The 144,179-nt window shown below is 38.6% G+C and overlaps 3 protein-coding genes, 2 non-coding genes and 1 pseudogene across 6 annotated transcripts; 4 read left to right on the forward strand and 2 right to left on the reverse strand.

The window, feature by feature from the left end:
- Positions 1-421: 421 nt before the first annotated feature.
- CUNH3orf33 (chromosome unknown C3orf33 homolog) lies at positions 422-16,608 on the reverse strand. Its single transcript, XM_036243025.1, has 5 exons — positions 16,495-16,608; positions 14,665-14,724; positions 6,976-7,123; positions 3,631-3,791; positions 422-1,133 (listed from the first exon to the last, which is right to left on the reverse strand). The coding sequence occupies exons 1-5, from the start codon at positions 16,606-16,608 to the stop codon at positions 744-746; spliced, it is 873 nt and encodes a 290-aa protein (XP_036098918.1). The 3' UTR covers positions 422-743.
- A 5,477-nt stretch (positions 16,609-22,085) lies between these two features.
- SLC33A1 (solute carrier family 33 member 1) lies at positions 22,086-38,790 on the reverse strand. Its single transcript, XM_036243609.1, has 7 exons — positions 37,586-38,790; positions 33,495-33,685; positions 28,004-28,188; positions 27,414-27,531; positions 24,898-25,113; positions 23,693-23,889; positions 22,086-22,375 (listed from the first exon to the last, which is right to left on the reverse strand). The coding sequence occupies exons 1-6, from the start codon at positions 38,358-38,360 to the stop codon at positions 23,722-23,724; spliced, it is 1,653 nt and encodes a 550-aa protein (XP_036099502.1). The 5' UTR covers positions 38,361-38,790; the 3' UTR covers positions 22,086-22,375; positions 23,693-23,721.
- On the forward strand, positions 28,314-30,424 carry LOC118617545 (annotated as a pseudogene).
- A 16,860-nt stretch (positions 38,791-55,650) lies between the features above and the next one.
- On the forward strand, positions 55,651-113,436 carry GMPS (guanine monophosphate synthase). Of its 2 annotated transcripts, none has more exons than XM_036243107.1 (16): positions 55,651-55,880; positions 72,886-73,067; positions 78,209-78,323; positions 90,061-90,158; positions 91,411-91,514; positions 95,419-95,612; positions 95,875-96,040; positions 98,894-99,045; positions 99,505-99,678; positions 101,457-101,562; positions 102,463-102,578; positions 104,913-105,038; positions 107,311-107,426; positions 110,813-110,943; positions 112,081-112,253; positions 113,309-113,431. In XM_036243107.1, the coding sequence occupies exons 1-16, from the start codon at positions 55,854-55,856 to the stop codon at positions 113,408-113,410; spliced, it is 2,082 nt and encodes a 693-aa protein (XP_036099000.1). In that variant the 5' UTR covers positions 55,651-55,853; the 3' UTR covers positions 113,411-113,431. The 2 variants fall into 2 exon arrangements, with proteins under 2 accessions (XP_036099000.1, XP_036099001.1); XM_036243108.1 differs by lacking the exon at positions 55,651-55,880 and adding an exon at positions 67,161-67,247 and having other exon boundaries at positions 113,309-113,436.
- On the forward strand, positions 64,679-64,782 carry LOC118617955. Its single transcript, XR_004956911.1, has one exon. It is a non-coding gene; the product is annotated as a U6 spliceosomal RNA (small nuclear RNA).
- LOC118618068 lies at positions 79,444-79,550 on the forward strand. The gene has a single exon (XR_004956989.1). It is a non-coding gene; the product is annotated as a U6 spliceosomal RNA (small nuclear RNA).
- Positions 113,437-144,179: the final 30,743 nt, after the last annotated feature.

The raw sequence follows: 144,179 nt of genomic DNA on the forward strand, positions 1-144,179 counted from the left end.
CTCTCTAGCCAATCCATGGTTCCCAGGCTAGACTGACAGGTCAGTACCTTCCTTATATCACCCCAACTTCATTGTGCATGAGTCCACCTCCCCCTTTGTTGGATCCCTTCCCCCAGTGATTTGCAGGGAATGGATGGGTGATTCCCTGGGGAGTGTAAACTTACAGGTTCCTGGTGAAACTGCCCAGATGGCCATGCTTATAATGTCTGGACCCTCTTTTGCTCCTTTCCTATTATTAATAACTAGCTAATTATAACAGTGTCAATAGCACTGTCCCAAATTTCCAAACAGTAAGCAGATGAGAGAAAAGAATAGCCATAGACATGAATTATAAACAGTTCCTTTATTATAAATAATTAAAGTTGATAAAACTGGAAGAATAAATATTCTCTTTAAACAAAAATTAGATATGGATGGCCAAAATAACTAAAAATAACACCATGCCCCATACATAGTTAAATTCTCTCTTCAAATATCAGTACTACATGTATATATCCTCCAACCTGGTAAATTTTTATAAAGTGTTTCATTTTTTCTAAAAGCATATTACATTAATCACAATTTGTTTAAATTATTCTGATATTACCTTTATAACAATCATCTCTTAAATATTTAAATGCAATGAGAATACAACTTTGATCATTCCCGGGAGAAATTAACATTTCAACTCAATGAAAAATATCCATATATTTACATATTTTACTCTTTTCAAAGTAGATCACCTCCAGAGAACTTAGAATATTTCACTCTCTTCTACGAAAGTGTATGCGACGCATAAGTTCTCTAAACTTCAGTATTAAGGAGTTGTCTTTCCATGCTTCATAAGTACTTCTTAATTTGTCATAGTAACTTTCTTTTTTCAGGTTGAAATCTGATCCAATTTTTTTTAAATAACTGTCTTTTTTCCATATTTTTCTCCAGGAGCCTTTGAATTTTTCTAAATAACTTTCCTTTTCAGATACTTCCTTCCATATTCCTTCTCCTTTTTTTAAGGCTGTTAATTCAGCTTTAAGTAAATTTCTGTGAATTTTCCAATAGATTTTAGAATCATGATTTAGCCCTTTAACAAGAACAGTTTTGCCAAGACCTCTTCTCAAGATTTCTTCATTCAGACTCATACTGAAATATCTACCCTTGAATAAAAAATAACACAAACCAATCATTTAAACAAATTGCTAGTATACCCATAACATCTATTTACATTAAAATCAGTCATTCAGCAACTTTAGTCCTCCAGAGGAAAATAAAAAAGCAAAAGTGTCCCCAAGAGCTTAAAATAGCTAATGTTAAATCCAAGAATTTCATTACTAGAAGAGATCCTTGCTCAAAGTCAATTGCCTGCTTTGTAACATATTGTTCTCCACAGCCTCATTGGTGTAACCAAAAGAGGTATAGAAGCAGTAAAGTGCATAAAAAGCGTTTTTGTTTGTTTATTGTTTAGTGGGGGAATGGATCACATAAGATAGGCAAAATGACAGGAGGCCATAGCAAAAGAAACTAAAAAGTAGGCAAATGCAAAATAAACTGACACATAATGGAACTGCTAAATTAGGTTCAGAATTCCAGTGTTTTGGAAGGCACTGGCATGCAAATGAATTTTTAAAAGACTTTCCACATATAATTAACATAAAAATAGGCCTGGCCTGGAATGTTCATCCTTCAGAAAATGTCATTCATGGAATCCCTCACTTCCTAGTGAAACTGGATAAATGGGATTTCCTCTCCCACCCCCCACTAATTTACAAAATAAAGGAGATCCTGCTTAGCTATTTCCATAGTCCTTGTGGGATTTTAACAAATTATTAATAATTTCATAGCTTTATTAGACAAGAAATGTACAGTTAAATTTAAAAATGTGAAAACTCCAGGTTTAAAGTAGGAGATATTTTCTAGGACATCTAAAGAAAAAGTAACCCTTTGCTCCTTTAAATACAGTAACTTTTGGTATATGATGCTAAGGAGTTAAATACAGTTTTAAATGTTTATCATATTTTTCTTAATCATTTATATCTTAAGAGCTCATTCCCTTAACTCAAAATCGGAGTAATTACAATTCAACCTCACAACAGATAAATTGCCACAATATACACACAGCAGAGTTTGGTGACCTGCTACAAAGCAATGTAAGGTAAAATATGTAAGGTGCAGGGTGGGCTCGGGAGCCGAGAAGAGCTGCACGTGAATACATGCTCTCCCTTGGTTACCCCAAGTCCCATCAGTAAATGGGAATAGAAACATTGACTCCATAGGATAGTTTTGAGAATAATAAAACATACTCCTCAACTTGAAAAAGAAGATACTATTTTTGAGAGGTCTTTGGCATTTTTTATATAGTTGGGTATCATTATTTACTTTTAAATGCAAGATGCTAGGCTTTCTAGTATATGTCAAAAATTTGAGAGTTAAAATGATTACAATTCTAATCACTTCATTGTAGGGTTATTTTTTTATTCAAATTACTCTTTTCTATTAGATAATAAGGAAGTTTAAAAATGAGAAAAACTCTCCGACCAGTGTGACTCACTGGTTGAGCATCTACCCATGCACCAAGAGGTTAATTCCATTCCGGGTCAGGGCACATGCCCAGGTTGTGGGCCCGATCCCCAGTGGGGGGCATGCAGGAGGCGGCCAGTCAATGTTCTCACTCAATGATGTTTTTATCTCTCTTTCCCTCTCCCTCCCCGTCTCTCTAAAATCAATAAAGAAAGAAAAAGAAAAAAAAAAAGAAAAACTACTCTTAATTCTGTCATAATAACATTTCACTATTTAATCCCCACCCCCCCAGTAATCACCCATGATAAATGTGGAGTAAGGCACATGCAAGGACGCAGGATGACACTGCAACACCAGCAATACACACGAAGATCTGGGGCATCCCAGTCACACAGCGCTGTGGTCAGGTAAGAAGATTCTGAAGCAATGTTTTCAGATGACTGACTACTAATCAGAAAGAGTATTTAAAAATGCTCAACTTTAGATTTTCAAGACTGAGCAATATTTACCTTCAGAAAATACCCTTGCTTTTTTTGGGGGGGCGGGGGAGGGTATGTGCCCCTAGTGGGAACTGAACCCGGGACTCTCTGGTCCTCAGGCCAACACTTCAACCACTGAGCCAAACCGGCCAGGGCAATAATCCTTGCTTTTTGTAGTGCCCAGTCGACAAGCATCATTCAACAAGTGGTTTCTAATAACAAGTGTGATATCATATTCTCATAACGTAAGTGTATAGCCCTGGCCAGTTTGGCTCAGCGGTTGGGCGTCGGTCTGCAGACCAGAGACTACAGGGTTCGATTCCCGCTAGGGGCATGTACCACCAAAAAACAAAATAAAATAAACTAATAAAATAAATGTATAAAGGGTCTCCTTAAACTAGTAATGTCCAGAGTCACTAATAATCTTAAATGTTTCCTTTATCTTAATTTTCTATTTTTTCTAATAAACATATATAACTAAAATATTATTATAAAATTTATATATGAAATCCTGGTTCTCTAAACATAATCATTATGAGTAGTGGTTTAAAAAGAAAAATATTCAGTCCCATTATATATCCAAGGTTCTAATTAATGACATATTTATGTGTAAATAAAAAGAATAAAATATTGCTCATTCTTTCTTGATACTACTTACCTTATTGACTAACAGGTAGCAAAAGAGTGCTGAATCCTCCCTTCCAAGAAGCTGGAACCATAGTAGTTGGGAAGGTTTAAGTTCTTTTTGTAACCACATCTTCCCAGTTTCAGTGAGTTCTACTCCAGCCAGCTTAACCAGCAAAACTCCACATGGCTCTTCTAAGAAGATTAGGTAGAAAAGAGCACAGCTTTAGTACCATGTTGTGAATGCAAATTCTAAAATCATTTAGCCCCCACCCCAAAACAACTGAATGTTTTATGTTTATTTATAAAGAGCCAGACTCTCTAAATGTAAATCTACTTATTTCTATATTCAAGTTTTCTTTTAAAACAATACAAGTATATAACTGATGGAATAATTTCAAAAACCCATTTCAGTAAGCTCTACAAACAGGATGTGAGATTTAACCAATTTACCTTTTTCTTTTAAACCTTCCAGATGTATTTATTTATATCTATAGAGAGATTTGTAACACATACACACAGATCTATAGATACACAGTTTAATAATATGGGCTCTTACTACCAATAAAACTGTATAAGCTGCTTTTCCATTTAACAACTTATTGAGGATATCTTTCTATCTCAATAAATATTTATTTACATTGACATTATTATTACTTTTTTATACATTTTGAAAAACTTATTTCCAAACACAATTTTATTAATTTATATTCAAAGCAACACAGTATTAAAGTTGTTTACCAAAACCCTTGATAAAATTTGAACCAACTTTAATAACAGGATTTTATTTTAGAGAAAGTTTGTAACTTTGCAAAAAGGGATATGGCTGACAAAAAGAAAATTAATGTCTTTTTTTTTAAAAAGAAAGAAAGTACACCTTTAACATATGTTAAGATCGTATACAAGTAGTTGAAGGTAGAAAGTTAAATCCATCTAATCTCTAAGAAAAATAGTAACATTTGAGTTCAAGAAGACATCCTAAAACCCTGCTACAATATTATTTCATAATAAAAACACCTTTTCTTTACGGCATGAGCTTCTTGAAACCTGACCTAAGGTTTCAATTAGAGAAGCATCAAAAGGTATAAGTAGAAAGATTATACCCTTAGTAAAAATCTGTAATGTAGTAAATATACACATTAGATTGAGGCAACACATATAATAAAGGTCAGATGAATTCTTATCATTAGTATATAATGAGTTAAGAGAAGCCTGAAGATTCTGAGTTCTCTCTCCAATCCTGTAATGTTGCCATCAACATCAACTGTCTTCCAATAAAACATGCTCTGGGTCCAGCCAGTGTGGCTCAGTGGTTGAGCATTGGCCCATGCAGCAAGAGGTTGCTGGTTCAGTTCCTGGTCAGGGCACATGCCCAGGTTGTAGGCCTGATCCCCAGTGGGGGGCATGCAGGAGGCAGCTGACTGATGTTCTCTCTCACAGATGTTTCTATCTCTCCCTCTCACTTCCTCTCTCTCTAAAATCAATAATAAAAAAAAAAATTTAAAACAAAACAAAACAAAAAAACAAACATGCTCTGGTTTTTTAGACCAAAGCTTTTGGGACCAAAATCATGAATCTAATTCAACACTATCAACCTTACATATTAATGTACTTACACAATGAAATATACAGATCATGTGTCATAGAAATATACACTTGAAACCCATATCATCTTATTAACCAATGTCACCCCAATAAATTTATTTTTTTATTTTTATTTAATTTATCTTTATTTTTGAAAGTATGATAGATGTCCCCATAACCACCCCCCCCCCCCCCACCGGTTTGACAGTCTGTTCCGTACTTCCATGTCTCTGGATCTATTTTATTCATCAGCTTATTTTGTTCATTATATTCCACAAATGAGATCATGTGGTATTTGTCTTTCTCTGACTGACTTATTTCACTGAGCATAATGCTCTCTAGGTCCCTCCATGTTGTTTCAAGGGTAAGAGATCTTTCTTTGTTATAGCTACATAGTACTCCATTGTGTATATGTACCACAGCTTTTTTATCCACTCATCTACTGATGGACACTTGGCTGTTTCCAGATCTTAGCCATTGTAAATAGTGCTGCTATGAACATAGGAGTGCATATATTCTTTTTGATTGGTATTTCAGGCTTCTTAGGATATATTCCGGGAAGTGGGATCACTGGGTCAAATGGCAGTTCAATTTTAAATTTTTTGAGGAAAATACCATATTATTTTCCATAGTGGCTGCACCACTCTGTATTCCTACCTGCAGAGTACTAGAGTCTCTTTTTCTCCACCCCCTTGCCACACTTGTGTTTGATGAGCAATAAATTTAATTTAAAAAAAAGTATTCATGTCCTAATTCTTTAACAGAAGGTCACTGAATTCCCTTAAAATTAGCAAATTCCCCATTGAGCATATAAAATATGATGTGGTGCCCTGGCTGGTTTCACTCGGTGGTTAGAGAGTCGGCCCGTGGACCAGAGTCCTGGGTTCGGTTCCCGCTAAGGTCATGGACCTTGGTTGCAGTTTGTCCCCGGCCCTGGTTGGCGACCACTCGATGTGTCCCTTTCACATTGATGTTTCTCTCTCTCTTTCTCCCTCCCACTCTATCTGAACTAAATACTGAAAAATGTCCTCAGATGAGGATAAAAATAAGAGTCAACTGGAGTTCAAGAGGAACAAAGAAGTGTGCCCAGGACATGAAAACACATGTAAACAGAGGGAAGGTTTGTTTGCCTGGGGTCTTTGACAAGAAACAGAAAGAACTGGGAATTTCAGCAGGAAAGAACCAGCCCCTGCCAAACTCTCCAATCTCCTTTGGTGCCTCTTGTCCCCTTCTTCCCTATGCCCCAGCCACACGAGTCTTTACATGGTTTATCAATGGAGTGAAGCTCATTTCCACACATGGTCTCTCATTCTTCAGGTCACTGATTAAATAGCAACTCAATGATGCTTTCTCTGACCACTTTATAGGCATAGGTTCCCCCTTTACATGACCCCCGGTAATTCACATCCTAGCACCCAGCTCCTTTTCTTCATAGCTCTTAGAGCAATTTTCATGCGTCTGTCTCTCTTCCACCTGGACTGTAAGCTCCAAGGGGCAGGGTGGTCTTGTTTGTTTCACTCAGCACTCCGTGGCTGGTAGAGGGCCTAGAATGTAATGGGTGCTCAGTATTTGTGGAGTGAATGCTTGAATGCCTGAATGAAATAATGAATGATTGAAAAAAAGAAGGGAAGGAAGAAAGAAAATCTGGAACTAAATTAAATAGTTCCTTGTATGTTAAGGCCAAGAGTTTGGAGTTATTAAAAATTAAAATAACATTTTTGCTATTTTACAAATAAATTCTAATATAGGAACACTAAAATAGTTATTTAGTCTTATTATAGTTTCACTTACTTACTTCTCCATGAAGATATAATAGGTAAAGTAATAGGAATATGTTCAATTTCTAAACCATTCTCGGTTATTCGGCGTAATCGTCCACGTAGCTTAACATTCTTTCTTATAAATTCTACTGGAATAGCTGAAGAACTCGTAAATTTTGATGTCTGATGATTTACAAGGAGAAAAATACAACATTTTGTCATTATTTTCACTTTAAAATTGTGTCAAATTGTTATCTAAACATTTAACAAGAGAACTATTGACTAATTTTTAATTTTATATAAATATTTAATATGATTTAATAAAAAATGTTTATAGGAACATTCTTTAGAAATCTTTGTCATCATTTTACTATTTCAAGCTACTATACAGAGCACATTAAACAAACTAACTCCTAAAAGCTTACATCCTCAAAATATAACACAATTCATCAAAAAGAAGTATGAGCGTAGAGTTGTACCTGGTACCACACAGTAAATAGTCTCTATTCTGTGATATGCAGTCTATTCATGCAGGCACTTCTGGGAAAACCTAAACCAAGCTGAGTTAAATTAAATTACAACTCCTAATCAGCAAGATTGTTTCTCTTATTTTTTTTTATCTCAGGAGAAAAAGGACCAAAAAAAGGTCAACATTGGAAATTCAATTAAATACCTAATGCCCTAAAATTAGTCAATATTTTATACCTACATCTTCCACATTAATAATACTATAGGGTCACAGGGATGAGCTTCATTCGTAATCATGACTAAGTAAGAGTTTCACGCATGCAGGATAAATTAGTACCCAACTACCTGAAACAGTCCAATTGAACTAAACATTATCAAAAACAATTCTACACAAAAATAATACTGTAGTAGACAAAGCCAGAATGTGGAGCATTCAATGGGACAAATGACTTGGTTGTTCTAACAAATCAATAGCTTGGGGGGCAGTTGTTATCACATAAATGAGACTTAAGAGATGTAACAAACAAATACAATATCTGGACCATTTGAATCCTGATTTAAATAAATCATCTATTTAAAAAAGACATCACTGAGACAAAGAATTTTTACTATAGACTGGGTCTTAAATACTAAGAGATTATTAATTATATTATGTGTGATAATGTTATAGGACAAACTGGCATTATGAGCCCTTTGATGCAATACAGTAGGTAGACTACACCACTTTCTCGTTCACACTAAATCTAATGATGAAACACACAAACCCAGACCATGGGATATTCTATAAGACAACTAGCTAGGACTCTTCAAAAATGGCAATGTCATGAGAAACATAAATTAAAAATAAAGGTAAGGTGATGGTATATTCTAGATTAAAGGAGACTAAAGAGACATGACAACTAAATACAATGCATGATCCTTGGTGCAATCTTCAGCTGAGATAAAAACAGCTACAAAACATATTTTGGCTCTGGCTGGTTTGGGTCAGTGGTTGGCGCGTTGGCCTGCGGACCAGAGAGTCCTGGGTTTGGTTCCCGCTAGGGGCACGTACCAAAAACAAACATATTCTGACATAGTAAATTTGAATATGAACTATATCTTAGATCATACTACTGCAAAATGTTAAATTTTTTACTTTTTATTTTATTTTTATCCTCACCCAAGGACATTTTTCCATTTTTTACTCAGATAGAGCGGGAAGGAGAGAGAGGAAGAGAGAGAAACATCGATGTGAAAGGGACACATCGAGTGGCCGCCACCCACACGACCCAACCAGGGCAGGGGACAAACTGCAGCCAAGGTACATGCCCCTAGCGGGAACCGAACCCGGGTCTCTGTGGACCACAGGCTGACGCTCTAACCGCTGAGCCAAACCGGCCAGGGCTGCAAAATGTTAAATTTTTTAGATGGGATAATATTAACATGATTATGCAGGAACATATTCTTGCCTTAAAATATGAAGTGTTTATGGGGCAAGTTTCCAGATGTCTGCAACTTGCCTTCAAATGGTTCCACAGAGGGAGAAATAGAAAGTACAACTGCGATAAATGTTAACAACTGGTGAATCTACATAAAAAGTAGATGAGTGTTGCCCTGGCCAGTTTGGTTCAGTAGTTAAAGCATTGGCGGGCAGACCAGAGAGACCCGGGTTCGGTCCCGCTTAGGGGGCACGTACCTCAGTTGCAGTTTGTCCCATGACTCACATGGATGTGTCTCTCTCTCTCTCTTCCTCTCTCCCTCCCGCTCTATCTGAAGATAAATGCAAAATGTGCTCAGGTGAGGATTCAAAAAAAAAAAGTAGGTGAGTGTTACAACACTTTTTCTAAAGAAAATGTTGCGGGGGGAAAGGATTCTGGATCTATTATCAGCATTCAAGAATGTGGAATATTCTCCAAGCCACAAATAAAGCTGTGTTGTTGCGGGGGGCGAGAGGGAGTGGAATATTAGTTCAATTTCAGGTTTCAGCACCAAAACAAACAAAAAACAAAAAGAATGTAAAATATGCAGAAAGTAAATAAAAGAGAGGAGAAATTCTAACTCAAATCACGAAGAGTTTAAGTAAGTCACCTGACAAAGGCTTTTTATGAAAAGTCTGTAGGAAAAACAAATATGGGCTAATGTCCACAAGAATGGCTCCCAATATGGCTTTGTGACATCACAAAAGCAGCACTGATGAATTCATCAAAACCAGTGGGAGGGGCCCAGTGGTTGAGCATCAACCCATGGACCAAGAGGTCCTGGGTTCAATTCCCTGTCAGGGCACATGCCCGGGATTGTGGGCTCAGTAACCAGTAGTGGAGGGGTGCAGGAGGCAGCCAATCAATGTTTCTCTCTCACTGAAGTTTCAACCTCTCCCTTCTTTCTCTAAAAAAAATCTAAAAAAAATTTTTTTATATGCATAACCAATGAACACAGACAACAGTGTGATGAAGGTGGGGGGAGGGGCAGCGAGGAAGGTGGGACACCTGTAATACTTTTAAAAATAAAGATAACAAAAACAAAAAAAAACAATGGGAGGGGTACTCTAGGAGTTTAAGATGATCACCACTGACTTGAATGAGGATAAAATAGCAGTGTGGTATGATACTTGGAAGGATTTGAATGCTAAAAGTCAGAGTTAGTATTTAAAAAGATTTTCACAACCAGAATGTTAGGGTAAAATGTAAAAGTCTTCCCTTGTACTATACCCCAAATTAATGAAAGATAGAAGAGAATGAACTAATAGTAGCATATATAAAAAATAAACGAGCCTGACCGGTGTGGCTCAGTGGTTAAGCATTGACCCATGCACCAGGAGGTTGCTGCTTCAATTCCGGGTCAGGGCACATGCCCAGGTCCTGAACCAAATTCCCAGTGTGGGGCATGCAGGAGGCAGCCAATCGATGTTCTCTCTTATCAATGTTTCTATCTCTCTCTCCCTCTCCCTTCCTCTCTCTGTAAAATCAATAAAGGAAAAAAACAAAAATAAATAAATAGGACTTCCGGTCAAGATGGCGGCGCATGTAAACGAGATACCGCGTCCTCCCACAACCACATCAAAGTTACAACTAAACTACAGAACAACCATCCTTCAAAACCGCCTGAAATCAAGCTGAATGGAAGTCCTACAACTAAGGAAGTAAAGCAGCAGCCACATCGAGACTGGTAGGAGGGGCGGAGGGGACGGGCTGGTCCCACACCCACGTGTGGCAGATAAAAATCAGGAGGACACCTCGGCTGGGAAGGTCCTCCCTGAGGACTGAGGGGTCCCCGTCCCACACCAGGTGCCCCGCTCAGGGTTCCAGTGCCAGGAAGAGAATCCCCATAACTTCTGGCTGGAAAAACCAGCAGGAATTGAGGCTCAGAGAAGCTGAAGCGGCTGGAGCCCCAGGCAGCTCCTTAAAGGGCCCGCGCACGGACTTATCGGACTCTCTCCCTCTAAGCTTGGAGGGGAGGCAGCTCGAGGGGCACCAGAGACACACAGGGAAGAACTGAGCTGTTTGGCACTGGAGCGAGGGCTGGAGAGGGGGCTTTCTCGGGGACAAATGTGCTGTCAGAGGCCTTTGTTCCTTTGGTGAGCCCTTCCTGGGGGCGGCAGACAGTTGCCATATCTGGGACTCCAGCACCCTGGCTCACACTGGTAGCCCCGCCCTGGTGACTCCCTGAGGCCCTGACCCATCCCACCCAACTTTCAGGCCCACCCAAGCTGTTGCCACTTGCTTAACCATAGGATTGGCCTGTCTTGGACCCTGCTTCAGGTTTTCCTAAATTCTTTCAAATGAGCAGCATCTGGTCTCAGCTAGCCCCATATCTCTCATTAAGTAATACACAGAAACAAACACAGGGAGGGAGCCAAAATGAGGAGACAAAGAAACAGGTCCCAAATGAAAGAACAGAACAAAACCCCAAGAAAAGAACTAAGCGAAATGGAGATAAGCAACCTAACAGATGCTGAGTTCAAAATACCGCTTATAAGGATGCTCAATGAACTTAGTGAGGGCCTCAAGAGCATAAAAAAGGACCAGTCAGAAATCATGGGTGCACAGTTAGAAATGAAGGAGGCATTAACTGAAATAAAGAATAATTTACACAGCTTCAATAATAGAGTACGTAAATCCAAGGAGCAAACCATCGATTTGGAATATAAGGAAGCAAAAAAGGCCCAATCAGAACAGCAAAAAGAAAAAAGAATCCAAAAGAATGAGGATAGTGTAAGGAGCCTCTGGGACAATTTCAAGTGTGCCAACATTCGCATCTTGGGGGTGCCAGAAGGAGAAGAGTGAGAATAAGAAATCGAAAACCTGTTTGAAACAAGAATGGCAGAAAACTTCCCTAACTTGGTGAAGGAAACAGACATACAAGTCCAGGAAGCACAGAGACCCAAACAAGATGAACCCCAACAGGCCCACACCAAGACACATCATCATCAAAATGCAAAAGGTTCAAGACAAAGAGAGAATCTTAAAAGCAGCAAGAGAAAGGCAGCTAGTTACCTACAAGGGAGTTCCCATTAGGTTGTCAGCTGATTTCTCACAAGAAACTTTGCAGGCCAGAAGGGAGTGGCAAGAAATATTCAGAGTGATGAAAAGCAAGAACCTACAACCAAAATTACTCTATCCTGCAAAGCTGTCATTTAGAATCGATGGCCATAGAAAGACTTTCCCATACAAGAAAAAGTTAAAGGAGTTCATCACCACCAAACCGTTATTATATGAAATGATGAAGGGTTTTTTTGAAGAAAAAGATAAAATATATGAACAAACAAAATGGCAATGAATACATATCTATCAACAATGGAATCTACAAACAAAATGAACAGGCAGAACAGAAACATTCTCATAGATACAGAGAACATTTTGTTGGTTGCCAGTTGGGAGGGGGGTTGGGGGCATGAGTGAAAAAGGTGAAGGGATTAAGAAGTACAAATTCATTGCTAGACTGACAAACCTCAAAGGGAAAGGCGTTGGGGGAGTGGGAAGAAATAAACCAAAGAACTTATATGCATAACCAATGGACACAGACTCTAGTGTGGGAAAAGGCAGGAGGGGGGCAGTAGTGGGTCAATGGGGGAAAAATGTGGAACATCTGTAATACATTTTACATCCAACAATAAAGATTAAAAAATAAATAAATAAATAAATAAGCCCTGGCCAGTTTTCTCAGTGGTTAGAGCATCAGCCTGCAGACCAGAGAGACCCAGGTTTGGTTCCCGCTAAGGGCATGTACCTCGGGTGCAGTTTGTCCTCGGCCCAGGTTGGGGTTGTGTGGAAGGCAGTCACTCGATGTGTCCCTTTCACGTCAATGTCTCTCTCTCTCTCTCTCTCTCTCCCTCCCTCCCACTATATCTAAACAAAAATTGAAAAATGTCCTGGTGAGGATAAAAATAAATATATGAATGAGAGGTTTTTAGTTCATTGTGAACTCAAAATGAGTGAAAGTATGACAAAGTTACCAAAAATAGTACAAATTCCCTTCCTCTTCTGCTGCACTCCCCAAACTACTTTAAGTATATTTTTAAGGACTACCAAGAGAAATGATCCCTCCGCACTACTCTTTTTTTTTGTTTTTTTTTGCATTTATCTTCAGATAGAGCAAGAGGGAGAGAGAGAGAAACATCCACATGAGAGAGACACATTGCGTGGTTGCCACCCACACGACCACAATCGGGCCCAGACAAACTGCAACCGCGATACACGCCCTTAGGGGGAACCGAACCCAGGACTGTCTGGTCCACGAGCCAATGCTCTAACCTCTGAGCCAAACCGGCCAGGGCCCCTTAGCACTATTCTTTTTTTTTTTTCCAGTATGTGCCCCTAGTGGGAAATGAACCCAGGACTCTCTGGTCCACAGGCCGAAGCTCCAACCGCTGAGCCAAACCGGCCAGGGCCTCAGCACTATTCTTAACCAAACTCTTAATCAGATCGTTTAATATTTTGAAAATCTGAAAACCTTCAAAATGCATAAAATATATAGATTTTAGGGTTAAGAAAGAAAAAAGTAGAATGAAAAGAACTAAAGTCTCAAAAGTTCCAGTCATATATGTGTGTGTATATATAATGCTAAAAATATATTATATAAAAAATAAACATATATTATGCTAAAAATAAATGACTTACAAAATCATGGAGCTGTAAGAAATAACCTATTAGATATAAGGTTAAAAATAAGTTCAAGGTGCCCTGGCAGGTGTGGCTCAGTTGGTTAGAGCTTGGTCCCTTATACCAAAAGATTTCGGGTTGGATCCCCAGTCGGGGCTCATATGGGTGGCAACCAAAAAGAGAAAATCAATGATTACATTTTTTTTAAAGTTCAAGGCACTTAAAAAAGAGAAAAGAAGAGCCCATCTGGTATTGCTCAGTGGTTGAGCATCAGACCCATGCACCCAGAGGTCACTGGTTTGATTCCCAGTCAGGGCACAAGCCCAGTTTGTAGGCCTGATCCCCATGCCGGGGCCAGCCAATCAATGTTCTCTCTCCCTCTTCCTCTCTCTCTAAAATCAATAAAGAAAAAAACATTTAAAAAAGAAAAGAAGATTAAAGTGCTGACATGGAGTCAGGGAGAAAAGGCAACAGTTGAAAAAGATGTATAGTAAATCTATGTAGTCAATGTAATATAAAACAATATAGAAATAATAAATGTAGAAAATATATACAGAAGCAATAAATCCATACCAGATTGCAACATGACACTAAAATTACATCCTATAGAAAGTAGTTATAAAAAAATACTTATAAATATTAAAATATCAAATGAATTTCCACAATGTTTATTATTAAAATACTATTGAAAGTGCAAAAAAAAAAAAAAAGCTAACTGAAAGCATAAATTATGTTTTACACCATACATCTTGCTTTATCCATTGAACAACAGATCTTAAAGATTGTTGCAAATCAGAGAAAGCAAACATTTTTCAGTTCAAAGAGACATAATTCAACTATGATCGAAATCTAAAACCACTATAGAAAAGTTTTGAGATATTTCACAATGTCTGAAATGCAAATTTAGTGATTATACCATTTTAGCAAACTCAATCATTTTCAGATTGCTTTTTAAGCATGAAGAAAGTGATTATGGAAATACAGGCTATGCAATTACCTGCCATAAAATACTATGGATGTGTTACTGTTAAAACAATCTTAATTGTTCATTGTTCTAAAATTACTATTTGAATGTTTCTAATATGAATAACAAAGTGCTACACTGCTTGAGATAAAAACTGGAGAAAAAAATTAACTGTCTATTGCTTCTCATAATGTCTTGTTCATTTTTTAACTTACCAGTCGAACACTTCTTAGAAGTAACATTATTCCAGCTATGGCCATTATGGTGCTGATGTTCTTCAGAAAGAAATTTAATGATTAAGTCTCGTTAATTATTATTTACAACAGTGAAAGTACTAATTAGAGGGGGGAAATAAGACTGTCTTCCTATATCTAACTGTGCAAATAAGGCAGATTCTTCAACTAAAGGCCTACTTCTTCCAAAAGACTTGAACTGCCCACCTATTAATCTTCCCCTTTTTCTTTCAAATAATCTGGCATGCACAGTAATTGTTTGCATAGTATTGTATTGTTCTCTTTTAATTGTATTACTTTAACCATGAGTTCCCTGAAAGCAAGAATCAGTTTAATACTTCTTGTGCAATGCCAACAGTAATTTACCTAACCCTGAGCCTACAGTGGGAATTTAAATATTTAGTAGAAACCTTTATCACCAAAACCTTAAAATACTGCACCTTGGGAAATACATGTAGGTAAACAGTTCAGAAAAACGTAGTGATGTTTTTATAGTGTTTCATTTAAACTGAAGTAGATCTAAAGGGATTTAATTAAAACACAAGAACCTTGTAACACCCTAAACAAAACTGAGAATCTTACATGCTTTCCTTCAATAAATACAACTAGTTATATAAGGAATGAAGTTGAAAACATACATAAGGTACATTCTGTGATGGGTTACTTGGAATAATACATCCCCGTACTAACAAACACTGCTTCCTCTCCCAAGCCTGCTGAAGTCCTTTATCAATTTGTAATAACCTGGGTATCTCTTCTTGCTTACCGGAAAGAGTGGAGGCCTGGTCAATTAACACCTATATATGAACCACTCATTAATGCCTCAAATACTTATCTATCACTTACTAAGTGGCAGGCAGTACTTTAAGAATGAGGGCTGCACTCCTGGACAGCTTTGTGCTGCATGCCTGCAGAGCACTTGCAAGGCTGATGATTCTCCTGAGTTTCTCAGCAGACTTCATCAAAGTTAACCATTCCTTCTGAAAATATTCTCTTCACTTGGCTTCTCGGACACCTGGTTTTCCTTCTCCTCCCTCAATGTTCCTTTCCTAATCTTTGCTGACATCCTTCTTTTCACTCTCCAATTTCTGGACGTTACAGGTCCTGCAGGTCTCAATTCGAAGCTAGGACTTCTTCAGTAGCTTTTCTGACTCGCTCCAAGATGTCATCCAAGTTTTAACTACTACTTCAGGTGTACAGAGCTCACTCCCAAAGGTCTATGTCCAGTCTTGACCTCCCTTCAACACAAGACTCCTATATCCAGTTGCCTACGTGTAGAAGTCTAAGGACCATGTTCAAGTCCACACATCTCTATTTAGAAGTCTAACAAGCATCTTCAAGTTCACGTGTCCAAAAAGAGCTCTGGATTTTCCTAACAAAACATTTACCCCAACTACTCCATATCAGCAGCTTTTGCCAACATCTACCCAGGGGCAGCCCCCTGGACTTCTCTTTCTTTGTAACCCCACCCAAACAATGCACACCACCACCGGGTCTCAGCCACAGCCCTCCCCAGCCTGGTCGCCTGAGATGTCCCTCCCTAGCTACAACTTCAGTGTCTTCTCACTTCGCTTAAAAATAAACGAAACAAAAACCTCCGCTCTCCCCAGGCCCACAGGGCCCACGTGCTTCGCCCTCCGCCACCCCACTGCGCCCAAGGACCCGCGGGCACTCGCCCTCGCGGGGCCCCAGGACCAGCGCAGCGCTGGCCTCCCGCCGGTCGCCCCCGCCCCGCCCACGCGCCCCTGGCGCCGCGGCCTCGGAGCCGCCGCCCGGCGCCCACCACCTGCCCGGCCCGCGGGACTGCGGTACCCGGACGAGGCGCAGGTGGTCGTCCGCCCACTGCGACATCCGCGCCACCGCATTGGGCGCCGGTCCGTCTCGGTCGGCGGGCGGCGAGGCCCGGGGCTCCGGCCGCCCCGCCATGTTCCCGGCCTCCTCGAGCCCGCGCCGCGCTCCCCGGCGGCGGCAGGGGGTGCCGTGCTCCCCGGCGGGCGGCAGGGGGCGCCGCGCTCCGCCGGCAGTTGGGGGCGCCGCGCGCTGGCGACCGCCGGGTTCCCTTCACCTTGGCCTGGGAGTGGCCGGCGACCGGCTGCCTTCCTTCCGTCGCCTGTGGGCGGGCCTCCCAACCCGTTATGAGACACCCCGACAGTGGCCTCTCCGCATTCTGCAGGGTTTCCCCGCAGCGTGGGTGCTCCCTGTGGCTCAGGGGTGGGGGTGGGGGAGTCTCCAGTACCTGGTGGGAAGAGGGGCACTTGGTGATTTCAATGGACGCAGCCGCAGTGTGGGTTCCGCAGGTGCCATGCAGGAACGGAAATTGAACTTCATTCCGCCACTTCAGCGGTAATTCTTTGAGCTCACCGAGACGACCAAGCCACTGAACCAAGTCCTGTTCGTCTGCCCCCTCTAGTCTTCAGGTCCCATCTCAGCTTTGACCCTGTTTTAGCGGTGTGCTCACTCCCCCGAAATAGCATCAACTCCAACCCCTCCTGCCTCCTTTGCTCTTGCCTGGCACAGCCTCAACATTGTAGTACACCCCACGCGCACCAAACAGCTGGAGTCTAGCTTGGAGAGATCTTCAGCTCTTTCATGATAAGCTGCAAATCTAGACTTTTATATGAGATCACCTTGTTATGAAATTAAAATGAAATGTTGGCACAACACCGTGCTGGGCATAGAATAGGTGTTAAAGCAGACTACAGACTTTCTGTGTATACCTCTGCTTTAAGGCTTTCCATTAGGTTCAAGTAATGTCAAAGGTCCTTTGGCTCATGTAGAAGGTGCTAAATAATCGAAGCTCTGGTTAGCTAAGCTTTTCTTTTCTACTTCCTACTTCATTCGTTACACTCGAGCACACTGAGCACACTGAGCTTCTCTCTGTTCTTCACACATGCCAAGTTCATCACTGCCTTGCCGCCTTTGAACTTACAGTTCCCTCTGCCTAGAATGCCCTGATCCCTCCTCCCTTTGACTCTCTCCACCCCACCACCACCACCAAGGTGGCTTCTTCCTTATCCTCTCAGTTTAAGTATATCCACAAAGAGGGCTTTTCTAAACACTCCATATCAAGTAGGTCCTCAACATATACAACATAAAATTTAATTTGTAATTTTATAGAGATAGGCTTTCTTTTTATTCTCTTGCTTCCCCACTAGTTTGTAGGTCAGGAATGCATCTCTATTGTGTATCTATGCCTCAATAGCCAGTGCCAAGCATAGTTCCTGATACACAGGAGAATCTTATTAAATATTAGCTGAATGAGGATTCTTCTAGTCTTTATACGACAAAATCTCTACCTATCACGCCTCCTCCTCCTGTTTTGTCCTCCTCTCCTCTTCCCTTCCACTTCCTTCCATTTTCTTTTATTTAAAAAAAAATGTTTTTACTAATTTTTTAGAGAGAGAAATAGAAACATTGATTGGCTGCCTCCTACACACCTCCCACTTAGGATCAAGTCTCCTCCCGGGGATGAGCCCTGATGGGGAATAGAACCCGGAACTTTTAGTCCATGGGACATGCTCAATCCACTGAGCCATACCAACAGGACTCCTTTCATTTTCCTGCAGACCAATTCAGTCCTACAGTCTTCAGGGAGAGCAGAATTAGTAATCAGAATTTACATGAAGTCAAGAGTACCAGTCAAGGTAACTACGTAGCATAATATAAAATACTGCATAAATATATTTTTGTCTATTAGTTCTTTGCTTCTCCTCTATGATTTCAAAGACAACTGGATAAAACAGTATTTATAAAACTGTGTTGATGGGTTTTTAATGTATAAAGATATAATTTGTATGACAATATCACAAAGGAGGGTGGAGGGAACAGAACTATATTGGAGCAAAGTTTCTGTATTCCATCCACATTGATTTGTGCACTTTATTTAAATTATACCTTAATTTTTTTTTTTTTAACTAGGTGGAGGGAGGCCCAGCTAGTGCGGCTCAGTGTTTGAGCGTCGACCCATGCACCCGGAGGTCACCAGTTTGATTCCTGGTCAGGGCATATGCCCAGGTTGTGGGCCCAGTCCCCTGTGTGGGGCATGCAGGAGGCAGCCAATTGATGTTCTCTCTCATCGATATTTCTCTCTTCCTCTCCCTTACTGTCTAACATCCATAAAAGAAAAAGAAAAAAAACTGACTCAGTCATTTAAGTAAATAAATAGGTGGAGGGAGGCTTTTGGATCTTATAATGACACTTGTAAGAAACGAGGAATCCTAGAACCTCAAGCCAGTTACCAGGCAACAATCAGGAAATGCAATATAGCTAGGCCTTATGTCTAGAATGTAGTTTGGGCTACATTCAGGATCTACTATAACACTACAGAGTTTAGCCACCAATTCTGCCCCCTTCCTCAGAAGCACTACACTGATCCCTTCAAATATTACCCTGTCTCCAACAACTCAACATCTGCCTCACTGTGTATTTCTTATTCGCCTCTCACTACTAACACACACTTTGTATCCCACACTCTTTGCATGACTTCCTAAAAAATTATTATGGGTTCAGGCGTTATCATCCATATCAAGCAAGGTTTTCACGCCAACACACCTAGTGGACTGATAGCTGATCTATAAACTGGCTATGGGACAATCAGCTGGAGTTAGTATCTCAAGGTTAAATGGTCAAAAATGGCCACTTAAGTTTAAAGACAGAGTTGCTTTGCTAAGCCTGGGGCTCTGATCATGGCATTTGCTCCAAGAAGGGGATGTAGTAAGCATGTAAAAGAAAATGACCTCTCCAGAACATTCTCCGAAACAAAGTTACTCTTTGCTTCCTCTTTCTTTCATTGCCCTTTCTTTGCTGAATAAACTATAACCTCTAAAGGAGAAAGACATGTCAAGAAATTTTTATTGCACAAAGGATAAATTTGTTGAATAAAATAAAGACTATAAGAAACTCACCAATATATTAAGGATAATGTATAAATATATGCCTGTAACACATCTTGTAAGCTTTCTATCAAGTTCAGAATGAAATATTCCTACAGGATTGTCCTATTTGTAATCATAGCTCTGCCATTCCACTCCAGCATGCCATTTAGAAAGCTGGATAGTAAAACGCTGAAATGTTTGCCTCCTGAGGTTATCACTAGAGTCTCAACACTTATTAAACTTAACATGCAAAGTTTATTTTTACTTCAGGACACTGATCTGACAATTAAGAAGTCTACGTAAGGAATTTCTGGCAGAACATTGCATATGATACACAAACAAAACCTGAAATGTATTAACATATATCCCTTATTCTAGCCTTTGAGGTAGGACAATACTTATTTTGAGCTCTTTTCTTAGTCAAGAACAGAGATTTGCTTTGTTTATTTCAAATAAGAGAAACTGTACTACCAGAATTGAGAGTAAAGAACCTCACAAAATTACCCTACTTAAAAATTTGGCACTGTCCAATCAGGCAGGGTTTAAGCTGAAGTGGAAGAGAACATGGTCTACAGTAGGTATTTTAAACCTTCTAACAGAAAATGAAATAATTATGCCTTGCTATCTACCAAAGACACTGATTTAAGAAAACAAAAGTCTCGCCCTGGCCGGTTTGGCTCAGCGGTTGGAGCGTCGGCCTGCAGATTAGAGTCCCGGGTTTGGTTCCCGATAGGGGCATGTACCAAAAAAACAAAAAAACAAAACAAAGTCTCAGTAGTTACAATGCACACTATCACTTTCCGTTAAAATAAAAACTTAAGTTTATATTCTCTAATACTAAGATAAACTACATTGTGGGAATCAAAAAGTTGGTTATTTTTAGCAGGTTCTGTGTTACATAGTTTTACTCATTCTTTTAACTACATAAAAAATATGATCCCCTAAAATAGAAAAACAAATTTGGTCTTGTGTTATATTAAATATTGATCTTCACCATTTAATATAAAATGTACTTTTTGGGGTTTCTGTTAACAAGGCAAAATAGAAGTTTTTAATATGAAAAAAAGGATTAAATGGCTAAGATAGATCTCATGTGGGATAAAATTCATTTATGTCTCTTCAGTAATGTCTTATCTGCTCTAATCCCTTCAAGGTTCAAGATCAGTACCACAAAGGCAGATTTTCATCACAGATTTTTTTCTTTTTCATGTCTTTATTGATTTTAGAGAGTAAAGGAGAGGGAGGAGTGAGAGAGAGAAACATAGATGTGAGAGAGAATCATCAAATGGTTGTCTCCCATATGCACCCTGACTAGGGATGAAACCCACAACCTGGGTATGTGCCCTGACCAGGAGTTGAACCGGCCTCTGTTGGTGCATAGGATGACACTCAACCAACTGAGCCACATGGGCCAGGGCTAAATTTTTCTTTTAACATTGTTTTCAGGATGCTTTAAACAAGAACTCCATAACTATTATTTCAAATCTATGTTTACAATTTATAGTACTGCCCACATTAAGTAAGGCCATGACTTTACACTTTTTTTGGATCATAATCCATTCAATATTTTAACAAGAGCTCTTTCCAGAGAAACAAAAAATTACATATCCAGTTTTACAAGTAATTCAGGGGTTTCAAGTCCTCACTGACATCTGTTTAGCCTAAAAGCCCTTGTAATAAAGGGATGAAGTTAAACAATAGGTTTAGATTGTAGGTTTAGATTTCAGTGGTTTAATATATGAAAGAAAAACCTGTATTTTAGGTGTTGAACAAATTTTTATAAATGACCAAGCAAAGTTAAAATATTTACAAAGGAGGGATTTTTTTTTTTTTTTTTTAGTTTTTTCTTAATCTTGTAAGAAACTTTTCAAACTCAAATGTATACCGGTTGCAACCAATGTGCAGATGGAGATATTGAAATAAAGAGTTATGTTCATGTCTGATATTAGCCAGTAAATATATACATTAACCAGAGGAGTTAATGTTCATCTTGAGGGTAAAGTTTATCAAGATCAATCAGTAAAGGAAGGAAGGGCGGGGAGGAGGGTATCAATAGTGGGGAAAAGGAGGGACATTTGTAATACTTTCAACAACACAGAAAAAAAGATCAATCAGTAAAGAAAAATATACAGAAAGAGAGGTAGTATTTTCTAGTACTATTGATTTACAATAAATAGACCGTCAAATTTAGGTAGATCATTTGTTAAAATGCCATCGGTAATCAATGTATGCTACATAGATGCACATAGCTATTAATAAGTCATTATGGACATGTATTAGAAGCATGTATCCAAATAACCAAATGACTACAATTTAAAATAACTGTTCATTTCTGAAGCAAATGCAATTACTGGCTTCCACCTCATCATTAACAGCTTAAAATATATTTTAAACTACAGTCATTAAAGATTTGTAGACTTAAAAGTATGTGTAATTTGTAATAACATGAATAAGAAAAAAATAAAAGGTAATTTTGGCAATGTGAGCTACCTACTCCAAAAATTAAAATACATTTCAAATATGAGAGTTAGTGGGTTTTTTCTTTATTCAAGTAAACACTTTGATTATAATACATGATAATGCACAACCCATGTGACAAAGTACTGGAGTCTATCATTTGGTGTAGCCTCCTTGTCTCCAGGATGATTTTCCAGGTGGTTCTTCAGGATCTGACATCAATGCCAACACAGGCTTCCAATGGCAATGCATGCATTTTAGAGGCCGCTGCCTCGGTCTGTCTTTCTTCGAATACCAAGTGCCATTTTCTCCCACCCAGTTTATCCTCCATTACTTATAAAAACCCCACTCTAAAATTCAACCTATGTTGTAAAATTAACAAAATCAAGTTAGTATAGATCTTCCACAAAAATAAAATTACTAAGTAAGACTACTTAATTTCTCTTTTACTCTAACTTTTGAAGGATTTATATAATCTTTAAAAAGTCAGAGTAATACACAACACAAAATATGCAAAGAACCTTATGTTGGAAATTGCTAAAGTCCTGAAAAGCTTAATTCTCCTGGAATAGCAATTTTCTACCGAAAACTATAGTTTACAAACAGAAGATTGTGTTTTAATTAAGTGGAAATACAGTACCTGATTTGGTCTAAAGTAATTGTGAGATCTTTTCTCACTAGTAAAGTGCTTAATTAAGAAACATTCTTCTACCACATGATTTAATTAGTCAAAGGCACAAATGTCTTTGTCTCTTTAAAGCATTTTTTAAAAATTACAGTACTGCTCACTTAAATGTTACTTAATCTGAAATCTTTACTTCTTTTTTTCTTCTCGGTAAAACCCAAAAATACTTGAAGAAAAACATTTAATTTTTATTTTCAAAATTTTGCCACGAACATGTATACAACACTATTGAATCCCCTCATGAGATTTCTGTGTGTCATGTAGCACTTATGACAAAAGACATATGCAAGCTTTAGGGTAAAAGTTAACAAGGAATCAAAATATCTTCCTAAAAAGGGTGAACAGGGAATCAATAAATTAAAAACCATAGCTTTCATTTTATAAAAAATAGTCTGAATAATTTTATTATAAATCTTTAATGCCTACAAAAGCAGGAACTACATTTAAAATAGTCTTTTTAACACAGATTTATTAGTACAGTGTGGTTGTGGTCAGAAAAATAACAATTAAAATGGCATTTCAGTTTTCTAAATTCTCAAGAAATTCCACATAGAATTTAACAATTTGCAACTCAAAATAAGATTTAACTTTCAACATATCAGGAGTCTTATAATCAGTACCTGTATATCAGTCTCTGCCATTTAATATATTTTAGCAAAATTTTAAATACAGCTCAAGGATAGGAACTGATAACAATACTTGACTGCATGGTTACCACCCATGGCTACTGCATGGCTGCTTAAAACTTTGGTCAGTAAATTAAAAAGATATAAATCAAATAACAAGGCCAGAAGAGTTGTTTTAGAGCAGATTTCCTGACCTTAACTGTAAATACATTAACAATTCAAAGGAAAATATAATCATGTCTACAGAGAGAGGTCTCTATTTTTAAACCATTTGGCATTTTATAGTAATTTCCTTGTTTAAAATAATATTTTATACTCCTGTACACTGATTAACATAGCTCTCTGAATAAAAACTAAACTATAGTTACCTTTCTTTGAATGTCCAGTAGTTAATGCATTAATTGCTCCTTTTGCACTTCCATGAAGATGGCCCCTCATCTTGCAATTTTTTAAATTTTGGACCAAGAAAGAACCACCACCCAAATCCAATAAACACACAAATAATGGACTCTACATAATAACCATCCAGTGCCGTAACACATGAGCCACCGAGTTTTTTGCAAAGCTGTAGAAATAAAATTACAATAATAAATATTCCATAATTTCAAAATGGAAGTATTTAGCAATTTACATGTTGCTACTTTGTAATTTAAAAAACTGATCAAAATTTATTTTTGTTATAATATGTTAATGTATCTTAATCTCTCTAATGCTGCCAATAGGATTAAAAGCAATTTCAACTCGTGCTATAAACAATATACATTTTCAAGATACAGCTTTTCATATTTGAAAGTGTGAAATGTCCAATGAATCTACTACAGAAGTAGGCTAATGTTACTTTGAAATAATCTATCAACAAACTACTAACCACTTACTTGGTTTTACCCACAAATGCCAATGAAATTTCCCTTTTGCTGTCATTATAAAACTTAACTATTATAATGCATTTATTAAGTATCTATTGTGTAGGACAGTAATCCTCAGATGGAGACTGCTCCTCCCTTGCTGAGAAGTATCTTCAAGTAAGCTACTTTTATTGATTTGAGTGCATTAAAACCCTTAGTTATGATGGGAAAGAAAAAAATATGTAGATTTCCATATAAGAAATTATGGGCAGCCCTGGCCGGTTTGGCTCAGCGGTTGGAGCATCCGCCTGCGGTCCGGAGAGACCCAGGTTCGGTTCCCGCTAAGGGCATGTACCTCGGTTGCAGTTTGTCCCCAGCCCTGGTTGGTCATGCGGGTGGCGGCCACTCGATGTGTCCCTTTCACATCGATGTTTCCCTCTCTCTCTCTTCCTCTCTCTCCTTCCCACTCTATCTATACAAAAAATGGGAAAATGTCCTCAGGTGAGGATAAAAAAAAAAGAAAAAGAAGAAATTATGGGCAGATATGATTTTTAAAATAGATATAGTACTTCTAGAGGCAAAACAAGGAAATCAATTTCTTAATATTAGTTTAATGTTATTAAAATTACAACAGGAAGCATTTGAGATCTTGCTTCCCAGTGTGTCATCAGTTTGGCTTAAATAAACTCTTATAAAAATAAAAACAAATAAAATTACAACATACTTACTTCAACATTATCAGGAATTCGACAATTCTGGTTTGATGCTCCTACACACTCTTTCACAGTGAGGGGATCTACTAGCCAAAGGGCTACTGTAGAAGGCCAGTTTCCTCCCAGATTGGACACTGTATTTAAGAGAGTCATATATGTTCCTCCAATAAGTGGATCACTAACCTTTGCATTAAAAGCCATTATGGAAACATACATGCTGTACAATGTAACCTACAAGGAAAATGTAAAACATTTTTAGTACAATTAGATTTTATAAAACTACAGTCTGAACTAAGAAAATCAAAATTATATAAATCTGAAAATTAATTTTAATAACCCTTCTTAAACTCAAGTCAACAAACATTTATTGAACATTTCTTATTGGCCAGGTTTTAAGCCAGATCATGGAAATATAAAGATGACTAAGAAAGTCTCTTTGTGCCCTTCAAGAATTTATTCGAGCCCTGGCCGGTCTGGCTCAGCGGTTGGAGCGTCGGCCTGCGGTCCCGAGAGACCCGGGTTCGGTTCCCGCTAAGGGCACGTACCTCGGTTGCAGTTTGTCCCCGGCCCTGGTTGGTCGTGCGGGTGGCAGCCACTCGATGTGTCCCTTTCACATCGATGTTTCTCTCTCTCTCTCTTCCCCTCTCTCCCTCCCACTCTACCTGAACAAAGAATGGAAAAATGTCCTCAGGTGAGGATAAAAAAAAAAAAAAAAAAAGACTTTATTCGAGGCTGGGAAAATAGGAAATAAGTAATTATGATTAAATGCAGTGAATATTGTAAATAGCAGTACACAAATCGTGTTACTGGGGTCTAAATTAATGAGAGCATAATTCTACCATAAGTAGTCAAGGAAGGCTCAAATGACAAAATGACAGATGAGTTGGCCTAGAAAATGCATACAGCAATAAGCAAAACCTCATATTTGTACTGCACCTAAATATATCATATATAAGTGTATATCTATTTACATGTATATATGTATTATACAAGCACTGAAATATTAAAAGAAACAAGAAATACAATTATATACATATATAATTTTTGCCTACATACATAGAAAAAAATTTTTTTAAAAATCTATGTGATAAACTAAAGAAAAAAATTTCCTTAAAGATAAAGTGCTTAAGAGGCAAAAATTAACCTTCCATTTAGGAACATGGAAATAAACCATACTTCCAAAACAGCATTCCTTTGAAATACTGTTCCATAAGATGTTCCAATATCAAATAAGACTGAGAAAAAACAAATCATATAAAATTAAACAGGTCCCTTTCACTGTAGGCCTTATGAAAGCCTTTAGGATATAAACTCCTCAAGGGCAGAGATTTCTGCATGACTATTCACTGTTATATTTTAGTACTTTGAATGTTTTCTGGCATGGAATCGGTATCTACTTAAAATTTGTTGAAGGAATGATTAAGATACTACAAAAGGAGGGGTTATGCCATGTATAATTTCTCAAATACTTGGCTTTGTACTTTTTTCCCCATAAAGCATTTGGTTATCTGAGTTTCAATGACTACACTTTGAAAAATTCTCTTGTGAAATCTAAAGCCAAACAAATGATTTTTGGACTATTACATCATAGTTTTCTTTTACTTAGACAAGTAGTGAGCATTTGCTAAGCTAAAGCACTTCTTTTAACTTTTATTTTGTGCCTAGTATTAACTAAGTATGTGCAAAACAAAAGAAAATTATATTTGACACCCTGGCCTCAATGATTTTATATGATCCACTATGGAGCTCTCCTAAATGATACAACTGCATGCAAAAAAAAATTACTGAGATTATTTGGTAGCAATATTTTTAGGTTTCAGTTACAAACAAAGTGAGGAGGTGGCAAATATAACTTTCAAAATGTTTAGCTAGGTTCCACTGAAAAAGCCTAAGTGACTCTAAAATACACATTAGCAATAACTGCAGTTGAGTCCCAAGAGATACTGCTGGGTATCTGCCATTTACTTGAATCACTTGCCCCCAGAACAAAACCCCATTCTGCAATGGTGGCTTAGTTGAGGCTAGGGCAAAGTGGGGATCATTTTTTTTAAGGGATTACAAACATATTTAATAAAGAAGAAAGAGCAGATTGACACATAGCTTCCAAAATCACAAAGAGTAAACTACAACTTTCAATACAGAATCTAAACTAAAAATCTGGAAACTTGAAATCAGTAGCCATTGTTATCTTTTAATACTTCCAGAAAGAAAAAAATATTGGCACTAGAAGAAAGAATCCAAATCTAGAACTGAGAAATTCCGAGCAAGGGTAGAATTAGCAGCTTTGGAATAAATTCTGAAATACCTGTCAAATGAACAAAAGAATGAAACGAGGAAGAAACTCTTTCCATGAATAGAACTCATTAAATCAAAAGTTTCAAGGGTTAAAGTACACTGTGAAGTAATTTCATGGTCATATTTGTGCTTAAATCTTAAAATGTATTATCATTATTTTAAGGCAACTGTAGAAAATTATCTTCTTTATTTTACCCAGAACAGTTTACTTCCTGAGAAAACTACAATAAGCTTACCTGGTGTAACGCATAACTCAGCAGCACTATGATATAGTAATACATAGGGAATCCCCCTTGATGTTCTACTTTAGGAGTCCACCAAACCAGCAGAGCAAACCCTAATCCAAGCAATAATCTATAGGAAAAGAAAAAGAAAACATGGAGTTGACTTCCATTTTAGGTTAAAAAAACAACTAACACAGCAATCTCTGTGTGTCTACCACAGGAAAAATGCCAGTATCTAAAACCTATCAGGAGGTCAAAGAGAGATGAAAGTGTATATAAATGATATTAAAGTTAAAGATGCTGCCCAGCCAGTGTGGCTCAATGGACTGAGCATTGTCCTATGGACTGAGAGGACTCGGTTCAATTGCCGGGTGGTGGGGTACATGTCCAAGTTGTGGACTCGATTCCTAGTGGGAGCATACAGGAGGCAGCCCATCGATGTATCTCTCTCACACTGATGTTTCTGTCTCTCTCTCTCTCTCTAAAAAATAAATAAATAAAAAATAAAGTTAAAGATGCTTTTCAAGTCTTTTTCCATATATACTCTACACACAGACATTAGTGATACTTTCTTATTTAGGAAGGTTTTATTTTGTTTTTACCTGTAGGGCATAGCTTTGTAAAATACATTTAGTGGCTGGGGACCTGAAGTGTATTTGCTGATAATCAGAGGCAACAGTATCTGCAAAGGAACCATTGGAACTGCCAATAAGGCTAAATGTTCTTTAGGTACACCCTCTTCTACCAACTTCAGTCCTGTTACTGCATCTGCTGCTGAAAAACCAATCTGCAATATAAAAACAAAAAAATATTTTATTTTGTGATTTATGAAATATTTTCTTCCAAGCACATATAAGTTCTTCAATAACCTCAATCTCGTGATTAACCCATGCCAGTTCTAAGTATATTAGTATGTCTGGTACAACAATCAAGTTAGAGAAGGTATACTTCGCCCTATGTCTACTGACAATATTCAGTGAAAACAACTAAAATGTCAGCACTCTTAGAACTGTAGATGACCCTAATTACAACTAAATTTCCACTTCAAAGGTTCGATCTCATAATGAAATGAAGTGTCCAAATTCAAGCTTACTAATTTGCATATTTTAAGTTTAAAAGTTTTTAATTGATTCCAAATAAATCTTGTTAAAATGGCGCATCACTGCCACATATACAGATTTTTTATTTCTAATTGACAATAATAAAATGTTCATATCTTCTAACATTTCAAAAGTAATTCTGAGAAATAATTATATCTGAGAGGTTGAATAAAATGAGGGGGAAGAGAAAATATAGTTAAACAACAACAGAAAGTAAGGATGGTAAGAGTAGTGAGTAAAAGTTGAGGTGAATTAAGATATTTAGATAGTTTCAAAGTATCTCCCCATAAATTAGTTTTTAATTACAAAAGGAAAATAACTTTATAATGGGTTAACAAAGTAATCAAAATTAACAATAGTTAATGGAATCAACTATAAAAGGATATGATATAATACCTGATGTAATTTCCTGAAGACATCACAGTATTACTTCTGTGATATTTCTGACATATTTGTATAACTAAATCTAAAATAAACATCAGACAAACATAAATGAAAGGCCTATATTCTTTAAAAGTGTCCAGGTCACAAAGGCCAAAAAAGGCTCATGCTAACTAAATATAATATGTGATCCTGGATTGGATTCCTAACAAGAAAAAAACTAAGGATACAAAGGCTATTACTGGGTGAAATTTGAATATTGACTATGATTAGGTAATAATATTGTATCAATTTAAAATGCCCTGCCCTGGCTGGGTAGTTCAGTTGGTTGGAGTGTCATCCTATACATATACACCAAAAAGTTGTGGGTTCAATTTCCAGTCAGGGCACATGCCTAGGTTGTGGGTTCAATCCAGGTCAGGGCACCAATGGGAGGCAACCGATTGATGTTTCTTTCTCACATTGATGTTTCTCTCTCTTCCTTCCTCTTGCTCTAAAAATCAATGAAAACATATCCTCAGGTGAGGATAAAAAAAAAATCCTGATTTTTAAAAATTTTTATTATTATTAAGTTGTGGCTTTATAAGAGAAAGTTATTCTTAGAAATATGTAATAGAGTGCAAATTTACAGAATAAGAAAAGTGAAACTAAATGTTAACAATTAGAGAAGTTGGATCAAGATATATGGGAATTCTTTAAATGATACAGTAAATTTTTAATAAGTATGAAACTCCACCAAATAAAATAAAAACAGGAATGATAAATTCTATATACTTTAATTTCCTGGAATGGAGCCAGAAAGCAAATTTCACCATAAAAAAATTAAGGGTCAAAGATATTTCACTTAAGTCCAGAAAATAATTTCACCCATTCTTTTTGTAAAAATTAGATATACAAACTCACTTCAATATTTAATGTCTTAAAACTGGTATAATAGGAGATATTTGTAATACACAACTAACAGAAACCTCATATCTAGGATATATACAAAATAAAAATTCTACTAATTTAAAGAAAAAGGCAACTCTGAATGCTCAACTTCAAATAGTCCGAGTGGAGTGAGCGAGCTGAGTGGTTGTAGGTAGTGTAAGGCTTGCAGCTGGCAGAACAACTGTCTGAAGAGCAGATTGCAGAGTTCAAAGAAGCTTTTTCACTATTTGACAAGGATGGTGATGGAACTATAACAACAAAGGAATTGGGAACTGTAATAAGATCTCGTAGGCAGAATCCCACAGAAGTTGGGTTACAGGACACGATTAACGAAGTGGATGCTCATGGTAATGGCATGATCGACTTCCCAGAATTTCTGGCAATGATGGCAAGAAAAATGAAAGACACAGAGAGTGAAAAGGAAATTCGAGAAGCATTCCGTGTGTTTGATAAGGATGGCAATATTAGTGCACCAGAGCTTCGCCACATGATGACTACCTTGGAGAGAAGTTAACAGATGAAGAGGTTGATGAAATAATCAGGGAAGCAGGTATTGATGGGGATGGTGAAGTAAACTATGAAGAGTTTGTACAAATGATGACAACAAAGTGAAGACACTGTACAGAACGTGTTAAATTTTTTATACAACCCTGGCCAGTTTGGCTTAGCGGTTAGAGCGTCGGCCTACGGTCCAGAGAGACCCGGGTTCGGTTCCCGCTAAGGGTGCATACCTTGGTTGCAGTTTGTCCCCGGCCCTGGTTGGTCGTGCGGGTGGCAGCCACTTGATGAGTCTCTTTCACGTGGATGTTTCTCTCTCTTTTCCTCTCTCTCCCTCCCACTCCATCCAAACAAAAAATGGAAAAATGTCCTCAGGTGAGGATAAAAAAAAAATTTCTTGTACAAAAAACATATGTATGTATAGTAAATAGGACTTCATTCCTCCATGTTTTCTTCCCTTATCTTACTGTCATTGTCCTGAAAGCTTATTTTAGAAAATTAATCAAGTAACATGTTGCATTTGACTTACTCTGGATTTATCTAAGCCCTTCTGAACATCTAAACTTAGATGGAGTTAGTCAAATGAGAGAACATCTGGTTATGCCTTTTTAAAAATAGTTTTCTTTAGGAACTGTCAGCATGTTGAAGTGTGGAGTTTAACTCTGTGTGGACTACGGACAGTCAACAATATGTACTTAAAAGTTGCACTACTGCAAAACTGGTGTATTATCCAGGTACTCATACACAATTTTTTTGTACTGCTGGTCCTGTACCAGAAACACTTTCTTTTACTGTTACTTGCTTTGTAAACTTTGTTTAGCCACGTAAAGAAAATCTGCGTATGACACAATTTGTCTCAAATCTATTCCAATTTGTATATTTGTTTTCCAATGAAAAAAATCTTACCCCCCCAATAAAAGGAAAAATACTCAACTTCTTTAGTCATCAGGAAAATGCAAATTAGAACCATAATGAGATGCCACTACACAACCACCAAAAAGGCCAAAACTGAAAAGACAATAAATCTGTTCTCAAGGCTGTGAAGCAATTGGAACTCTCTAACACCACTGATGGTAGGGGAATTGAAACAATCACTTTGGAAAATTGTTTGGCAGTATATACTAATGTAATAATACTTATGACTAACAATTCTACACCTAGGTATTTACCCATCAGAAATGTGCATATATGTAAATATTCCTAAAAATACTTTTTATAACAGATCAAAAGTAGAAATAACCTAAATATTTGTTGATAGACTAAATTGTGGCATATTCATACAATGAATGTTATATGCAACGAGATGAGCAAACTACTACTATAAATGACAATATTGGTAAGTTATACAAATATAATGTTGAGTGAAAGAACGTAAGAAATATGCATAAGAATGCATACTGGATATTTCATTTATATAAAGCTCAAACGCAGGGAAAGCTAATTTCTGGTACTAAAAGTTAAGAGATGTTACTTTTGGTGAGGTTTACTTTAAAAGGGGACCATGGGATTCTAGATTCTGTAACTGAAGCACCTCCTTATACATTACTGGGGACAGTATAAATTATTATACTCTTTTAAAAAGTAAAGTAATGTAGCAATTATATTCACTAATCCACTAATTACCCATTTAAGAATCTACTGTTAGGAAATATTCAAAACATCAAAGAAAGATATGCAAAAAATATTCATTAGTGCATTTTATGATTAAAAACCTAAACAAACTAAATGTGCAACAGAAAGATTAAATAAATTATGACAAATTTATATACTATGACAAGTACATAGTTATTAAAAAGTTTTCAAATATTACTTAATGATACAGGAATATGGAATCATAATACAAAAATATATACAGAATGATCCTATTACACTTTTAAAGTATTTATGTTTATATAAACATACATAGTATTAATATCAATTTGATTGTAAAATTAACTTATATATGTAAAGTATATGTATATACACACATATATAGGGGGAAATGGCAGCTAAAAATATATACTAAAAATGTTAACAAAGGTGATCTCTAAATTATGTAATTAGTTAATATAACATTCCTTGAACCTTTCAGCATTTCCTAGAGTTGAACCTTAAGTTCCTTAATTTTAAACCTTCCTAATGTTTCCTTAAAATTTAACACACTTTATCATTAGGGAGGAGGAAACACTCTTTCAAAACATTGAGGCAACAATTTTTACTTCAGGGTTGTCAAAGATAGCTGTAAAGTGTTTATGTAGATAAGTTCAAATATTAATATGAAACGCCTATAACTGATTTTAGATTTTAGATATTAACTCCAACAGTAGCAATAGTTCATTATATCAAAGTATACTCACTTTTCTTCTAGCATAATGTCTTTAAAATGGCTTTAGGACATCTTAATACATAAAGAAAAAAATAAAAATGACCAAAATCCCCATTTCTTTTATGGTATATTTCCTTCTAACATTAAAAAAAAAAAAAAAAAAATCAAATGATTTTTAAATAAACTTCTAATACTCATACATTTTTATATCTTTGTAAATTATATCCTAAGTAAATAATTTTATTATCTGACATAAAATGTGTACTCATTATAATAGTAGAGAGCTACTATTTTTTTCGAGGCATTCACTTGTATACCAAATGATAGCATTCATTAAAAAAATTTTCACTTTTTGCCCTGGCCAGTTTGGCTCAGCGGTTAGAGCGTCTGCCTGCGGTCCGGAGAGACCCGGGTTCGGTTCCCGCTAAGGGCATGTACCTCGGTTGCAGTTTGTCCCCGGCCCTGGTTGGTCGTGCGGGTGGCAGCCACTCGATGTGTCCCTTTCACATCGATGTTTCCCTCTCTGTCTCTTCCTCTCTCTCCCTCCCACTCTGTCTGTACAAAAAATGGAAAAATGTCCTCGGATGAGGATTAAAAAATAAAAAATAAAAAAAAATAAAAATAAAAAAATTTTCACTTTTATTAGACATACTTCAAATTGGTAAAATTCTTTTCAAGATCCCTAGACATTTATCTTGCTTTGAAATTATATTTTATATTACACACCTTTAAAAACACATTTAATAAACCTGAAAATTGTTTTTATTGTTAAGTTCTAATAGTAGTGGAAAGGATCCTATGATATGAAAAGGCAACAGAGGTATTTCATCATACTGGTAATTATAAGAGAATGGTAAATTAGCTTTATAAATGTCTTACCTTTGCAGTAAGAATCAGAAGGCAAAATGTCAGAACTGCTGGCATTTTTATAATCGCAAAAAGCAGCTTGTAAGTATCTGTGATCCCTTGGGTATCTTCTTTTCCTACTGACACCTCCTTGTTTTCTTTTTTCAGAATGGCAACTAAAGTTGTTGTTATCAGAAACACAGTTCCCCAGAAAAAAAGGAAATCTGAAATTTAAAATGTTAAAATATATATGTAACTTTTGAAATGACATAACTTCATTGATAGTATGTAATTCTGTATACAATTTTTCCTCAATAAAATTTGTTTAAAAAACTTAACACAGCCCGGCCGTTGTGGCTCAATAGAGTGAGCATTGTCCCACAGACTGAGAGGTCCCGGTTTGATTCCGAGTCAGGTTATATGCCCAGGTTGCAGGCTTGAGCCCCAGTAGGGGGTGTGCAAGAGGCAGCTGATGGATGTTTCTTTTTCATATCAATGTTTCTATCTCTCTCTCTCTTTTCCTCTCTCTCTCACTAAAAAAAAAAATCAATAAAAATATATTTTAAAAAATGAATACAATGTGCCTGTCATGTTCAAGTATTAGGCATTGCAGATGACTCAAGTTGGTGACTCAGGAGACAAACAAAGAAGAGAATCAATGTACCGCTCAAGAAATTGTGATGTGAATATTTTCATGTTGTTTTGCTTTTGTTGCCGCTTATTATTATTAAATGTTCATATTTTTACTGTACATTTCATTTCCTTTTTGTTAAATTTTCATTTACATTTTATGGACTTTTTGTCTTTAAACTGTTTATTTATAAACAGTACACTAGACATGTACTGTATATAAGAAATGTTGAAACAAGTAGTAATTTGGGGGTCTGGAATGAGTTAATTCAATTTAAATTCTTTCTAATGGGAAAAAGTGTTTCAGTTTTCAAAGAGCCTTCCAGAATGAATTAAGTTCTAAAACCAAGGTCCCACTGTATTATGTTACCTTATACATGTATTGTATTTAAGGAATCAGGAAACCTAACCTGTAGGTATATCTTTACCTCTAACTAGCCACTAGGCTGCAGTTTCTTCTTCTATAAGAATGAAGCAACTGAAATATGTGGTTCTTTCAAGTCAAAACATTATGTTCTCATTTCTATATTCTTCTGGGTTACTTTAATCAGTTCTTGCAGCTTTAAAAGTTATCCCTTTTTGCTACTAAAGATCCCTGAAAACCAAATATGGCAGGACAGAAAAAGCCCACCTCTGATTTCAGTACTGTTCTGGATCCTTGAAGGTACCAAAACCAATCTCAGCATAATCATGGTTTTGGTTCTAAGGGATTCCATTCTCACCCTATCTTTCTTGTTCCATATTTACTATTTAGATTACTGCTTTCTAGATGGCAAAAACTGTTCTCTCTCAATATATTCCGTCTCCATGTATCTGTAACACTCAAAGTGCTAATCACAGAACATATTTTAGAATTTCACAAAAAAATTATGCCTACTTTAACTTTCCTGATTTTCTAGGCACCTGCCTCAGTGTTTGGCTCTTCTTTTTATTATCTAAGCAATTTTATTTCCTTCATGATTATCTCTGTGCTCTTTAAATTCCTCAAAACCACTGGTTTTTCTTATTTATACTAAGTTTCAGAAAGTAGAAGGCTATAAATGTGATATGTGCAGTCATAAAGAGACAAATGAAAATTCAGAAACTCTTCAACTCTTAACTTACTAAAATATTTGAACCAAAAACATCAGTCCATTACAGATATAAAAAGTTAAATTAAATAGTAAACTATTTTCTACAATTTCCTGGAGATCAAAGTTCAAATTCCACAGAATACACAGCTATTCAAAATAAGTCAGTATAAATAAAACTCCAATGGCACAATTTCGATCTTCCCATTAGGGAACAGCTGTGGCTAAGGGAGTATATAATCAAAATGGCTCCTGAATGCATTCTCTGGAATGATGTTTTATCAATCACTCTTACATCACACTTAAGAGAAAGTTATAATTGACCTTGTTAGTAATTTAGTTTCCATAGCCTCTTAAATCTTAATTTCTCTGAGACTTCTGTATGTTAAGTAATCCATCATCTCATTTGTCCGGATGACCTGAACAGTCCAGTACACAATGAAAAGCAAGACACATAAAATGCAACAAGGTGCTAATTTGATGTAGTAACAAATTATTTTTAGGCAGAGATTTATCCATAGAGCAGGGGTGGGATCCCAAAACACTCAGAGATAAATCCATCTATTGTAAAGCAATGAGCTCTCAAACATTTTTGGCCTCAAACCAACTCATGAAAAGTACAATTATCATTTTATTAGTAGTAGTGGCTCACCAGCAATTTGAGGAGGTAGAAAGGGGATCCCATACTGGGTAAAAGGGTGTACAGAGTATTTTGGGAAAATGTGAAGTTCAGTCGTGAATCCCTCCCTCCTTGCCACTCCCTAAATATTATAACTTTTTTTTTTATCCTCACCCGAGAACATTTTTTTTCCATTTTTTGTTCAGATAGAGTGGGAGGGAGAGAGAGAGGAAGAGAGAGAAACATCAAGGTGAAAGAGACACATCGAGTGGCTGCCACCCACATGACCAACCAGGGCCGGGGACAAACTGCAACCGAGGTACATGCCCTTAGCGGGAACTGAACACTGGTCTGGACCACAGGCCAATGCTCTAACTGCTGAGCCAAACCGGCCGGGGCTAAATATTATAACTCTTACACTTCCCTCACCACACACCTACATATAACATTTTACCCTGTTGGGAATTCCCAATTTAGTACTGGAAAGATGAAAGTTTAGCTGTTTAAATTCATCATCACTCCGGAACGAAGAATTCCACTATATTCTTGATTTTGGTTATTACTGATATTGGTATTTTTACTTCTGTTTTCTAGTTGTTAGGAAAGTTTTTTAAAAATCCTCAGAAAACCTCACAGGGACACGTATTTTACACATGCAGAAAAAGAGGTAATTTTGTAGAACTTACACCTAATTTCTTGCTAGATAAACTTCAAACTCTTTCTCATAGCATTTAAAGGAAATCTTACTAATTTGGTCACTACCTTTCTTTCAGCACTATTTCCCAAACCCAGTCCCACTATTACTGCTTCTGGCACTTTGAACATCACAGGCACTGTCCTATACTTTTCTAAATATGTTTTTATTGATTTTTTAGAGAGAGGAAGGGAGAAATAGAAACATCTATGTGAGAGAGAAACATCCATTGGCTGCCTCCTGCACGCCCCCTGCTGGGGATGGAGCCTGCAACCTAGGCATGTGCCCTGATGGGGAATTCAACCCGGACCTCTCAGTCCATGGAGTGACACTCAAACCACTAAGCCACACTGACCGTCTGTCCTACATTTTTTTTGGATTTTGCTTCTTTAGTGCGTTTTCACCTGGTGTTGTGCATTCTGGAATTCCACTTATCCACTCATGGAATCTTACAATTCAACAAGGTCAAGGATCTGCAACATGAAGCCTTACTCCCACAAGCAGTTAGTAAGCAACAACTGTGAGCTCCCCTAAAATGTGCATCTCTCCCATTTCTTCTGGGTTGAACTCTGCTTTATAGCCAGGCCCTTAGAATTCTGTCACTTCGCTGACTAGTTAATGTTTGAATAAATGAACCTTATTCCTTTCACAAGAGGGCTAAACGAAAACTTTTGGTATAGGGATAGTCTAGAAATGCACCAGAAAGCTTGGAGTTAGAATTCTCAATGCAAGAAAAGAGAAAAGGAAAATGTGAGCCATAGGTATCAGGTTGGACCGGTGTCTTCACACTAGCTATACTTTTACAAAATGTGCACCTGTGGATTAGGCAACATGTTAGGCAAAACGTCCCTAGACGGCGTTTTGCCATTCCACAACAATGTTATTGCATAGGTTGTCTCTTCCTGCTTACCGCGTACAGATCAATTTATGATCACCCAAATGTAGTCATTACCACTGAAGCTCATTTTAGTGGAACAAAAAACTTACCTCGGGTCATCTCCCATAAAATGATTTCCAGTAAATTAAGTAATGAGCTTTCCTTTCAATGTCACACACTATCAAAAGGATTCGTAAGTGTAAAATAAACCTAAAGGCATTATAGTTTAAATACCTGAAAGAGTAACGATTCCCCTGGGTTGAGGCTGAAACCGCAAATATTTGTTGCAAAAGTCGGCAGATTCAAGGGCCAAAAATAAAACATTGCCCAAAAAGTAGCCCGCTGTTTGGCCCACTGAATTGCAAGTAGAAGCATAACCCACGTTCTCCCGGGATAACATAGTTAATGCCCAACCATCCACGGCGATGTCCTGTGTGGCAGCCAGGAATTCAAACAAAAAGAATGTCACTGTGAGAGCAACCACATCGGGGCTTCTGCCATCAGTATTCCCGAGCAAACGGTCCACCTGAGTGGATAAATATATCATGAAGATTCCCAGTATATACTGTGTAGGGACAAGCCAAGATTTGCGACGACCGAAGTTCCTAAAGTAAACTGCATCAACCAATGGGGCCCAAAGCAATTTGAGACTGAAGGGCCAAAAAACCAAACTGAAGAAAGCTTGATCTGTATAGCTAATATTTTTGCTCTGCAAAATGAGTGGTATACTTCCCGCCAGGCCCAGTGGAATGCCCTGAAGCACGTAAAGAAAAAGCAACAGCAAAATGCTGCTTAATTCGGCCCGGCAGCTCCGTGGGGGTTTTGAGAAATCACCGATGCCGGTATCCCAAAGAAGGGCTTCTTTGTCCCCTTCTCCGCCCACCAAATCCAGATGACTGTCATCCCAGGTGCCGGGCGGCAGAAGGCCGCTCTTCATATCCAGAGAGTGGTTGAAAGTCCCTGGCCGTCGTTGCCGACTGTTGTCTTTGAGGGAGATGGTGGGAGACATATTAGAGACGATGCAGAGCTCCGTCCGAGGGGGTGCCGGGGCTGAGCGTTTTGGATCCGTCTAGTCTGAGATCCAAGGCTGCCGCTCTGGACAAGGGTCTTGGTGGCTCAGAGAGGGAGTCAGGGTGCGGGGTGACAAGGGTGCTTCTTACTGCGGCACGGAGTACTGAGGCCGAGAGCCAGTGCCCTGGCTGCAGACCCAGGCGATGGCCAGGTAGGTGCCCCTTGGAGCGGCGTCAAGGAGGCTGAAGAAGCCCCCCGGGCAGCCGCGCCGGGCTCGGAGCTGGAGGAGGGGGCCGTGGTGCTATGATGGAAACCGGCGCCTAACAGCGGCGAGACTGAACGGCCAGTCTACGGACCGACTTCCAGCTCGCGCCGCTACCGAAGCAGCAGCCAACGCTTCCTCCGCAGGACACCAGAGATACCGGATAACTTCCTGCCTCGCGCTTCAGGAAGTGGTCCTAGTCTCAAATAAGTCCTGTCCCCCGCCTTCAGAGCTAGCCAATCACGACACGCTCCCAGGGCCCAGTTGGGAAACAACGCCTGCTAGGAACCCACAACTCTGGCGGCCGGGACCCCATGGGAGGACTAAGGCGGGCGCACCACGCCGCTCGGGCGGGGCGCCAGGAGAGCTCCGGCTCTGTGAGCGCATGCGGCCGTCTGGAAAGCGTGGGCCTAGGCCATTGGGCCGGTGCTGCCACGTGACGGCGGGTGAACCTGTGCTGCGGCCAGCGCTCGTCCCTTGCAGACTCTGAAGCTGCAATGGCCTAGCGAGGGCCGGTCATTACATTGAGGAAGGGATGTGCCCAAACCGCAGGCTGGGAATCGTGCGATGCCATTGCTTTCGTGGGCCGGGCAGAAACCGAGAGAGAAGGATTGAAGTTTAAAATTTCTTATCCGCCGGCAAGGGTTCTCTGTGACCTCAAAAGGGTAGAAAAAGGCTTAGTTAAATGAAGTGATGCCTTACATAGCCCATTTATAGAATAAATGAAACTGCTCAAGAGGTGTTAGGTTTCCCTGTACAGTCCATTTTTCCAATATGGAGGAAGACAGGTAGGGGATCAGGGGTCTAGGTGACCCCACGCACTACCTTGGGTGGATTGGAATTATACAACTCGTTATATCCCACTATTTTTGAGCTACTGTAGGTCTTGTAAGAGCCCAATATTAAAATTTTGTTTCATGTTAACTCAATGTGTATTCACTATTGAATTGATAAAATAACATTAGAAAACCAATAGCATTATTTGTGATACAAATTATTTTATTTGAAATACGGTGTTGGAGCAGAGCTCTACCATACCCTGAACCACCAGAAAAATGAACAAGTGTGTCCAGAGCAAATTAAGCCTGAAACATCATCAGAGGCAAAAATGATAAAACAGAAGCTATCCTGCTTCAGGTACACTATAAGACAGAGTTCTTTAGAAATGATTATAATAGTGGAAAAACAAGGCAGAAGGAAAAGAAGACCAAGTATGAGATGGATTGACTCCATAAGAGTTGGCATGCGTCTATAGGAGCTAAGCAGGGCTATTGAAGACAGGATATTCTAGACATCACTCATTCATAGAGTCACCAGAAATCAGAGCTGACACAATGGCACATAATACATATAGAAAATACATTACCTTTAAAAAATGTTATGTATAACATAAATGTATACATATATAAAGTTTTAATTTAGATGTAATATTTATATGTATTATGTTGTTTTCCATTGGATAACTAATTAATTACTAAAAACAAAATCCCTACACTTAAACATACCAAACCTCACATCATTTAAGAGAAAAAATGTGTTGTTGCTGGCCTCTTTCACATACAAATGTTGAAATAACTGTTCTCCAGCTCAAAATCGAGAAAAAAAGATTGGTTTCCTAAAGATTAACATTAAAATTTAAATACAAAAGTCACACAATTTTTAAATGTAACCTAGAGTTTAGATCAAATTATACAAACATTCATCTGAAAGCTAATGTTATGCAATGTTTCAGAAAAGTTTTTGCAGCCCCTTAAGGAATGGTAGTTCTTTTTTTTAATTTTATTTTTTTTATCCTCACCTGAGGACATTTTTCCATTTTTTGTTCAGATAGAGTGGGAGGGAGAGAGAGGAAGAGAGAGAGAGAGAAACATCAACACAAAAGGGACATATCGAGTGACTGCCACCCGCACAACCAACCGGGGCCGGAGACAAACTGCAACTGAGGTATGTGCCCTTAGTAGGAACTGAACCCAGGTGTCTCTGGACCGCAGGTCGAAGCTCTCACCGCTGAGCCAAACCGGCCAGGACAAGAATGGTAGTTCTTTTTTTTAAATTAATTTTATTTATTTTTTATTATTATTATTTTTTTATCCTCACCCGAGGACATTTTTCCATTTTTTGATCAGATAGAGCAGGGGGATGAGAGAGGAAGAGTGAGAGAAACATCGATGTGAAGGGACACATCGAGTGGCTGCCACCCGCACGACCAACCAGGGCCGGGGACAAACCGCAACCAAGGTACGTGCCCTTAGCGGGAACCGAACCCGGGTCTCTCTGTACCGCAGGCCGACGCTCCAACCGCTGAGCCAAACCGGCCAGGGCTAAATTAATTTTATTTTTGTTACAGATGTTTCTCCTTTTCCCCCCACTGATTCCCCCTCTCCCTCCCTCCCCGCCCTGTCCCCAGCTTTGTTGTCCATGTCCATTGTTCATGCACACATGATATAAGTTCTGTGGTTTATCTCTCCCCCCACCCCCTCTTCTGGGGATTGTCAGTCTGTACCCCACTTCCACGTCTTGGGACTACCCCATTCATCAGACTGTCTGCTCATTATATTCCACAAATAAGTGAGATCATATGATACTTGTCTTTCTCTGCTTGGCTTGTTTCGCTTGGGATAATACTTTCCAGGGCCCTCCATGTTGTCTCAAAGGATAAGAGATCTTTCTTTCTTACAGCGGCATTGTGTACTCCATTGTATATATGTACCACAGTTTTTTTATCCAAGGAATGGTAGTTCTTAAGGGAAGTTCCATTTGTGGGCATCAGAGGTCTATGAACTTACTGAAATTTTTTTTTTTTCAAAGTACATATGCATTGTAAATTACATATAAATACTTGTTAAGTAATGAATGTATTAGAAAGTTTAATGCTAAGTTATGTAAGTGGAAATTATTTCTAGATGAATTTTACAACATAAGTCACAAATTCTCATTCACACTGTCTCCATCCATTTCGATTTAACATATATTGCAAAATAACTTTTTTGGTGCTTTTTATCTTACTCCTAATATCTTGGTATAGTCATGATTAAGTGTGGTTCCATTTTTATATCATTAGAGAGTTTCTTCCATTATTTTTTAAAAAGAGGATGTGTGGGTAAACTGAATCTTTGTCTAAAAAGTCTAATTGCTGACTTCCAGCTTCTATTACTGATATGAAAGAAATATTCATCTATTTTTGTTTTTGTTGTAATTTTTTCTTTCTGTCGGATGCTTATAAGGTTTCTTAATTTATAGATATGCCTTTAAAAATATTAATCCTTCCTGTGTATTTCCTTTATCTATTGCTGGTTTACATATTACTCCAAAACTTAGCACCTTAAAACAACAAACATTTTATCTCACAGTTGCTTTTGGTTATTAATTCAGAAATGGCTGGATGGTTCTGGCTCAGTATCTTTCATGAAGTCGCAGTGATGTCAGCTGGAGTTTCAAGTCATCTGAATGCCTGACTGGCCCTGGAGGGTCCCCTTCCAGGACAGCACACTCACATGGCTGTTGGCAGAAGGCCTCAGTTTCTTGCCACATGAGTCGCGCTGTAGAGCTGCTTTGGTGTCTTTCTGACATGACAGCTGGCTTCCCCCAGAGCAAGTGATCTAAGAGCAGTAAGTTAGTAAGTCTGGCCTACACTCAAGGGAAGGAGAATAAAGCTCCAGCTCTTCAAGGGAGGAGTATCAAAGAATTTCTCGACATGTTTGAAAACCATCACCCTGGGAATTGATGAATGATTTCAATCTGAAGATAAAAATCTTTCTACAGTTCAGGGAAGTTTTCTTCTATAATTTAACAAATTACATGTAATAATTTATCTGCATAAATTTAGGGTTTTTTTAATTGAAAATGTTCAGAAAGGAAATGGTGTAATTCCAGAGTGCCAACTAATATATATTATATATATAAAAAATATATATATAATATATATTATAAAACTTTTGAATGACCAAATCTGTTGTATTTGTCATCTAGTCCCTAAATCTTATAGGTTACTATTATAGTTAACCATTACTTAAATAAAATTTATAACTATAGTTACATTATTATAGTTAACATTACTAACCCAACACACCTATTCTATATTTCTGGACTCTGATAATGATATAGCTACTGATGTTTCCTAGAGCCTCAAAACAACTCTGGAGCCGTCACAGATAAAAAGAAACACGGACTAATGAAATAAGCCATAGTTCAATTATTTTCTTAGATATTCAGAAGCTATCACAAAAAGACCAAATAAATTAATATAGTAATTGGTACCTTTGGATTACCACAAACAAAATTTTGTGTCTTCTTAGTGTAAACTGTCAGGACTATTCTTATATATTCATATGGCCTTCATGTACTTACCACATCAATAATAATCCTGTAGTTTGGACAGGTCACTCTGCCTTTCTAAGTATTCAAAACAAACCTTTCGATAACCCGTTTTTATTTTAATTTTATTTTCATTTACTGATTTTGAGAGAGATCAATTTTTGTTCCATTTATTTATGCATTCATTGGTTACTTCTTGTATGTGCTGTGAAAGGGGACCAAACCAGCAACCATGGGTATTGAGATGATACTGTAACCAACCGAGCTACCCAGCCAGGGCAGTAACTCATTGTTTTTAGAAGTCCAGTTAACATACCAGGAAGAGACCAGGACACAGGAGTCTACACTGGCTAAACTAAAACATGTGATCATACTGACTACAACACAAATAACAAAACAGGTTAAGAAATTCAACAGACTAATATAAATTTGTTGACTAAAATCATTCAAAATAATACAATTGTCCTAGTTATTTACAGGCCAGCCAAGAGTCCATACAATAACCAGTACATCTTGTACCCAACAAAAAGAGATGAAGCAATTAGTCAATTTTTTATAGGCCACGTGGTTAACTAAGGTTGATCAAACTGATTCTTGATATTTATTCTCCTGGTTAGGTATAGGTTGACAGAAAGAAAATTAAATATAAAATAGTTTCCAAATGTCTCATGATATTTATGATTGTCCTCATTCTTTGTGCATTTCTTCGCCATCTGCCAGAGCTGTAAATGTTACTACGTGGCTACCCAGAGCTGACATTCAAGTGCTAATAGGGCATCAAAAAAAAGACCAAATCCCTCTTGGTGAAGTCCTCTTTTAGGAGCTGAATTTTGAGCAAAAGCAGCTTGGGGGGTGGGGGAGGTGAGGGATGGGGTCAGGAAATTCTGTTGTAGAATACAGTGTGATCCTGGTATAACTAAGGTGTAGGTGACAATGTAATGTAATGCTAGATAGTAAGCCAGCTGGTCATATACAATGTATACTGCACATCTAAACTTTCAAAGGATCCACAAAGAACTGAAATTGTTTTCCCTGAACCTAATGTGACTGTTTTATTTTATTTTTTATTTTTATTTTTTGTTTGGTACGTGCCCCTAAGCGGGAACCGAATCTGGGACTCTCTGGTCCACAGGCCAATGCTCCAACCGCTGAGCCAAACAGGCCAGGGCAATGTGGCTGTTTTAAAACATAGCTTCCAAATTCCTATCACTTTTTGCTTTGAGAGGTGTGGCCAGTGTCTCTTCCTGTGAATCTAGACTCTATGACTGACCAATAGAATACAGCTGAGGAGATGTTGGACTAATTTCCAGGCACAGGCCGTAAGAAACTGGTAGTTTCCCTTTCCTGTTTGGGTGATAATGATGTGTCTGTATAGCTTCATCAATGTCACAAATGTACCACTCTATGGGGGGATGTTGATAATAGGAGAGGGGAAGTTATGTATGAGTATAAATGGGGAAGGTGAATTACTATGGGAAATCTCTGTACATTTTGCTCAATTGTGCTGTGAACCTAAAACTGCTTTTTAAAAAAAGGTCTGTTTTGAAAAATTTGTGTATCTCAAAATATGTAAATTTCATCTAATTAAAATAGGAATTATAAAAAACTATTTGCATGGGTGTTGGGGTGGCGAAGGCTTAATAAATTAAGAACGGCGGATTATTACCCTTGCCAGGTAGCTCAGTTGGTTAGAGCATCATCCCAACACACCAAGGTTGTGAGTTTGAAGGTTGTGGGTTTGCTCCCTGGTCAGGGCACATACAAGAATCAACCAATGAATGCATAAATAAGTGGAACAAGAAATCGATGTTCCTCTCTTTCTCTCTTTTTAAAAAAATATTTTAAAATGGCAGATTATCAATGACTATTGATGCTTCTGATATTGGGAGTTCACTGTATAATTCCGTTTATTTTGTGTTTTTGGTTTTGGTAGGTGCCCCTAGCGGGAACCGAACCCAGGACTCTCTGGTCCGCAGGTCGATGCTCCAACTGCTGAGCCAAACCGGCCAGGGCCATTCTGTTTATTTTTTACATGTAGAAAATTCTCTATAATGAAAAGTAAGAAAAAACACAAACAACAACAAAAAGAATAAATTGGTTTTGTTCTGCTATTTAGTCTGTTTCAGAAATCAAAAACAAAAGTGGACAGAGAGAGAGAGAATTTTACTGGAAGGATACTGATGGCTTCCCAGAATCAGTGGAAGGCTGGTAGACCTGGCTGGCTTGGCAAAATCACAGAAACCAATGCAGCTCAAGGCTTGACATCAGGAGTTACAGCTATGGATTACAAGAAATGTTCCCCAGAAGAGCTCCACTGCCAGGCCTGTGATCTTTGAGCTTCAGGATTTTCCCTGGGCTCTATTTCCAAAACGAATACCACCATCTAGTGGCCCCTTCCTAAATCTATGTTTGCAGACTTTTTGAGTGGTTTTCCAGTTCACTATAATCTGAATTATATCTTTTATATATTTCTCAGAATTTTTAATTGCTTTTTTGAGAGGAGGAGTCAGTTTTATCGAGGTGTAATTTACATAGGGTAGAATTTTAGTATACAGCTCTATGAGTTTTGACAAATACAAACCATCTTAAAATTGATTTTAGAGGGGGAGAAAGAGAGAAACATCAATGTGGGAGAGAAACATTGATCAGTTGTCTCTAATATGTACCCAGACCAAGGATCAAGCCTGCAACTTGGGTATGTGCCCTGACTGGAATCTAACCAGTGACTGTTCAGTACACAGGATTACACTCAACTAACTGAGGCATATCGGTCAGGGCATATTGGTGTTTTTTTCTTAATTTATTATAACGTGATCCATATATTTTAAAGATTAACATACCTATTCTTTTGTTGTAAAAATGTCACTCAAATATCCTGAAGCTATGTTTTTATATATATATATAACAAAATATGCATATACTGTATATATAACAAAATATACATATCATATATAATTATAATATTCTATTCACCCTTCAAAAGGAAGGAAGTCCTGTATCATGATATAATACAGATGAACCTTGAGCACATTATGCTAAGTAACATAAGCCAGTCACAAAAAGACAAATATTATATGATTTCATTTACTAAGGTAGTTAAAGTAGTCACATTCATAGAAACAGAAAAGGAATGGTGGTAACCAGAGGCTGAGAGAAGGGAGAATGGGGAGTTAGGATGGTAAATGTTGTTATGTGTTTTTTTTACTAATATATGTTTTTTGCCATGAATTTTGTTAAGATAATCAATTCAAAAATCCACCAAAATCATAGCACTGGTGGAAGAAATAGTGGTCACAGGGCCATTGCCCTGCTTTGAAATTTTCCCACTGATACTTGTGACTTTAAAGATTGTTTGGTAAAGTACATTTTGAATGTTTAATAAACAATAAAAAGGCTAGAGCCAGCTGGCCTGGTTCGAATCTCAGTTCTGTGATTAATGGCTGTATAAACCTATGTTAGCTCACTTCTCTCCCAGTTTTCTCAATCAAAAAAGGGTGACAAGGGGATAATAATAGTACCTACCTCATAGGACTGTTGTGAGGATTAAATGAGTTAATATATGCAAAGAATTTAGAATCATGCCTTGACACATAAAATGCTATACAAGGTCTACAACGACTACTACCACCGCCACCACACACCACTAGCACCACCGCCACTACCACCACCAACAGTACCACCATCACTGCTATTATTATTTGCTATTATTATTAAGGGGTTTCTGGTCATCAGTTTTAGAAACTTTTCAAAGGCAGGACACCAAAAGTTGTATCCCTTTTTCTTCTACAGATGGAGAAAGGATAGGATTTGGCTGAATCAGTTCTCACCAGGATGTCAGTTTGGTTCTAAGACAAGGTGACCAAAATTTGAGAACATAGTAAAGACAGTAGGCACAGAAGGGTAATCAATACAGATATAATAATGATGGTAACATTGGTGGTCTTCTGCTTTAACAAAACATGATATTAAAAAATATAAATGTTGCCCTGGCTGGTTTGGCTCAGCAGTTAAAACATCAGCTCATGGACCAAAGAGTCACTCTCACATTGATGTGTCTGTCTGTCTGTCTGTCTGTCTCTCTCTCCCCCTCTCCCTCTCCCTCTCCCTCTCCCTCCCACTCTATCTGAAGATAAATAAAAAAGTATCCTCAGGTGAGGATTAAATATAAATATATATGTACAGCCCGGCTGGTGTGGCTCAGTGGTTGAGCATTAACCCATGCACCAAGAGGTAGCCGGTTCGATTCACAATCAGAGCACATGCCTAGGTTGTGGGCCGGATGCCCAGTTCGGCATGCAGGAGGCAGTCAATCAGTGTTCTCTGTCATCGATGTTTCTATCTCTCTCTCCCTGTCCCTTCCTCTCTCTCTAAAATCAATAAAGAAAAAAATTAAAAATAAATAAATATATATGTACATATAATTGTATCTTATATTGAACTTGGGTAGTCATTTTTATTACATAGTCATCTCTTGCTTTATGACAGGATTAACTATTTAAATTATGAGAACTGTACCACATTTCTAGTTCCACATGCTCTTCTAGAACCCTTTCCTTGAATCCAGATGCCTGTTACTCATTCAATTAATGGAATGCAGAGAAATGAACTTGTGTGACTTCCAAGGCTAGGTGAGAAGAGGCCACATAACTTCTAACTGGCATGCTTGTGCATTCTGTCTCTCCCTTAGAATCCTGAGCTGACATATAGGAAAACCTGTTACCCTGAAGCTGTGGTGAGGAAGAGACCTGACAGAGGCAGAGATGCCACAGCTATTGCAACCCTCAGCTGTTTGAGTCTCCCAGCTCAGGTGTCAGAGATGTGAGTGGGAAAGCCTCCAGATGATTCTTGCTCCCAGCCTTTGAGGCCTAGTGGAACAAGGTTTGGGGCTGTAGTACATCTACAGCAGGGCAGAGAAAAGCTGCCCCTGCTGAACTTTGTTCAAACTGCAGTAAAATAAAAAGTGTTGTTTTAAGCCACTAGGTTTTAGGGTGTTTGTTACAAAGCAATAGGTAACTGGAACAATTACAGACCCATTATTTTGTGGACTGTGCTTCATTTGGGTTTGCCTGATGTTTACTTACAGTTAGGTTATACATTTTAGGCAAGACACCACTGAAGTAATACTGTGATCAACTCACTGTTTCCATCAGATGACATATGATGTTGGTTTGCTCCACTACTGCTGATATTTGATTACTAGAATAAGGAGGTATCTTCAAGTTTCTTCACTGTACTCTTTTTTTCTTGAATAATTAATTATTATTTTGTAGGGAGAGACTTTGAGGCAATGTAAATAAAACCTGTTCTTGATCCAACTTCCATCCATGAATTTTGCCATCCATTCATGTTTCTTGTCTGACTTTATTATTTCTGTGATGGTTGCAAAATGATGATTTTCTAATTAAATTATTCCTTTGAACTCTATCAGTTGACATTCTATGATAAGGGGTTTCTCTCCATTTATTTTTATTTTATTTTTTTAAATGTGTTTTCATTGATTTTTTGAGTGAGAGAAAAGGAGCAATAGAAGCATTAATGTGAGAGAGAAACCCTCAGCTGTTGGCTGCCTCGTGCACGCCCCCTACTGGGGATGGAGCCAGCAACCTGAGCATATGCCCTGATCAGGAATCCCACCAGGACCTCTCAGTCCCTGGGACAAAGCTCAATCCACCCAGCCACACCGGCCGGGCAGGGTTTCTCTCCATTTAATCATTTATTTATTTATATAGTCATACAATGATGGGTTCCTAATCCGCAGATATAGTCTATTTACCATTGCTATTCTGATATATTGTCCCATATTTGACCAGTAAAAGTCCTCTCAAACTGACTCCTGTGTCTGTCTGATATGTCCCCATTGTTCTCAGCATTTCCTTACTTTTTGGCACACACGCACACGCACACACGCACACGCACACACACACAGTTCCTGGTCGCCTTGTCCTTGCCTCGGTCTTAAAATCAGCCATTCTCCAAAAAGCTCTGGTTCCTCTCACTGGAGACTGGTATTTAAAAACCAGTATCTGGTGCCCAGCTGGTATGGCTCATTGGTTGAACATCGACCCAAGTACCAAGAGGTTGCTGGTTCGATTCCCAGTTGGGGCACATGCCCAGGTTATAGGCCAGATACCCAGTGCAGATCCCCAGTAGGGGGCATGCAGGAGGCGGCCAATCAATGTTCTCTCTCATCCATGTTTCTCTCTCTCTCTAAAAAAAATCAATAAAGAAAAAACCAAACAAACCAGTATCTGGGTACTATGTTTGCTCACTGTCACTGGGATGATACTGCTTCCAGGACATTCCATGGACAGAGACAAGTGAACAGGTAAATACAGTGGAGGGTGTTGAGTACTAATGAAGGGCAAAGGTTATGGGAGCACAAAAGAGAAAGAGACATTTATCCCAAGACTGTGGAGTTGTAGGAAAGGAACAGAACTGTTCTAGGCAGAAGATATTTAGGTTCAAAAGGCCCAAAACAAGAGAGAACATTTTATGTCTTAGGAACTAAAGCAGTTTAATAGGGCTAGAGAGTAAAGTAAGGGGGCAGCGGGAAGAGAACAGGCTACAAGGTAAACAGGGCCTGGCCAAATCTCCAAGTATCAAGGTAAGCAACATTAGAAGTTAGGAATTTATCTTGAGAGGAATAGGAAGCCAATAATAAGGGATAGATGATTAAATTTTATTTTTGAGCAGTTGTTTACACATTTAAAAAATTCTCACATACCATCCTAAAAGGATTTTGAAAAACTATGTGCTTTCATATTTTAAGTTGATATCTAATATTTTTCATAAATTTTAAAGTTAATTTTTTTAATTAATGGGAGACTTAAAATAGTAAACATTTTGAAAGATGAAATGAGATGACTATGGCTTATACTTGAAATAAATATTCAATGGTATGATAGATACATACCAAATCTGGAAATTTCTATCTGTGGATTTTGATCAATTGTTTTTTAAAAAATGTGTTGGTCTCACCCTGGCTGGTTTGGCTCAGTGGTTAGAGCGTCGGCCTGCGGTCCAGAGAGACCGGGGTTCTGTTCCCGCTAAGGGCACATACCACGGCCCTGGTTGGTCATGTGGGCGGCAGCCACTTGATGTGTCCCTTTCACGTCGATGTTTCTCTCTCTCTCTCTCTCTTCCTCTCTCTCCCTCCCACTCTATCTGAACAAAAAATGGAAAAATGACCTCGGGTGAGGATAAAAAACAAAAAACTAAAAATGTGTTGGTCTCAGAAACCACACAATTACATTGATTAGAATCATCATCGCTATTCTATATTGCCTAAGTTGTTCTGAGTTCAGGGCAATCTTCACCCTGAACAAAAACATGTATAAGAAAGGAAGATCTTATAGGTTTAAGATACTTCAAGTAATTAAATGAAATTTCCAGACTTATATTTCATCCAAAAATGGAGTAACTGGAACTGAGTTAGTTTATCCTCCTGCCTGAAACAACCAAAAACTTTGGGCAAATATATAAAATAATGGTTTCAGAATACTGAATATTAAGATTCAAAGGACAGTGACTCCTGAAAGACAGGAAACAAAAGAAATGAGTCATTCAATTGCCCCAGCCTACTACCTTGAGAATCCCCAGATTATATACATAAACTTAACTATATCAATAATCACATTAAATGTAAATGATCTAAACACTCCAAAAGACAAAAATTACAAAAATAAATTAATAAAAATTGAAGAAAAAAAAAGACTTAAAGAAGACAGAAATTGGCAGATCAGACAAAAAAACAAGACCCAATTATTTGCTGCCTACAAGAAACACTATTTTATTTTCTATTTATCTTCAGATTGAGTGGGAGGGAGAAAAAGGAAGAGAGAGAGAGAGAGAAACATCGACATGAGAGGGACACATCGACTGGTTGCCTCCCACATGACCCCGACCAGGGCCGGGGACGCACCTCAACCGAGGTATGTACCCCTTGCGGGAATTGAACTTGTAACCCTTTGGTCTGAGGGCTGATGCTCTACTGCTGAGCCAAACTGGTCAGGGTTATAAGAAACACTTTAAATATAAAGACACAAACAGGTTAAAGGCTTGCAAAAGATATATCATGCCAAGAAACAGTCAAGAAATCAGGTATGCTATTTTAATATTGGAGAAAGAAATAGTTAGAGTAAAAAATATTACTGTTATTGGACAGGGTCGGCCCAGAGTGGGTCTGCCTTAGGCTGGCCTGTAGTGTGTGGGTTTTTGACTTAGCACAGGAAAGATTTCACAAAATGAGTCCAGGTGAATTGAGAACACATTTACTAAGGTTGGGGACAGTGAAACAAAGGAAGGGCTTAGGGTAGAAGCAACAGGAGAGAGCCTAGGCAGTGTTCTGCTTTGGCTCCCTAGAAACGTTAGAGGGGAAAAGTGAACCAAGGCGGGGCTACTGTTAGCTCACTGGGAAGTGAAGGTCACAGTGATGGAAGTGAGCCAAGGCAGGGCTGCTTTTAGTTCACTGGAAAATCAGAGAAAAGGGTGGGCCTTAGAGACAGGATTAGTGGGTAAGCCCAGGATGAGCTGTTGCCATCCGCTGCTCCTCTGGTTGTAAGTCTCATGGGGACCCTTAGAGTTTAGGAGGAAGTAAAAATAAAAAGTTCATGCTCCAGAAGGGGCATGGGAGTGCTCTAGAGAGAGGCTGCAATGGGTCTTTGTCTTGAGGGTTTTTATCTTTCTTCTGAGGGTGAGAATTTTAGGGGAGGGTTTCAATAGAATATTCATTAGCTTTCCAGGTATGTTTTTAATATGTCGATGTATCAAGATAAGCATATAGGGGAGTTTGGGATTATTCTTTAGTCTGCTTTACTGTTTTACTTTTATCTCAGGTCTGTCTGGCTTGGTTTTTTGTTATTGGTTTCCCTGACTTCATCTGTCCTTGAGTTTGGCTGGCACAATGGCATGAATTGGGTCTCTGTACTCTGTTTTCCCTGACCAGGGTGATTTAAGCTATGAATTCTCTGGCTAGGGAGGAGAGATATAAACCACTGGCTTTCAAGTGTCCTTGGTTACCAAAGATAACCTCTTGCAATTCACTAGCTGGCTGTAAGTTGTTCAAATTGTTTGACCTTGTTTAAGTTTCTTGTCTCAGTTTCCCCATTCTACTTGCCCAGAAATTTTCCTAGCTTCTTACCATCGTGCCACATTACCAGGGATAAAGAATGTCATTTTATAATGATAAAGTGATCTGTAACAATTCTAAAATTTATGACCCTATCAACAGAGCTTCAAAATACATGAAACAAAAACTGATAGAATTATGAGGAGAAATTTATAAAATCACAGTTATAATGATTCTTTCAATTCCTGATAAACAAATGAACAGAAAATCAGCAAGAATCTAATAGTCTTGAACAATACTATCAACCACCTTAACTTATTTGCCATTGTAGAACACTCTACGAAACAATAGCAGAGCATTCACCATGATGGACTATATTCCAAGCCATAAAAATAAATCTCAATACATTTAAAAGGAATTAAGTCATACAAAATATTTTTTCTGACCAAACTGGCATTAAATTAGAAACCAATAACAGAAAATCTCTCTGGAAAATCTTCAAATATTTGTAAATGAAATAACATGCTTTTAGAAAACCCATAGGCCAAAGAAGAAATCAAAAGAAAATTTAGACACTATTTAGAATTGAATGAAAGTGAAAATTATCTGTAGGAATTTGTGGGATATTACTAAAGCACTGCTTAGGGATACATTTATAGAGGTAAATATCTATAGTAGAAAAGAAGCTCTCAAATCAATGATCTTAGATTCTAACTTAAGTTAGAAAAGGAACAAATTAAACACTAAGCAAGCTGAAGAAAGGATAATAATAAAGCTGAAAGTAGAAATAAATGTAACAGAAAGCAGCAAAACAAATAGAGAAAATAAATGCTGTGCTTTTGAGAAGATCAATAAAACTGGTAAACTTCTAGCCATACTGATGAGAAAAAATAGAGAAAACACAAAGTGTCAATATCAGGAAAGTGAAAGTTGATATCATATAGATTTCATATATTAAAAGAATAAAAAGAATATTATGAATAACATTATGCCTATAAATTTGACAACACAGATGAAACTGACAAATTCTTGAAAGACAAAAATCACCAAAGCTTAAATAAATAACTTAAAGTGCCCTGTATCAAAATTAAAATTAAAAAAGAGCCCTCTAGATAAACCACAGAACTTTATGCATGCATGCATGACCAATGGACATAGACAACAAAACTGGGGATGGGGCGAGGGGGGTGGGGAGGAGGGAGTCAATGGGGGAAAAAGGAGAAATATCTGCAACCAAAACAAATTAATAAAAAAATAATTTAAGAAAAAGAGCTTTCTATCTATTTTTAAAAATGGAATTTTTAGTTAAAAATCTAATTACAAAGAAAACTTCAGGCTCAGATGACCTTACTGGTGAATTCTACACCAACTCTTCCAGAAATAATTCCACAGAAACTCTCAAGTTTATTCTTTGAGGCCAGCATTGCCCTGATACCAAAACCAAAGACATTACAATAAAACTACAAACTGATGTTCCTCATGAACATAGATACAAAAATTTGAAATAAAAATTTTAGCAAATCCAATCCAATACATAAAAAGAAAAATACCTCATGATTACTTTAAATTTATCCCAAGAATGCAGGGATGGTTTAATATTTCAAAATCAATCAATATAATTTACCACATTAACGAATCTAAAAAAGCAAAACCGCATGACCATCTCAATAGACACGGAAAAAGCATTTGACAATATTCATTCATGATAAAAATTCTCAGCAAAATCGGAATAGAAGGGAACCTCCTCAATTTGATAAAGGGCATCTATGAAAACCTGTAGCTTATGGGTGAAAGACTGAATGTTTTCCTCTACTATCACAGTGCCAGTGAGATTGGGCACAGAAATTTGAGAACTTCTGTTTTGGATGAGTTTGGGGCCCAATATGCCATTGAACATCGAACAGGGGAATATGTAGAGTAATATGGATCTCGAGCTCAGTAGAGAGCTATCAAAACAGAGCCTATTAAGGTATTTTTAAGCAAGCCTATATTTTAAAAAAGTGCCCTAGGGAAACAGGTGAAGAGAAAGATGAGAAAAAGGTTAGGAATGAAAATCCTTAAAAAAACCAACACTTAAGCCTCTTCCTGTAGGATAGATATAGGAAGAAGGGAAAGAAAAGGTGACCAAGAACAACCCTAGAGGTGAAAAGACACCTCTATGCTGTATTGTAAGGAAAATCCAATTTTAAGAAAGAGCAAGGGGTTAATACAGTCAAAAGTTGCAGAAGAAGAAAATAAGATGTAAGGATTCTTGTACATGCCAATATTCTTAGCCATAAACATAAGTGACCACTAAAAAATATTGGTTATTATCGGTTACTACAGTTCTCTGGGTTGTTCATACAGATCTATCAAGAGAATCCAGTATCCACGGCTTTAGAAAGTTCTAGTATCTAATTTTCAGCTCAAAAATGGAAAATGAAATGCTCTCGTTGAGTCAGAGTCCCACTAGCATTTTGGGCCTTTTGTTTTTTGAGTATTGTACTATTACACTTTCCCAGATCGGGTACCCATTATCCTAATGTGCAGAGGCACATTATCTCACTGAGCCTCAATTTCCTCATTAGCTAAAAAGTGGGTAAGAACATCAATCCTACCTCACTAATTTCATGGGATTGATCACAATAAAATGAGTTTTTGGAAGTCAGGGTTGTCTCACTTTGGCTCCTTAATACCTGCCACAGCATGAGCTCAGCAAATTTGGTTTTCTGTAACTGGACATTGGCTCAACAGCTTTGCTTTGCTATCTGGAAGCTGTTCCAAGTGTTTTTATTTATTCCCCAACCCCAACTTAACCTCTCAGGTGACCAAATTCATAGCAATACCTCACCCTGACGGGTGTCAAAGAGTAGGGGGAAGGTCTGCAATCCCTTCTCCACAAGCAATCCAAACTGAGCTTCATGACTGGTCCCTTGGTCCAGCCGCTCCCAAACCTCTTCCTTTTGGAAATTCGGCACCCGTTGTGGAACTTTTGAGAGACCTAAGTGATCAGATCACACTTTCACATCTCCTGAGACATCACCACGAAACGCTTCAAAGCACCCTTGCCTCTTCCAGGTCCCCAAACCTGAGATGAAGCCGCGCACCTGGGCTCAGCTTTCCAAGGTTTCCAACTCAGCGGCATCAGAGTCTGTCCAAGGCCGCAGGTAGGCGGGAGAAAACAGCGTGCTGATTGCGGCTGGTGTTTTCCATGGGGGCGGGCCTTAACGGCGGGGGGTGGGACGGGGCGCCTCTGATCCCTCCTCCTAGGGCTCGCTGCCCAGTGCGGGGTAGGGAGGGGCGGAGCCTTCGGGACGCCGTGGGCCCCTCCTCCCAGAGGGCAGGCAAGACGGAGGCGGAGCAAGTTCCTCTCCTAGGGGGCGGGGCTTGGCGGCGGGGGCGAAGCAAGGCGCCGCAGACCCCTCCTCCCGTGGGCGGGCAGGTCGGAGACTGGGCGGGTTTATCCTCCCAGAGCAGGTCTCTGCGGCCGTGCGGACTCGGAGGAGGGGCCCAGGGCTGAAAGCCCCGCCTCCTGAAGCAGGCTGGTTTAGTCGCCGCGGCAATTAAGGGCGGGGGGCAGTGCCCGCGATTGGGCAGCCTGGCCAAACGGGCTCTGGCTCCTCCCAGTGGCCGGCTGGGGCGGAAGCAGGAGGCGGGGGTAGCGTGTGCGCTGCTGGTCTCCTCTCCCGCTGCGCTGGGGCCCGCGCTCCGCCGCCGCTGCTGGATTCGGCGCTTCGCAGGCGGCCAGTTTCTGTCCGCACCCGCCCGCTCCTCAACCAGGCCTTTTTCCCAGTCGTGGCCCGTGGCGTCCACCCGGCCGGCCTTCCCCCGCCCCGTCTCGTACTCTGGCCGCTGCGGCCCCGGCCTCGATGGCTCTCTGCAACGGAGACTCCAAGGTCAGTCTTTGGCGTGGGGTCCCTGCCTGACCGCCTCCGGACGAAGGCGAGGCTCAGGGGCCGCGGAGCCACCGCGTGGGGCCCTTCCCGCCCCCTCCCCCAAACCCCAGCACAACCCTGCGGCCCGGGCAGCGGCGCGTCGGGGAGGTACCGGTCGGGGCCTGTGGCATGTTTTCTGCTCGAGAGCGGCAGGTGCTTTGTTGATTTTGTCTTCGTGTCGGGGTTCCTGCGCCCGCTGAGCTCTGGGCGTCGGGGAGGGCGTGAGCCCCCTGCGGCCGCACCGCCGGCCCTGGTCTCCCGGGTGCCGCTGTGGGGCGCCGAGTCCGCGGAGCGGGGCCCGAGGGTGGGGGTAGGGAGGCGAGCCGGTGTGTGAGTGTGGCGGGGGCTTCCTCAGCCCTCATCCCGTCCCTTGAAGAGGCTGGGGGCCTTTTGTGGAGATCGCGGGGCCCGCCGAAGGCAAGGCTGGGTCCGGGCCTCGCGTGCGGGGATCGAGCTGGGCCATCCTCTCGTCTTCCCGCCACCCCGTTTCCCGCCTGCCCTCGGTGGGGCCCGCCCCGTTCCCCCACGCCAGCCTTGGGTCTTTCTCGGCAAGGCCGGCCTCGGGGAGGTCGCGTGACTGCAGCCCCCTACCCGCCCTCCCCCGCCTCGGGTCCTAACGGGTGGCCGGAGGGTCGCGCACTCCGCTCCCCTCCCCCATCCTCCGAGAGCAGGAGCGTTTCCAACCCCGCCCCCACCAGCTCGCTCCTTATTTTACACGTTCATTTGCCGTGGTCGCGGCTCCCGCCGATGGGAGCGGGCTCCCGCCGCTAGCCGCTGCCACCGCGCCGGAGGGCTGGCGCAGTCGGGAGTCCCGGAGTGCTGGAAAAGTTGGTAACTTGCTGTGCCCAGTGGGGAGAGCGTGTTCGGGCCCTGCAGCGCTTCTCGCCACCTCCAGCTCACCTTTTCTTTAGACCCTCTTCCGCTTCGCTCTGAACCGAGCACCTTCGCTTTCATTTCTGTATTAGGATTTAGGTTGGCCTGGCCTTTCTGACCCTCAGTTTCTCAGTGGGAAACGGCAGTTTTTGAATTGCGATTTACTTGCGCAAGACGTACCTCCAATGCTCTGTTTAGGGCCTGGGTGTAAGAGATTACTTCATTACATTTCATTCAGGTGTGTGGAATTTTAAACGTCAGGTGGGAATTGGTGTTGAAAGCGGATAGTGATGTCTTAGTGGCTCTTAACCTTCCTAATGCCGTGACCCTTTAATACAGTTCCTCATGTTGTGGTGACCCCCAACCATAAAGTTATTCTTGTTGCTACTTCTTAACTGTAATTTTGCTACTGTTATGTCTTAGGCGACCCCTGTGAAAAGGTAGTTCAACCCCCAAAGGGGTGGCGACCCACAGGTTGAGAACTGCTTAGGTAGTATTCTCTTACAAAGGTGGTGCCTAAGTGACACTAGTGAGTCCTCTCCATGAATTATTGCATAGTTTTAGTAAACATTCAGATAATGTTGGTTGAACAAATGAGTCAAGATTATAAAGTAGCTGATACATATTCTTTTAACCCAAGGAAATTGATGCGCAGACTCGTTGGAGCTCTTTTTCAGAATTAAATAGGTGAATGAAGACACTCAAACCTTTAGTTTCTGACTTGAGAATGTAAACCCCAGTGTACAGCTCTTTCCTGTACACTAGTTAACAGAACATTTTTCTTCTCTTTTATTTTGAGCCTTACAATTCATTGGAAAGATTCATCTTTGTCCTGGTAGAGGAAATGACTGTGTTATTAGGACTAAACCTAATTTGGCAAAGTATGTGGTGGTTAATTTTCACAAAATTAAGTAACGGAAAAAAGTTAAAGACTCAGTTTCCAAATTATCTGTCTCAGGAGTATAGAACGTATACTTTTTTTCTAGCTGGTATTTTTTGTTTGTTTTGTTCAACTTGAATATTAAGGAGTATCTTGATTAGTTTGCTGTATTAGAATCTCAGGTGAATTGTTGATTAACTTATTTTTATTTCAAGGTCCTGTATGTTTTATAGCATAATAGAGAAAGAGTGTGTGTGTGTGTGTGTGTGTGTTTTGAACTCTACTAACAATTAGATATGCACAGAATTGGAATCATTTTCAAGAGGATCAATCCAGGAAATAACATATTTAATCAAATATGTTATTTCATGTACTCCTAAGGGCAGGGAACCCTACAATTAAACCACAATGCATCATTAATCATAGGAAACATTTTAAATGAAGAGGTGTTTGTGCGAAATATGAATAATAAAGTAGGTGAAATAAGATATTTCTAAGAGATCCACCTGGAAATCTGAGTAGGCATCTATTTTCTATAGCTTACCACTGAACCATCTTTTCTTCTGGAGTGAAATACAAATACTGAACTCAAGCTTACTTTGTACATCTGTTGTGCCTCCAACAGTTGTGTGTAAATCTTCATAAATTAAAGTGAGGAAATAACTGATTTTGATTTCTATTCTGGTGCATTTAGGTTTTTATCGGGAATTTCTACAATGACATTTTTTTTTTTTTTACATGATAGGAATTTGGGAGAGATCTGACATCTGTAAAAGTGTTTGAGCTATTTTCATTAGTTTTGTCCATAGAGTATCATTTTAGAGCTGGAAAGGACCTTTATGTGTTCCAGCTTCATATACTGAAAAGACGTAGCTGGTACTTAGAACCCACTTTTTCTTTTTCTTCAGGGCTACTTTGGTTAACCATCCCAGGCAGATATTTTTGCTTCCTTAACAAATGTTATTTAAAATCTTAATATAAACGAGCATAGGCAGTCAGTAGTTCTTGAAAAAATGTTCACAACTATTCAGTGTTGATATGAATAGTATATGTCAAGTATTAGACATAATAATTTCTTTCAGTTTTATTAAAATAGGTTTATCATTGTAATGGTCTTTGGGCTAGAGTCGTCCCTTGTCACTTCGCTCTTCAACTTTCACGACTTCACTCTGTTGCGGTTTTTTCAAATATATTCATTAAAAAGTTGATCGAGACAGTGAAAATGATACAGCGCATGCTGGGTTGTCTGAGTCAATTATACACCCCTGTATTAAAATTAAAATTACTGTACACATGGACTGTAGGCCTATGTATTCGAGCACCCCAGGAATCCTTCAACACCAGGTGCAACCACTAGAGTCTGGAACAGATTAACTGCGATAAACGAGGGACAACTGTGTATAAATAAAGAATCCTACTTCGTGGAAATTCATTTATCACAGTAGAGTCTGGAACAGATTAACTGCGATAAACAAGGGACAAATGTATTTGTCAAGTTTTGGCCGTATCCAAGCCTCAGACAGTTGCTTGGTTGGAATAGAAGTAGGACTTGCCCCACCACCTTCACTGAAATATCAGCTGAAGTATTATAAATTAAAGTTGGATTAAAGTTGCTTTATAAAATACTTATTGAAGTTCTAAATTTAGACTTGGCATTTTTAAGTATAAGTTTTTGTGTTGATGGGAAGGAGGACCTGAGATTTTTATCTGGGATGCATTGAAAATTAACTTTTTTCTTTGTTTATAATCCTATGGTACATTTTTTCAAAGATCAAAGATGGTTTGTTTGTTTTTTTTGCTTCAGACTTTGTTCTGTCTGTTAAGCTATTAATCTAGAAAGGAAGAGCTATTGCAAACAAAAGGAATGGCTTATAGTTTTTATTGTTTTCTAATCTTAGACTTGAAAGGTTTTGAAATTCCTCTAGGAACTTCAGATGACCTTGCCTTTAGTGTGGGAACTTGTCACTTAAGGAAAATAACTGTCTTTCAAGAAGTAAAAAAAAAATAAACTTGTTCTTTACTTCTTCAGATGTGTTTCATACTGGTTTTCTTTTTAAGGCCATTTAATGAATTATATGCCAAAGGATGCTATTTGATGTAGTAAATAATTATTTGCTATCCACAATGATCAAGAGTTCCTCTATTACGGTACTTAAACAGTTTTCATGACTCCTGCTGACCTAAATTCTATTTAGAAGCTCAAAATGAAATCCTCAGGGTTAATACATTTTTTTTTTTTTTTTTTATCCTCACCCAGGACATTTTTCCATTTTTTGTTCAGGTAGAGTGGGGGGCGGGGAGAGAGGAACAGACAGAGAGAGAGAAACATCGATGTGAAATGAACACATCAAGTGGCTGCCACCCGCACGACCGACCAGGGCCGGGGACAAACTGCAACCGAGGTACACGCCCTTAGCGGGAACCGAACCCGGGTCTCTCAGGACCGCAGGCCGATGCTCTAACCGCTGAGCCAAACCGGCCAGGGCAGGTTAATACATATTTTTGAAGAACTTTGTAAATCAATAACAACGACGACAAAAAAAGTAATTGTTTCGAAGAATTTTGAACCTTTGTATAGCATATATATTTTTGAGTACTGTAGAATATTCTTTTTTCCATGCTTATTGGAAAAAATACAGATGTTGTTATATTTGCTCAAGTATTACAGTAGTTCAAAAAATAGGTTTACTTTTGTAATGTGATATTGGTTGATTTGCTTGTTGGTGGACTCTTGCCATGGCTTTGGGTTCCTGGTTTTGAGGACTCAGGGATGTTTTATGTAGTTATGTCTACACACTCCCTAATAGAGTCCATCATAATGTGATAGGGAATAAGGTATTTTGTTACAGTAGTGTGACCATATATTCTTTGTCTAAACTGGGGCACTTGATCATAAAATGAGGTGTAAAATAACTTAAATTTCTAATTGCTATAAAATAATGTTACCAAACAAAATAAATAATTGTGGATTTACACAATAAAGTGAATAAATAAATGACATGACTCCTGTTGCATGAGTGTTCAGATTACTCTCTTTGACCATTACGCACAGGAACATATAATGTCTCTTTCCTGCATGTATTTCACAAACTCTATTCACATTTTCCACTGATTCAGCTGATGGTGGTGGCCTTGCAAGCTGAGGAATGGCTAGAACTCAGAGAGCAGGTACACCAAGTGACTGGCAGGGGTAGCAGCGTCAAATATTTCTCCTATCAGCACCCAGGACTGGATCGAGGTAGCTACCCCTAGTTGCCATTGTGCAAGTGTACTTCATTTTATCAGGAAAGAGAGAGAGATTATCAGTGGTTGGCTTTCAGATGGAACCTAGAAGTTAAAGTGAGAAATCTGTTCACTGCACCTGCATTCCACACAGTACTAGATAAAGGCATGGCAGAAGGTGGAAATATAAAATAAATGTATAATAAATTCATCTTATCTTACTTTAATGCAGTTATTCATAATAATTGGTTAAAAATGAAAACTATTAGACAAATGTTAAGCTGGGTAGGATGTGGGAATAATAAATGTAAATTAGAACAGTCCTGGGAAAACGGGGCCATATGGCCACTCCAACTATATAGAGTACATATTGTCCTGTTTTGGATCTTGATTTCTCTATTGACATGTATTTAAAATTTGGCTAAAATTAGAGAACCCAGAAATTGACCCAAGACAATATGCTCAATTAATATTTGACAAAGGTGGAAAGAGCATACAGTGGAGTCAAGACAGCTTCTTTAATAAATGATGTTGGGAAAATTGGACAGCTACATGCAAAAAAATGAAGCTAGACCACCAACTTACATCATACACAAGAATAAACTCAAAATGGATAAAAGACTTAAATGTGACTCATGATTCTATAAAAACCCTAGAAGAAAATGTAGGCAACAAAATTTCATACGCTGCAGAATTTTCATTGATGCATCACCTAAGGCAACAGAAACAAAGGAAAAAATGAACACATGGGACTACATCAAACTCAAAAGCTTCTGCATAGCAAAAGAAACAACTATCAAAATGGAAAGGGAACCCACTATACGGGAGAGCATAATTGCCAATGATACATCAGATAAGGGGTTAATTTCCAAAATATATGGAGTAGTCACACAACTCAACAAAAGGAAGACAACCCAATTAAAAAATGGGCAGAGGACTTAAAGAGACACCTCTCCAAACAGGACATACAAATGGCCAAGAGACATATGAAAAAATGCTCAACATCACTAATCATCGGAGAGATGCAAAGTAAAACAATAATGAGGTATCACTTCACACCTGTCAGAGTGGCCACCATCAACAAATCATCAAACAAGTGTTGGCAAGGGTGTGGAGAAAAGGGAACTCTAGTACACTGCTGGTGGGAACGCAGACTGGTGCAGCCACTGTGGAAAACACTGGTGTTATCTCAAAAAATTAAAAAGTGAATTGTCATTTGACTCAGTGATCCCACTTCTAGGAATACCATAAGAAACCTGAAACACCAATCAGAAAGAATATATGTACCCCTGTGTTCATAGCAGCACTATTTACAATAGCTAAGATATGGAAACAGCTCAGTTACCCATCAGTAGATGAGTGGATAAAAATGCTGTGGTACATATACACAATGGAGTACTATGCAGCTGTAAGAAAGAAAGATCTCTTATCCTTTGAGATGACATGGAGGGACCTGGAAAGTATTATTCTAAGCGAAACAAGCCAAGCAGAGAAAGACAAATATCACAAGATCTCACTTATTTCTGGAATATAATGGACTAAACAAATTGATGAACAAAATAGACCCAGAGACATAGAAGTAGGGTACAGACTGACATTCCTCAGAAGAGGGTATGGGGAGGGATAAACCACAGAACTTATATGCATGTATGCATAACTGATGGACATAGACAACAAAACTGGGGACGGGGTGGGAGGGGATAGGGAGGAGTCAATGTGGGGAAAAAGGAGAAACATCTGTAACAAAAATAAATTAATAAAAAAAGGGGGGGGGACGGCTTTCATAAGAAATAAAGTATCTCTCCCATTCCAAAAAAAATTAAAAATAAAATAGATAAAATTTGGCTAAAATTCAAGCCTAATGTGCATACAATATACTAATTTTCTCTGAATTAATAACTATGTTAAGAGAGTTAATATAAAATTCTTAAAAACTGTGTGTCAAATTACTTATTTTATAAAAGTTGAGAACCTGCAATGTTTGAAATTAACCTTAAGGAAAAATAAGTATGCATTTATTTGTTTTTTGTTTTGTTTTTTTTATCCTCACCCGAGAATATTTTTCCGTTTTTTTGTAGAGATAGAATGGGAGGGAGAAAGAGGAAGGGAGAGAGAGTGAGAAACATCGACGTGAAGGGACACATCGAGTGGCTGCCACCCGCACGACCAACCAGGGCCGGGGACAAACTGCAACTGAAGTACATGCCCTTAGCGGGGAACCGAACCCGGGTCTCTCCGGACCGCAGGCCAACGCTCTAACCGCTGAGCCAAACCGGCCAGGGCATAAGTATGCATTTATATTTTAATCTCTAAATCTGAAGAATCAGTGTAATGTATGCCTTAAGATCACGGAGAGCTAAGCATGATCATAGTAATTTTATACAATTTTACCCTAATTCTTAAATATTTTTGTTATCTACGGCCAAGGAAAGCAGAATCATTAACTTGTTATTAATTCAGAACCTGTCATGGATATAGTATTTAAAATTTTTCACTTTAGGTGGTATTAGAAAAATTTTCAGAAAGACGTGTGTGATACTAATTTCTTGCTCAGTAGTTTGTGGGTCAGTTCAGCAGTGCTGAGCTCCACTACTCTTATCCTTCTCTTGAGACCAGTAGGCCCATGGAGATGGCAGGAGCACAGAAGACAAGTGGGAACATTAAGGTGGCTTATGGCTCGGCACTTCTGCCCTCATTACATTGGCTAAAACAACTCAACTTGAGTAACTGAGCAAGGATAAAATGCAAATAACAGGACAAACTGCAAAGTCACATGACAAAAGGCAGGATATAGGGACTAGTAACAAAGTAGGGCCAATCATATAGTTGGTTACATATAGAAAATTACAAACTTGTACAAGTAAAGCAAAGAGTACACTGTCCCTATCAGTCATGCAGCTCAACAGTTATAAACACATGGTCAGTCTTCCTTCGTATGTTTACTTAGTGCCTCACAGTAAGGGTTACATATGCCTGGTCTCTAATTTTGTATGTTAAGATTGATCAGTTGATTCAGATATTGCCATCTTATCCATTATCAAGTTTCTCATCAGTCTTTCACCTGATGATTTTAATAGTTAGTGCCTAGTTCAGTGCTTCTCACAGGTCTGCAGTAAAAAAAACCATCTAAAATTTTTTCAATCTAGTGAGGATTGCTATTTTTGTAAAATAAAATAAATTTTTAGACAAGTGAAATTTAAAAATTGAAGGCACAAAAAAATAAAAGCCCCTATTTTTTATTGTAGGTTCAACAGAAAATTGCTCTGTCAACTTGTAATACAAGTTTAATACTTATATTAAAATTATAAAAAATTTGTGTACTTATATAAAATTTGTGTACTTTTCTTATTATGAACTAGTAACAAACAGTTTGCAGATCATCATTGGTTCTTTTGTGAACCACAGTAGCCGAGGTCCATTATTTTATTAGGGATTGCAAAATGGTGATATTCTAATTCTATTCTTTTTGTAATTCTTCTATAAAGAATTTCCTCTCGTTAACTGTATAGTTACTTGTGGTAGAGTTCCTACTGGAAAGGCAGAATGCATGCTTAATTTCTTCCCATTAAGTTCACTAATTTTGTTAATAGTTTTTCAAGTTTTATTGGTTCATTATTGTTTTCAACAGTGTGTAGTTGCTACAACAATATAAAGGGCCACATACAGAAAGGCCACTAGGTTTGTGAAGTATAATAGTAGAGTCTTGAAAAAATGGACAATGTATTAAATACCTGTGAAATAGTGACATTTTACACATTACAATATTTTTAAACAAAAGAATGTAGTGCTTGCTTCTACTGCACATGTATTAAAATTAGGATATAAAGAAGATTAGCCTGGCTCCTGCATAAGGATAACATGCAAATTTGTGAAGCGTTCCATATTTTTAAAAGAAATAAAAAAATATATAGGTCTCTTCTAAGCTAAAATGACTTCTTAAAAGTATTTTAGGGCCTGGCTGATATGGCTCAGTGATTGAGCATCGACCTGTGCACTAAGAGGTCACCGGTTCAATTCCAAGTCAGGGCTCGTGCCTAGGTTGTGGGCCAAATCCCCAGTGAGGGACATGCAGGAGGCGGCCAGTTGATGTTCTCTCATGAATGTTTCTATCGTTCTCTCCGTCTCCCTCTCTTTCTCTCTCTCTCTAAAAAAATCAATAAAGAAAAAAATTTGTTTTTAAGTGTTTTAGGCATAGTGATTAAATATGAGAGGCAAAATTGAGTCTGTTAGAAACTCATTATATTTAGGAAGAGATAACTCTGATTATCTTTCATCTCTGCATGAAAAATGCCATCTTTAGTATACTCATACTATAGAGGGATGAATTGAAGAGAGGCTGTGAATTTTGGTCCTTTTTCATGTTAACAAGCTACACACATCTGCACATTCGAAGTCACTTTCCAAAGATTTTTTTGTTAAAGGATGGCTCTCAGCTCTCAGTCACAATAGGAATCCAGAGTCAATTGGGAAAACTAAAGGTCATTGTAAAGAAAAAACCAGTGAGGTAACTGAACAGAGATAATCAGAGTGAACATAGTTCAAAACTTTTCCTTCTAGTATTTTAATAGTTTGACAGTAGTTTTACTACCAAGTGGTGTGTGTGTGTGTGTGTGTGTGTGTGTGTGTGTGTGTGTACACTGCCAACTTTTAGAAATAAACAGGTTGATTTGGGCAAATTGATAGTGGTTTAGATTTATCTAGAGAGAACCTTGTTACTCAGTTGGCCAGTGCTCACCATTGAATGGAAAAACTGCAATAATAAAACATTTAAGGATTTAAAAATCATGTAAAGAGTAGTATACTTTGATTTTAGCCAATGTTGCCAAATTTTCTTATTTAATTTAGAACTGGCTACATAAATATACTTCATCAACCACATAACATTGCCATAACTTTCTGGCAAGACCTCTTTTAGGATAATTGAAATCCAAGAGTAAAGTAAGTATTGATGTCAAAAGGTTTAAATATTGGTATTAGAAATTGAGACATTGGACTAAATTTTTATTTTCCTTCAAGTTAGAAGAGAAAAATGTAGGGTTGTGGTTTTATTTTCTTACCCAGCATTTATCTGTATAAATTAAATCCATTAGAACTGTATTCAGTTTATCTGAGAAAATGGAATTCCTCAATGACTTCCATGATTAGGGTTTGTGAGTGGGGATCTGGCTGTCTTTAAGTGGGTGCTAGAAGTATCATTTGAGTCTAGGCAGACTGCTTTTTAATTCTTTAATTTAGATAGTAAATTCAGACTGTGTTCATTATGCTCTGGAATGGTGCCTACTTGAACTTGAAAAGGACTGTTGGCACCTTATAGATTAGATAAGGGTAGAGAAGGATTTCGAATGACTGGGAAGAATAAAGAGCCATAGTTAGTTATTCAGAATAAAGTGAAGTTCTAATCAGAAGTAAAATTGATCCAGTAAAGGAGAACAAATAATTAAACTAGAAATAATATGGAGATGATGGTGCATTGGTCCTATATGACATAGAAACAAAGCAGGAGTAATGGATACCTACCAGCTTGAAATCTCATTAGGGAAAGAATTTTCTTAATGTATGACATCAACAAACAGAGCAGTAAAGGGCTAAGACAACACTATGTCAATAGGGACTTGTATTTCCCAAACCTATTGAACACTGAAAAAAAAGTAGTTTATTGAAGGAATTTCAATAGAAGCCTATTTGATTGAAGGAGATAGAGAAAAATAAACTCAGATGAATTGAGTAATCAAATTTTTTATTTATAATGTTAATATCTACAAGTGTGTTGAAATTATAAGACGAATGGAGCAAAAGCCAGCGATCATAATTTTGGCAACATGTTCGTGGTTGGTAAGCATTGCTTATACAACTAAATGTATATCTAGTATTGTGTATTATTACATCAGGGGATGTCTCATGACTTCTAGATTTTTCTTAGATACAGCGCCATTTTCTGAAGGCATTTTACACGCTTGTTACATAAAGTGAACAACTGCATAACTCTCACCTGTATGCAATAATGCACCTAGAATTTTAGATAGATATTAAGAGACTTATTTAGACCGTTTTAGAATCACATACCACTTACAGATAAAGGATATCTATCTATATGAAATAAATTAGTTTTGATATTTCTAAGCCTCCTTTATGTTTAGTCTGACTCTTCTAAATTACTTTTTGACTTCAGTTGTCCAGGTCCTGTTTTTCTATACATATTATGTGCCGGCAGGAATTTTGATAATTCAGCATTTCTTGAGATTGCCCAGTTACTTCTGGGATTTTTTTTTCCAGACCATTGACAACTTACTCTGCAAGTTTTGAAGCTAGCACTTCCTTGATCTTTCCTGAAGATGTCAATGGAAGTGTTTCAGGTAATAACCAAAACTGAATCCTTATTCAAATGGTTTTTAAACATTTTGCTGACTGAAATAAATGTTAAGGGGTTGCATTTGTCATACCACTAGGAATGACAAACCACTACACTTTCCAGGGATCTTACTCAAGTGTTCATAGAATACATAGAAGAATGACATATCCTGAGTTATATAAGGCTCCACTTTAGATAACTTTCAGCCAAGTTCACCTGTATTTCTTTCTCTGAATCCTTGGGTCATCTTTCTATTCTAAGGGAAATTTTCTGAGAGTCTCTGGGAATCTCTTTTCCGTAAGGGATTTTATGTCAAATTGTACATAACTGACCATGGCAGTGACAGTTGTATTTTTGGACTAATGTAAATTTTAAGATTCAGTGTGATTTCAGAGATGTCCGTCTTTCAGTGGGTATGTTTTAGATTCATTTGTCCATGTTGGGATTTTTCAGCCAGAGAGGACAGCATACCACTCTTGCAGCATGGAGACTTTAAAGAGCATGTCCTGGCTGGTTTGGCTCAGTGGTTGGAGGAGCATCGGCCTGCGGACCAGAGTGTCCTGGGTTTGGTTCCCACTAAGTGCACGTACCAAAAAAATAAAATAAAATAAAGAGCAGTTAGGCTAAAGAGTAAGTCAAGGCCTCATAGGGCTTGGAAAGTATTTTGGACTTTATTGAACTTTATTATAAGGGGAAGTAGCTGTAAGGTTTTAAGCAGTGGGAAGACTTATATCAGATTTTTTTCTTTTAAGCACACAGGCATGTTAACCAAGCAATCAAAGTTAGTATCACCAATAGTGGAACAAAATAACATTTTTCCGTGTGGTCATATCAGATCAGGAGGATGCATGATAATATCACCAATATAAAACTGTTGCCAAAATATGTTTATCTGTAATCTCATGAGGCAACAAATAAGTCCTGGTTGTGGGACATTCTACAAAAAAGCTGAACCTTAAGTGTCAGTGTCCTTAAAGTCCATTAAAAAATGAGGTAAATAGTTCTAGATCAAAGGAGACAGGGACATGACAATGTGTATGCAAAGTATGTGGTTCTTGATAGAATTCTGGAGTTTTAAAAAAAGCCATAAAGGATATTATTTGTAACATTTTGGGAAATGTTTGTAGATACTATAGGTGTTAAATTTCTTGGGTGTAGTAATGATATTGTAGTTATGTAGGAGAATGTCCCTGTTTGTAGGAGGTGCATGCTGAAATGTTTCTGGGGAATGAAATATCTACAGTTTACTCTCCAGTAGTTGGGGGGGAGGGGGTATATATAGATAAAAATAAGCAAAGGTGGCAAAATGTTCCTAATTGTTGAATTGAGGGGGAGGGCAGTGTTCATTGTACCATACTTGGAACATTCTCTAGTTTTAAAATATTTCAAAATAGAGAGGAAGGTAAATCAAGCATATGATAAGGACAAGAGCTAGAGAGAATCTTAACTCTTTGATTTAACCCTATAGTTTTAGGCTCAGACTTCATTTCACATTGGATGTGAGATGATCTCTTATGAAAAACCTTCTGGGAAGTTGGCACCTCTAAAATTTTTGAGGTTTCAGATAACTTTGTGAAGAAGATGTGTGCATTTTATCCAAAATATTCAAAGGCTTATTTTCTTTAAAGCTCAATAATTGTTAAGAGTATGTTTGGGATTAGTTATTCTGGGTTCATAGTCTAATTTTGATTCATGTTCTTTCATGCCTTGTATAATATCTTTTAGTTCATGTAAAAGGAATGCACTCCAGTTTTGATCAGTCTGTATGTCTGTCTTGTTCTCTTGTTGAGATGTTACTCTATTCCTTATTCTTTGTTTTTTACTTTTAGTAACTTTGTATGGTATTCAATTTCTGTAATTTTTGTTTCTCTTGTATATGAATTTAATATTCCCAAATTTTTAGAAGGAATTTTGGTTTAGATAACTTTAAATTTTTTTTTTTCTTTATTGATTTTAGAGAGAGAGCGAGAGAGAGAAACATTGATGAGAGAGAACATTGATTGGCCGCCTCCTACATGCCCCCCACCGGGGATTTGGCCCACAATCTGGGCATGTGCCCTGACCAGGAATTGAACTGGTGACCTCTTGATGCATGGGTCAGTGCTCAACCTATGAGCCACACCGGCCAGGCCAGATAACTTTTATAACTTTATAGAGCTCCTTCTTCTGTTAACATTATAGCAGCTTTTTTTCTGAGGATTCCTGGCTCGGATCCCTCTCCTCCTCTCTTCTCTGTAGTCTGGCCCTTCTATATTTTCCTTCTCTCTTGTCCTTATCCTACTTAGTTTTGATTTTGCTCCCAGCAGTTTCTCCTCATTGTGAGCCCTGTCTTGGAAGGGAGCCCTAGCCTTTTAGTTTTGAAGGCTCATGGGGATTTAACCCTTGATTCCATACCCTTAGGCCTTACCTTGGGTCTCTTGCCGCCCGTACATCATTGAAGTAGGCACACCTCTTCCCAGTGCAGTTGCTGTTCTCCATTTGGCCCTGCGCTTTCTAGCTAGTACCCATTGGCAACTTTGGAATTTTCCCGTTCTCAAGTTCTTAATGAAGCCAGGTTGCTTCCCACCCAGATGCTATAATACCAGGGTTTTCAACTGGGGTAGTTTGCTACCACCAGGTTGAATTTGGAGGTTCTGAGGGATCACTTGTCATTTAATTATGTGTTAAATGTTTTGGGTTTTGGGTTTTGCTGTCAGGTTGTTCAGTGATAATGTGGGGATTCAAGAAGATCCAAAAATGATGCTATCCATCTATTCAGAGTCTACAAGATTATTTTGCTTGTTCTCAAATAGGGTGCTGAATATGATTTAGTTTTTTCCTTAATATTATTGTCTTGATATCTTAAAAACATATTTTTATAAACATCATTTACTTTATTATGATGACCTCAGGTCATTTGAGATAGTTGAAAACCTTAAACCTTTATGCTTTTTGTCTTTACTTTTAATTAGATTTTATAAATAGATATCATAGATTTTTCTGTCTTGTCATGTTGAATTTCATTTGTCTTTACTATTGATGTGAACAACAACTTCTTTTCTCATGGGGGTAGTTTTTTTTTTTTAACCTGTTGAAGGTTTGGAAGTCTAAACATCAAACTTGACAACTCTGTGAAGTAGGAGTAAAGATTTAAGGTTTTTGGGAAAGGAACTTTGCTTTTATTACTGGTGACTTTTTCTCTGAGTTGAAGCTGTCACTTTTCATTTCTTTGCTGCACTTTCATCTTTGTTGGTAAGTTTCCATTTTGAATTATCCATATGTGTAAAATGCCATATGGATTTATCACTGGGTGTCAAGGAGGTAACAGCTTGTACTCTTGTTTGTTGTACAGTGACCAATCACCAACAGACTTTGAAAGAAGGAACATGAGTGGTCACTAATCATGATGTTTATCTTGTTATGTGATGATTTGTGGACTGAAGAACTGGCACTTAAGTTTGTACTTTATGTACTCACAGTTAATACATGGTAACTGAAATTTGAGCCATGTTTTGGGGGGCTAGTCTTAGTTAACTAAACCTTGGTAAAAGTCACGGTAACTGAAATTTGTGCATATCAGAATCATGCAAAGTGAGGACTCTGCCTGTAATATAAAAAACAAACAAACATAAAACAGGTTGAAATCGGATTTGGTCAAAATTGTGAAGGTGATAATGGGACTGAATGATATAGATAGTGGACTTTCAGAAATACTTTATTCTTCACAAAAAAAGTAGAATAAGGAATTTTAGATACATTCTTTAAAGTGCAGTGTGTGTGTGTGTGTGTATGTGTTATGCATTATATACATTAAGACTAAGGGCAAATGCCTGGAAGGAGAAAGTTTTTGCATTTATTGCTCTAAATTTTTCTGTAAACTGCTTCTTTCTGTGACCGGATTTTTCTTCATTGTTCAGTATTCCTGATTAAAACCTTCATATTTGTGATAAGTAATTTTTTCTGGCCTATGGTTGGTCTTTTTGCAGATCCTCCTCTATAGTTCATGTGATCATTGTTTTTTTCATTATTGTAGTAGAAGTGTTAGTGATGTAGTGAGGTATGCATTTATTTTTTCACATAAGTGGAAGGGGTTACACAAGAGCCTAGAAGACTGACTTAAGCTTTTTTATGTGCAAATTTTACAGCTAGAGTGGGGAAAAGCCCAAAATATGTTTATTGAATACATTTAGACCATATTGAAGAATATAAAGAAAATTTTAAGGTCACCTGCAGTTGTGTCACTCTACAACCTCTTAATACTTTGGTGTATATTTGTCTAGACTTTTTCTTCAAACATGCACTCATACGCTTATGTGCTTTTACACAAAATATTTGAAAATGGAACCACATTCTATATACTTCTTCCAAGTGGATTTCCAGAGCACACTTTCAAAAGCTTTTTCATAAGTAAAATATTCAAAGCAGCGTAGAGACTAGAATAGAATGAATGTATTTATCACCCATCTTTTTTCAAATCCTCATCCAAGGGTATGTTTTTATTGATTTTTGAGAGAGGAAAGAGAAAGAGACATTAATATGCGAGAAACATTAGTTGATTGCCTCCCATGTGCACCCAACCCGGGATTGAATCCATGACCTAGGTATGTGCCCTGAATGGGAATCGAACCTGCGACCTTTTGGTGTATGGGATGATGTTCCAGCCAACTGAGCCACCCAGCCAGTGTGCTGTCACTCATCTTCAATGATTTCAGTACATAAGCAGTCACGTTTTAGCCATACCCACCAACACTTGGATTATTTTGTACCTAGTTTTAGGTAAATGTTTCAGCATACATAGTTAATTTTACGTTTTGCCAGATCACTTTCCAGAAAAGTGTCACCAATATACTACACAGAGATAAGATTAAAAAAATACTTGTAAAGCCTGGATGGTGAGTTTCAGTGGTTGAGCGTTGACCCAAGAGGTTGCCACTTTGCACCAAGAAGTTGCCACTTTGGTTCCGTTTGGGGCACATGCCCGAGTTATGAGCCAAATCCCTGGTGGGTGCTTGTGGGAAGCAGCCGATTGATATTCTCATTAATGTTTCCATCTCTCTCTCTCTCTCTCAAATTAATAAAGGAAAAATATGTGTTTTGTTTTTTTTAATAAAGAAAAAAATTTTAAAAAAACGTAAAAATTTCAGTGTTATGGGTTAGATGCATATATATCATTTTCCTTAGGTAATGCACAGAATCCTAATAAAGTGAATTTGGACATGCTTATATTCTGGCAGCAAACTTCACAGTTTCTGTTCAGTACATCCATCATAGGAAAGCTGTGAGTACTAGATAGGGTGACCATATAATTGTCCAATTGGGATGCTTTTGAGATTTGAAAGAGTTAATAATAATAATGCCAGTATGACAGGCATAAATTAGGACTATATTTTGGCGCAGATGGGTTGTATTATTAGATAATATATATAAGATGTATACATAAAGTGACTATATCATATAGTCAGTAAATGGTAGTTTTTATTAAAGTGTTTATGTATGCCAGTATATGGATATGTATAAAAATTTTCACTTTAAAAGAAGTATTTTTAATTGGCAACTTAGAAAGTCATAAGTTAACAGTTTTTGTTTCTGTGTATTTTTGGAGTTATTGTTTGTTAAAGTAGCTCTAATTTTCATAATTAAGACATTTGTATTACTATTTGCAGCTGGAGAATGCTGGAGGAGACATTAAGGATGGCTGCCACCACTATGAAGGAGCTGTGGTCATTCTGGATGCTGGTGCTCAGTACGGGAAAGTCATAGACCGAAGAGTGAGGGAACTGTTCGTGCAGTCTGAACTCTTCCCCTTGGAAACGCCAGCATTTGCTATAAAAGAGCATGGATTCCGGTAGACTTTTCCCTTATGTTTTTCTGGAGGAGATTGAGATTACATTGTTGGATATTTTATTAATTTGCTTGGGCGCTGCTTTTTTTTTTAAATGAATATATGACATGGAATGGTTTTACAAGAAATTTTCCATATTTCTGATTTTTTAAAAAAGGAAACATTTACGTTTTTCATATAAAAAGAATACCTTAATTTTAATTGCACAGTTATAAGGACTTATTTGAATTTTTTATGTTTTATAGGATTTCTGGGTCAGACTTAGGTAAGGCTATTGTGGTCATTCATTAATTCATTCATTCATTGATCCTAGACCATTTGATCAAATGAATATATATAGTGGCTAGAATATTTAAATGAGAAGAATTCCGTGCACCAAATTTTACTTCCTATGCCAAGAAACTAATTTCTAAAATATGCAGATTTCTTAAATCTAATATAAGGGCTAATCCCTCAGTTTCTACTCTTAGAACTAGTCCAAACAACAGCAAACTTATATATGTTACTTCCTTTAACATATATTTTTTGTTAATTTTATGCCTTTTCTCATTAAGCTAATATTCTTTCTTACCCAGAAGTAAGCAACTGCAGTTTATATCCTTAACTGGCTCTTAAATACTAATGCTGTATTTCTTCCAAAATATAAAGTGTTTAATTTTTCTTTTCTTTTTTTTTATCCTCACCTGAGGACATTTCTCCATCTTTTGTTCAGATAGAGTGGGAGGGAGAGAGAGGAACAGAGAGAGAAACATAGACGTGAAAGGGACACATTGAGTGGCTGCCTCCCACAAGACCCCAACCAGGGCCGGGGACAAATCACAACCAAGGTTCGTGCCCTTGACTGGAATTGAACCCGTGATCATTGGTCTGCAGGCCAATGCTCCAACCGCTGAGCCAAACCTGCCAGGGCTGTTTAGTTTTTCTTAAAAACATAATCATTTATCACTTTTAAAGACTTCATAGGCATGTATACATTTTCCTGTGCTTATTTTTTCTGAATTATACTGAATTGGAAATCAGAAAAGGCAGGTTTACTTTAATTCCGTTCTAGTCTTCAGATATAGATAAAAACAGCTATGTTTTTTAAACTGTAGAATTTTAGAGTAAGATGGGACTCTTGAGTTTATTTAATTCACCTGTCTTCATTTGCCAGTGCGAGCCAATTTTAAGAGAATAAAAAACTGCCTGGCCAGTATGGCTCAGTGGATTGAGCATCTATCTATAGACTGAGAGTTTCTGGTTCGATTCCTGGTCAGGGCACACCTCCAGGTTTCTGGCTCAATTCCCAGCAGGTGGCGTGCAGGAAGCAGCCAATCGATGTTTCTCTCTCACATGGATGTTTCTATCTCTTTCTCCCTTCCCCTCTCTCTCAAATAAAAATAATCAATGAAAACATGTTAAAAAAAACTTGTTTGTGAAAAATCTAAATGGCTCTATGTCAAATCCAAGCTTCTTCACTCCCCCACCCAAAACAAACAAAAAATTCCTAGCAAACTAACCGAGATTAATTGTTTTGGAGTAGGGTAGACAAATATTTGATAATAGAAGTCTAATTGTTTTTCTTGTCACTTGATCATAAACAGTTCCTGGGTTCTGTTTGTGCCTAGAGCCTCTTTTCTTTGTAGAGTAGAAACTACAGCATTGTGGCTTTTATTACTATAATATTTTCTGCTGCGATGAACAACATTTGATCACCCTTTTTTTTTCCCCAAGAGGAGATGTTAGGCCCAGCTGGTGTGGCTCAGTGGGTTGAGTGTTGTCCCATAGACTGAGAGGTCCCAGTTCGATTCACAGTCAGGGTACATGCTCAGGTTGCAGGCTCCATACTTGGTGAGGGGCATGCAGGAGGCAGCCCATCGACATTTCTCTCTTACTCCGATGTTTTCTCTCTCTCTCCCTTCCTCGTTCTCTCTAAAAAAAATCAATAAAAACATTAAAAGAGCCCTGGCCGGGTTGGCTCAGCGGTTAAAGCGTCGGCCTGCGGTCTAGAGAGACCCGGGTTCGGTTCCCGCTAAGGGTACGTACCTCGGTTGCAGTTTGTCCCCGGCCCTGGTTGGTCGTGCGGGTGGCAGCCACTCGATGTGTCCCTTTCACATCGATGTCTCTGTCTCTCTCTCCCCCCCCCAAACTCTATCTGTACCAAAAAAAAAAAAACATTAAAAGAAAAGAACAAGTGTTAGTTTTATGACATAAAAGACATCTTTTTTTTTCTTTATTGATTTTAGAGAGAGAGGAAGGGAGAGGGATCAAGAGATAGAAACTTTGATGAGAGAGAATATTGATTGGCCACCTTCTGCATGACCCCCACTGAGGATCAAGCCCACAACCTGGGCATGTGCCCTGACTGGGAATCGAACCGGCAACCTCTTGGTGCGTGGGTCGAGGCTCAACCACGAGACACACTGCCTGGGCCATAAAAGACATCTTAACCTACCTGTTTGTAGCCTTTATCTGCCTGATAACATAAAATTAATATCTGGAATGTTTGATGGCTTATTGGGCCTTGTAATTGTAAGTTAGTTTCAAAATGATAGCAATATAGAAATACAAGACTCAAAATGAGTAATTAGGTTTTCTCAAGATTTACTGAAATGAGAATTTCTAGTTGGTTTAAATACTGCTTGAGTTTTTATCCTTGGTTAAGACCATTGTCTTTTCTAGTTAAGAATCTTAGAGCCTTGAGGGATGCTGGACAGTCCCATGGTGGTTATCCTTTATAAAACTAAATATACTGAAATTATAGAGGTTGCAAATATTAAATATATTTTATAGAATTTTAGCTTCTGCATATTTAGGATGCTAGTTTACATATCTATCCTTAGGGCTACCCCCACACACCCCTTTAGAATTGTATTAAAGATGTTACATTTATCACATGAGTAGATTGTCTTTAGTTTCTTTTTGAAGAAGATAGGCTTACAAACTATAAAATAATTCATGTTACCAATATGAAGTTCAAAGAGTGGAGCTTTTGAGCTCACTCAAATTATTGTTATATTATTTTAAAAATGCCTCGGGTAGGGGGAGGATGAAGACAGCAAAGGGGCAAATTTATGGTGATGGAGAGAGACTTATACTACACTTTGGGTGGTCAGCATACAGTGCAATATGCAGATAATGTATTGTGGAATTGTACACCTGAAACTTTTATGTTACTAACCACAGTCACTTTAATAAACTTAATAAATAAAAAATAAATTCTCCAGCTTGTTGAGAAATTTTTATGAATTTGACTTTTGTTACATTATTCTTTTGGATGTATCATAAACCTAGCATTTTAGTTTGTATGTTTTTACATGACAGGCAGTCACTAGTTATAAAGTGAATTGTAGTCCAGACTTGTCTGTAAGTAGATTTTGGTTAGGTCTTGGAATGCATTTTCCCTTAGAAATAAGATAAATCAGGATTCCTGCAAACTCAAACTTAAGATGAGTCTGAGAACACCTTAAATTGAGTAAAGGGCCAAAGTTTATATTATGTAAGTGAGCATGTGTGGCAAACCGGAGGCATATACAGTGTGATAGAGTAAGTCTCTCTGCAGTAATTTTAGCCACGTGAGGGTGAAGGCCTAGTTTTGCCTGCCTAGTTTTCCTTTTTCTTTTTTTTCTTTTTTAATCCTCATCCGAGGACATTTTTCCATTTTTTGTACAGACAGAGTGGGAGGGAGAGAGAGGAAGAGAGAGAGAGGGAAACATCGATGTGAAAGGGACACATCGAGTGGCTGCCACCCGCACGACCAACCAGGGCCGGGGACAAACTGCAACCGAAGTACGTGCCCTTAGCGGGAACCGAACCCGGGTCTCTCCGGACCGCAGGCGGACGCTCTAACCGCTGAGCCAAACAAGCCAGGGCTCCTCCTTTTTCTTAAATAAAATTCAGAAATCTGAATTTTTATATAAAATTCATAACAGTGTTAATATGTTCTAAATTTTTTGAGTGAAAACTAAGGGCCAACTTGCATGTATCAGTGTCCTGGTGAGGAACATAGGTCTCTGTTTGTAGCTTCCCTTATACTAATAGTTTGATTCTCAAGTTAGTCTATAGAATGCTCTGTGAGTTGTGTAGCTAAGTTATAATACTGACCTTGGTTCTGGGAGCAGGGTATATGGGGCAAAAGTGATGTTAGCTCCCTTTCCTGGGTCTCAGGTAAAATTGTTGGGACTGTTGGACAGGTTTTAAGCGGGCAAAGTTAGGTAATTCTTCAAATTCTTCCATTCTTTATTGTAGAATATTTTGCTCTGTGTCATCCAGGGCCTTCAAAATACCTTTAGTTGTCCTTTTGTGACCTGCTTTACTCCTTGCCTCCATAGAAGGACCTATATTTTCTCATCCTCTTTTAGAATTCTCATACTTTCTCCATTGATGAGGAAAACAATCAAAACAAATTTGTCACCTTCATAGAGACATTGGTATTTATATATTTGGAAGTTATACTTATTAACAAGTAAATGACCCTGGCTGATTTGGCTCAGCGGTTACAGCGTCAGACCAAAGGGTCATGGGTTTGATTCCCAGTCAAGGGCATGTACCTGGGTTGTAGGTTCCATCCTTGGCCCCAGTAGGGGTTGTGACAGGAGGCAACCAATTGATGTGTCTCTCTCTCATCGATATTTCCCCCCTCCTCCCTCCCTTCCACTCTATCTAAAAATCAGTGGAAAAATGTCCTCTGGCGAGTATTAACATAAACAAGTAAATATTGAACTGAGCCCTGACCGGTTTGGCTCAGCGGTTAGAGCATCAGCCTGCGGATCAGAGAGTTCTGGGCTCCGTTGCCACTAGGGGCACGTACCTCGGTTGCAGTTTGTCCCCATCCCCATGGGGTTGTGTGGGTGGCAGCCAGTCGATGTGTCTCTCTCACATCGATGTTTCTCTCTCTCTTCCTCCCTCTTTCTCTCCCGCTCCATCTGAAGATAAATGCAGAAATGTCCTCGGGTGAGGATAAAAAAAAAATGTATTGAACTGAGGTATCTACGCATTGCAATAAAGTACAGTAAGTGTAATTAAGCTCTGTGGGAGGATATTAATTAGTTGTCATAGAATCTAGATATTCTACAATTTACCAAAAATATAAAACTGAATTTGTAGACTTTGTTAAAAATTAGCAGTTAGAGATTCTTCATTGGCTCTCTTTGTTAAATCCACAGTGCTATTATCATCTCTGGAGGACCTAATTCTGTATATGCGGAAGATGCTCCCTGGTTTGATCCAGCGATATTCACTATTGGCAAGCCTGTTCTTGGAATTTGCTATGGCATGCAGGTACATCTGTGAATTTGCCTTAAAAAGTTGACTTAATTTTATTGTTTGTGAATCCTACTCTATAAGTATTTTCTATTTTTAGACTATTTAGGGTATATAGTTGTATGAGATAATTTGTGTGTATTACAGCTGTTTATGAATTGCTACACTGGTATGGCAGAATGAACCTGAGTGGATATCTGTTTTCAGAAAAGTAACTATATTACTGCATACAACAAAATACTGTCCATTAAAATAAAAACAACTTAGATATTTAAAGTTACATAAGTAGCATAAACAGTACACAGACCTTTTGTATACTTTTGCTCAGTTCCCCAAATATCAACATTTTTAATCATTTGACAGTAATTTGCAGACATGATGTCCTTTACTGGTATTTCCTAAGTACTAGGACTTTCTCCTATAACCACAGTACAACTGTCAAAATCAGAAGTTAACATTGATTCAGTGTTAGCATCTAATCCACAGACTTTATTCATATTTCACTGTTTTTCTCACTGATGTCCCATAATAATCCCGGATCCAGTCCAACCATGAATTATATTTAAGTTGTCATGACTCTTTAGACTCCTTTAGTTTGGGCCCATTCCTCAGTTTTTCCTTCTCTTTCATGACCTAGATAGTTTTTTGTGGTGTTTTTTTAAGTTACTTTTTAGATTGACCCTCAATTTTGGTTTGTTTGCTGTTTCCTCATTCTTAGATTCAGGTCCTATATTTTTGGCAGGAGTACCACAGAAGTGATGCCGTGGTCTTCCCAGAGCATATCATTAGGAGACATACATACAGTGTTGATTGGTGTCATGACAGGTTAAGTTAATTTTGATCATTTGATGGTGTCTGCCAGGTATCTCCACTGTAATGTTAATAATTATTTGTACCTTGGAGCTGTACAAAAACAAGAATAAATAAGGACTAATTGAGGTGTTGAGATAAACTATTCTGCTATGAGTTAAATCTCTTTTAGCTCTTTTAATACTTTTTGCTTACTTAATTTTAAATAGTAGATGTTTACGAGATAAGTAGAATGTGATTATTGAATAAGATGATAGAAGGATAATACTGATCTCTTTACTGAGGAGGTGGGAATATAAATAAATACATTTAAGAAAAGTTATTTCTCCTGCTCGCTTCGGCAGCACATATACTAAAATTGGAACGATACAGAGAAGATTAGCATGGCCCCTGCGCAAGGATGACACGCAAATTCGTGAAGCGTTCCATATTTTTAAAAGAAAACCCCAGAGCAAGTAGAAGGAAGGAAATAGTAAAGATCAGAGCAGAAATAAATGACATAGAGACCAAAAAAACAATTCAAAGGATCAATGAAACAAAGAGCTGGTTTTTTGAAAAGATAAACAAGATCGATGGACCCTTAGCTAGACTCACCAAGAAACAAAGAGAGAGAACCCAAATACACAAAATCAGAAACGAAAGAGGAGAAGTAACAACTAACACCACGGAAATACAAAAGATCGTTAACAACTACTATGAACAACTATATGGCAACAAATTCAACAATCTAAGCGAAATGGACAAATTTCTAGAAATACACAGACTCCTAAAACTGGATCCGGAGAGATAGAAAACTTGAACAGACCAATAACAACTAAGGAAATTGAAGAGGTAATCAAGACTGTCCCAGCAAACAAAAGCCCAGGCCCAGATGGCTTCACGGGGCAATTTTACCGAACATTCAAAAAAGAACTAACACCCATTCTCCTCAAACTATTTCAAAAAATTCAAGAAGGAAGACTGCCAAACACGTTCTATGAGGCCAGCATAATTCTAATTCCAAAACCAGAAAAAGACACTACAAAGAAAGAAAACTACAGGCCAATATCTCTGAGGAACATAGACGCCACAATCCTGAACAAAATATTAGCAAATCGGATCCAGAAATACATCAAAAAAATTATTCACCATGACCAAGTGGGATTCATTCCAGGGATGCAAGGCTGGTACAATATTCGCAAATCAATAAATGTGATACACCACATAAACAAAATGAAGGATAAAAACCACATGATCATATCAATAGATGCTGATAAAGCATTTGACAAAATCCAGCATCCATTTCTGATAAAAACGCTCAGCAATGTGGGAATAGAGGGATCATATCTCGACATAATAAAGGCCATATATGAAAGACCTACAGCCAACATCATACTCAATGGACAGAAACTAAAAACATTTCCATTAAGAACAGGAACAAGACAGGGATGTCCACTTTTCGCCACTCTTATTTAACATTGTACTGGAAGTCTTAGCCACAGCAATCAGACATGAAGAAAAAATAAAAGGGATCCAAATTGGAAAGGAGGAAGTGAAACTGTCATTATTTGCAGATGACATGATATTATACATAGTAAACCCTAAAGACTCCATCAAAAATCTACTAGACTTAATAAATGAATTTGGCAAAGTAACAGGATACAAAATTAACGTCAAGAAATCGACGGCATTCTTGTACACCAATGATGAACTCACAGAAAGAGAAACTGAAAAAACAGTCCCATTTACCATCGCACCAAAAAAATTAAGATACCTAGGAATAAACTTAACCAAAGAAGTAAAGGACCTATTTGCAGAAAACTACAGGTCATTAAAAAAAGAAATAGAGAAAGATATAAAAAAGTGGAAGCACATACCCTGTTCATGGATAGGAAGAATTAACATCATTAAAATGTCCATACTACCCAAAGCAATCTATAGATTCAATGCAATCCCCATCAAAATACCAACGGCATATTTCATAGAACTAGAACAAATACTTCCAAAGTTCATATGGAACCAAAAAAGACCCCGAATAGCCACAGCAATCTTGAAAAAGAAGAACAAAGTAGGTGGGATCACAATACCAGATATGAGGTTATACTACAAAGGGACTGTAACCAAAACAGCCTGGTACTGGCACAAGAACAGGCATATAGACCAGTGGAACAGAACTGAAAACCCAGAAATGGACCCAAAGCAATGCGCTCAATTAATATTTGAGAAAGGTGGCAAGAGCATACAATGGAGTAAAGACAGCCCCTTTAATAAATGGTGTTGGGAAAATTGGACAGTTACATGCAAAAAAATGAAACTAGACCATCAACTTACACCATACACAAAAATAAACTCAAAATGGATAAAAGACTTAGATGTGACCCGTGAATCCATAAAAATTCTACAAGAAAATATAGGCAACAAAATTTCGGACATCATACGGAGCAGAATTTTCACTGATACATCACCTAAGGCAACAGAAACAGGAAAAAATGAACACATGGTACTACATCAAACTCAAAAGCTTCTGCACAGCAAAAGAAACAATCATCAAAATGGAAAGGCAACCCACTGTATGGGAGAACATCATTGCCAATAATACATCAGATAAGGGGTTAATTTCCAATATATATAGAGTGCTCCTACAACTCCACAAAAGGAAGACAAAGAACCCAATTAAAAAATGGGCAGAGGAGCTGAATAGACACCTCTCCAAACAGGACATACAAATGGCCAAGAGACATATGAAGAAATGCTCAACATCACTAATCACCAGAGAGATGCAAATTAAAACAACAATGAGGTATCACCTCACACCTGTCAGAATGGCCGCTATCAACAAATCATCAAACAACAAGTGATGGCGAGGGTGTGGAGAAAAGGGGACTCTTAATATACTGCTGGTGGGAATGCAGACTGGTGTAGCCGCTATGGAAAACAATATGGTGTTACCTCAAAAAGTTAAAAATTGAACTTCCATTTGACCCAGTGATCCCACTGCTAGGAATATACCCTAAGAAGCCTGAAACACCAATCAGGAAGAATATATGTACCCCCATGTTCATAGCAGCACTATTTACAATAGCTAAGATCTGGAAACAGCCCAAGTGTCCACCAGTAGACGAATGGATAAAAAAGCTGTGGTACATATATATACACAATGGAATACTATGCAGCGGTAAGAAAGAAAGATCTCTTATCCTTTGAGACGACATGGAGGGACCTGGAAAGTATTATCCTAAGTGAAAGAAGCCAAGCAGAAAAAGACAAATACCACATGATCTCACTTATATACGGAATATAATGAACATAACAGTCTGAAGAATACAGTAGACCCAGAAACATGGAAGTAGGGCACAGACTGACATCCCTCAGAAGAGGGAGTGGGGGGGGGGAGAGATAAACCGCAGAACTTATATGCATGTATGTATGACCACTAGACATGGACAACTAAGCTGAGGACGGGGCAGGGGTGGGATGCGGAGGGGGGTGCCAATGGGGTAAAAAAGGTAAAATATCTGTAACAAAAAAATAAATTAAAAAAAAGAAAAAAAAGAAAAGTTATCTCTGGTAATTATAAGCAAAATGACTTTATAGTTGAGAAAATTTTAACAATGTATTTAATTTAACCAGATTATATGAAAATTGAATTAGATGTGAAAGTATTCCCTGAATAATAGATTATTATTAACTGACATATTATAGTGTTTTTGCTTTTTCTAGTGTTAGAAGCAATTTTAATGCAGAATTTTCTGCCATAATACCAGCCAAATAAATACAGTGACTGGATTCACTTGTTTGTGAATTATCTTGACCTCTTTTCCCTTTTGACTACTTTTTGGCTTAGCACTTACTAAAGTGGAAGGGAGGATAGGGTCAGAATAGAAGTGTAATTAATTTAATTGTGAGATCTTTTTTTTTTTTATCCTCACCCAATGACATTTTTGTTGCATTTATCTTCAGATAGAGCAGGAGGGAGAGTGGGAGGAGGAGAGGGAGAGAAACATTGATGTGTCTCTTTCATGTGGACTGGTTGCCACCCCCACAACTTCAACGGAGATCAGGGATGAACCACAACCAAGGTACATGCCCTCAGTGGGAACTGAACCTGGGCCTCTCTGGTCTGCAGGCTGACACTCGAACTGCTGAGCCAAACTGGCCAGGGCTAATTGTGAGATCTTAAATGACCAAAATGGAATTGGTGTTAATTAAAATATCAGCTTTTTAATTTTCTCTTGAGATTCTGGTCCTCCCTAATTGATTGTTGAGAATTTCTTGCATATATGGCTTCATAAAGATGTTTTTTTTTTTCCAATGACTGAGTTGTTTTAAGTCCTTGGATTGAGCATAATTTAAATTTTAGTAAGTGGGTGAAAAAATCAGTCTGGTTGAAAATATTGTGCTTTAATATGAATATCTCACAGAGGGAAGCTGTTTAAAAGGTAGAAAGTGAACAGACCAATATACTTTCTTCTGACTGACTAGAGCTTTCGCTGAAGGAAAGAAATATAAATTAATGTTCACATAAGAATATGAATATTTTTATTCTTTTTTTTTTCTTTATTGATTTTTAGAGAGAGAAGGAGGGAGAGGGAGGGGGAGATGGAAACATTGATGAGAGAGAACATCAGTTGGCCACCTCCTGCATGCCCCTCACTGGTGGGTCGAACCCACATCCTGGGCATGTGCCCTGACCAGGAATCGAACTGGAGACCTCTTGGTACATGGGTCGATGCTCAACCACAGCCACACTGCGCTATTATGTCTATTTTTGGTACAAGAGCAGGATATTAAAAAGCATTGGTCTGGCCCTGGCCAGTTTGCCTCAGCGGTTAGAGCATCGGCCTGCGGTCCAGAGAGACCTGGGTTCGGTTCCCGCTAAGGGCATGTACCTTGGTTGCAGTTTTCCCCAGCCCTGGTTGGTCATGTGGGTGGCAGCCACTCGATGTGTCTCTTTCACGTCAATGTTTCTCTCTCTCTTCCCCACTCTATCTGAACAAAAAATGGAAAATTGTCCTCGGGTGAGGATTAAAAAAAAAAAAAGCATTGGTCTGTAAAACAGCTTTACCAGACTTCCTTTCTTGCTAACTTTTTGTTATGGTTATCCACTTTGATTTAGAGGAAATACTGATCACCAAAAATGGGTAAAGTACAACGTACAAAATCTACAATAGGTATTTTCTTCTCTAGGTAAACGAGCATTGCATAATAAAAGGCTTGTTTTCCCCTGTTAATAGTCTCTGAATAGCTGAATGGTAATTATGAATTTGACTTGGACAATAATTTATTTTTGGATTTTTTCCACTTAGTGGTCTTTTTTTTTTTTTTTAATCTTCACCCGAGGACATTTTTGCATTTATCCTCAGATAGAGCAGGAGGGAGAGAGGGGTGAAGATCTTCAGATAGAGCAGGAGGGAGAGAGGGGCGAAGAGAGAGAGAGAAAAACATTGATGTGAGAGGGACACATCGACTGGTTGCCACCTACACAACCCCAACTAGGACCGGGTACAAACTGCAACCGAGGTATGTGCCCACAGCGGGAACCAAACCCGAGACACTCTGCTCCGTGGGCCAATGCTCTAACCACTGAGCAAAACCGGCCAGGGCTCCACTTAGTATTCTAATGAATATGTTCTTTTAGAAGAATCCGCATCCCAATTGCATTGAACATTGGAAATTGGCTGCCTTTTTAAAAAAATTGATTTTGAGCCCTGGCCGGTTTGGCTCAGCGGTTAGAGCGTTGGCCTGTGGTCTGGAGAGACCCGGGTTCGGTTCCCACTAAGGGCACGTACTTCGGTTGCAGTTTGTCCCCGACCCTGGTTGGTCGTGCAGTGGCAGCCACTCGATGTGTCCCTTTCACATCGATATTTCTCTCTCTCTATCTCTTCCTCTCTCTCCCTCCCACTCTATCTGTACAAAAAATGGAAAAATGTCCTCGGGTGAGGATAAAAAAAAAAATTGATTTTGAGAGAGAGAAAGAGAGAGGGGGAGAGAGAGAGAGAAACACCCATGTGAGAATAGAACATCGACTGGCTGCCTCCCGCATTCCCCCTACCTGGGATCAAGCCCAAAACCGGGACACCTGCCGTGACTGGGAATCAAACCAGCAAACTCCCAATGTACGGATATGCCCATCCAACTGAGCCACACCAACCAGGGCATGGCTGACTTTAAAAAATATATATCTTTGCCCCAGGGTGTAATTTATTATCTTCTTTGCCAGAGTAGACTATTAATTATAGAGCACAACTTATAATTAAGTTAAATGATTTTTAGTATACTGAGAGTTATTATAACATTTTGTAAGGAAGAGTCTCACAAGACCTTTTTTTGGCACCCACTTACAGTGAAATTGGTCTGGAAAATGCTTTCTTAATTTAAGTGATGGAGGCTGACTGTTTCTCCTTTATGTCAGTTCTCCATATAAATATAAGGCCAGATTTTTCTGTCATTCAATAGAGATATCATGGTAGCCAGAGCTAGGCCTGATTATATTCAATGCATAAAAAATTTTGCCTTTAGGATAATGGAATAGACTGCCACTTCTTAGTGAATATTAGTTGGGCAATTTAGCACCAGAAGTCTCACTATAAGGTGTACCTTGACATCCTGAAATTTTAGTAATTTCCATGTTTATGTACCATACGTTCCTATTAACTAGACTCGTCAGAGCCTTTCTAATTGCTTCCTGTTAAATTTTTTTCTTTAGAAGAGAAGAAGAAAAAATTACTTTAGAAGAAAAATTTTTTTGCTTCCTTCTCTTTTTATCTTTATTACTGATTTAACCCCACTTAGCATAAGAAATAGAATATTACTAGAACTTTGAAACTTCCTTTATACTTTTCTCCATTCACATTCTTCTCTCTTTCCACCAGAGGTAACACTTTTCCTTTCTTTACTTTATAGCTTTATATGTAGGTTATATCCTTAAATAATATATTACGTAGTTTTTCCCACTCTGACCTTTATATAATTGAAATCATACTGCAATGTAATACGTACTTTATTTTTTTAGAGAGGAAGGGGGTTGGGGAGAGAAAGAAAAAGGAATCAATGTGAGAAACATTGATTGGTTGACGCTTCTATGTGCCCCGACTAGGCATTGAACCTGTGACCTGGCTATGTATGTGCCCTGACCAAGAATTGAACCCACCGCTTTTTGGTGTACAGGATGATGCTCCAACCAACTGAGCCACACTGGCCAGGGCTGCATGTGTTATTTTCAGCTTTGGTTTTGAGATTCATTTGTGTTAATACATTTTAATTGTAACTTGCTCATTTTCACTATTGAATTTTAAGATAGCACAAATTAATTATATATTTCACTATTAGTTTTGCTGATTTTTTCCAGTTTTTGCTATTACAGACAATACTGCCATAAATCTTTTTGTACTTGTCTTCTTGTTTTGTACATATATAAACTTTTCTCCATGGTAACCATGAGTTGAAATTCTGAGTCTCAGCATCACTAGGTAATGATATTCCCACTCTGTCCCACCAGTTCCCCCGCTCCAGCACCCCAACACCCCCATTTACATTTTCTCAGCAGTGTATAAAAATTCCTGTGCTTCCAATTCTTGACAGAGTCAGATTTTTTTTTCTGTATTTTTCTATCTGAGGATGCACTAAATAGGATCACACTGTAGTCTTAATGCTCATTTTCCTTATTATTGTAAGATTTGTATGTTTATTTGCCATTAGTGTCTGCTTTACTTTAAAACATTGTTTGAGTTTTGCCCATTTTCTATTGAATTATCTTTTTTTAAAATTGTGTTTTATATGCTGAATACTGAATTTTTGCCAATTATGTATATTGCAGTTAGTTTCTGGATTGTGACTGTATTGCAGATAGTTCTAGATTGTGATTTTTCATTCTTAGTAATTTCATTTGGTTTTTTTAAAAGAGTTCTAAGAAACATTTTTATAAGCATTTTTTTTAATGTATATACTTCCACAAAGTTGTCAAATTGTTTATTTACAGAATTTCTCTTTCTTCCTCCCAAACCTAAACCTCATTGTAAAACTTTGGCATTTAAGATAGATAAAATAAGGGCTGATCTGGTGGGGGTGGTAGACCTAGAGTACTACAGTGATTTCTTTGAGGCATTTAGGACGTTGGGGTTATCAGGAATCCATGCTTAAAACCATTTCTTTAAGTCAAAATAGAATACTAAAACAAAACTTTAATAAGAAAGCAAATTGTTTTTATTATACAGAAAATTATTCCTATCTCACAAAAACATACACTTAGCTGATTGTTCAACTCCTTGCTCTTTTTTTAAATTTACTGAGTTTAGAGAGAGAGAAACATCGATTTGTTGTTCCACTTTTTTTTTCAATTGGAGAGACAGACATCAACTTGCTGCCCCATGCACTTATGCATTCATTGGTTGATTCTGTGTGTGTGCCCTGACCAGAGATTGAGCCCACAACCTTGGCTTATGGGGAGCAGGACATTCTAACCAGCTGAGCTACTTGGTCAGGGCCTCAGCTCTTGCACTTTTAACCTTAAGTAGCATAATCAGTAACCAAAAATAAGTATGAAAGCCTTCTGAACAGGTGAGATAGCTTTATTCATTTATTTTATGTATTAATATTTTTAGTTTATTGATTTTAGAGAGGAAGGGAGAGGGAGAGGCAGAAACATCAGTGAGAGAGAACATCAACTGGCCGTCTCCTGTATGCACCCCACTGGGGACTAGGCCCACAACCTGGGCATGTGCCCTGTCTGGGACTTGAACCAGCGACCTCTTGGTGCATGAGCCAATGCTCAACCGCTGAGCCACATCAGCCGGACGAGATAGCTTTAAACTTTACTTCAAACCATTGGCTTTGTAAAAAGCCTTTAATTTGAACTTTATGGACTTTTAAATTGTGTAGAGTTCCAACAGCTTTGGTTATCTGAATCATTCAGCTGTCTTCTAATTAAGAACTGCAAATTAGAGGTTTCCAAGGTTCACTGAATATATAGAAGCAAATTTCATTGAGCAGATTTGAAAGATGGCTCTGGGCCACATACTTTGTTAGGCTCCTGGGACTATGAAGAGACCTGAACATGGTCTATTTTGGTAATCACACTAGCTTGAATGGCTGGAGTAGAGAATGAAGGGGAAGATAAGAGGTGAAATTAATTAGACAGTGGCCATTCAATGAAAAAAATGTCTTTGTTCAATATAAGGGATTTGGACTTTGTCCTATCATCAAGTATCAGCAAAATACAGCCTCTTGACAGTGGGGCTCATTGCCTGTTTTTTTCAAGACGTGCAAGCTAAGAATGGTTTTTATATTTTCAAATGGTTGGGGGGGGAATTTTTTTGAGAGAATTATATTTTGTGACATGAATATTAAATGAAATTCAGATTTCAGTGTTCGTAAAATAAAGTTTTATTTGAACACAGTGACATCCTTTATATTGTTTATGGATGCTTTGTGTTGCTTGCCTGCAAAGGCTAAACTACTTATTCTCTGGCCCCTTTTAGAAAAACTTACCAATCCCTGCTATAAATGCTAAAGAGTTAATTATAGACTGACACAATCATATTTATATTTTAGTAGCTAACATTGCTACAGTTATGTCTCAGAGATATCATGGGTTTAGTTCCAGGTAACTGCAATAAAGTGAGTAGTAATCTTTTGCTGGTGGAAGGTCTTGCCTTCAGTTTGTAAAACAAACAAACAAACAAACAAAAAAGGCAACAACTGTGAAGAGCAATTAAGTGGTGAACACAATAAAACAAGGTGCTATATCGGTATTAGGTTAAACAAGGTTTTAACAAGTTTCCTTCCTGATAGGCTTAACCCTAACTTTTTTTTTTTTTTTTTTTAATTGCAGGAAGGTTTATTGTGAATATGTATGAGGAGAATATAGAGGGCAGCATTTGGTGGTGGTTTTAAAGAATATGCCACCGATGCACTATAAGAATGAACATTTAGCTAGCCTTTTGTCTGCTTTTCTGTTGGGGTCTGGGTCAACTGGCATGCATTATTATGGCAGATATCTTATGACACGTGTTGTGGAACAGACATAATAAGATGAGTTGTGATTATATCAATGCAGATTTAATGTTTATAAAAATCTTGTTTGTGTTTATTTTGGTGTTGGGGGTTTGGACATAGGTAAATATAAATAAGATTGACACAAGGAAGGGCAGAAGGAAGAGACCATTTGAAATAAGAGTCTTTAGGTGTATGGGATTCGAACAAATGAGTTTAATTGAAAGACCAGATATTTTTTGTTTATCTCATATCCATAGCACAGCCTTCTGCCAGTTTTCAGACTGTTTTCTTTGGGGCCACAGATTAAACTGCTTGGAGGAATTTTTACCTGTCTAGTTTTATTTATTTATTAAAAGAAATTTCTTTTAAATTTGTTTTTAGAGAGAGAGAAAGGGAGAGGGAGAGATAGAAACATTGATGAGAGAGAAAATCAATTGGCCACCTCCTGCATGCCCCCTACCTGGGCATGTGCCCTGACCGGAAATCGAACCTACGACCTCTTGGTTCATGCGTCAACTCTCAACAACTGAGCCACACCAGCCGGGCTATACCTGTCTAGTTTTAATACCACAGCTTTTCTTGTTGTTTTTACTCTGACCTTTTCTAAGCTCATATTACCTTTTAAAATGCTTTTAAATTGAACTTAAATGAAAGTATTAGAGAAATTTATCTTTAACAGATGAATTAAAGTACACTTTAATATCTGTACACTGGAAAATCTGCCAGTATTTAATGAAAATTAACCTCAGGTCAGATTTTTAATCTAGTTTGTTTTATAGCTATGTATCTTAATTAACTGTATAATTATATATAATAATGCCAAGTTATCTACATTTATCAAACTTTCTTTATTTTGGGGGCATAGACATAATATATCCCTAAGACAAGGAGTATAAATTATTAAATTAGCATAAGAAAATGGGTAATTTTCCTTTGACTTATATTAACACTAATTTATTTTCTCTTTGACCAGATGATGAATAAAGTATTTGGAGGTACTGTGCACAAAAAAAGTGTTAGAGAAGATGGAGTCTTCAGTATTAGTGTGGATAACACATGCTCGTTATTCAGGTATTACAGATATTTTTAGACGAATAAGAATGATAGTAGATTAATTTAACGTTGGATTGTTATACTTCAAAATTTCAGATTCTGTAATTCTTAGACAAAATTAAGGCCACAGCAGGGCTAATGGTGTAATTTTCATAGTATTTGTTTTCCAGTTGAGTGTCAAGACAGCAGAGGAGGTGGTGATTCTAACTAGGAATAAAGAAAGCACTTACGACATAACTTAAAAGCACCTCTGCAGTCTTGGACACCTATTTGGGATTACATATTTGGGATCCCAGCATTTGTAGTTTTCTCCTTTCACTCTTTGGTGTAGAGTGTGATTCTAAACATGTATGCCAGATGTGGCAAATGGATGATACCATTTTAAACTGTCTTGCATCTACCAAATGCATTTGAATACCTTTCCCCACCACATTCTTGCTGGGTACTTAGCAGGCCACCCATTTGTTGGACTTAGTATGTGCTTTGTCTCCTTCTTCCTCACTTTTTCTACATTGAGCATAACTTATCTGGTATGCTATCTTTTTAATACAGTGAATGTATTAATTGATTATATTGCTACTTGATAATAGATTACGTGTATAGCTTTAGTAGCTTCCTAAAATTATTTATCTTCTGCTTTACTTAAAAAAATTGCTTTGTTTTCATTCAGTTTTCTGAAAGTCCAGAAAACTTAAGTTTTAGTCACCTGCTTTCTTGTTTGTTTTTTTTCTGTGTTTTGGATAAAGCCCAATTTGATGGACTATTGGTTACTTACTTGCTTGTTTTTTCACATAGATTTAATATTCTTTCATTGGCTTTTTTTTTAAAATAATGGATAGGATAAATTTAAATTCCAACAAGTTCCACTATTACATGCTTATTTCTGTTTTTCTTGATCTATACGTATGGCAAACTAGTATTTCTAAAGCAAAAGAACAAACTTCCAGTTATAAAGTAAATAAGTTCTGGGATCTAATGTACAGTATGGTGACTACAGTTAACAATACTGTATTGTATATGTGAAAGTTGATAAGAGAGTAGATCTTAAATGTTATCACTATACACACACAATGGTAACTCTTTGAAATGATGTATGTGTTCAGTAACCTTATTGTGGTTATCATTTCACTATATCTATAACTACATTGTACACCTAAACTTACACAATGTTGTATGTTAATTATATCTCAATAAAATGAGGGAAAAAACAAAACAGAAGAACCCATTAATCATGTCTTTTATGTGTTATATTTTTCTTCTGTATGTTTAGGGGCCTCCAGAAGGAAGAAATTGTTTTGCTTACCCATGGAGATAGTGTAGACAAAGTAGCTGATGGATTCAAGGTTATGGCACGTTCTGGGAACATTGTGGCAGGTAAAAATTCTAAAACTTTTGCAGATTTTATTATTAAAAACTTATCTGAAGAGTATGAGAATATGTTTCTGTATGAGATACTGTTTTTGATTTTTCCTATTTTTTAAAGACATTGTAAATGTCATAGGATTAATCATTAATTTGTGAAGGGAATTTAGTATTAGAAGGATTATCGAGAAGTCACCTAATGGTTTGCTCTGAAATACTTTTAAAAATGTTTATCCTAACGTAAGCTTTTCAGATATAAAACACAGCTATATTTTTACAGCTCAGGAAAAATTTGACAACTGTCCATCTCTCTAGATTTAATTGCCTTTTTAAATGCCTTTCTTAGGTTTATAGGCATGTATCTTGGATGGCTGCAAAATGGAATTTCTCTGAACCAGTGTTGGCAAACTTACGTATAACTTGTGGGTTAAATCCAGCAAATGGCCTGTTTTAGTATGTCCAGGAATTAATAATGATTTTTACATTATTAAAGGGGTATAATAAAAGAGAGTGTACATGTATATTCTACAAAGCCTAAAATTTTTACTATCTAGCTCTCTGTAGAAAGTTTGTCAATCCATGCTCCGAAATAATTTTTGTTTTCTGTTTTATGGAAGAAGAAGAATTGATTTTCTAGTGGTTTGTAATCACTTGCTTACTTGATAACTGTAATGTAAATAAATCACCAGTAATCCTGGAAATCAATAAAAGGAAAAATGGGTTAATAAAGTACTTTTTGTTTGAAATGCCATATCTAAATAATAAGTTGAAAAAAAGATTTGTCATGGGTAAAATGAGTTAAGTAATATGCCAGCAGTTACTTAACAGACTAATATATTAGCATAAAAATGATCAAGAATGGTTTTCATATTGGAATGTTTAGTAGATGGTTTATGTATTTTATTCACTCAACAAATATTTGAGTACCTACTATGTACCACGTGCAGTTCTAGGTGCCAAGATACAATAATGAACAAAATGGACAAAATCTTTGTTTAACATTCTAGTTGAGGAGAGGGGACAGACAATACAGAATATATTAGTTGTCAGTGTTTATTAAGTGCATTGAAAAAGTAGGTGAAGAAAGTTGCAGAATATATGTGATTAGGGTTTTAATATTTTATATCAGATATTCAGGGAAGGTATTTCTGGAAGACGATAGTGGACATGAAAGAAGTAAGTGCTGACCCTTCTGGATATTTAGGGGGAAAGGAAAGAGCAGTACAAAGCTTCTGGGATGGGACTGTGTTTGAGGAACAGCAAGGAGAGTAGATAGTTGGAGTGGAATAAACATGGGGCGTTGGGAGAGTGGTAACAGTTGAAGCCAGGGAGGTTACTGGGGATGGGAACACAGGATGTTTGAGGCCATTTTCAAACCGTTAGCTTTACTCGTAGTGAAGTGGGGTTAAGGTGAGACGTGATCTAATATCAGGATTATCCTGGCTATAATGAGGAGAAAAGAGAGAAAGTCAAATGTAGAAGCTGGGAGACCAGCTAGAAGTCTGTGGTAGTAATCAGTAAAGGTGAGAATGCTCTAAGGAATAGTGTGGCAGAGGTGGAAGTGGTAAAGTGTAATTGGATTCTCATGGAGATCTTATATACATTTTGTTAGAGTTATACCTAAGTATTTAATTTTGGGGGGAGGTGTGCTAATGTTAATTGTATTGTGTTTTAAATTTCAAATTCTACTTGTTCGTTGCTGGTGTATGAGAAAGAGGTGAACTTTTTTAACCTGTATCCTACGTCCTGCTCTAATCACTTATTATTCAGGAGTTTTTGTTTTTGTTGATGCTTTCCATTTTTTTTTTTGGTTTTTGCATAGACCTGTGGTGAGAACATGGTCTGTTTTGGTAATCACACTAGCTTGAATGGCTGGAGTAGAGAATAAAGCGGAAGATGAAAGGTGAAATTATTTAGACAGTGGTCATTTAATGAAAAGTCTTTGTTCAATATAAGGGACTTGGACTTTGTCCTATATATAGTCAAGGAGTCAGCAAACTACAGCCTCCTGTCAAATTGTGCTCACTGTTTTTTTATGACCTGCAAGGTAAGATGGATTTTATGTTTTCAAATGGTTGGACTTTTTTTTTAAGAGAATCATATTTTGTGATGTGAAAATTAAATGAAGTTCAGACATAAAGTTTTATTGAAACACAGCAACATCCATTACTTTATTGTCTATGGATACTATGTGTTGCTTTAGTGATAGACAGTAGGACCTGCAAAGGCTAAAAATACTTAACTCTGGCCCTTTATAGGAAAAAAAACATTTTTTATTGCATTTTTAGAGAGAGGAAGGGAGAGAGAGAGAGAAACATCAATGTGAGAGAGAAACACCAATTGGCTGCCTCCTGCATGGCCCCTATTGGGGATCTAGCCCACAATCTGGGCATGTGCCCTGACCGGGAATCGAACCAGGACCATGGGACAACACTCAGTCTGCTGAGCCACACCAGCTGGGCAATGGGAAAGGTTTACCGAATCCTGCTGGACATCAAATTTACAAAAGTATGGGGGCCTCTGGTGACTGGGTCCTTCTGGAGTTTTTATCTCTTAGTTTTTTACTTGATGAGTGTCTAGCAATTCATCAGTTATAGTTCAGGTTTCCCCACCTTGGCAGTGGTTCCTGTGGAGGTGTGCACTCATGGGTTTCTTCTCTGTTAAGTTGTGACTCTTTGTATTCACCATCAGTCTCTCCAAGGGCAGTAGTCAGTTTTTTACTTCTTGTTAGGACAGAGTGGCATCTTCCATCTTTTTTGCATTCCAGACTGGAAACAGAAGTTAGACTGGATTTTGACATGTTTTGAAGGGAGAGATATACAGGATTTGCTGTTGGATTGCATGTGGAGTGTGGAAATGAGGGTAGAATTAAGTTTTAACTCCCAAGTTTTTTGGCCTGAGCAACCAGAAGGATAAAGTTTCTCTTTACCTGATGGGAAAGAATGTAGAAGTTTAGGTTTGCATATTTAATTCTAGATACTTTATTAAACACTCAAATGAAGGTATGAGTAGGTAGTTGTATGAGTCTGGGCTGGAGAGGAAAAAACGGCTGGAGGTACAGATTTGGGAGGGTACCAACATATGGGTAGAATTTGAGGTCATGAGAGTTTGGGATCACTCAGAATGTACAGAGGAGAGATTTAAAGGCTGAATAGTGGGCAACTTTCTTGTGTGGAGAGGGGTAAGATGAAGAGGAGCCAACAAAAGATTCAGAAGGAGCAGATAGTGAAATAGTGAACCAAGAGAGTAGTGTCCTAGAAGCCAAGTAACTTAAAAAGTGTGAGGTTCCCTGGTATAGTAGAATGAGTAAGAGTTTGGGAGCCTTCCAGGCCTATTTTAACTACTTAATTGACTGAGTTCAGGTAAGTTTCTTGTTATCTCAGAGTCATAGATGAGAAATGCATGTGTAAAATATTTAGCCTAACATCTGCCGCCTAGTAGTTAATCAGTAATTGTCAGAAACACATTAGTCAAGTCAGTGAAGTTATATTTGTGGTTAATAGTACACTTGAATATTCTGTCTGGTGTAATATATGAGGTTCTTCTCATAGAGAAAATTGGTACCTGCACATTGCATGTGAAAGCTCTGTGGGTCCAAGAACCAAAATTGAGTTATTGTATTAAATAGTCAAGACAATTGAAGTAAGCTAGGTGGAGAAATGAGGTTACTGTGAAATAATCTTTGTAGAACTTAGTTTTCTGTCATATAGTTCATTAATTGCTACATAAAGACTTGTATAAAGAGTGATCATGGTAATATAGTTTTTATTTTTATAATTTTCTTTTGCTAAAAATCCAACCAAATCATATCAGTTTTTACATTTATAGAGGAAGAAATTGTGAGGAATTACTGTGGGTAATAGTTGAGTCTTTCAACATGAAAAAAATTTAATTTGTGATTATTTTCTTTGTAAAGGTATAGCGAATGAGTCTAAAAAATTGTATGGAGTACAGTTCCACCCTGAAGTTGGCCTTACAGAAAATGGCAAAGTAATACTGAAGAACTTCCTCTATGATATAGCTGGGTGCAGTGGGTCCTTCACTGTGCAGAACAGAGAACTTGAGTGCATTCGAGAGATCAAAGAGAGAGTAGGCACATCAAAAGTTTTGGTAAGTAATTTACATCTGAAAGTCTGCAAATTACATGTATGTCAATAATACTAGAACTCAGAACTGGCTTCCTCCATATAGCTCTTCAATGTTGACTAGGTGATCATAGGCTTTGTGAGTTGCACTGTTTCAGAGTGCTTTTTTAGTTCCTATACATTCCTTTGATACAATTTTTTTAGGGAACAATTTAAGCTGATAGTTTAAATTTTCTTTTTGCTTATTGTACTCAATTTGATTTTTTCCCCCCTGTTTCACCCTCTAGGTTTTACTCAGCGGTGGAGTAGACTCAACAGTTTGTACAGCTTTGCTGAATCGTGCGTTGAACCAAGATCAGGTCATTGCTGTGCACATTGATAATGGCTTTATGAGAAAACGAGAAAGCCAGTCTGTAGAAGAGGCCCTCAAAAAACTTGGAATTCAGGTCAAAGGTATTGATGAACTCCAGAAAAGCTAATTTACATGTCAGGACTTATTTAATCAAATCTAGCCTATGGTTTAAGCACATTGCCTTAAGTAAGCAGTTTTCCCAATAATCTCATGGTTGAAAATATATTTTTATTTTAATATATTATAACTACTACTGGTTCAGGAAGAGTCCCAGTATAAATTTTAAAACTGTTGATTACTCCTAATGTTATACATAGATCAATAAGTTACCATTTTCCAGCTATCATTGTTCTTTTCTACTCAGTCTCTTTTATTAAGTTATCTTTTCCCACTCGTAATATTATTTATTCATGAGAATACCCAAGCCTTCCTAGAACAGGTATGTATATACGGACTATTTTACAAACAGAAAGACTTATATGGAGAAGAGGACTGAAAAGTCTATAGTCGCCCTGGCCGGTTTGGCTCAGCGGTTAGAGCGTCAGCCTGCGGTCCACAGAGACCCGGGTTCGGTTCCCGCTAAGGGCATGTACCTTGGCTGCAGTTTGTCCCCGGCCCTGGTTGGGTCGTGTGGGTGGCGGCCACTCGATGTGTCCCTTTCACATCGATGTTTCTCTCTCTTCCTCTCTCTCCTTCCCGCTCTATCTGAGTAAAAAATGGAAAGATGTCCTCGGGTGCGGATGAAAAAAAAAAAATGAAAAGTCTATAGTCATTTTTTTTTAAGGGCACTAATAAACTTCTTAGGCCATAAGTGCATTTACACTTAGGAGAATCTGTTTTGTTTTGTTTTTTAAATAAAACAAGATGTAGTTGATCATTACAGTGAAGTCAAGTTGGTAGTTTAATGATGCAAACCGTATGTCTTACTGAATTAATTGAAATCAATGTCAAAAGGTTGAATATAAACTGAACACTTTTAGTTATACATGAAATGAAAATTGGTCTATTGCTCCAAACGACTGTATGGGCATAAGACAAGTGTAATGCCACAAGGACAAAGAATAGAGCAGGGGGTAGGGGTCTAATGGTTTCAACAAAGTGTTGGAAGTTGGAAAGCAGATGGATAAAGGGATTACTTCTAAGCTAATAAAGTTTAAAGTTCATGATCCACAAGCCAAACCTTTTCCAAAATCCTAGGAGGTGCCCTAGTATTATCTTCATGTCATATATTTTTATGAAATTTGCAAGTAAGATACTTTAATAATTTGTAGTTAAGTTCACTTTGTTTTCTCTAATTTGCTCTCTTTTGGGTGGTGTTCCATTGGCTATCGGCATTTTGGGATGAATTTAAGAAAAAGCTCAGCTAGACATATTCTGGGTTTAGTGATATAGGCATGGTTTCAAGGTAATTTCAAGTTCCATTTCAGACCACCCTAATAAAGCAAGTTGTAATGTTTTTGTTAGTGGAGGATCTTGCCTTCAATTAAAAAATAAAAAAAAGAAACAAAAAACAGTAACATCTGTGAAACGCAGTAAAGTCTGTGTATATAGTTAAGTTCAGGTTTGCCACCCTAGTTACTGACTTGTGAATTTTAAAATAATTTGTTACTATTTTCTTTAAAGGGGCCTCCAAATTGTAAAACTGTTTAGCTGCACGAAAACCTGTATCTGTTCCTGGTAACTGACAAAGTAGAATGGGGAACTCCAAAACTTTGGGGTGGGGATGAGGGGAGAAAGCCAACAAAAAGCAAGACTTTGGGGGAGGCTCAGGAATTGGAAGCATTGGCTTTCTTGTGCAGCATGATTCTCTGGGTGAGCCTAAAATGGATTGCTTGGAAATCTGGGAAGCAGATTCTTTTCCTTAACACAGGAACAAACTGCTGTTATCCCTCCCCATCAGAGGACTGGATTTATTCTCTAGAGAGGCTAAACAAGAGAGGCTTTGACTTCGGCATAGGCGTACCAGGCATAGTTGAAGGTGAAAGTAAGATTTTACATTAAAAACAATAGAATTGCCCTGGCCAGTTTGGCTCAGCGGTTAGAGCGTCGGCCTGCGGTCTGGAGAGACCCGGGTTCGGTTCCCGCTAAGGGCACGTACTTCGGTTGCAGTTTGTCCCCGGCCCTGGTTGGTCGTGCGGGTGGCAGCCACTCGATGTGTCCCTTCACGTCGATGTTTCTCTCTCTCTCTCCCTTCCTCTCTCTCCCTCCCACTCTATCTGTACAAAAAATGGAAAAATGTCCTCGGGTGAGGATTAAAAAAAAATAAAATAAAATAAAAAATAAAAACAATAGAATTAAGTAGAATTCTGTGTACTGAATGGTGACTCCCTCTCCCCACCACTTCCTTGCTCTGCTGCTGATAGGCAGGAGATTGGAGGTGTCTTCTCTAGAGTAATTGAAGAGCTTAAGAGAAAGACACACAGATTCACTGGTGGTCCCCTAATGAAATAGCCAACTGCCTTGTCATTTTACAGTGAAGCTCACCAGTTGTTCAGTCTCATTGCCAAATAGAGATTTTAGTCAGTTTTTGAATACTTTGCTCTTAAATGTAAAGAGACAATTAACGATCACTAAATATATGTTCATTAACATCAGTTTGTGAGGAGACTAGTCAGTGTGTCCTTCTGAGAACTTTGATCCCTGGATATGAACCACCCTTGGGGCCATGTTTTTTTGTTGTTGATTTTGCTTGTTGTTCTGGTGGAGCTCTGAATAGAGAGAAAGCAGCCAGCATAAGTGTGCTATCATGAGCCCAGATCATTAACAAGATTCACAAAAGAACAAAATTAATGAGTGCCTTTGTCCAGACTATTAATCAGGGCAGTTCTGGAATAGGTAGGCAAATTAATGGGAGGTCAAAGGATCCATCTGGGCTTTCTTTCTTTAGTTAGATTTGTTAGTATGATATTTAAGAATCTTTTTTAGATTAAAACATGTTTCTGCTCTCTGCCCAGTGATAAATGCTGCTCATTCTTTCTACAATGGAACAACAACTCTACCAATATCAGATGAAGACAGAACTCCACGGAAAAGAATTAGCAAAACGTTAAATATGACTACAAGTCCTGAGGAGAAAAGAAAAATCATTGGGGATACTTTTGTTAAGGTACCCTTTTAATATCCTCAGTGTGTAGTGTTTTTGATGTGAGTTTTTGTATTTGTTTTTTGTAGTCATTATATCAACCAAATTTGCTGACTAACTTAGAGTTTTTTTTGGCTAAGAGTTTTACTATAAGTTTAAAATGTATAAACTTATGTTGTGCTATTGATTTGATTTGACTATTTAAGAATAGGTATTTTCATTTGATGTTAAACTTTTGATATTTCAGTGACTAGTTTTTAGCTTTTGAAGGGGCCGGGGATGTTTGTACACCTTTTTGAATCATGTTACAGCATGTTCTTTAAAGAACATATGACCTTAAAGGAGTTTATTTTGGGATTTGGTAGATTTTATCTGGTCAATATTGCATAAGGACTTTGAGAAATTTAGCTGAAAGTATAAACTTTTGCTGTCTTTTTAAATGATTTATCTTTTAAAAGGCTGTTTTACTCCTGTTGGTTATAGATTGCCAATGAAGTAATTGGAGAAATGAACCTGAAACCTGAGGAGGTTTTCCTTGCCCAAGGTACTTTACGGCCTGATCTAATTGAAAGTGCATCCCTTGTTGCAAGTGGCAAAGCTGAACTCATCAAAACCCATCACAATGACACAGAGCTTATCAGAAAACTGAGAGAAGAGGTAAAAACTTACACAGACTTTCCTAAAGGAAAACCTTTTCCCTTCCCTCCCTTAACCATTTTCAAGTGTGTAGTTCAGTAGTGTTAGGTATATTTTCATTGTTAGGAAACAGTTTCCATAACTTTTCATCTTGCAAAACTGAATCTACCTATTGAACAACAATACCCATTTCTCCTGTTTCCCAACCCCTGAAAACTACTGTTCTACTTTCTGTGTCAATGAATTTTACTACTTCAGATAGCTCATATAAGTGAAATCATTTTGTGATTGGCTTATTAGCATAAGTCCTCAAGGTTATTCCATGTTAAGATGTCCTTTTTTTTATCCTCACCCGAGGACATTTTTCCATTTTTTGTACAGACAGAGTGGGAGGGAGAGAGAGAGCGAGAAACATCAATGTGAAAGGGACACATCAAGTGGCTGCCACCCTCACGACCAACCAGGGCCGGGGACAAACTGCAACCAAGGTACATGCCCTTAGTGGGAACCGAACCCGGGTCTCTCCGGACCGCAGGCGGGCTCTCTGACCACTGAACCAAACCGGCCAGGGCAAGATGTCCTTTTTAAGGCTGTGTAATCTGTTGTAAATATATGCACATTTTGTTTATCCATTTATCTGACAATGGACATTTTGGTTGCTTCTACTTTTGGCTATTGTGAATTATGCTATGAATATGGATTTGCACATATCTTATAGACCCTGCTTTCAATTCTTTTAAATATATAACAAGAAGTGGGATTGCTGGATCATATGGTAGTTCTATTTTTAATACTTTGAGGCTTCCTTAATGTTCTGTAGTGGTTATGCATATTACATTCACATCAACGATGCCAAGTGTTCTAATTTCTCCACACCTTGCCAATACTTGTTGTTTTGATAGTAGCTATCATAATGGCTGTGATTTATCTGTCTCTATTTTGGGCATCTTAGTGAATGTGTAGTGGTATCTGATGTGGTTTTGATTTGCATTTCACTAATAGCTAATGATGCTAAATACCTTTTCATGGGCTTATTGGCTCTTTGTATATCTTCTTTGGAGAAATATCAATTTAGATCTTTTGCTCCTTTTTAAATGGGTTTATTTAGCCCTGGCCAGTTTGGCTCAGCGGTTAGAGCATCGGCCTGCGGTCCGGAGAGACCCGGGTTCGGTTCCCGCTAAGGGCACGTACTTCGGTTGCAGTTTGTCCCCGGCCCTGGTTGGTCGTGCGGGTGGCAGCCACTCGATGTGTCCCTTCACATCGATGTTTCTCACTCTCTCTCCCTTCCTCTCTCTCCTTCCCACTCTATCTGTACAAAAAATGGAAAAATATCCTCGGGTGAGGATAAAAAAAATAAATAAATAAATAAATTGGTTTATTTATATTTTAATTGAATTGTAAGTGTTCTTTATATATTCTAATTATACGTCCTTTATTAGATATATGATTTGCCTTCTCTGGGTTGTCTTTTCATTTTCTTGGTGGTATCATCTGGAGAGTTTTATTTTGAAACACTAGTATATTTTTAACTTGCCTCGTATTCCAATGAGAACTATATCAGAGATAGTGGGTAGGTTTTCTTTGATTTATTGATATTCAAAAGGTTTATATTTAAAATGTTTCAAAGAGAATATCATGAAATAGTCACCTCATGCTCATAAGCATACAGGAAGAAAGGAAGTTTTAAAAATTGATTTTTAAATCTAAGGTAAAAGACAACAGGGAAAGCCAGTAATTTGTAACTCTTTGTTTTCCATGTCATTTTGGTTACTAATTTTATTGGCTTTTATCCTTTGTAGGGAAAAGTAATAGAACCTCTGAAAGATTTTCATAAAGATGAAGTGAGAATTTTAGGCAGAGAACTTGGACTTCCAGAAGAGTTAGTTTCCAGGCATCCATTTCCAGGTAAAATTAAAATTGAATTCTGTTTGATTTTTTTCTTAGACCTTCATGTGGAAGAAAAATCAATTCATATAATTTTGAAATAATTTGCTATCACAGGGAATGTGTAACTTGAGAGAAAGGAAAGGGTGGACAGGGAATAAACATTTTTGTTAGTATTTAGTATATATACTTCACTTTATTAAATAGTTATTTTCCATTGTATTTATATTTAAATATTATACCATCCCTGTACATCTGGCATATAATGTTGCCATCAGATGAGAAAACCAAGAAATAGAGGTATTTTAATAATATTGCCACACAATTCTTGGTGTCGGAGCTGGGATTTGTATGTTCTTTCTATGATGCTATGATGGAAGACAGGGTTAAAACTTGGTTTTCTCAAATCCTTATACCACGGCTCACTTGTGTGAATAGCTGAACACTTCTTTGCACAGGCCATATGTAACTAATTTATGAACAAATAAACAATATACAGTTTAAATAGTCATTTGCTGTCATATAGAAAAAACTAATTAGAGGTGATATTTGTTTCAAGTTAGGGTTGAGAATCTTAACTTGTTTTTATTATGAGTTCTTGAATTTGAGCAAGTCTTGTAACTCAGTTTCTAGCTTTCATCATTTGGTGATGAGTTGATAGAATTGTCTAATTAAACTAAAAACATTAATAGGTCACATTTCTTGAGTACTAGTGTGTGCGAGGGATTCTGCTAAATATTTTACACATGTCGTTTTTGATTCTTACACTAGAAACTACTTGCAATGGTGAAATGTCCATTATAGCTCAATAAAACTGGGAAAAAACTTAAAATGCACACGGGATTTAATCTTTGGAAGGACTTGATATTTTGGGAATAGTGAAATTTTTATATTAAATATTATCGTTACTCTTCTCTTTAGGTCCTGGCCTGGCAATCAGGGTAATATGTGCTGAAGAACCTTATATTTGTAAGGACTTTCCTGAAACGAACAATATTTTGAAAATAGTAGCTGATTTCTCTGCAAGTGTTAAAAAGGTAATAATTTACATTGAACTTGTGTATTATGGGAGCTTTAAACAGACACAGCTAATCAGTACAAAGAATTGAAAGGGTTCTTGTACTCCAGAATTGAAAATTAATTTATTAGGGTTTTATTATTTGAAAATACAGAGTAATTTAACTTTTAGAATGACTAGGAAGAAAATATTCTACAGAGACACTTAAATGCAGACTTTTATTGCCAGTCATACAGCAGATTGGATACACTGAGTCCTTAAAAATGCTATGAAAATATGTTTTAAAATACTTTATATGTGTTGTAAGAAAGCATGGGGAATTATTTTAGCTCCAAATTGAGGATGAATGGAAAAGTCTTCTAGTCCTATAGCTTTGGTGCCTAAATTCATAACCTGTGTTGTTTGAAAAACTGTAAGCTAAGAATTCAATTTCTAATTTAAAGTGGACCTTGGTTGGTAGTGCTTCCAGATATCAGGCAAGAAGCAATGTAAATTAATTTACTCTTTGGAATATCTTCAGCCAGCCCTCAAAGAATTCCCATAGATACAGTTACAACTAATGAGCTTACAGTAAAAAATTACAAAATATGTAGAGAAGCAAGGCACCATTAATGAGAGTTAGTGGAAACTAGCAGAACAAAGCCTTCAAACATTTCAAACAATGGAATTAGATAATATGAAGTACATAAAATTAAAAGAAGCTATTGATAATAAGAATAAGGTATATACTAAGAGACTATCAAAAATGACTGGGCAGTTTTAATATTCTAGAAATGAAAATAATAACAAAAATAGCTAAAGAAAGATGTTTCAAAGGCAAAATGTGGATAGAAGAAGTTAAGATAGAATGAAAAGGTTAATTTTAACATATTTACCAAAAGGAGATAATAGACAAAAGTATTTGAATTCCTCCACACTGGTTAAAAACCATGTCTCAGATTCAGGAAAACACATTTCTATCAGGATAAAGGAAAATAATTGACTCTGAGCTGCATACCTAGCAAAACTGCATACTGCCAAAGACAGAGCAGCTGCAGAAAAAAGAATGATTTACCCTACAAAGGAAAAACTATTATACAGAAAGCAATAGTAAAGCAAGAAGACTTCGCAGTCCCAAGAGAAAGTAATTGTGAACAGATACACTGTCTGCTAAAACTAGGACAAAATAAAGACATTTTCAGATACATAGAATTTACTACCATTAGCTTATTACTTAAGGAACTAATAAAGACAGTGATTCTTAACCCTGGTTATGTATTAGAATTGTCTGGGGTGCTTTTGAAGTATACTATGCTTGGATCCCTTCTTCCTAGAATTTCTTTCTTAATCCAGGATGGGACCTGATTATACTAGGTAATTTGAGTGTACAGCTAGGCTTGAGAATCACTGTTTTAAAGGACTGATTTTAGGAGAAGCAGAAGGATCTCAGGAGAAAGGTCTGAGATATAAGAAAAAGTGACAAAGAATGTGGGTAAAATTCAAGCAAACATGGAATATATAATAAAAATAATAATCTATAACTTTTGGTATTTATTTCAAAAGTATTATAATATATAGCTAAAATAGCATGTAAACCACAAGGGGGTGATTGGAGTTCAAGCATTTAAAGATGCTTGTATTGTTTACCAGGAGGTCAGAGAGATTAATTCTCTTTTGTTGAATATGTATGTTAACATTTAAGGGGAACTACTAAAAGAATAAAAACAGAGGGTTTAACTTCAAAACCAAGAGGAAATAAATGAGCTGAGAGAAATCATCTGTTCAGAATGTAAGAAAGGAGAAAGAAACATAAAATGTGGGAGAAATAGAAACTACTGAATAAAATGGTAGAATGAAATCCAGCCATATAATTAACCCACAATTAATTAAAAGAACTAGCATCTCTTTTAGTTAAGACAGATTATCAAAAGAGATTGAAAACTAAATCTAACTATAGTCTCTTTACCTACAGATAGAAGGGGTGAAAATAAAAGAATGAAAAAACACATACCAGGCAAATAAATAAAAAAAGGGAAGTAGGAGGATTAATTTCAGACAAAATTGACTTTATGGCAAAAAGTTTTATTTTAGAGATGAGGAGAAGTTTTGGCTCATGAGGTATGTCCCTTACTGGTGACAGAGGATTAAAGCCTAGATGTATGTAAATGTAATCTATTTCTATATTTAACTTCTCAAAGCACTAGCCCTCAGGAATGAAATTCTGATATACCACATAACACACACAAGTCAAAAGAGAAATACTCAATAGGATCTATTGTTACAAAGAAGTAAGTATAGATACGTAAGTTATTAATAGATGCCAAAAGAGTAAGTACCTTATTTCTTGGAAAATTAATATCTCTGGTTTTCTCAGCCTCATACGCTATTACAAAGAGTCAAAGCCTGCACAACAGAAGAGGACCAAGAGAAACTGATGCAAATTACAAGTCTGCATTCACTGAATGCCTTCCTGCTGCCAATTAAAACTGTAGGTGTGCAGGTGAGTTGTGTGAATTCATAGACCAGTGACATAACTTTCTGATGTTCTTTCTACTAATACTCAAATAGGGATGATTTGGGAAAATGAAATATGAAAATATATACACCAAGCATAGAAATGTAAAAAGGTATTATTTTATATAATGTTTATGAGTGAATAAGGTTATAGGAACTCAGTATTCTGACTGAGATTTTGGAATTTTGGAATATCTGTCATCTCTAACCTAAAGTAAAAATTCAAAGAATGATTTGCTACAGGGGTAGCTTGTTTGCTTCTGCCTTGAAGGATAGTCACCAAGAGGTCATGTTCTCATTTATGCTTTTTGGTATGAAATATACTGTGGCTTTACAAGTCTCTAACTGCAAGAAGGCCCCCACATGAACGTGTTACACCATTTAGGTCTTGTTCTCAGCTTGTGTATTTTTTAAACCATTGTCTGTTTCTTTCACATGTCTTCTCTCTTTTAGCTTGTGATAATGTACAAATAACATTTTTGTATTTATTGTTGTGTCTTTCCCATTGTAAAAGCATGTGAGGACCATATAGTTTTCGCTTTTAGAATGCTAGTCATAATTAGATTATATTCAGTTCTTCATATGGTTCTCAAGTGAGCTTCTGGGGGGAAAAGCTTCAGATGGTAGAAAAGAGGAAGGTTTATTTTTTTTCTTTCTATTATTTAGAGTTTGTAGTAAAATGAAAACTAGAAAAGGTCTCAGTAACTTAACTCAGAGTGGTATGAGTGGTACTTACTGGTTTCATGTGTTTATAATGGCCTTGTAGAGTAGATTTACATGTGAAAAGAAATGAACAGTTCTAGAGATTATTCATGTAAAACAATAAAAATACTCTTTTTACTGAATTTGTTGGATGAGTGACATTTAAAAAAATGAAGCATATTTAGGATCCACTACTCATCAAAATAAAAGTTTCTTTTGTTGTTAGGTTTATTCTAGTCTCTTAGGCCTTTGGAGAGCCTTGGAAACCCAGTAGAAATTGTAATTCATGGTTAGTATAACAGTGAAGTTTATTTTCTAAATACCAAAGTAAACCATACTCATAAAAAAATAAATAAAAATGCAATACATTTAAAAATAATTTTTTCTGTTCTTGGTCTGTGGTTGTGTTGTATGTGTTCTTCCACATACATTTATTTTAACAATACAATAAAAGGGAATTATAAGAAAAGTACAGGCCAATATTTATGGTGAACATAGACGCCAAAATCCTCAACAAAATATTAGCAAATTGGACCCAGCAATATATTAAAAAATTATTCACCACGACCAAGTGGGGTTTATCCCAGGGATACAAGGTACAGTATTCTCAAATCAGTAACTGTACTACATAAACAAAATAAAAGATAGATGCCAAAAAAGCATTTGACAAAATCTAACACCCATGGATGCTCTAACCACTGACCAAAACCATCCAGGGCAAGTAGATTATCATTTATTGCTGCCTTATAATCCATATATTACAATACCATATTTTAATAATTTTCTTATTTATGGGCATGTAAACTGTTTCCCATATTTCATTGTTATAGTCATTTTGTCAAGTAATGTTTTATTTCTTTACGCAGTTATTCATGTTTCCGTAAGATCATTTCCTGGATTAAAAATTGTACATTTTAAATTTTAATGGATACTATCAAATTAGCATTTACATACTCTGAATTCTCATTTTCTCAGTATACTGGTTATTAGGTACTTATCTAATAACTCCTTTAAAATTGTTTTTTATTGATATTTTAAATTGATATTTTTTTTAAAGAAAATTACTTGGATTAAATAGGACAAAGAAAAAGGAAATCCATAGTATTGCCTATTTACTTGTTTTTAAATGAACTTAAGTTCATTTTTAAAGAAATTGATAAGTGAATGTTTATGAAATTATTTTTTATCTCTGACTTAAGAATCTTTTATTCACCTAATCAACATGGGCACATCTGGTCTGCCAAATTAAGTATGTTGGCTGTCCGAATTTGGGCAGATAATTGAAATGAAATCCCAATGGGCCTCTGGTATGTGTTGAATAAATTTTTGAAATTACCATGACACTATATGTCTGAACTGAAATAGGTAGAATTTAACATGAGATTTAAATTTAGGATTTATTTATATTATTAGAAAAGTATTCGTATATACTTTTATAAACAACTTTTTTTCAAAAAACGATTACTATTAATGGTGTCACTGTGCATGATGTTTTCTGGTCTATCTTTTGACTTCTGTGAAACCATTACAGTTATTGATTGCATTTTTACTTTCAGGGTGATTGTCGTTCCTACAGTTATGTGTGTGGAATCTCCAGTAAAGATGAGCCTGACTGGGAATCTCTTATTTTCCTGGCTAGGCTTATACCTCGCATGTGTCACAACATCAACAGGTGTGTTCTGCAGTGGGAGCAGGGGATGAGGCGAAATGGAAGGATGTGTTATTTTTTAAGGTTTTTCCACTATTGAAGGACCAGAAGGCTCAAGTATAGATATCGGGATACACTTAGGTCAAAATTGAGCAGATATTTAATGAGATCTTGTATTTTGTTTCTTCAACACAGTGCCATCATCTGCTTACTTAACAATTTGTTTTTGTTTAAAGGAAAAACAGGATTTCTATTTCAGTATAAAATATTAAAGGCAGTTTTAAACCATGTCTTCCAAATTAGCAGCTTACACTACCTGTTGGTTTTAAGGTAACATGTTTTATTCCAAAAGGATCGAAAAAATAGCTAAAGGGTATAGAATTACAAATAGGAACTTGGCTGATTTAATAATCTCAGGGGAAATCAAAGAGAAGAATTAGGCATATGACAGATATTATTAAAATAATTACATGTATAATTTTTTTTCAATTTAGTTTTTCAGATTTATTTTTTCTTTAATTTGCACATTAATTTTATGTTGATATATCAACAGCTGTTCTATGTTCTATATGTAATACTCGGTTGCATTATCCTGTATGTAGTTTAGAAATCTCAACTCGTTTGGTACCAGATTGCTCATTAAATATACTTATTTCACAGTTATTCATTCTTTTTTAGTTTTTTTAATTTTTAAATTTTTTATGGGTATTAGGTAGTTAACAACCAAAAGAATTGACGTTTAGTTTTTCAAATTTTCTGCAAAAATCAGAAATCTTCCCATTAGTGGTTTCCTAGCAAGGTGTGTATGTATAGTTTTCTAACTGCCTGCTGATGTGACCTTCAAGGCAAGGAGTCACAGGGAAACCATGTTTTTACTGGTGAAAATATGCCTATTAAAAGGCTTACTCAGATGAACCTAAGTCCCCCAAATACAGAGGTACCTTTAATACACTTAAAAAAGGGAATTATTAATAAATAATGGTAAATTTATAATTGCCTATTTTGAATTGAGATAATTGTTTTGGTTAAAATAATGGTTCATAATTCATCTTCTGAATAATGCTAATACTTTATAGAATATTTATACAGAATTTTTCCCCCCTAAATTTAACCTTATTGCACTTATTATGCAGTTAGTTTGTTTTTTATTGTTGTTTTTTTAAATCTTCATTTGAGGATATTTTTCCATTGATTTTCAGATAGAGTGGGAGGGAGGGATGGAGGGAGGGAGGGAGAGAGAAAGAGAAACATTGATGTGAGAGAGACACATCCATTGGTTGTCTCCTGCAGGACCTCAACCAGAGCTGGAGATCAAATCACAATTGAGGTACATGCCCTTGACTGGAATCGAACCCACAACTCCCTGGTCCATGGGCCGATGCTCTAACCAATTGGCCATGGCGCAATTAGTATGTTTTTAATTTTACAACATTCTTACAGTTTCTTCTCTCTCTCTTTTTTTTTTTCCTGCCAAATAGCACTCAACCTTGTTCAAACTTTATCTCTGTCTTTTATATGCTGGTGTCTGCCTGTCTTTTCTTCTCTGTTTTTCTCTTCCTCCTCTTCCAACCCTTCTTCCCCAAAAAAGAAAAGTCTAATAACTAAACACACACACACACACACACACACACACACACACACACACACACACACACACACATCCACCCACACATTTTAAAACACGAACCTAGCAAGCTCTTAAAGAGTTTTGGTGGGTTTTAGATTTCTTTGCCAAGCTCCTTTTTGGGAATTGAAAATAAATTTTAAAATTGTTTCCCATTTTTGCTAGTTTTTTCCCTAATTGGTACAATGGAATCTTTGTGCAGAGAGGGAGTGCTCCAGTTTTACTATTCTATAGTGTGGAAGACTACTATCCCTGTACATTTTATGATCACTCTTGTTTGTAAGAAATTAGACAAAAACAAGTTGTGGCATTTTTTGCCTACTTACTTTTTCCTTCAAGGATTGTTTATGAGCTCTGGGAACTCTATTACTAAGTAGAAATGTGTCATACTTTCTATGGAGCAAAAGCCTTCTTCCTGCTACAGTATGTTTGGAGTGGAGGCAATGAAGAAGTTGGTGGTAGTGGTGGTTTTGATCTGATGCTATTCTTCTGTATGTTTTATTCCAAGTACCTATTAAGGAAAAAAAAAACATTACTGAACTTAACCATGGTAGTTGCAAGGGAGATTTATTTTCTTTGCTAAAGATAGATTAGGGCTAAGGAAAGGGACATTGCCCACTGGCTGGAGTTTGGGTGGGGAGGCTAGGAGGCGCTCCCTCTCTGCCCTGACTGCCTCTTGTTTTCTGAGTGAAGGTTGTACAACAGACTCTCTAGACCAGTGGCAAGATTTCCTTTTGAGTCATTTGATCCTAATTTCCTCAAGCTGTGTTCTAGGCCCTACTGTTATTAACACCTGCAGGGGTGTGTCTTCATATCTTTCAAATAGATATTTACTGAAAGCACTAGTGACTTATTCCTTTTGGAAGGAAATTGTAGGATACCAAGTTTTGGTATCCATTTTGGTGACAGTTTTAATAAAGTGGAAAGAAGAATCTTTCCTTGGGATCAATATTTCTCAAAGTGAAAAAAAGATTGAGTGGTCAGATATTTTGGGAAATTCACTGTAATTTCATCTTGTAGGTTTCTGGTGCATATTATTAGCATATTACAATTTTCTAAAGTTTTGTCATTAAACAACCTATTTGTTCAACTTAGTGTTTCCTCAGGTTTATGAGTATTAATTTCCTGGGGCTACCATGAAAAATTGCCACAAACTGGGAGGCTTAAAACAGGAGACATTATTCTCTCACAGTTCTGGAGGCTAGAAGTCTCAAGGTGCCAGCAGAGCCCATGCTCTCTGAAGGCTCTAGGGGAGGGTCCTTTCTTGCCTCTTCCTGGTTTCTGAGGTTTTGCGGGCAATCTTTGGCTTGTGGCAGTATAACTCCAATCTCTGTCTCCATCCTCACATGGCGCACACATGCGAACGTGTGTGCCCGTGCCCAAACTTCTCTCTTTTTAGAAGGACACCCAGTCATTGCATTAATGGCCACCCTGATGCGTTATGACCTTATCTTAACATGATTACATCTATAAAGACCCTATTTTCACCACAGATTTCAGATGGATGTGAACCTTTGGGGACACTCTTTAATTCAATACATTATAGAAAAGACCATTGTGATAACCACATATATCTTTGCACATTCTGAGATATCTTTGCACATTCTAAAGAGTACATTTTGAGGAAGGTACATAGAACATAGACCCATTTTATATCCTAACCTACCCGTTTGGGGATGTGAAGTGAGTAGGGGAGGGGCCTAAGAGTAAATGGAAAGAATGTTATTCTTTTTGCCTTGCTTCTCATACTAAATTGTAACTATAATTTTTGCTTCTCCCCTTCTAGAGTTGTCTATATATTTGGCCCACCAGTTAAAGAGCCCCCCACAGATGTCACTCCCACTTTTTTGACAACAGGGGTGCTCAGTACTTTACGCCAAGCTGATTTTGAGGCCCAGAACATTCTCAGGGAATCTGGTAAGTTGCTCATTTTGCTTTTCACTGCATGCTCTAACTAGAATTTGGAAGCTTGGCATTGTGGCTTTTAGTAGGAGAATGTAGTTTCTTATTTTTAGCTGTTTTTATTTTTATTAATTTTTATGGCTATTTCCATATTTCCTTCATAACAAATTTATTCACCCTTTGGCCTTTGGCAGACATATGCAGAGTGGCAAAAAATCTGAGTTACCCAACTTGCATGTTCCCAGCCGAGGTTGAACAAGCCTTCTTGTTTCAGCTCTCTACTGTAAACAAGTGTCCTTTTCATAATCTACTTAGTGCTATAATTTTGGCCTTTTCATGCTTTTGGTTGGTGATTTCACTGTTTAAAATGTCCCCCAAACATAGTACTGAGGTGCTCTCTAGGTTTCTAAGCACGGGAAGTCTGTGATGTGCCTTAGAGAGAAAATATGTAGGTTATTGAAGGTTTGTTCATGCATGAATTATAGTGCATTGGCAGTGAGTTCAGTGTTCATGAATCTTCTACAATAAATATAAAATTAGGTGTCTTTAAACAGAAACACACACAAAACAAGATTATATAGTGATCAGTTGATGAAAATGTGACCAGAGACTTGCAAGAACCTAACTGTATTTCCTCTAGGGGCAATGGTTCAAAGTTTGCTGATTCAGTGTTTGCAGTATAGACCATAACTACCATGAGTTACAAGAACAGACTTTATATATATATATTACATATACATGAAGTATCATCACCATACCACTGCAGTCATCAAATTCTATTACTTGTATTTGTGGTAGAGTTGACTTAAATAGCTGTGAGAGTAGCTGGAAACTCAGTGACTGTCCTAACTGGTGTGTGTGTGCGCAATTTTATTTTATTTATTTTTATTTTTATTTTTTTTAGTTTATAAACAACAGAAATTTATTTCTCACAGTTCTGGAGGCTGGAAGTTCAAGACCAAGGTGTCACCAGATTCAGTGTCTGTTGAGAGCACACTTTCTGGTTCATAGATGGGTGCCTTCTCACTGTGTCCTCACATGGTAGAAGGGCTGTGCGCAATTTTAGATACTGTTTGGGAGGGTTTCATTGAACTGGGTCACAGTGCTCTTTCACGGATAGTGATTGGCTACCTGTTAACTTTCTTCCTCTAGGGTATGCTGGAAAAATCAGCCAGATGCCGGTGATTTTGACACCATTACATTTTGATCGGGACCCACTTCAGAAGCAGCCTTCATGCCAGAGATCTGTGGTTATTCGAACCTTCATTACTAGTGATTTCATGACTGGTATACCTGCAACACCTGGCAATGAGATCCCTGTAGAGGTAATTTATATATTTCTTCTAATGTATATTTTTCATACTTCATACATTTTATAATATGGTGAATGGAATCGACTGTGACAGTGTTGCTTTTTCTGAGGTTGGTTTTTTGTTCATAAGACAGGCTCTTTTTATTGCCACATAACTGATTAATTAGTACAATGTAGTAGAAAAAGGCCTTGAATTTATTGTATCCCTCTAGATGTCTAATTACTGTGTGGAGAGTAACCAACCAACTCTAATCTATAACTTTATTTAATTTCGCCAGCCAGCCTCTACTTTATAAATGGTATTCTCCAAGTAAAGAAGAAAATCCTAAGAGTGAGAAGAGTTTATTAGAAATAAGGATGAGAATTGATGGCAGTTATGACCAGAAAACCATGAATTGCATAATGTTCTGCCTACCAGCAATTCTGTTTTCGATCTCCATCTTCCTCTCCTATCCTCTCTCCACCATAGCATTCCAAAGGGGCTATTTGCTTATTAGCAGATGAAAATCACAGTGGGCCTTTCTTGGTTGGACCACTGTTTCAGTACGCTAATGCAAGGCTCTGGTTTTAGCTGCATAGCTGGGTTGGGAAATCTGGCTTACAGTCTGTTTTCCCCTAGGCTCAGATTTGCCAAATTTTTGTTCATACAGTGACCAGGCCTTCTCCTGTACACTTGGCAGTCTTTATTATTATGGTGCGTATGTACCACCTTGGTAGCCTCAGAGTTGTGTTTCTTTCACAGATAATTTGTGAAGAATTGGCTTAAACACATAAAATTGTATGTTTTGATGCCATAGCAACGCCAAATTGCTATAAATGTTTCTAAACACTTGCTGTGGACCTGGCACCTGTTTGTGGACTGTACTTTGAGTAGTACTACAGTTAAGTCACTTAAATCTATAGAGCGACATGGGTTTGCTACCTAAAATTAATCAGAGACCATCCCATATATATAGAGGACAATAGCAAAAATATATCACAATTTCAAATTGCAAACGCAAGCCCTCTAGGTCTTTTGGACATGCAGTGAATTCTTGCTCTTTATTTGTAATCTTTGTTTTATAACAGGTGGTGTTAAAGATGGTCACTGAGATTAAGAAGATTCCTGGTATTTCTCGAATTATGTATGACTTAACATCAAAGCCCCCAGGAACTACTGAGTGGGAGTAATAAACTTCTTGTTTCATTAAAGTGCTGTGTGCCGTTTAAATTAATTAGAAACCATTCCCACAATTGAAATGCGGTACTGTGAAGAGTACTGGAGCAGCTACATCACATCTGAATTCTTCACAGCAAAAATCTATGGCCTAAGGGCTGAGTTGGGCATAACTAAAAGGGACTGAAGAGTTTGTACGGGTATAATCAAAGCATCATTGCTTACACTCAGACAGATTGACACTGCATTTGCCTTTGCCTCACTTGTTGTTTATGTGTAAACTCACTGTTGCTGTTGATGTCTCTGTCAATGAAGATGGGTGAGTTTGGGGGTAGTAATGGGTTTCTTCTGTTTCCTTGCCAGTTTCTAAGAGATGTTAGAAAACTCCCATTATTTACCAGTGTGACTTAGTATGTATACCTGTTGGAGAATCTGAGTTTCCCTGTAAATAACCTTATTTCTCCAAAGGTTGGGGGAAGTGATGAACATATCAGATAAAGGTATAGGTGGGCTGTTCTGGCCATTTTCAGTACACTGGCATGATAAAATGTAAGCTACTTTAAGATGGAAAGCACCAGGAATTTGTTGAAGTACTTTAGAATTTTAATGGTATCAGCCATGGGAGAAAGAAACTATGAGGCATCTCAGTTTAAAGGTTTTCAAATCATGTTTCCTATAGATGTCATGTCGCTCATGGTCAGCCTTTTCATTAGTAAGGAGCTTTGTCCTCCCTGCCTTATATTGCCCGCTTCAGCAGCCTTGCATAGGAAGTTTCTGTTTTCTTCCTGGAAGAGACTGCCTCAGGCCTAGCATCAAGTTTGAGTGCTTTAATCTCATTTGAGACCATGAGAACTCAACGCATGTTGCAGCTTAAAAGTGCATGCCTGCAGCTTGTATCTCTAGTGAAGAGTTATAAAATGAACTCTTCAATGTGATTGATCTGTAGACAGGTTTCTTAACCACAGCCTAGAAGGCTATAACTAGTCTTGGTCCATGCGAGCTATTGCCAAACTTTGTAATCCTTCTACCAGCTGTAAGAGAAGATTCAAGAACTGGTGTAGGACTTGTTGCCATTGCCACCGATTTCTATCAGGTCCTTCATGACAATTTATATAAGCACTATAAAAATAGGCAGTATTAGATGTAAATTCTACAACCGTTTCTCACTCACTATTTTAGCTAATGTTACTGTTAAAGAATGTTAACCATGTTTTCCTTTGTTCATTTTTTTTAATGAGTTGTAATTGAGTTACAGCATTATATTAGTTTTAGGCATCCATGTTTTTCTCATACCATTACCATCTCAGGTTGCTGCCTCTTATTTTCAAAATTCTGTATTAGTCAGGTACAAAATTTTGTATGGGATTCAGTGTTAGATAAACAATAAAGTTATGCGTGGCGGACATCTTCATTGTGACTGGCCCAGAGGACACGAACACTTGCTGGACCGCGAAGGGAAGATCTCTCTGTTGTACCGGACACCTTACTCGAGACCAAGGAGTCAGGTGACTGCTACAAAACTTGAAAGGGTCATTCTCTGTTCTGATGATGGTCATTCATAATGACCTTTTGAAAAGAGATTATGTTAGTGATCTGGCCTTAATAAATTTGGAATCACCTAATTTTAGAACTGGAATAGACAACCTATAAAGGATTTACAAGCATTTATGTTTATGTGAAAAAATTTCTAGCAAAAATTTATGATTTTGTTTTCAAGCCCAGTACTAGGAATCTGTAGTAATGGTGGTTTGTTTGTTTGCTTTTTTTCCCCCTAAAGTGTGTTCTAGGGAATATTGATCCACTGAAGTGGTCCCTGTAAAGGGTTGAGTTTTTGAGCTTGGAAAATGCTGCTTACTTGTCCTTCCGTCTTGGAGACTCATGGCTTAGATTATATTCAGAGATCTGAGAAATTCTGAAGTTAAAAACAATTGTTAAAATTTTTTAACCTAATGTTTTCCTGATATTTATTTACTAAACTCCTTCGAATAGTCCTACTTAAAACTGGAAAATGGTTTCTCCAAAGCACTCCTTGACATCACGCAGGAATAAAAAAAAGAAAATTTCAGAAATTCCCTTATACTCAGTACCCTCTTTCTCTTTGCAAAACACTTTTCTTTTGTGCCATGCAGTATTACTGTAGTCTGTACCTTCACAGTATTTCATTTGAGCCGTGAGAAATGTTATGATTACAAACCCATTTTACATTTAAGGAAACAAGCTCAGCTTAGTATTGGTTACCTAATGAGTTTCAGAATGCAGTATGATCCTTAGTAGGTCATGACTGCATCCCCATCATTCACCACCTACTTGGGGCACCTCTCTATCTAATTAAATAGATTTTGTTTCTTTGTACCTATTAGAAGGAGGGTGGAAACACAGTAAAAAAATCATTTATTCCTAAGATTGGAAAGCACAAGAGAATTTTTAAGAATCAGATACCTAGTCGTACCTTAATGGTCCCACCTATGATTGTCAGCTATGTTGGAAATAACATGCCCTGGGTAACTTCTGAGAGGACGTCTTTAGATGTGTTGGAGATATGTTTACACTGTTTTCCCATATTTTGCTGCCTTCATCCTGAAATGGCAGCATGAGTGTAGCCAAACAAGAATCGTAAAAGTTTGTTTTCTTGCTGTGTTTGGGCTTATCTCCTGAGAGCCTGTTTTAACTTGAGTCAAATTTCTACAGAATGAAGGCATTCAGATTAGGTAGGTGGGACTGTTCATTTTTTAGTGCTTTATCCTGTCATTAAAAAGCTGTGTGAACTTATTCAAGTCATTTGTTTCTTTATCTGTAAGATAAGGCCCTTGGATAACTTTACAAGATCAGATACAAAATACAGCCCTAAACTCATATTTTATAAATAATAAAACCATTGGAGAGACTGGAGAAATGGAATGTTTTTTGTTTTGTTTTTAACATCAGCTATGATCCAAAGGTAAACATCAAAATACCTTGTAAAATCAAATATTACCCCCTTTCATTTGAAGCTATGGTGTAGATAAGCAGGGTTTGAACACTGGAGATCTTCTGTTGTGACCTTGACACTTGAGACACCTATCAACATGTTTCCAGTGGCAATCTCTCTATTGTGTGTTTTTGGGAAAGTTGACAGAATATGCTTTTGCTTTGAGACTAATGAAAAGTCTCCCACAATCAATTATAGACATCTAAATTGTTGGCACAGCTAGAGCTAAAATCCAGGCTTTCAGCTTTCTATGTTAAATAGGTGATGCTCTAAGGCCCTTTGAGCTAAGACTTACGGGAAGTTATCAGAGAGTAATTGACCATTAGGGAGAAATGTACTTCCAAAGTAGTAATCATCTTACTGACAATTAGTGATCAGTTCTGGAGGTAGTACTCAGAAATTCCTCTGACACTCTTATGCCCAGTGTTATAACCCTGCTTCTTTCTTCCTCTGCACACCACCCTTTGTTATTCTCCACATCCTGCATCTCTCTTCCCCTCTTTCCTGAATTCTCATTGGAATGTGGTGAGGACACACCCCAGTGGATGCTCCTTTCTTTGGCCCAAATTAACCTGTTAACCGAGCAGGACGTATAAATACATGCCAGACGTTGCATACAGTCAAAAGGGAATTCCCTGGTTAACAGGTTAAGAATGTAGTAGGGAACTGAATACAAGTTGCATGTCCCCACCCTGGGAAAGCATTCCTTTGTCCCTACTGAGGTAGCTTAGCCACACGGGGATATAGGGAGCCCAGGGTATTTTTTCAGCACTGTAGGGCATTAACAATAGTAATGCTGGCACCTGTGGCTCATATTCCTGTACATTTTACTTGACCATTTTTGGACTCCCCCCAAAGAGTACCAAAGTGCCAGCTCCCAGCCCTGGTCTTATATATTGAGGAGGCCCAGGTATGCTACCCAACTCTAATCTTTTTGTCAGTGGTTCTCAACCCTGATGCCTGTTACTACTACCTGAGGAGCTATGTCCGTGCGATGCTCAGACCCCACAATCACATCAGTTAAATTTGAATCTTGGAGAGGCCCCAAGCAATAACTTAAATCTCTCCATTGGAATAAATTGTTAATGGGGAACATACCTGGTCTATTTAGTTTTGGCTTAAAATCTTAGGAAAGAGAAGACCATAGAGACTCCCTTGTCGAAGCACTCGTAACTAACTACTTAGTTCAGAACTAGGGACCAAACTCAAACTGAGTCCAACACTGCTGGGCTGTAGCTCAGACACTCTAGGGGGCAACAGACATAAGTGTTCCCCTTGTTGAGGTCTTTACAACAACTACATTGGCTTCTCTCAACCGATTCCTTTGTTTTTGTTTTTTTTAATCAAAGAGAAGCAATTTGCCCCTATGCTACAGCTACCTCTCCAAAATCTGATTCTGGCCAGATCACGAAACTCATACTGAGCAATTACTGTACCCACTCAGAAGTCCAGAAGCTCTGTCGTAGGGATAATTCCCTGGAGAGCCGGAGAGTACCTACCTGTAACCTAAGTTCCTGAGTGAGCCTCTTTGAGCAGCTTCATCTTCATTCACTGGTGATCCTGTAGCATTTTTAGACCTTCTTAAGGGTCCTTTAATTAGCAAAATCATGAAACTGGGGGGAGTTTGCCTATATTGTGGGTATGCTAAGAATAATTGAAGTGGAGTATATGCTTTTGGAGAATACAGATGTTTAAGGTAAGTAATTTTCTGTCTTTGAATCTACTATGACCTTAAGATATTAAATGAAGAAGTGAATGTAACCTTTCAAACAGACTTTTCATGAAAAAATATTTTGTTAATTGGAGTAAGCAGTTTAGTTGTGAAATCAAGTAATTGTTAATGGTATACTGAAACGTCTTGTATGTTTTGATAATGTTGGCATAAAATCGCTTTGCTAAATTAATGTAAAATGACTTAAATGCCTTTTGTCTTCAATATACTTCATAGAGGAGGAAATTACTTCCGTAATTGTCCTTAAGCTTCAGTGTTCATGAGAAAGTCAGAAGCAAGAGCAGAGGACAGACACTATCAGGATATGGGAAATAAGAAGTTGCATATGCTGTCAGGTTTCTGGATAGTGAACTTAAACTCCTTTTACATATGTAAGAGGGTGGAGTTTGTTAACATTGAACATAGTGGACATTGAATACTGGGTAGCTTTTATTTAAACAATTAGCTTAAAGGGGTGTGTATTTGTGTTTCCAAAATTAAAGTCACACACACACACTTATTGGACTTCTTGCATATTTGATCAAATCTGTTCTCAATTTCTTAAATTACCTTTATTAATTTGATACAAAAGTTTGATCCTTTTCATTGTTTGGAACTATGTTACCAGGGTTGATCAAACCCTCATAGTGAGTGTGTACATTCGTGAGTTACCAATCTGAAGATTAGAGGAAATAACCACGCTCAGAAACTGACTTCAGTCCTTCCTTCCAGGTAGCTAGGTTGCTCTGGAATGTTTCCTTCACATCATTGATCTGGTCTGGCCCTTTGCTATCTGAGAAGACTTTAACTCAACTGTATTTTGAAAAGTTTTTATTATTTTAATATGGCTCAGAACATACTGAGTTTACAACTTGAACTCTCAAAAATCTGTCATTCTCTGTTTTAGAAAAGTATTACTGTTATCAGAAGCTGTATTTCACACTATAACTAAGGAGGGGTTTTGTAAATTGTTAGTGGATTATGCTAATGAGTTATATACATTAAATACTAGAAAAGCAGCTAGGAATTTCACTTTACCCTCACTGTTATCCAAATAACTATGTTAAATTCTAATTAAATATCTTTTCATGTTTCAGAATGCTATTCCATATGCAGATGTTTTTTTTTTTTAATCCTCACCTGAAGATATTTTTCTATTTATCTTCAATTAGAGTGGGAGGGAGGGAGAGAGAGAGAGAAACATTGATGTGAGAGAGACACATGAACTGGTTGCCTCCTGCACGAGGACCCTGACCAGGACCGGGGACCCAACCACAACTGAGGTACGTGCCCTTTACCGGAATTGAACTCGTGACTCTCTGGTCCATGGGCGGGTTCTCTAACTGTTGAGCCAAACTGGTCATGGCTTCATTTGTAGTTTAATACTACAGTTCTTTTAGGCAATATGTAACCTGCCAACATGTTTTTTAAAATTAACGCCATAGGGAAAAGTATATTTTATTTTATTTTTTATTTTTATTTTTTTTAATCCTCATCCGAGGACGTTTTTCCATTTTTTGTACAGACAGAGTGGGAGGGAGAGAGAGGAAGAGAGAGAGAGGGAAACATGGATGTGAAAGGGACACACTGAGTGGCTGCCACCCGCACAACCAACCAGGGCCGGGGACAAACTGCAACCGAGGTACATGCCCTTAGCGGGAACTGAACCCGGGTCTCTCCGGACCGCAGGTGGACGCTCTAACCGCTGAGCCAAACCGGCCAGGGCGGGAAAAGTATATTTTAAAAATTTCCACTTAGTGTGGCTACATTAAATAGTGAAAAACATGAGAGCCTTTCTTCAAGATAGCTTTACCTAATTGCATTAGAGTGATCGATACTTGCTCTAAATAAGAAAAAAGTTTCAGTGGACTAAAAAAACAAGTGCAAGAAAATTCCATCTCCCGATTCTTCTGGAAAACAACACCTTTACACTGTGGATGGTAAAGATGTAAGGATATAATAAATGGAACTATTTGTAGTACTTTGTTTTTTAGGGGGGAAAAAAGTGCTAGGAATTATATATACTATGTCTATTATGTGTTCAACAATCTCCTTAAAAATTTTCAAGCATACACAACTAGCATCCCGTTCCTATTTACTTAGATTCAAGAATTAATACTTTTCTTTAATGATTGAATAGATGATGTAGCACTAGTGATATTTCCCAAAAGCTGATAATAAGTACCTAGAGATTTTAAAAATAAATGCAATGTCTTGGAGTATTTTGTCTTAAATCAGTGTCTTTGTTGCTGTCCTAGTCTTTCTGTTTCCTGTCAGGTTTTTGCTTAAAGAGTTGTAAAGAATATATCATTGAATGGGAAACAATTTTATATTACAGATGTTCCTCCTTTTCCCCCCATTGACATCCTCTTCCCTGCCCCCCACCACCTTCACCACACTGATATCTGTGTCCATTGATTATGTATATAAGTTCTTTGGTTTATCTCTTCCCACCCCCTCAGTCCCCTTCCCTCTGAGTTTTGTCCATTTGTTCCCTACTTCCGTGTCTTTGGATCTGTTTTGTTCCATCAGTTTATTTTGGTCATTATATTCCACAAATAAGTGAGATCGGGTGGTACTTACCTTTCTCTGACTGGCTTATTTCACTCAGCATAATGCTCTCTAGGTCCCTCCCTGGTATCTCAAAGGGTAAGAGATCCTTTCTTACAGCTCATAGTACTCCATTGTGTAAACGTACCACAGCTTTTTATCCACTCATCTACTGATGGACACTTGGGCTGTTTCCACGATGGGAAACATTTTGAAAGATCTTATTTTTTCTTTTTTGGTGAGGCTATTAAAGTATCTGATGCAAATTTATTACAGAGGTTCCCAAACTCTCCTTTCACAATTTCGTTAGCAATTTTTTTATAGTGACCCTAGGTCAAAATAAGTAAATAAGTATCTAACAGTTCCTTTTATTGATAGTAATGTTCAAACCAAAGGTATTTATATCCTAACAACATAGTAGCTGTTTGAAGAAATATTACACATACATGGAAAGAAAAAATATATATATTGTATTCTTAAATAGAGTTAATTACTAATGGGACATAGGGCATCTTATTGAACTTTGAAATAGGTCAAACACTGCCATCCTTATTGTTCCGTGCTGATTTTGGCACAGTGATTATCATAGCCGCCACTGAAAACCCAGCTTTGCAAAGACAGGACATCATGGGAAGGAATGTAGTGGCATGGTCCTGTGTTAACACTGACCTGCTGTGAGCTCGTGGTTCCCCGTGTGTGTGTGTGAGTTTGTGCAGGGGCTTGGAGTCCCTTAGAGAACAGCTTGAGAGCCATGGTGTGTGAATATTTAGATTTATTTTCCTCCTCAATTTAGTTGTCTTAACTTCAAAGGATATGTCTAAAATACACTTGTGTCCTTAATAATGAAAGAGTCATCTTTCTTGGTTTTGACTGTTAAGGGTTGAACTATTGCCCTGGCTGGTTTGGCTCAGTGGTTAGAGCACCGGCCTGCGGACCAGAGAGTCCCAGGTTTGGTTCCCACTAAGGGCACGTACCTCGGTTGCAGTTTGTCCCCAGCCCCAGTCGGGGTCGTGTGGGTGGCAACCAGTCCGTGTGTGTCTCTCACATTGATGTTTCTCTCTCTCCCCTTCTCTCCCTCCTGCTCTATCTGAAGATAAATGCAAAAATGTCCTCGGGTGAGGATTAAAAAAAAAAAGAATTGGACTATTTTGCAAAAGCACAGATATTTGCAAGTCTCAATGTATCTTCCTAGGAATGGAAAAACAGTTACACCATCTGTTACATAGTGTGTACATGTATAGAATGTGCCTAGACTCAAGATTGCTGCATGCTTTCATTCACTTAGGAACTTGCTTTGTCAGGTAACTTACTACAGAGGCTTAAAACTGTCCTATACTTTTTAGACTTGTACTATAGCAGTGACTTGTGAATTTACACCATGCTGAATGTGCTATCTACACATTTGGTATTAGATTGATTTCTCTTTGTAAAACAAGGGGAAACACTCACATGACACACTTAAAAATTAACACCAGCCCTGGCCGGTTTGGCTCAGCAGTTAGAGCGTCGGCCTGCGGTCCGGAGAGACCCGGGTTCGGTTCCCGCTAAGGGCATGTACCTCGGTTGCAGTTTGTCCCCGGCCCTGGTTGGTCGTGCGGGTGGCAGCCACTCGATGTGTCCCTTTCACATCGATGTTTCTCTCTCTCTCTCCCTCCTGCTCTATCTGAACAAAGAATGAAAAAGTGTCCTCGGGTGAGGATAAAAAAAAAAAAAAAAAATTAACACCAACTTTCTGTTAAGAGAAAGTGATGGCCATCCCTTGAATGTGTTTTCTGAATTTAGAGGTGTGTTTCCTTAAGGCAGAGAGGGAGTCAGCGTTGCTCACGTTAGTTTGGGGATAAATTGAACTGGAAGCTTACTAAAGGAGCACAGCTGTCTTGAATATAGTTTCACCTTTGTGTGACTTCTTTATTCTCAGCAGAGAATCATTATAGAAAGTGTAAAATTTTTCTCTCTGAGAAACGGGAATAAGAATCTATTCTGAAATATTAAAGTATTAAGGAAGTAGAGTAAGATTCTTAGTTTAGTTGTTAGGTTTAATTTTGGGAATGTATACTAGAAACAATACTTGTTCCCAATTCTGCTGATAAAACAGCCTGAAATAAAACAAACTTGATTTATTTCCGACTCCGTGTGGCTGTATTACTTTGGGCAGGGCACCATCTCCTGGGCAGCAATTAACTCCAAAGTAATGGGGAAAACATTGCCTGTGTGGCCAAGTGAAAGAGTATGAAAAATGAACACATTATAAATGAGACTGCGATAGATCTGGAAAATGCTAGTGTAAGCGTGGTCTGTTCTTCGAAACATGGCAGTGCAGATAAAACGTGACGTGGGATCCAGTTAGCTGGGACAGTTCGGGTCTCCAGATTCTGTGGGTGGGGTGCAGTGACTTGCTTTCAGTGATAGAGAGCTATGTATGCAACTGGACGAAATTTATGCCGCGTGATATAATCCCTGACTGAGCGAACAGAACTCATTGTCTCCTGTCTCCTAATCAACCTTGTACTTGAAAAAGTGTCCAGTTTCTTTTGATTGTAGTTGTGTGTGCAGTGATAAAACATTTGTCCTCTTGCAGTTGGGGAAAGAAATTTGGGAAAATAACAGATGTGATGAGTCAGCATGTGAGTAATTGCGGAATGAAATATTCAGGCAGTGCTTCCCATAAATATTGAGAGGTGAGGGAGAACCCCGCAAGCTCGTGTGGTGTTCACCCCTTGGATTGGAGCTGAGGCTTAACAGGCAGTCGGCTACCCGAGAGGTGGAAAGGTTGGAATGTTCCAGGTGGGTGAAGGCCAGAAGGAGCCGCGAGTGAATAAACTTCGACTGCCCTGGGTTGTTGGGAGGGTAGAGCTGGAGAGGTGGTGTGGAAGGCCGTGATGCAGCCGAGGCTGCCTTGTGTCCAGCTGGGAGCGTGTCCTGGATAAGGCAAGCGAGTGGAGAAGCTTTGCTCTGTGGTAGCCCAGCTATCCCCTAAGAAAGGGGCAAAGGCCATTTCCCTTGCTGTAAACAAGTCTCTGTGGTAAGCTACTGTCAGTCTAGTCAGCCACATAAACTTTCCCCATGCTTTTCATATTTGAACTATATAAAGTGACATGCTGTATGTTTGAGAAAAGCCTCTAATATGTCTTTTACGACCCTCCACAACCTAGCTTGTGCCTGCCAGTCTGCCCTAACTGCCTCCTGCAGCCGGGTTGGTCCTGCTGTGGGTCCCTCAGGCCCCTTTACTGCTCTCCTTGCTCCTGTTACTCTGCCTGGGTCGCCAGCCTCAGGGCCCTTGTGCCGCCCTCTGCAAACGTTATATCAGCTTTAATGGTCCATCCGGTGTCTGTCAAATGGGGGTTCCTTTCCAAGCTCCCACTACCTGTTGAGGACGTCTGTGACTGTGCTTATTTCTTATTTCGATTTTGTTTATGTTTATTTTCTTCAGCCAAACGAAACTAAACTCATTGAAGGCAGCAGGGCCAATGATTTCTTTTTTTGTCTTTGAACTCTTAGAACCTGATTCATAAAATGTAAAAATGGAATGCTTTTTTAAATGACCTGTTATAGGAGGAGGACAAGGCGTGCTTCAAATGAGTGCTGTCCAGTAGTGGAATCCAAGTGTCAGACACCGACGCGAGGAAGCTAAGCTCAGGCAGGTGACCTAGCCTACACCCTTGCTTCCACATTTGAGGTCACCAAATGGGAACCACTTATATTTTCCCCTAGGGGGAACTTCAGCCCCTGTGGATTGTAAATTAAAATATGAATTCTTGGAGAACAGCGTGCAGTTATTTGGGATTCGTTCACTCTTAATGAGGTTGGGTGGTCAAGATCCTCCGGGCCAGGGAGACGGAGAAGCACAACATTAAAGCAGTGGGTTCAGTCCTGGCCTCAGAGGGTCCGAACCATTTCCATGGTGCTTGTGCTGAGACCGGCCCATTGGCAGTTCAGGTTTCCTTTAGAAACTGCTCATTAGTTCTCTGGACATCTTGCAAGGACTCTTTCACAGAGCTAAAAGCAGAATTTTAGAAAAGAAAGTGAGGTTATTAAATCTCTGAGGTCCCCAGCTTTCGTTGCCGCAGAGAAACCTGTTCCTGGCTGAGAGAGTGAACTGAAGGCGTGCGTCTTCGCAGTTTGTTTTCGAGTGCCCGTGCGCTGCTGAGGGGCAGCCGAGGCAGCCGGTGACCGTAGCAGAGCCAGAGATTTATTATCCATCGTAATTACTGTAAACATTTTGCAGTTATTCAGTAAGGGGAAGGTAGATGTAACTTGACATTATCTTTCAAGCAAATGTGAGTTTATGGCGGTAACTATTGACGGGGCACCTGTTCTGTGCTAGACCCCAGAGAACAGGCTCCAGGCCTGGAGGAGACCATGTCACGTTGGATTCCATGTCACGTTGGATTCCTCTGGCTCCCTCACCATGTCCAACCTCCACATGCACATCTGGTTTGTTTTTAAATGACTGCTCTTTCTTTCAACGTGTCTCTTCAGTCTGCTTCTTTCCATTTCCAGCCTCCGCCACAGCCCAGGCCCTCAGCTGTCTCTATCCTGCCTTTTTTTTTTAATCCTCATCTGAGGACATTATGGCATTTATCTCCAGATAGAACGGGAAGAAGAGAGAAGGAGGAAAAGAGAGACACATCGACTGGTTGTCACCCAAACGACCCCAACTGGGGCCGGGGACAAACTGCAACGAGGTACGTGCCCTTAGTGGGAACCGAACCCAGGACTCTGGTTGGAGGGCCGATGCTCTAACCGCTGAGCCAAACTGGCCAGGGCTCTGTTCTGACTTAGTGCAGTGGCAACTGAGGGGTTTTCTCAGCCTGTAGTTTCTTTCCTCTCCAAGCTAGTATTTCTCCTTCAAAACAGAGATCATGGACTCATGGGAAGTTCTGGTCACCTTATACCTCTGCTGAAGCACATGAGTAACCTCCTGCGCCTGTGGAATGATGCCCAGACTGCTTTCCTGGCATCTAATTAATTTTCCAGCTTCATCTTCTAAGACTGTCTTCTAGCTACTCAAACTCTAGGCATCTTTCTGCCCGTGTGTGTGTCCAGGCTGCGCTCTATCTACCCAGGTTGGTGGGATCACCACATGCTGTCAAGACAGCTCATGCTTTAAAGCCCCCTTGGCACCTCGCCGAGACGCCCCTCAGTTCTTAAAGTGAGAGCGTTTGCTCTCTGCACTCCTGTAACACTGCGTCTGCCTTCCCCACTCACTCCGCCCTGCCTGCTTTGCAGCTGTTTCCTTGCCACTTCCCTTTCTCAGTTGTAAACTTTGTGAGCGGAGAGAACAGGTCTTGATTTTGTGTCCCATCAACACCCATAGCATTGCTTGGCTTATAATGGGTGCTCATTGAATGCTTAATCCATGTTCTATGCTTTGTATGTTTTTTAAAATTTTGTTTTCTTCATTGATTTTTAGAGAGAGAGGAGGGGAGAAGGACAGAGATAAAAACATCGATAAGAGAGAACATCGACTGGCTGCCTCCTGCATGCCCTCCCACCGGGGATCGGGCCCACAACCTGGGCATGTGCCCTGACCGGGAATCACACCGGCGACCTCCTGGTGCATGGGTCTTCGCTCAACCACTGAGCTACACCGGCCGGGCTGTATGTTTTTGATTGCTTGCCACTTGGTCAGCAAACTCTTCTTTTTATAAATTACTGGTGGACTGCATCCTCATCCTCCAAACTTAAGTGAGAGGTTGGGTAAGGAAAGTGAAAGGCAGTTTCTACAGGACAAACAGGTCAACAGCTGAGAAGAAGGAGTAAGATGGGAGAGAGGATCAGATTTCTTGAGGCTGTTTCTCCAGCTTCATCAGACATCAGCTGTGTAATCTTGGATGTGTTCATCTTTCTGAACTTTCTCCCTCGCTTATAGTGAGGAAGATAGTGCCGACCTACCAGGATTGGTATAAGGACCAGATGAGACATACTGCTTCAGATGTACGTAGTGCAGTACTGGCACACCCAGTTTCTCAGCAAACGTGGTCATGTGTACACCTGGCCTGCTCTGCCCACAGCCTCTGCTGCTTCAGTCGCTGGTTTGATTCTCTATGACCCTGCACACTAGTAGATACAATTCACAGGAGCAGACAAGGGCAGCCTGCTCATAGACTGGCCAGTGGCCTGAGACACCGTGGCCTGGCATGAAGGGCCCCTCCTAGATAGAGTGGATGATTATTTCCTGCCTTGGCAGTTTAAACGGGGGACGCTGAAAGATTGAGTTATGTAGGGCTGGGGGAATTTAAGATGCATTAGAGTTGGGTCTTGAAAGCCTGTGCAGGCTCTAAGTAAAGTGAGGTTACGAGTACGCAGGGGAAGGTGGTCAGGTGAGGACTGAAGGAGCAGGGATCCTGGGGGGTAGGATAGGAACAGGGGTAGGGAGAGAGACAGTAGACTCAGTTCTTAGTAGCTCTTAGGAGTTTTTTAGATGGAACGAGTTGCCCTTTGTGTCTTTCACAGGAGACAGGTGGCATCATGAGGTATGTGGGCTTTGTTACTCTTACCTCCTGTTGTCCCAGGGCCATGACATCCAGCCATTCAGGCCGCACACACAGAGCTGGTGATGCTGCAGAGTACTGCAGCGTGATCTCTGGGCCCACTAGCCCCGAGGACTCTGGGTCCTTTCAGCGCTGGAGAGTCGTGTCAGGAGTGGTCCCCGTTCTCCCTGAGGGCTCAGATGTGGTCACTCGGGGCACCAGGGTGCAGGGCTGGTACTTCCCAGTCATGTGTCCTGTGATGGATAGGAGCTTGGCGTCAGGATCCAAAAGACCCAAATCAGAAAGCAGGGGCCCACAGATTATGTAATTTACAGTTGAAGTTAAATAATGTGCATCATCAAAATGATGCTGCAAGTGTTGAAAATCTGAGCAGCAAAGGGAAGAAATCTTAGCTCAGTGTTTTGGTTTAGGCAAGGAAACTCTGGACTAATACAACCATCCATCCTGGTCTGATCATTCAGAAAGCACGCCGAGTCCTCTGCACAACAAGAACTAGGCACTCCCCAAAGCTCCTGCTCCTCTTCCCTCTCCTCCACACCCAGTTTGAGGCACCAAGCGCTTGACCAGCTTAGTTTCTGATTCAGCCTGGAAAAGAGTTTCAATTGGTTTCTTTTTTTTTTTTTCTTTCATTTTTTTTAGCACTAGAAGTCAACCTGTCCATATCTGAAACACACCTGCAAACAGATGTCCGAAAAAAAGTATATAAAGTTTTCTTTGTTTTAAGCAATTATCATTTATCACTCTTCGGGAGACTTAGTTTATAGGACAAACAAAAATAAAGTGTATGAATCAATGGGTGGAGGCTGTTGGAGCTTGTATAGTGTGACTTGGTCTAATTATCATTTAAGTTTAAATGCCCTTTGATGCCTATCTATCCCTCAGCCATGCAAGGCTAATTATTTACACTGTCCCCTCTCTGTCTTCTTATGGCCCGGCTTTTGCTATGGAAATGCTCCTTATCGTCTTGATCATTGGGATGGAAAGAAAAGGGAAAGGTAGACAAATGCAAACTAGTTAATTTTATTTAAGTTTAGTGGGGAAGGAGATACTATTGGCCTCCAGGTTATTTGAGACTTATCTCTAGTTCATTCAGACTCCTAGAAGATGGGAATTGGTAAGGACCTGGGGAAACAGTTGTGTTTTATCCCAAGGGCAGCCAGGCTCCAGTGGTGGGGAGGTGCTCATCTGGTTCCAGGCGGAGGTGCGCAGAGAACTCAGGTCCTCGGAGCACCTCTCCCCCCAGACTGCTTTCAGCCGTGGACCCAATGGTCAGGGGTGGACCCCACCTCCCACCCGCTGCCATCACACCTGACAGCACGCCCCTCTTCCTATCAGTCTTGTCTAGGTTTTGGGTCACCGAAGTGTCCTTTGCAGACTCCCCATCTTAGTTTAACACTAAGAAACCCCTCCTGCTTCCTTCTCGGAAGAACCAGGACCGTAGTCCTTTAGCAGAGGGAGAACCACCTCCTGCCAGGTCTTTTCCTCATTAGAGCTGACTTGTCTTGGGTTGTGCAGACTGATTTTTCAACCTTTAGAGGTGTCTTAGGAAAGCAGAATTTAAGTGTTTGAAGAAAAGGTGTTTGATGCCTTCAAAGGCTGATTCATTTAATAATTTACTCAAACACCATTTGAATGCCCACTCCATGCTTAAGCCATCTCATGACACTTGAACAGAATCATAATATGGTTCTCAGATAGTTTGCTTCTGTACTTTTATTTTAACCTAGCTCTAGAGAGGGCTATGAAGGAGCTAATGCTTCTTTTTAAATCTCGTGCAGCTTTTTTTTTTTTAATCCTCACCTGAGGACATTTTTCCATTTTTTGTTCAGATAGAGTGGGAGGGAGAGAGAGGAAGAGAGAGAGAGAGAGAAACATCGATGTGAAAGGGACACATCGAGTGGTTGCCACCCACACGACCAACCAGGGCCGGGGACAAACTGCAGCCAAGGTATATGCCCTTGGGGGAACCGAACCCGGGTCTCCCCGGACCGCAGGCTAATGCTGTAACCGCTGAGCCAAACTGGCCAGGGCTCGTGCAGCTTTTTTGATGAGAACACCTGAGATCTGAGGCCTGGGTGAGACAGGTAAGCTTCTAACATGAGAGCTCGGATGAAGACACCTAGCATGATGTAGGACCCTCCCAGCCCTCACATGTCCATGAACCCCAGCCTCAGGATGGGGAGGTGAGCCCAGGATGAAGCAGCACCCCTGCAGGACAGGCTCAGCTCCCGTAAGTAGGGCCACCAGAGGCACTGTGTTCAGTGGTTAAAAACATGGGTTGTGGGGTCAGACCTGAGTACGTTACCATGTACTACATTTATCAGACCAAGGAACCAACATCTGTGTGTTACTATTAACTAAACTCCTTTTATTCATAGTTCATTGGTTTGTCCCTAAGGTTCTTCTTCTGTTCCAGGTGCTACCTAGGACACCACATACATTTAGTTGTCATTCTCCCTGGCTTCCTCTGGTCTGTGACAGTGTCTGATTTGGTTTTGATCACCTTGAAGGTTTTGAGTTGAACTGATCAGGTATTTTATGCCTCTGTGTTTTCTCTTTTTCTTATTTTTTTATTTTTTTAATCCTCACCCGAGGACATTTTTTGATATTTTGTTCACATAGAGTGGAAGGGAGAGAGAGGAAGAGAGAGAGAGAGAAACATCGACGTGAAAGGGACACATCGAGTGGCCGCCACCCGCAAGACCTGACCAGGGCCGGGGACAAACGGCAGTGAACTTAGCGGGAACCGAAACCGGGTCTCTGTGGACTGCAGGCCAATGCTCTAACTGCTGAGCCAAACCAGCCAGGGCTTTTCTCTTTTTAATAATGGTTTTATCATAATAGAATTTATATACCATAAAATTACCCATTTAAAGCATACAATTCAGTGGTGTTAAGTATATTCACACAGCTGTGTAACCATTTCCACAATAAATTTTAGAACATTTTTATCACCCCAAAAAGGAACTTTATACCCAATAATAGTCACTCTCACTTCTCTCCCACCCCACCAGCTGCCTCAGTTCCATTCATTTGGCGAACACTGAAGGGGGCCCTACCAAGCACCGTTCTGGAAGATGATTATGCGATGTGGTATCAGCTCCCAAACACCTCTGGGAGGACTTTCTCCTCGAAAAGTCGGTTTTCAAAATGCATACCTGTCTTCAGTCCCCAGGGTGCAGCATTTCTCTGGCTACCGGGGTCCAGCAGACCCAGGACTGTCTTTCTCTTCCACCTCCACGTGGCGGGGCGGCTTCCGATGTGCTCCCTGAGAGTTTGTCTCTTCTGGATTGGTGTTAGATGAGCAATCATCTTTTAAGTTTTAAGTTTTGCTCTTCTCTGAGCCAGGAGACAAGAGTCCCACATTATTTTTACTTCTAGGGAACTCTCATATTCCCAAAGAGGTACTCAGGGGTCCACAGGATAGAGGCCAAGAAAACAATCATGGAATCCTAGGATCCACAGTGATCTCCAGAGTGGGAACAGGGAGGTCATTCAGCCAATCACCAGCTCTCCTCAGCCCCACCCGTTAGACATACTTCCTTTTCACCGCCCGTTTCTTTCATCCTGGTGTGAAAGTCCACTGACAGCCACCTAAAGTGAGTGGATTCTTCGAAAGGACACACTTTGTTATGCATAACAAATTTGCATATTATGCTGTGTAATTTTGTAATTGGGAAAACAAAGTTCTTATAGCGTTCGATGAGAAAAGCCTAATACAAATGTGTATTTACTGCATCGTCATGCCCAGATAAGAAAGTAGATGCCATGGACCAAATCTGAAAGGGAATCAGAGCTGACTGTGTTGTGTGTGAGGCACATGGCTTGTGAGTGATTGTACTGTGCAAAGTTATTGTTTTCATTTTATAATTACAATTTTTCATTATATATGAAACGTATGCAACACCATCGGAAAATAAGAGGGAGAAGGAATTGGAACAGAAGGAAAAGGAGATTAGGAGAAGTGTCAGGTCTTGTACCGCTGCGGCTGCAGACCGGAGACCTGCCACCGAGCCTGCAGCAGGAAGCACAGGGGCCTGTTCCCAGAAGACACAAATGTACAATTTTGGCCCCAGCAAAGTGAGAAAGGACAACGCAGCCCCTGAGAGCTGTGAGGTGGGAGCTGGCCTGCGCTCTGTTGAATGTAAACAATTTCACAAAACGTCCGTATCTGACAAGGTCTTTCTGTGTCTGTGATAAAGAGGTAAAACAGGACCACTCTGTAGTGATGTCTGAGCACGGATGAAAGACAAGAACACTGTGCAAAATGCAAAAATACCCAACATCCCCTCACCTGGCTCACACAAGGGACCACTGCGTCTCTACCACTTACAGCGTCAGCCCGTCTCTGTTTCTTCTACCTGAGACAAAGCATCCCTGGGAGCCGAAAGAGGCAGTGGGAAGGATTTGGTGTGGTCGTGGTTTTGTTTTTGTTTTTGTTAATGCAAACTATTCCTGTCTTGGTGTTTTCCTCTGTTAGTTTTTGGGTGCCCAGCATTGTTTCTCTGTTCCCTACTCTTCTTCATTTCCCTCTCTGCCTGCGGTGACTCATTTTTATTCATGTTGGAGAGTTGCTTTGAGGTGTTTGGTGACCTGAGTCCATAAAAGTTGGCCTTTATACACGTACTATCTTTATTAGTTTGCCAGGGCCGCTGTATCAAAGTGCCACAAACAGTGGATTAAGTGACAGAAATTTATTGTCTCATAGTTTTGGAGACTAGAAGTTCAAGACCCAGGGTCAGTAGGGTGGATTCCTTCTCAGTACCGTGAGGGAGAATTTGTAAATAAACAGGGATAAAAATGTCTAAATGGGCAGGATTAGGAACAGGTTCAGGATAGGTAAGCTGTATCGAATAAATGGGTGGAGAAAATGCACAGCAGTGGAAGTAAAGCCTTTTGTTCCGGTAATAACCAGAGTATAAAGCATCGGAAGTCAGGTCCAACTTTTAAAGAGCTAGAATGTGTCATTCTGACAGCTCACGGGTTGAGTCTATTAAATATATATAATATATTATATATATTTATATAGAAATATTATATATCAGGAGATGTTATGTAGAAAGAATCAAGATCATTGGCTTCTCTTGAAAAATGGAAAGACTTGTGAATTTTTGCCAGCCTTCCCTGATGGCAAAGTTGGTCCACTTGGGAAGTAGCATGAATATCCAGTTCTCTGCATGGGACCTAGGAGGGTTAAGGAGCTTAATATGAAAAATAAAACTAAAGTTTATGGAAGAAAATGCAGGAGACTTTGTCATGCCTTTTACTTAAAAAAAAAAAAAGTGTTTTTATTGATTTTAGAGTAAGAGGAAGGGAGAGGGAGACATAGAAACATCAATGATAGAGAAACCAATCTGCTGCCTCCTGCATCCCTCCTACCAGGAATTAAGCCCCCTACTGGGATCAAACCCCAAACCCCAGTATTGCCCTGACTGGAAATAGAACTGGTGACCTCTTGGTGCATGGGACGATGCTCAATCCATTGAGCCACACCAGCTGGGTTGTCATGATTTTTGAGGACAGATTTCTTAAATAATACTCCAAATAGTTTACACTGTACATTAAACTTTTTTTTCCCTTTATTGATTTTAGAGAGAAAGGAAGAGAAAGAGAGAGAGAAACATTGATGAGAAAGAACATCAACTGGCCGCCTTCTGCATGCTCCCCAATGGGGACGAGCCCACAACCTGGGCATGTGCCCTGGCTAGGAATCGAACTGGTGACCTCTTGGTGCATGGGTCGATGCTTAACCACCGAGCCACACCAGCCAGACTGTACATGAAACTTTAATTTTTATCAAAATTAAAGGTTCTTATTCAACAGCGGTCATCACAGAGAAGCAGTCTACAAGAAAACAGCTTGGAAAAGCTATCTTCAATGTATAAAACCAACAAGGAATTACTGTCGAGCATATTCAAAAAATTCTTGAATGTAATTTTAACTTATAGCAAGAAAAATCAGAAACATAGACTGTTAGTAATTAATAGAAAGGGAAATTTGTACAATTATTAAATCTCTTAAGTGAATGTAACCAGAAAATGCAATTCAAAATAAAATGACTCCATTTTTTTCACAATTTGATTGGCAAAAACTAGGAAATTAGATAATACCAGTAGTGGCGAACAATGTGGGGACACGGGAACCTCTGCGTGCTGCTGGTGGAGGTATAAACAGCTGTTCTGGCGAGCTACGTGGGCAGCGCAGAGTGAGAGGAGGAAGTGTACATACGAGGCCTGGAAGGGTCATGCCTGGGGTCATGTCAACAGCCACGTTTGGCCGGACCTGAGCAGCTCCCCCGCTAAACACAAGTTATCAAAGTTTCTTGCTACCCAGGCGCACATTTGTGGTCTTCCTGTTTATTGTTCTCAATGTGTTCATTTGTCTCCACTCAATAAAATCTTCTTTTGCATAAAACTGCCAGGTGCCTCAGTCCACCTTCTGCCTAAGCAGTGTTTTCTACAAACAGAGGAAGAATGCCTGCACTTTAACGACCTTAGTGCTGCCAGATCTGAAGTGGCAGAGGGTGGTTGGCTCTTACAAGGCCCCTTTGCCCTCTGCCCTCATGCTTGGCCTGTTTGTACATTGATCCTGCCCGTGCAGACCTGGGTAGGTGGGTGAAGCGCCCTCCTAGGAACCGCGTTAATGATAAGTCCCACTCTGGGTCTCTGAAGAGTGACACCGCCTTTCATCTGACTGCTGTGAGTCCAGAAGCCCCTCTGGCCTTTGCCATGTTAGAGTTTTGCAGCAACAGGGATATTTGGAAAGGACCCCCTGCAGGATGGGGATGGAGGGAGGGCTTGCCAGTCTTTCCAGGAGAGGGCCTCCCCACAGGCTGGATTTATTGGCTTTTTCACTTTCTTTCACCATTTGGATTTCCAAATACTTTTTACTAGTTCAGTCTTTAAAGATGAGAAAATCAGCTGACTTGTACCAGAATACTGCAGGCTTAGTTCCCGGGGGCCAAAGACAACTGCTGAACTCTTCCAACCTGGCTGCAAAATAGCATCTCCTGCGCTTACGTCCTCAGACAAAGGGCCATCACACAGTGCTGAGGATTTTGTGATTTAAAAAAAAAAATCAGTGAGTATATCTTATACCTCAGTTTTCTTTCAAATAACTTATACTTCATGTTTATGTTTCGAGTTTAGGAGTAACTGAAGCGATTTCATAATGCTTAACAGAGCAAGATGTGTTGCTTAGTTTTGAGTCATTCATTCATTCAAAAAGTGCTTTCTGAACTCATGCGTCAGGTATGTGGCTCTAACTCTCACCAGGTAATTGTTGATAGGTTGCCCTCTTCCCTTGGCGATAAGATCATGGATTGTGTTTTTTGGATGGCTCTACATTTGCTACATGGCTTTTCAAATGGTTAAGTAGGGTCTTGAAACTGGAAGGAAGAAACATTGGTGCCTTCTAATGGACTTAACTTTTCACTCAGCAGTAATCTGGACTGTTAAGGTTTTAGTGAACCTCATCTGCTCCTCACGCTGTGCTGGAGTGAAGCATTTTATGGTGATGTGTGCGGCGTGGTATAGTATAGTATTTTGCAGCATATTATGTTACAGTGTAGTATATGGGTGTATCTCAGATTCACATAATAGCACAAATGCCAACTTTGCTATTGTCTAGTCTTATGATCTTGGGTAAGTATCTTACATTTATATGCCCCAGTTTGCTTAAAATTATAGGAATGTTTGTGCTTGGAATAATTAAAGAAAATTAGGTGAGGCACTCCAGGTGCTCAGCAGATGGTAGATGCTCATTAAATGTCAGCCTCTCCTGTGGCCTCAGGAACTAAAAGTCTAGTTAGGAAGACGAGACATAGCCTCTATGTAAAATCCACACCGAAATGCCTCTGAGAAGACACCTAAACAGCATGAATTCACTACACCCCATCACACCGATTCTGGAAGTGAAAAACGGACTTTTCTCAAAAAGTGAATTTATTTATACTTGATGTCTAGAAGGCTTTTTACAAACCCACAACCCTTCTTGGGGAAGTGAAATGCTTGCATTTTAAATTAGGTGCACACACACACACACACACACACACACACCATAGTGACTCAGGGCTGCATCAGGACATTCAGCCGAAAGTTCTGCAAATGTCTGATCTGTGTGGTGACAGCTCATAGAACATGTTATGTCTCATGTTTGCAAATATCTAAATGGAAATTTGTTTGAAGAAATTCTATGTAATACACATGTACTGAAAAACAATTTATCTTGCTATATTTTATTTTAAAAGAATTGAAAGCTTTACATTTACATGTCTTTATGCTTTTTGAGGAACCGAACCCAGGACTCTCTGGTTTGCAGGCCGACGCTCCAACCGCTGAGCCAAACTGGCCAGGGCAGTAGATCTTGAATGTGTCATTTGATAGTGCTAGGTCAGTATGGGTCAATGCTAGGTCAGTGATCTCTAGCAGGGACCTCTTTTTTTTTTTTTTTGCACATTTATCTTCAGATAAAGGAGGAGGGGAGGAAGAGAGAGAAACATTGATGTGAGAGAGGCACATCGACTGGTTGCCACCCACATAACCCCAACCAGGGCGGGGACAAACTGCAACCGGGGTACTTGGCCTTAGCGGGAACTGAACCTGGGTCTCTCTGGTCCGTGGGCTGATGCTCTAACCGCTGAGCCAAACCAACCAGGGCCAGCAGGGACCTCTTTTGAAGTGGTTATTTAAAATCCTCATTGGTCTAATGCCAGCAGGTTCCATGGGAAAAGCAACAGCTTTGAAGACAGTAAGACTTAGGTTCTAACCCAGATCCTTTGGAATGAGGTATTCAAATTTGCTGGAATAGAAGTGGTCACATGTGCATAGAAAACATGGACTTGGGATCAAGGATTGATACTTTTCTCTTCACTTGTTAACTGTTATTAAAACATCTCTGATGATCAAAATGGTCCCAAATGGTGAGCAGTGTAAGATAGGCCACTTGGGACCTCCCCAAAGGGCACTTGTTAGGAAGGTAAACCCCAACCCCATGCCGGTGCTTCAGTTATCTTGGGGAGGGAGATGGTTCTGGGCATAGCTTGTGTCTGAAATTGGAACATAAGGCTTATTCTGTAGTGGTGAGCTTAGCAACGCTTTGGAGGAAGTCTTAATGACCAGCTGGGTGTCTGCTGACTTTGCATCTTACACACATAGGGGCAATGTGGCTGCAGGGTCTTTGATCACCCTCTGGGGCTGTTGTGCTATTCTGGAGCCTGGAGGTGGGGTTGTGAGCTTCAACTCCATTAGTGAAGTTGGGAGTGGGAGATGGTGGGGGAAGGGTTAGGAATAAGGTGACTCCAGGTGTGGTGACAATTAAAGAAGGGGACTGATGGCGTGTTTAAAGGAGACAGGGATTGGAAACTCCTAATCACTCCTCTCCTTGGAAAAGTAATTAGCATATGAATTGATAGGTCAGGAGGAACTCGAATACAGGCCTTGTTCTGCCGCCAGTTCTGACTGCCTCTCCAGTCTGACTGTCCCTGATGAGATGATGTATGTATGGACCTAGGGAAACAAGAGTAGCTCGTTTGACCAGCCTTCCCTTGGCGCAGGATCACCCACTGCTCAGCTATCAGTGGCCACTATTCCTGAACCCATGCTCAGCAACTCTGGAGCACCCCTCTAGGGGTCCTGCATACCCCAATGTATTTTTTAAGGGGATAAATGTAAACTTTCGGCATTCTCTCCCTGTGTTGGAGTATTCTCAGAGGCGGAGGAGTCACAGCTCTATATGACATTATTCACAGCTCTCTGAATGAACCTGCACACGTCATAGCCTCAGTGGGCATTGGGCACAAAAATATCTGTTTTGCTTGCTTTACATGTTTGATGCTGGATTAAAGTGAGAAAATGCATTGCAAGAAGACTATTTGAAACAGAGAATACAAAGCATACAGAGAGAAACAGTTTTTAAGGGTTTCTAGAAGAGCAGAATGAAATTGAATATGTCCTTGAAGTAAATAAAATAGTCTCTGTTGAAGTACACCCACCAAAGACCCTCAGGAAAACACTTACTGTAACACAAAGAAATTGGGTTTCTTTTCCTGGATGTGACGAGGTTGTAGCACTCCAAAGAAAAGCTTCTTTTAGGATGTAGGTATGTGCTGGGTGATTCAGGGTGGGTCTCAGGTTGTGGAGGCCAACTGTGGATCCGGTGTTTCAGGAAACAGCAGTTTACCAGATTAACAGTGTTTACCAGTCAGTCAGGAGAACCAACGTGGGATGGGTGTGCTCCTTACTAAGGTAAAGAAGCAGCAGTCTCTCCCGTTAAACAGAAGAGGGGGATGTTTCACCATTTTTGTGGTTGCAGAGTGGCCTTATCTTTGTCTTATTCCAAATATGGTCATGGAGTGGCCTTGTTCAGACCTTGTTTCTATGCTGTGAGTGTGGTATATATTCAGCTGGGGACAACCTGGCCTGGATGCTTGCAGGGCTGCTTTCTCACCCGGGTTGGGCACATTACTGGCCCTTTTTTCTGGAAGGCAAGGAAGGAAATCACATTCCAGAAGAGTGCCAAGGCTGACCATTAAGACAGAGGGTGTCTAACTGGGTTTTGGAGGTTGCATAAAAAAATGAGAATTAAGTTATAGAACCAAAATGGGGAACATCAACCACCACAAAAACCCTAGGACTGGAGCACCAGGGAGGTGGGGGAATGGGGCGTGGGCCCGAAGCGATTCGGGGGGGGGGGGGCAGCCTGCAGCTTCTCCTGCAGGCCTCTGTCTGCACGTGCTACCTGTGAGGAGGTCAAAGAGGTGGGCGGATTCCTGTTTCCTGACTTGAAATCCAGCGACCAGACTCTCCCAACACCAAGGCAAAGGCACCCCTTTTATCCGGCTCTCAACAAAACCCCAAGGGTAGACATGGCCAGTTCTAAAGACATATTCTTCAGGGGAAAAGCTTTGCTTCTGGTTCTAAATGCAGCAAAGTTTCCTTAGTTTAGGCTTAATTCCACTAGAATTCCATTCTTAGTTCCACAGGCGTTAGTCTGAGGTTTGCCCTGACAACCATTTCTTCATAGATGGTGAAAATACTACAGCTAAGACTCTGATAATGTCTGGGATGTTAGTACTGATTTATATGTATAAGAGCAACTATATTCCAGACATCTTAGAAATATTATATAGATATGTAGTTAAATTAAATATGTACTTATTATTTAGACTGCCAAGTTCTGAGAGGAAAAATTGTGCATTCTGTTATGAGTTCATGAAATGGCAAATCTGGCTTAATTTGATGATCTCTCTCAACCACACTTTGAGTGAATGAACCGATGAACAAAGAACATTGTAGTTCAATTTGAGTTACTATATGCATCTCACTAAATTGAACAAAACTTCTTTTATACCCCAAATCTCTCCACAATGGTAGTTTCTAAGGGATTACTGGTTCCAAGGCAGTTATGTGATAACATTTTGCTATTTAACCGACTTTGACTGAGAGAGCCAAGTACATTTATTAGCTTGTTTTACTGAACTGCATTTGAAAAACTAGATAAATAATTTTAGCCAGATTTCAAACTGCTTCTGATACATTCAGAAGTGACTTTGAAAATTAAGCCAGAGTAGTCAGATATTACTGAATATTTGACCATTGTATACAGAAAACTATGTACTGAAGTATAAAAAGAGATATTTCAATGCTAATAAAACATATAGTATTAAATAAATCTTTTAAGATGTGTACATACCTTTTTAGATATACCTCTGGTTGGTTTTAATATGTGTGTGTGTGTGATAGACCCATTTTAACCTGTGTTTTGTTAGGTTGATTTGAACTATGCCCCTTTCAGAAAGCCAGAACCCGCTCCCTAAGCCGGGTCTTAATGAAGTCCACCCAATGGCACATTGCCATCCAGAGTTACTCAGGCATTTCAGCAATGACTTTCTGCGAGGGAATCTAAAACACGAGGTGGAGTTTTATGGGTGTTGGAGGAAAAGGTAATAATGTACAGTGATACCTCGGTTCTCGAACATAATTCGTTCCAGGAGGACGGTCGAGAACCAAATTGTTCGAGAACCGAAGCAATGAAACCCAATAGGAAATAATGGAAACTGGATTAATTCGTTCCAAGCCCCAGAAAATGCCTATTTACTGGCCTAATTTGTATATAATATGTAGAAAAACATAAGTCTCAACAAGAAATAAAAGTGTACAGTATGTCTAAGAGTTAAATTCAGTGGAAAGCGTGACTCTCTCCACAAAGCGTGACTCTCTCTCTGCACTCACACTGATGCCGCAAGCAAGGCGCGCTGGGCCGAATGAACGCCATTCGGCTCAACTCGGCTCATCTCGGAAGTTCGAATTCCAAATATTTGTTCGGATTCCAAGACAAAAGTTTCTCGAATCTCCTGGTCGAATACCGATTTGGTCGAAATCCGAGGCGTTCGAGAACCGAGGTATCACTGTATATCTTTTGTTAGTTTGATGGTACTTTTCTGCATATGAAATTCAATAACCTGAATAAATGACTACCTTAGCAGCTAGGGGACGAAGAGACACTATTAATTTCTGGTGTTAGCAAGGCACTTTATTTTGTGCCAGTGCCTATGTTGAGGGCAACACTTGCTTTTTCACAGTTATGCTGAATACTCAGAACAAGCTTAGTGTTGTCTCTGTTTTTTACATATATGGAAACTGAAGTGTAGAACAGTTAAGTGACTTGCCCAAGGTCACACAGTTAGTGGTAGAGCTAGGCTTCCAAATCCTAGAGACAGACCGTAACACTTAACCCCTGCTTTGTGAAGAAACTGCTATTTTTGAAATAATTTTGAATGCACTTAATTTTGGATAATTAAAAAAAAAAAAAATGTTTTTTCCTGTAGTCCCTCCACCATCAGGGCCAGACCACGAGGCTGTTTGTGCCAAGGCAGGGAAGGAATATCCACCGGTAGAAAGAAGCTCGTGGGCTTGGTAAGTAGGAAGCTGTGACATCAGGAGAATTGCCCCCAGAGGGAAAGTGAGTCGAAAGTCCTTCTGGTGCCAGAGGAGGAGAGGGACTGAGGAAGAGGAGGGCTGGATAGGCGTTTCTTGGTTCTCCATGTTCTCAGGGTTTAACATCTAAACAGGTTTGGGGCTGCCAGAAAGTGCCCGCACTGGGGAGACTGGAAGCCACTGAGGGAAGTGATGTTAGGGGAGATGTTTCCATGGAGGGCCTGAGTAGAGCCCCTGTTCTCTCTGGTCTGGACCCCGGCACACTGGAGGATCACAAGTTCTTGCCAACTGCGTGGAGGTGGAGGGGACCGTGGAAGCGGAGAGGAACGTGGAGGCGGAGGGGACCGTGGAGGCGGAGAGGAATGTGGGGGCGGAGAGGAACGTGGAAGCGAAGAGGACTGATAGACCAGAAGAAGCCTGCAGTCGTGGAAAGGAGGTCGAAAAGTAAAGGACCTGTGAATGGAGGAATGACTGCAGGTCTACAGCCTTGGTGGTGGCTCTAACATAATGGCCACAAGAATGATCAGAAGGGGTCAGGCCAGCGAGGACCCAGAAGATGGCACATGGACCAGAGGTTCTTCCCCACCTCATCATGGACTTTCTCCTTAACTAAGAGGAAAGGAAACTTGGTTGGGCAGACTTTTTATCAGGAAAGAAACCCCCGTAATAAAGAGTCTGAATCCAAAATACATTGGTAATGTACCTTAAGAGAGCATGTAAAATGGAAGATATGCTAATACTTTTATTTGGCAGAATCAAGTGTTCCTCCCCAACATCATCCCAACTCTACCTCATTGGCCATCAGGAGAAACGGAGCCAGAGAAAGCTGGAGCAGGTGAGAACCGTTGTGGAGAATAAAGTTATAGTTAGTACGTGTTTGAATCATTATAAAACCTGATGTTGCGATATTATATTGATGTATGACATAAATATTGGAAGCCACCTCTGGCAAGTTGAGCCATAACCTACTTCCTTTAAAAACAAACTGACTAGCATGACCTCTAATGACTAGCATGGTCACTAGACATTTCTTGAATCTTGGGTAAATGATAGTCAGCAATTTCTGTCCACATCTTTCTCCTATTGGGAAATCCCCAATAGATGGAGATAGAGCTACTGGTAATGCCTCCTATTGTTTATTCTTAAAGATAAATAAGCAGCTGGGATTTGTGTACTCCCATGGGTATAGGTCACTGACAAGAAAATTCATCAAAGCCACTAAAGACCTTTGTGACCTTGCGAATATTGTTTACATTTTCTGAGCTCCAGTTTCTTCATGCAGAAAGTGGAAATAAACATAAAATAGTATTTGATGCATATAGTTTTTGTAAGGGTTGGTGAATAATGAGACAAATATTCTGTGGAATGTAACACCGTTATTGTTAATACTATTATCCTTGCTATTACTTTTGTTATTGGGTGGATTTTGAACTAACATTGGGGAGACCCTGATGTGGATAAATAACCTTAGCACATGCAAAGCTATCGGTCTGATTTTATGAAACACCAAATTATAATTATCTTAAAAATATAAACTGTATAACTCAACATTTTATTGCATATTGCCTCATTTTCTAATTATTTTACCTAGTTTTGATGGTTCTCACTATCTAAATGTTCACTTCAGATTAAAAGAGAAGATTAGCACATAGACTAGCCTAAGCACTTTAATAACTTGATAGCCTACCAGATCACTTCTAATGCATTTTTGTAAAATGATCAAACCACACCTATTCCTTTGAAAATTATCAGAAGTTATATAACCAATCCCATCCTGTGGACATTTAGGTTGTTTCCAAATAATCCTTCTTACTGGATATTTAGGTTGTTTCCAACTAATCCCTTTTGTTGGATGTTAGGATATTTTCCAACTCTTTACTATTGTATTACCTACTGCTTCTGTAACAGATTAGCACACATTTAGTAGCATAAAACAATACACATGTATTCACTTACAGTTCTGGAGATCAGAAATCTGGAATCAGTTTTGTTGGGCTGGAGTCAAGATGTCAGCAGGGCCAGTTCCTCCTGGAGGCTGTGAGTGGAAAATCTATTTCGGTGCCTTTTCCAGCATCTAGAGGCTGCCAGCATTCCAGTCTCTGCTTTTGTCACGTTACCTGCTCGTTGACATAGCATCTCCTTCATTTTCCTCTCGTGCGGACTCTTGTGATTGCATCACTGGGTTTACCTGGATAATCCAGGATAATCTCTCCATTTCAAGGTCCTTAATATAATCACACCTGCAAAGTCCCTTTTGCCATATAAGATATTTCTGGGGTCTGGGCGTTTAGACATGTATATCTTGAGGGGCCATTATTCAGCCAATAGCAACCAGTATAAACAGTATGAGCAGGTAGAATAATCTGGTGAAAATGCCAAGAAAAAAAAATCCTGAAAATTTAATGAAAAGTGATAAGAATGTTTAAAGACATAACAGTTGTAAAACTGCCAAAATATCTAATACTTCCTATAATAGGGACCAGTGGTGTCACTTCAACCAAAGCATTTCAACCAATTTGAAGTCTTGGCAAATCAGTTTTTCATCAAATAACCTAAAGTCCACCATACAAGGTAAGTAAGGTAGACTCTCGGGGTCAGAATACCAGTCCCAGAGGAAGTGGAAACTAAGCTGAGATATGAAGGAAAAGCAGTGAACCTAGTGATGGGGCATGAAGAGAAAGCACCTGACACAGAGAATGTGGTATGCATGTGAGAAATGAGCTCGAGATAAGAGAGAGCATTGTGAGTTTTAGGACCTGAAGGCAGGTTTACGTGTCTAGTTATGTCTTTTGAGTTGGCAGTGGAGGGAAGTGCTGCTAAAAAAGGAAGCTGGTTACTTAACTAGGAGCTGGATCAAGATGGACCTTGTAAAGCCTGTGGTATATGGATTCTATTTTAAGGCAGATGGAGAGCCCTTGAAAATGACCTGGCTCCTTTGATAGGTGAACTTAATATTGTTAATATGGCAACATTCCCTAAATTGATACGCAAACTTAACACATTCCCTATCAAAGTTCCAGCTGGCATTTCCCCCAGAAATTGATGAGCTGATCCTAAAGTTCATACAGAAATGGAAAGACCCAAAATTGTTAAAACAATCTTAAAAAAGAAAAACAGAGTTGAAGGACTTACATTTTCTAATTTCAAAAATTACTGCAAAAATGACAGTAATGAAGATAGAATATGGATGGCATGAGCATAGACCTATAGATCAATGGAATAAAAATCTTTACATTTACTGTGTGTATGTATCACAGCTTTTTTATCCATCCATCTCTTGATGGGTACGTGGGCTGTTTCCAGATCTTAGCAAATGTAAATAGTGCTGCTATGAACATAGAGGTGCATATATTCTTTCTGATTGGTGTTTCAGGCTTCCTAGGATATATTCCTAGAAGTGGGATCACTCGGTCAAACAGCAATTCAATTTTTAATTTTTTGAGGTAACACCAAAGTGTTTTCCATAGTGGCTGCACCAGTCTGCATTCCCACCAGCAGTGTACCAGAGTCCCCTTTTCTCCACACCCTTGCCAGCCTTTGTTGTTTGATGATTTGTTGATGGCAGCCATTCTGGCAGGTGTGAGGTGATACCTAATAGTTGTTTGAATTTGCATCTCTCTGATACTTAGTGACATTGAGCATTTTTTCATATGTCTCTGGGCCATTTGTATGTCCATTTGGAGAGGTGTCTATTTAGGTCCTCTATCCATTTTTAATTAGGTCCTCTACCCATTTTGTCTTCCTTTTGTTGAGTTGTATGAGCACTCTATATATTTTGGAAATTAACCCCTTATCTGATGCATCATTGGCAATTATGGTCTCCCATATAGTGGGTTCCCTTTCCATTTTGATGGTTGTTTCTTATGCAGTACAAAAGTATTTTAGTTTAATGTAGTCCTGTGTATTCATTTTTTCCTTTGTTTCTCTTGCCTTAGGCATTGTATCAGTGAAAATTGTGCTGCATGTGATGTCTGAAATTTTGTTGCCTACATTTCTTCTAGAATTTTTATGGATTTACGAGTCACATTTAAGTCTTTTATCTATTTTGAGTTTGTTCTTGTGTATGGTGTAAGTTGCTGGTCTAGTTTAATTTCTTTGCATGTAGCTGTCCAATTTTCCCAACAC

The sequence above is a fragment of the Molossus molossus genome, unplaced genomic scaffold, assembly GCF_014108415.1.
Source record: "Molossus molossus isolate mMolMol1 unplaced genomic scaffold, mMolMol1.p scaffold_m16_p_5, whole genome shotgun sequence".
In the NCBI taxonomy this organism is placed as follows: domain Eukaryota; kingdom Metazoa; phylum Chordata; class Mammalia; order Chiroptera; family Molossidae; genus Molossus; species Molossus molossus.

What these genes read in the sequence shown, in the direction of transcription:
- CUNH3orf33 (XM_036243025.1), bottom strand. Translation starts at nt 16,608, where the DNA reads ATGGCGGGGCGGCCGGAGCCCCGGGCCTCGCCGCCCGCCGACCGAGAC. An exon ending in TTCTAAGAAGTGTTCGACTG is followed by an intron (nt 7,124 to 14,664) that starts GTAAGTTAAAAA and finishes GTAAATCATCAG; the next exon opens with ACATCAAAATTTACGAGTTC. An exon ending in TATTATATCTTCATGGAGAA is followed by an intron (nt 3,792 to 6,975) that starts GTAAGTAAGTGA and finishes TAATCTTCTTAG; the next exon opens with AAGAGCCATGTGGAGTTTTG.
- SLC33A1 (XM_036243609.1), bottom strand. Translation starts at nt 38,360, where the DNA reads ATGTCTCCCACCATCTCCCTCAAAGACAACAGTCGGCAACGACGGCCA. An exon ending in TACAAAGCTATGCCCTACAG is followed by an intron (nt 27,532 to 28,003) that starts GTAAAAACAAAA and finishes CTTTTCCTATAG; the next exon opens with ATTATTGCTTGGATTAGGGT. An exon ending in TGAGTTATGCGTTACACCAG is followed by an intron (nt 25,114 to 27,413) that starts GTAAGCTTATTG and finishes TTTTCCTTGTAG; the next exon opens with GTTACATTGTACAGCATGTA.
- GMPS (XM_036243107.1), top strand. Translation starts at nt 55,854, where the DNA reads ATGGCTCTCTGCAACGGAGACTCCAAG. An exon ending in ATGTGTCACAACATCAACAG is followed by an intron (nt 107,427 to 110,812) that starts GTGTGTTCTGCA and finishes CTCCCCTTCTAG; the next exon opens with AGTTGTCTATATATTTGGCC. An exon ending in GCAATGAGATCCCTGTAGAG is followed by an intron (nt 112,254 to 113,308) that starts GTAATTTATATA and finishes GTTTTATAACAG; the next exon opens with GTGGTGTTAAAGATGGTCAC.